Source organism: Centruroides vittatus, unplaced genomic scaffold (genome assembly GCF_030686945.1).
Source record: "Centruroides vittatus isolate TY-2023 unplaced genomic scaffold, ASM3068694v2 contig_1074, whole genome shotgun sequence".
In the NCBI taxonomy this organism is placed as follows: Eukaryota; Metazoa; Arthropoda; class Arachnida; order Scorpiones; family Buthidae; genus Centruroides; species Centruroides vittatus.
The window spans coordinates 2,083,186-2,227,364 of record NW_027120692.1 but is presented as its reverse complement, the minus strand read 5'-3'; the positions used below and the strand labels follow the sequence as shown (position 1 = coordinate 2,227,364).

Here is a 144,179-nt window from a genome sequence, read left to right as displayed (position 1 = left end):
GTTAATATATTTATAATTTTGAATATTATTACATCAATAATCACTCGAAAATCTTAAATTTCGCGATAACATTCACACCAGTTACAGGTCAGAAGACACAATATAACTTTTTTTCATTATACGTGCCTTCACATATTCACGAATTTTCTAATTTAAATACAATTATTTAATATCGGACTTAATGCTCACTATAAATAAAATTGATTTACATTTTAAGTCATCAAAATTAAATATCAAGGAGAAAATTTGAAAAATGTGAGGTGGATACTGATAGTTTGTAATTCGTTCATTTAGATTATGCTTATATTCGAAAAACTGAGCACAATGGGATTTAGATAAATAATTTTTTCATTTAACGTAATACTAAAATTTGCTTTTGATGTATTTTTGAATAATAGAAGTCAATCTTTGTTATAGATTTTAGAAGACAAAATGGATGAAAATCTGAAGATATCATTAAAACAACGACCAGTTACTAATGATATAAATTAGAAGTTTTTATAAATACTTCGTTCTTCTCAGCATAAATACAAATCTAAATAAATTTACTATAGCAAAAAATCTCGCTAATTAGCATAATTATATAGATATTAATCATTAAATACGAACAGACTAGAAATATAAAAATTATTCAGTCAACAGCAGCAATTTTAATTTATTTTTGCTACTGTAAACAAATTGTTAAACATCAGTCAATGTACGAAAAGGTAACAAATTGGACAGTTTTTATTTTATCATTTTTCATATAATTTAATACAATTAGAAGAAGAATATACGACTTCAAGTTTAGTATTTTAAAATTATTCAGAGAAATAAACTGTAATTGTAAATCATATTAATTTGTTTAGTAACTTATAAAGTGGAAGAGATAATTCTATACTTTAAAATATAATGTAAGAAAATATGTCGCGTAAGAAGTTCAATATATTTCTTACAACCAATAAATAAATGTTCAAACGAAAAAGTTTACCTGAATAAATAAACCAAGCCAATATTTCTACTTCATTTTCGAAGTTACGCAAACCACACCAGAAGAACTAACGCAACTTTAAAGCGATCGTTCATTTAAATATGTTCAGTTCTAAAAAATTCAATCTCGAATTTTGATTCGTAACATCCGCACGAATTATTTTTATAAGGTAGAAGAATCAATAGAGCGAACATGTCCTTGTCATTGGTAGCTGATAATGAAATTTGATGTAAATGGCATTACATCTTTTATCGCATTGTATACAGAAAGTTTAATGTTTAATGTATTATAATACACTTAATAATAGCATTGTTGACATAAATCTGTGAGAAGGACACTACGACTATTTATGATAAGATAAGCCTTATAGAAATTTTGTGTTTTGATTAATCAAATGTTTACAGTTTTTCCTGAATAAACTTTATTTTTAATTTTATTCTAAGTATAAAATTTTTATATAATACGTTACGCAGTGTAATAAACAAATATATTATGTATTTGGAACAGAAGAATTCTTTTTATTTTTGAAATTTTTGAAAATAAAATACAACTGTTTCGCTTATAGAATATAATCATTATTTTAATACTTTATTACAGATACAAGTAAATTACGTATGTACATTTTAAACGAATATATTCTTACTTAATTTTAATTTTATTTGTTTGTTTATAGATCGTAATTACGTTTTGTTCAGCATTATAATGCTGTTTCAAACAACGTTCTGATTCAACTTAATCGATTTTTTTATTATTTTTTATGTCATAAAAAAAAATAAAAATGGTAAAATACATTTCCTTCATACTTATTTCGGACCAACCATTTTCAAAGATCAAAGCATTCTTAATTATTGCAACGAATTATAATTAATTTCATAGTAAAATTTCATTATTTAGTACACTTATTATGATTATTTATGAAAGAATATTTATAGATAAAACAGAACATTTGATAGCAGACTTTTCATTTTATCAACAGTACTCAAAATCTCCAATTTTTGACAAAATTAATTACTTAATAGCAAATTTTTAAATAAAATAATTTTAGTTTATTTATTATTCATAATTTCTTTTAGAAATTGAATTGTGATGAAAGAATTATAGCTTTGATTGTACTTATTAAGTAGTGTCTGATTTTATCTCTTTATATTAATATAATTCAATTTTCTCTTATTATTTTCATCATCTTTGAATGAAATCAAAGAAATAATTTAATTACAATTTAAATTCGTCTCTAAATAATGTATATTTTGAAGTTTAACTATTATAAAAATTCGTGTTTCCTTAATAATTTTAGCTTGGCATTCAAATTATAAATACTATAAATTTCATTATACTAAATATAATAGTCTTCTTTTATTATTCATTACAGGAAATAATAATATATAATATAGTAAATATATTAATTAATTCAATACAGTTTAGTCTAAGTTATTCGTTGTAACCTGTAGTCATTAAATAAGTACATATGTTCAGGTTTAATCTCTACTTGCAACTTGTATTTAATTCACCTTTATGAAAATTTCTTTAACATTTTACTAATATAAAAAATAGAAAAATTTCTGATGATTGAATATTATAATAATGTTTAGTGTTTTCAGTTTTTTTAACATTGATATGGGAATTATTAGGAAAATCTAATATTTTACGAACATGATGAACCAGAATCAATTTTATAATAGACAAATAGTATAGAATAATTCTAATAATGCAACAATAGAAATCCGTTGTCGTTCATTCGGAACGAAATATTGTATAGAAGAGGACATTACTTTTTCTATTACGCTTTTAACGCGATAAAAAGAATAATTTCGATTCAATAATATAAAATTGAAATATTGATATAGAACGAAGTAGCCCAAAATGGCGCTCTAACAAAATTTCCACACAAAGAACAAAAATTTCAAGATAAAACTATGATTATTTTATTAAACAAAGGTTGCTATAGGTCTCGTACTCTCAGCGAAAAAATTTAAGTCTTTGACATTTACTCCTTAAAATAACTGATTATTTAAAAAAAAAAAATCGAAGTACTACGCTATATTCGAGCCCTTCCCGCCAATTTATCCTAACCGACAATTTTGCCGAAATTTTCGTCTCGAACGAGTTATTAAGCACTTGAAACCACGTCACAAAATTCTTGTAACACTGCAATGGATTTTTAAAAATTAGCAAGAGAATTTTATCGTAAGTTTTGTTTACATTTACTCCGTATCGTATGCGACATAAAAACACTAAATAAATTTATCACAATTTCTCGTGAACGTCACTTATAAAAAATATTTGCCAGCTGGCGCTGTGCATTTCAGTTTATTCATATTTTGAATTCCAACGAATAAGTAACTTGTTTTCAAAATTGAGTTTTTCGGTAATTTGCTCACTTAAATCATATCATTTATTATTAAATTTAAACTCATTGTTTTTTTCTATTTCGAACACTTCTGTATTCGTGTCCATTTGTGAAATCTCAGTCGTGGCTATAATTTGGCTATGGGAGGGCGGTAGATACATCTCTAGTGAGATGGCGCCGTTGGCATTCTGCCACTAGGCCCATGGAAGTCCATGTAAAGCTCGTGAGCTATTTTATAATCTACAGTAAAGTTGATCCCTTGTTAGAAGGTTGGATTGATTATGTATATAGAAAATATACTGCGCTAATACCGGAACAAAGGGTTATGGGTCCAGGAAAAAAACTCTAACGTCGATGCAACCGGATTGGACGACCAACCACGGTAAGCCCAAATTTGCTTTCTTAAAAACCGAAACGTTATAACGAATAGAATGGCGGAAATAGGACATGGTTATCTATCGAACTTTTAAGGTAGCAATTTCACAAGCTGGAAGTACCGTATATTGGCCATCCTAGAGAGCAGAGATCTAAGAAATCATCCACCTACGGATCCCGCCGGAGGTGAAATGGAGAAAAACGGACTCCCAGTTCAGAGGCATTTTAACACGCGCGATGGACGACACACATGTGGCACTTATCTTAACGTGTAGAACGGCAAAACCAATTTGGACCCACTTCAGAGAAAAATATGAAGGGGACCTAAGGAGACGAGCGATAGAGGCCAAAAACAATGTGGCGAGTTTAGTAATGAGCCGTGACGAGACATGGCGAGGTTATCTATTAAGAGGAGAAAAAGTATGGTTCATTAGACATTTATTGATCGCACTGGGGAGTTCCCCCTCATTCAGAGCTAGAATCTTACCCCGAAACGTTTAAGGTTACCCCGCGCACGGTTCTGCCAAAAAAATTATCGGGGTGTCCCCGCCTCACTACGGAGGAGGAGGATGAAACACTGAAACAAAACAGTGAGGGCAATCCATTCAAAACGGCCCGATAACATCTAATAGAACTAAACTTGCCCGTATCGGTAGACACCGTGAAAAGAAGGTATGTAGAATTACAGCATAATACGTATGTTTTCAACATATCATTTTGTATGAAATTAATGATTTTGTAAAAAGAAAATTTTATGAACAATGTTCTCGTTTATACAGAAATGTAAGAAACGGGTAATATTAATATACCGGTATGTATTTTATTTTCAGACGGAGACAATTCGGTTTATTTGGAACACGAGTGACGGAAAAGCAACGCTTTATTTTATGAAACCGTGTCCTTTTATTAAACACTAGTTTTATAGTGTATTTCGAATTATCTTTATTTAGTTCAGTTGACTCAACTAAATAAAGATTATCAATGAAAAACTTGCCATGTGTCTTCGAAATACACTATGAAACTAGTGTTTAATAAGTCAGAAAAGCAACACTTGTCACCGCAAAACATCGCGGACCGCTTGGAGTTCGCCGCCAACATCAAGATTGGACGAACTCCGAGTGGGAAAGAGTCTGCTTTTCTGACGAAAAAGTCATTCAAAGTAACAACAACGGAACGGTGTGCGTCCGTAGACCAAAGAGTGAACGACACAACAATAAATACGTTCATCCCATAGACAGGAGCGGGCGATTTTCTGCAGGTCAGATTTTACATTTCATTTTTCCTATATTTATAGAATAATTGTTACTGTAAACACACATAAAACCTGTATTTAACATACTAAAAAGATAAACATTAAAAAATATTAGCATATTCAAAATACGAGTAGTATTAAAAACTGCATATTATAGTATTTCCTCTCAGCTTTTTAACTATCGTAAGCTTAGCCTATGAAAAGGAAGAGGAAAAGCTGAAATGAAATTACAAAATACAACTGGAAAAAATATTTTTGTGTAAAACTTGATTTAAAGTTGTTTGTTTTTTTTTCTATAATCCCGAACTTGAAGGGTTCAGAGTGAAGTCCAACAATTCCAAAATCCAAAGGTATACGATGACAAAAATTCTATGAAATAAAATTAGTTTCTTGGAATATTGAACTATGGATATTGGAATTGCTCAATGAAATTCTCAACCCCACAAAGTTGGGATTATAGAAAAATCACAACAGAAATGCAGCTTCCGTGATCCACACTTGATTTGATGACATATACGGACATAACGTGAATTCAATCAGACTCACACTCACACACATACTCACAAATTCTATATATATTATATATATATATGGGAAGGTAATTTATAGCGATATATATATATCGCTACATATTACATTATATATATATATACATATACATATTTATTTATATCGCTATAAATTACCTCCCAATAAATTACAAAATATGCGAATTACCCAAATGTAGATGAAAAATAGAGAAAATACAATTTATTATTATATTTCTAATGAATTGTCATTAATTCGTTTCTACAATACCAAGAGCCTATATAACATAACATAACATAAAAAATATATCGAAAATAATTTTGCTTTTAATTATTTATTAAGTAATAAATGTGCAATTAACTATCTTTTACCACGTAGTCAATCTGGGACAAGCTGTTTATAAATAAACACATACTTTTGAGGTGTTAAGATATTATTTTAAGCAATGAATTATTTACAAAAATTTAATAATAAATAATAATAATAATTTACAAAAGTTTAAGGCTATATTTAAGAATATTTTTCTGAATATCTATTTTTAGTTTGGTTATGTAGAGCGTAACAGTATGTTAAGTAAGAAATTCCCCATTCAATGTCGTGTAAAGCTAAAAATATTTGATTAGTTTAATATAATGGTCATTTTTAATTGATATTTCGTTCCTGGACAAATCGTATGTTATATTTTTATTAACTTGTTGGTGATTATCTTGTTCATACTTTTGCGTTTGAGAATGATTTTTCCTTAATTATCATCAATGTTTTATACGTATTATTTTTGTTTGCAGGCATGTGGGGATGGATGAGTGCTACAGGGCCCGGTGCCCTAATTCGAATAGACGGAAATTTAACTGCCGTAAAATATATAGACATTTTGCAGAATGGCCTAATGCCATCATTACAGGCCATGTATGGATGCGATGCTCTTGTGCCCTTTGCCCATGACAGATCACCAATCTATATGGCAAAGGTCACACAAAAAAGGCTAAACAACCAGCACCAGCTCTCAGTGATGAAATGGCCAGGGAGGGGTGCGGATTTGAATCCTATCGAAAGTCTATGGACTAAGCTTTCCAAAGACCCGATAAAAGCGTCATCCTCGGAGGAATTGTGGAATATCGTCCATCAAAGGTGGGAGAAACTGCGGGAAGATGGGCTGTGTGAGACTCTGGTAGCTAGCATGCCAGAGCGCATGCAGCAAGTAATAGAGAACAACGGTCTCTGGACTCGATTCTGACACTCCTCTCTGGCAGTAAAACCGTCATATATCACCCAGTCATACATCACCTTGGTCAAAACAAATTATGTCTACTTCAATACTGAAGGATATATATTAGAAGAAAACGTGTTCAATGCTAAGTTCATTTTAAACACACATTGTAGCTAAAACGTAAAATGAAATTTTACGATGATTTTTATTAGTTCTCTAGAAAAGTATAATTCTTATATATCAGAATATTGAGAAATGTGTTTCGAATAAATTTAGAACGGAACAATAACAGTAATAGATAACTTGATGAACACGATGCTTTATATATATGACAAAACAAAAAGATTAAAACTTCACGCAAAGGGGCGCCGTGGCTTAGGTGGTTAAAGCGCCTGTCTAGTAAACAGGAGATCGTGAGTTTGAATCTCACCGGTGCCTAGTAAAACTTTTTGTATTTATTTTTTTTCTCTTTGCTGCGCTTGGTGGTAAATCCGCTCTACACAAAGTATCCTAACCTTAACATCCTAACCTTTGCCCAGTAATTTCATTTCTTTTTTAAATCAAATTATTTGAAACATTGCAACTCTTCATTTTAAATTACAATGGATATATGCTGGCTCAAGTTTCAATTACATGTCCCTAGGCGCTTTCTGAAATTACGGGAATAATACAGACTGAAGTTGTATATTTTCTTTATTTTGCCCTCAGTGGAGTTTAACAGAGATTTCACAAATGAACTTATGCGTATCAGGAATACGTACCATTTTGCGCCTGTTTGCAGACAGAAGTATTCGAAATAGAAAAAAGCAATGGACAAATTGCACGAACGGGAAGACTTGTCGCAATAACGAATGCTCGGAAAGATTTCACCTTTAACGTAAAACTTGGCAAGGAATACACCTCATTACGCAGAATAGAAAAGATAAATTCCACAATTTGAAGAAATGATTTGTTTTAATTACGGATTGATTGGTAAGTTGGTCTCGGGAGAACTGTTGTATTTATTTTTTGTTACGTCGCGCTACGTAAATTGATTTAAGAAGTTACTCTCACTAAATAATATATAAAACTAAACTTTGCTTTCTATCATTTCGAGTTAGAAAATTTATTGGCTCGTTAAAAAGACAGTCGTGGGCTACGTAAAAGAGATACTTCTTATACGACAGAGAAGATTGTTTCAGAAATGAGATTTTAGCAGATTTCAGTTATACTAGCGGTAATACATTACATGCTCTCCGTAGCATCCCCTCTGTAAATGAAAATGATGTTCTCGTAAATATTGCATTTATGGAAAAGTTGTTGGGCTGCAATTTCCAAAAAAAATTGTAGACCTATAAATTCCCTCTGTCGTCGGTTCCTGTCCTTCCTTAATCTCGAGAATGGAGTTAGAAATATAAATGTCAAGACTAGTCGTGGAAATCATAAAAGAAACCAAACCAGATTAACTATATACAAACTTGCGATTTGTACCGGAAGTCACGTTATTTCGATTCAAAAATTTTTTCCCGAACGGAGTTAGATACGATTTTATTGCTACCAGGAAAAGTATAATGTATAGGGGCGAAACACTACTACACTATGCAGGTAAGTGCTATGTTCTACCTGTCGAATTAATGGCGTAATGGAGCATCTACTTCGCGCTATATAATTTTCGCAAGTAATTCAGTGAATATAGTATATATATATTTAAAATTATATCGTTTTTTGTAAAAATTATATTTAGTTAATTGTTTTGTTAAATTTTTTCCAATGGATACTTGTAAAGCCAGCAAATCAAATGTAGAACTGTAGAAATCCAATCGATAATTTGGGGTGAAATGTATTACATAATCTAAGTTAGAAGAATTTGAACGTAGCTGCCAAGTTTCGTAGCAATTCGTCGAACTACCTAGTTGTGTATGGCACAGCTTAGTATCAATAGCATATAGTAGTGTATGGTCGAATGGCCTAATAGTAGTGCAGCAGAAATAGAATTTCGAGAAAAACGTTTTCGAATAATTTTTGTCTCGGGTGCGAATAATGTCGTTTTCCTGTTAATTTCAGTTTAAAATTAATCTTGCTCATTGAAATCGATTATAAAATAAATGTCAAAGTAGAAGAATTTCAAAGAAATCCCAGTAATATTAATATTAGGCAAATTATTATAGTTTGCAGTGAGAAAGGAGCTATAGCATATGTTGTTCACAATTGATATTGTGTTTATTACTAAGATAAAGATTAAAATTGAGCCAGAAAAAGTTAGGAACAGGTTAGAGAGGGGGATTTAAAGTCAGTAGATTTAGTTCTTGGATTTCAGATATGGATTATTAAAGGAAAAAGGTAGAATTAGACTTCAGGTTTAGTTAAAAAAGTGGAAATTCAAACTATTTAGGAACTTTTTTGTTTTTATATTTTCTACTTTACCTTGTTTATAAATAGATCTTATTATACTGGTGTAGTTTATGATTAGCAAAAAGAGAAAGCCTTAGTCAAAAGTCAAAAGAAAATGTCATTATTTTCACCTGATATTTTGTTTTGACTTTTCACTAAGATTTCCTCTCTTTGCTAATCAGAAACTACACCAGTATAATAAGTCCTATTTATAAACAAGGTTCATGTAGGGAATACAGAAAAAAAAGGTAAAACATTAAGGGCATAGGGGTAAAAAGAATTAATATTTAGGATTATATTTACAGGCAGATAATGAGTTAGTGATGATTAGAGGATGATGAATTAGAGGTTGATATAAAGCATAAAGAAATGTAGGATGGCAATAGAATTATTAAATATTGACTGTGATAGCAATGATATGCAGTCTAAAACAAAGATACGTTACTGGATTTTTACTTAGGCTACACACACACTAATATCCATACATACAGAAAAGAAAACTCAGAATGTTTTGGATTTATCAACGTTTTAAGGACGAGTTGAAAAATGTAAAAATCTTGGGGATTATTTTTTGATCGATCGCCATACTTTCCCTCTGTTATTCATAACACAGCCGGAAAAGTAAAATGACATCTGCGGAATGTATGAAGAAGTTTGGTGTCAGATCTCTTCCATATGTTGTGCCTGGATGCGAACGTTATGAGCCATTCGGGTATGAATATCTGGTTTGTAGAATTTGTATTTTGCCTCTCTCGGCATGTCATTTTGCTGAAACGTGCAAAATGGTCTATCCTAACAATCCAACTGCTGTATTGGATCCTGCACTGAAGTAATTCGTCATATTAAGAATTTAAGCATAATGATTATTACAGAGTTTGTAATTTTAAATTATGGTTCCTAAAATAGAAAGTAATGTAGAAAACAATAAGAGAGCAAGTTATCGCAATATATATATATAGTCTATACCTGATGGCCTTACTCATAGTTAGTATTATAGCACAGTATGTCCATGGTCCTATTCGAATGCCCGCCATGGCAAAAGAATTTGAAGGATAAGCATGGAAAATAAGTATACAGTATAAATAAAAAAATCGGTTTGTAAAACATACCGATAACGGTATACGGGAAAATTGCGATAGACTCATCTCGCTATCGGTTATGTCAGTAAATAAAAAATATTTAGGTAAAATGAGAAATTTTTGATCATTAGATGTTAATTAATTGATAAGTACTAATTTCCTCTAGCTTGGTCAGACAGTTTAAGTAAAATATAGTAGAGAGTCGAAAATCGGAATCAATTATGGACTGGGGTTGTTCCGATTAGTCATTTGTTCCGATTACCCATTATGTACGAAAAAATACATTAATCTGTCCGATGTTCAAATTTTTCTCCATTGCATGTCGCTTCGTGTTCAATTTTCGTCGATTTTAAGCCTAACGAAAATTTTTATAATAATAATCGAGGCTATCGTATCGTTAAAAATTATTTCTTTATTTTGTACAAACAAAATAAATATATTAAAAAATATAAAAACAAAAAAAAATTATACTTTAGAAGTTAATTTAGTATCAAAAACGTTCGATTCAGCACGACACAGTCCGACTGAAAATCGTGCCGATTACCAGTGTTCCGATTAACGACGCTCTACTGTATCAATGCTTTTCAATTTATACTTAAAAAAAAACCTATTAAATTTTAGCAATTCTATAAAATATTCCTTATATCACTTGTCAGAAAATTTTGCAGAAAAGTTTATGAAAACGCCATAGTGTAAATATTTAGGGTACCAGAGCCACTTTAGCTGGTACTCGAAATCATCGAGTGGCATTTCCACTTCCCAGAACGAGGACCTGGAGGTTGGATTTTGGGAAGCAGTGTAATTGTTATGTGACGGTGTTGTGTACAGTGACAATGAGGAATAGCTAAACGAATGAGTGCGCTGAAAAAATGAAGTAATGGTTTAATTGTGAATGTTATCGTGAGAGGTATATGTAAGGATGTGTTGCAGTGAAACAAGAAACCGCGAGCATCCCGATCGTTAAAGCGTTTCCACTGAGCCATAATATCCCCGTTCATAAAATGGTCTTCAAATTTCGGTCCCTGGGTTACACCCCAAATACATTCCAGTGAGGCGTGCTCCAGAGAACTCAAGTGTCGAAACTTTCCATTCGTAAGGCGGTCTTCAGATTTATGTCCCCGTGTCCCACGCGAAATACATTCCACTCATGCGTGCTCCCGGGAATGAAATGCCATTGGAAATTTTACGATGGAAACTCTTCAGCTTTCCGAAATTTGAGACAATAGAATGCAAATTAATCGCCATATAAACCTGTTGCAATAGTTGATTCATTTTTAGCCCCACCGGTGGGCGAGTGGACTCCGTCTCCGCTCATACTGGCGGAGACCAGACCCTAAACACCGGAGTTCGATCGGGGGTTCGCGCCTCACTCGGACGAGCTGGCAGCGGGAGTTTTTTCCGGGTTTTCCTCCTTGCCAATGACGCCTGAATAGGGGCCAGCTTCCCCCCAAGTCCTCCCGGAAGGCATTCCTGTCTCCCCTTCTCGCGAGGGCCGTCTTCTATAAGGCCGACTCTTCGGTCGCTGTGCGATCATCGCTCTGTTTCTTCTGGAGAGTAAAAGCCATGCAGCTACACCTTCTCTGTCGCCACATGAAATGAAATGATTCATTTTTAATTTTCCGTTGTTTTTGAGATGTATTGTTTAACAATAACCATAAAATTAATTGTTGAAATGATGAAGTTTAATTATTAAATTCTGAAGAAAAATATTTTAAGTCGATTATACGGATTATGAATTCGGCTTTTAGTTGTTTTTTAAAAAAGTTTCTATAATATTGTAAGCAGAAAATTTTTTAAATAATGTATTTAAATGTTTACAATTAAGGCTTTAAAAGGAGTTTTAAAGCATACAAGCGACTCAGTCTTTCATTTTTTTTTTTTTTTGAGCTATATTGACAGGTGACATTCTTCTACAAAAACTGCATGTTATACATGCAACTTACAAATGTGATATGTTCTAGAACTAGGAGATGACACCGGCGTTGCTCGGGCAAAAACTAAGAAACATTTTTAGATTTTTTTTTGTACTTTTGACCCTTATATTATATTATATTATAGTATTTGATTTATATAACTACGAATGTTATTTTACACAAGGGTTTAAAACACCAAGTGCCTAATGCCACTCATTCCACTTAAAACATATTTTGTGCAGGCTGGTAACCTCGTATTTTGGATTTTCCGATTTCAATGCCACCATTCCTCTTGTTAGATAGAAAGGAGACTGTTGCGAAAGGAGATCGAAGTAATTCGAACAAAAGTGTTAGTTGACCTCCTCCCAAAAGAGAATGATCAACGACTATTAATTAATACTAGTCTACTATTAATAATTGAAAAGTGATTCAAGTTGCATAAGTTGTGACGGCTCCGCATGTGATCGGAATTGCTAACCTTAACGTTCGAAAGATTTATCACTTCTTTAAATTAAAAAAAAAAAAAATCTTGTAAAATTGCTAGAATAATTGCTTTTATGTGATAATAAAGTGTTTATATTTTTGCAACAGGTTGCCTAAATTACGTGGGAATTATGTTCGCGTAAATATCGCGCTCATAGAGAAATTGATGCTATTAAATTTTGGTAATTAAAAGTCGACGGAGTGGGGAGATAAAGAGGGTCATGTGTATCTCAAATAGGGTGAAACTTGATGACGATTTTACTCGTTGTTAGCATTTATAATTTTATTATAAAACCCATCCCTAACCTTAAAATTAAGCTTTCTGCCAGTTTCTAATAATTAAAAATATAAAAGCTTTTAAATAAAATATTATAACAGATGGCGTCACCAAATGTCGCCGGGAAAGTTAAGCAACTCATTGCTGGATTTTTTTATTTAGCAATGCAACGATTTAACTAATAACTTTAAGCCTAATAAAACTTATTTTAAAGGAAAAGCATACTGGTCACACTTCACTAGTATGTGTTCGTCTGCGAGATGATAAAATTTAAAAGTAGAGTTTCTACTGTTTGGTATTTTCCTAACCCTATAGAATTTCGGTTATTTTTTTAAAAAATTGTTCGGAAATGTTCTGATAAATGAACGGAGTTGTGTTTATTTTCAGTTCATTCCTTTCTCATAAGTAGTTCGTACCCTTAATTCTATTATTACACAGAATTATTTTTAATTTTATTCTCTTTATCTTAAATATTATCTTATTCGTCCTGTAAGTACTAAGAGGACGTGTTTTAATCATACCTACCGTGGATTCGTTCAGGCCCTACAGTGGGAATTTCAGGGTGGTGATTCCGACATATCCGTACAGGACTACCCGTAAAAAATTCCTGAAATTATTTTTATGGACTCGATTTAGAGTTCCCAAAGTGATAGGCTGTTGCCTTAACACCCTCTGCCATTCGGAGACTTCATCATCATCAAGGAAAGAAAAACACGTAGGCCTACCCAAGTTTGCTTGTAGACTTTTTTCTGCTCATCACTTTTATAAGTTGGTGTTTTCTCATACTGTGCTCAGAATTTGTTACTCTGAAAATTGGCAATCCAATTCAAAAATAATATCGAATATAGTAATTAAAATTCTAAAGGATTTATTTAGAATTTTAATTTTGAATTTCGTATAGATTAGCCTATAACAGCTATCTTATAATTTTATAATTTACTGTATATTCTAATTATATTATATTATTGTGAGACTGTGGACAGTCCCGAACCCCTCAGTAAAATTCGTGTTAAAATACTTTTGAATGAAAAAAAATCAAAGAATTTTGTATGGAAAACGTAAAGCAAACGTATAAACAATATAAGAATGTAAGTTCTAAGATCGATCAGCTCCGGTTGGGTTCGAATTAAACTCGATTTTGACCAATTCCACGATCTGACTTGAGATATCCTTACATTTAGCAACGGGTGAGCGATCACTTAAATGCGGGAACGAGGAAAAGCGACCAATCGGAATGGGCGATGAGTAACAGAAAATTATAAAAATCCCGAATTTCAACGACACGACGGCTTCATCTCCCGAACATTCCAAGTGTCGGACCATTTTTGTGTGTGTCTTATGCGTATGTTTGTTTCCGTCTCCCTTCCTCGGATCGACATCTTCCCATGATCGAAAATCGACCACATCGCCCGAACGTCGACACGTCGTAGGAATTCACACTCACAAACTAGCGATACCCCTTCAATTTGGGGCTATCTTGAAAGGAGAGGAAGACAGAGATGCCACGACGAATTTGAACTTCTAGGATGGCAAAATTTTGTAGGCTCGTTTCGTGGCAAATAAAAGTTTTGTTGTAATCATTGAGTCTGTCTCAGCACCAGTCGCACCACATAGGACTCCCCTCACCCCTCTGTCCGTCCTGAAATTGATTTCTCATATCGGCAACCTCATATTATGTTCTACGTCGTAACTAACACAGAACAATTTTTCTTCCATATGCAGTATAATGAAAATTCATTCCATTTTTATTGTAGAAAAGACTAAAAAAATCTTTAAAATCGATAAATTCTGTAAAACATTTATGAATTAAATATAATCTAATTATTAATATTATTTTATAAGAATACTTTTTGCTGAATTTTAAATAATAGTCGATGTAAATTCTTTAACTTAATGATTATTATTATATACAGTAGCTTGTATGAATAAATCATAAAAGAAATTAGATTTGCTTTAATTACTTTATTTTAATTAAAAAATTAATTAACAAAGAAATCACGGATACAAAAATCCCTTTATTTATAGGAATATATATATATATATATTGAAGTAAGTAAATTTACGAAAATTTTAATTATTAACCCATGACGGGTATGAGAAAAAAGGCCATCTTCGTGCCCATGAAAGAAGAGGAATTAAAAACGATAATAATAACTTCAAATAAAGGAAAAACATTGTTTCAATAACTAAAACTCTTATCCACTCCCATAAAAGATATATCAAATCTAAATATTATGTAAATTATAAGTGGAATAATAACATTTTTTATTAATTCGTATAAAGAAATGGGCTAATTATTTTAACACAGTTTCGATTATATTAATAGTTTGCTAAGTGGAGTAATGAAAATAATATTAGATGCTATAAGTAATATATGTTTACGTTGTTATATAAACTATATCTAATGAAATGAAAAAATCTAATCTGCCAGCAAGTCGATAAAAAATTTCAATGTCTCCATAATTGAGTTTATATATTATCTCTAATAATCTCAGTTAATTTTTCCGAATTGTTATTTAACAAATCGACGAATTTTTGTTCGATATCCTTCTTCAATATTGTGACTACAACATTTCCCAATGTTTTTAAAAGAGACGGATCCAAAATTGACAAAGAAAATCCGTTTAGTTCCTTGACTGTTGTACCTACAAAGTTAGTAATCTCGAATTTGTTTACTTCAACACTTTCTACGGGGAAAGAAACTTTTAGTGTAGCTTCGGCATTGATTTGATCAACGGTTAATTTTGCATCTCCTAAAATTCTTTGGAAGAGAATACTGATTGAAAAATCTGCCAAAATAGTGAGATCTATTGCTTTAAATTTTGCATTAATATCTATAAATTCGTCACTTTTGTCGAATTCAAATACGCAATTTCCATCACTTACTAACGAAGTTAGATTAAGTACAATAATTTTCGTTATTTTAATGGGATGCAAATCGACTCCGTCAAACTCTATTTTATCGGTAATTATTTTCTCTTCCCTCATTTCCTCAATGATTGCTTCAATAGCTTCATCACAATCGCCTTCTAAAAATGCAAAATTTCGACATAAGTCATTGATAAATTATTAAAAATATTTAACTTACGAATTGTGTTCTAGTATTAGATTATTACATGTAATTAAATCATAAATAGGTGAAAACTTTTAAAACTCTCTAGTTAAAAAGTTTATTTTTATAATTTTAAAATATTATCTACATAGAGTATGTTAAACTTACCTGAAGAAAATTTGATTTTTATTACCAAAAGTATTAAAATAATTATAAACTTCATGTTAATAGTAAATGTACACAGCTGGGATTTCTAGAAATGAAGTAAGTGTCCAATCAACTTTCGTAATTGTAAATTGTATATTGCGATTGAAAACAGAAACAAATATTTTATAATTTATCATAAAAATCAATTGTTTAAATTATATATTTAGTATTAAAATTGCCACGACACTTGCCGTCACAGGAAAAAAAAATGAAAAGAAAACAGAACGAGTGAATGAAGCAAAGAGTAGGTTGGCCCGTCGAGGGGTTAAATCGTCAATTTTTTTTAATGAATATTCTATAATGGGAGCAAGTAGACGAAGTGAGCGGCGAATTATTTTACTAGGAAGACTTCACCTCTCATCTTTAGTAAAATAATATAGGTAGAAAGGAAACCTTTTAAATATTACGTTGTTTAAGAGCTTTTCATATTTAACTTTCACAAGTTATTTTTAATCCATAATTAAAAAAATCATGCTCTTCACTGAGATTAGTTATTGATTATATAAACTTTTATCATTACTAACTTTATTTGCTGACATGAAAGCATTTTTTAATGTATAAAGTAATAGTTTTAAAACATTTTAAATTTAAATAATCTGGAAATATAAGCTGCTCTCTTATTCTCTACAATAACATCTACTATTCTCTTATTGGAAGAAAATATATTATGTTTATTAAATTAATAAGTCGATAGGGTTTAAGAATTGAATATTCAAATTGAAATCAAAAATAGTATTGAACGATTATTCATAAATACCCCAGTAAATTCTTAGAAATGTCAAATGAAAACTCAAATTGATTAGTAAAAAGTCAGAAAGTTAAAGTATCAATACTTAACATTTTAAGCAACAAAATTATAAAAACATATAATTCCATTGCTTAAAATTACACTGTGTTGATTACATACGAAAATGAATTTATCTCTAAACAGACTGAGACTAACTACAGAGGAGATCAAATAATTCTATAGATTTATCACAATTTATTTCTTAATTATTAATAAGTAGTTATAAGTATTAAATAATAATTTGTAAATTAAAAAAATACTTAAGTATTTGGTTTTACTGTATTTTATATACAAAACAGAAAAATCAACTGTTTGTCTTCTTAGTAGATACAAATTTAAATAGTTTCAATTTATAATATTTGTTCTGACTATGTTATATTTCAATGACTTCGAAATATTTCATAAAATGTCTTAGTTTAATTAACATATTTTTATTAATATTAACTTATCATAGAAATAGAACGTTTAGTTTTATTGATAGTATGGGAAAATGCTTTCATAGTTTTAAAGGTATTTCAATTAAAACTGTAGGGCTTTAATGTTGTTCCTCTTGGAATATCTACATCGCCACTGATAATACAAATGTATATCAGTGGCGATGTCCGTCTATCTGAAGGTCGTCTTATCCGCCGAGATATACGGTAGTATATCTCGGCGGATAAGACGACCTTCAGATAAGACGATGTATAAATTTTCGTCGAAGTTTTATAGTTTTAGCATATATCTGTCTTATAAGACGACCCCCAAACTATCAACGGCCTATGAATTTAGATCAGCAATCATTATCTGAATAATAATACAGTATAGCGTATATGGAATTATGTCCTATTTGTAATTTTTCGAAGAACAAATTTTATTTTCTTGCATCTGGCGATTTTTGCAAACATTCGCACTAATTCGGGCATTCGGGTAATGACCATGACTATTCACAAAAACATTGTATGGGCTATTCTATTTTGTGCACATACCCTACTCTCTTCTAGTAAATAATTACAGTTTGTCTGTCTTTTTATAATGGTTTTAATTTATATAAATTTCAATCTAATTTTTTTGTATCTGTCCTATAAGACGACCCCGGATTTTCGGGGCCATTTTTTATGGTTCAACTATCGTCTTATCCGCCGAGATATACGGTAAGTATTTTCTTTTTATTTAGATAAAGTCTATAATGTTTTTGAAATTACGACGTTGTCGGGCTTTTGGAATTCTCTTCTTGAGATTCGTACAGAAGATTATCTACATAATCATTTTCATAAATACAATTTGAATTTTCCATGACAAGCAATAATTTGTCGAACTTTTTAAACTTATCATTCATTAGCGATGATCAGCTTTAACAAAATATGGCTTATTTAACTATGTTTTATTTATAACAATTTATCTGTGACTCATCGAAAAGAACAGTAGGCTGTATTATGCATTTGAATAAGCCAATAATCATTGTTTACTAGTGAAACTATTATTAACCATTGCTAGAAAATTTACTTTAATTACGGAAGTGTTCTTTGCTAGAATAAATATTGTTTTTGCATATAAATGTACTTAAAAGCCAAATTTATAAAACTATCTTATTTGTAAATTATCAAACATTCTTACCCTGGATACGTTTTGCTCTTTTCGTAATTTAATAAAATTGCTGCAAATCTTGACGTTGCAGAATGAAATGTTTTAGCTTGGAAACTTATTTTAATATTAAATACAAAAAAAATGATACTTCATAATTTATGCATAGCATCCATGGGAACTCTTTTCATAAGATAAGAGCTGATAGAATGGCCTTGCTATTGACAGTTCATAATAAATAATGTTCGTCCCGTTGGTACTATATCATTATTTTTTGTACAAAAGAAAATTACATTCTTTTGATATGATAAAAAGCGCGAATAATGGATCGCATATTAGTAATTATTTGACCTCTTGATCATATCAAATGAATAACAATTACAATAATAGAAAAGCTGCGAGAAAGTCACAGCTTTATGATGGAATCCTACCACTGTAATAAATGTCAATCATAAAGATTGACGTTTATTATAATCGTAGTTCGCATTTTTGTAAGCTTATTTATTTTCCAAATTTTTAAAAATAGAATTACAGTATTTGCATTTATATATTAATTATAGTTTCATATCTGGTCTCGTTTTTCATCTATCTAATTCCCTTCTCGAGATTGAGGAACGACAGACAACGGACAGACGACAGTTGGAATTTATAGGTCCACAATTTTTTGAAATTGCAGACCAATAAGATTTGTTTTCTATTATAATTTGCATTTTCTATATGTAGCATTTTTTATAAATATCAAATCAAAATGAAATGTAAGAATTTTATTCGTTAATCTAAATATATAAAATTACTTGTCCTGACTGCTGACTGATTCATTATCGTCCAGAGCAAACCGCTGAACCTAGAGGTGAAATTTGGTACACAGGGTACGTCATGAAAACGCACACTAAGAAGGAATTTTTCGAAATTCCCCCCGCTGGGGGGAGAGCCACTATGCACTATCGGATGCCTTCTGAATGTCTATGCTAAGTCCCAAAACATATTTATTTCTGTCAAGTAGTGCTTTGATGTTGTTGACTGCCACAGTGATACATGAACGGTTGACCTTTGCTTTCTAAAACCATACTGATTGTCACTCAGTAGTTTATTTGACTCAAAGTGCCAAGATAGTCTGTTTGTAAACAGTTTTTCCATTACTTTCCCTAGTGCAGGTAACAGGGAAATCTCCAGGTTTATTTACTTTAGAGACAAGTACTAACTTGGCTCTTTTCCACTTCCTGGGAAAGATGCTAAAATGTAGACAAGTATTGAAGAGGTAGAGAAGTAGTGTTGGGTTTATGTTCCAAATTTCTGGGTAATTCCGTCGAATCTGGGGTCTTTCTGTTATTCAGGTTAGTGATTACTTTGCCAACTTCTTCGCGTGAGTAAGGGAGTGTATCAGGGGTATTAATATCTACGTTTATCTTGTCCCTGATTTCACGATGAATGTCGAGATCTTCGTTTTCGTTGTCTTCTACAGAAATTTTTGAAATATAGCTTTGATGGTAGTTTGCAGATCATTTGCATGTTTTTCTGTAGCTTCCATGGTGGTCACCGCCTCCGTTCTTCTTAATTTGTTACAGCTCCACTTGGTAAGAAACCCCCAAGGGTCTTTGCTAGCTCTACTGCAGTATTCTCTCAAGGATTTCAATTTAGAATCTTTTATGTGGTTTTTGTATTCTTTTTGTAGCTGTAAGTATAGTTGCTTGTAGATCTACCTTTGTGTGTCCTCTTTAGTTTTTGATACTTTTTCTGTGGGTATTGTTTCTGAGCCTTAGTTCAATCAGAGTGTCGTTCCACCAGGGGACCGGTCTATTCTTGGTTCTGTATTTCGGTATAGCGATCTCACACGCGTCCTTAATAATTTTGAGATTTTGTTCAATCTTTCTCGTAACCTCTTCCCTGAAGTGTGAAGGAGTTATGTCAGTTTTATCCATAATGTATGTTCTCCGTCTTTCCCAGTCTGCCCGTGCGGTGCAATATACTATTATTTTATTTATCTTTTCTAAAATGTACTGTACTACAAAAGATATTATTTTAATTTATAAAAATCAATAATTCTTTTAACATTTTAAAAACTTTTCATTAAAAATTTGTTATTATAGTATTCAATTGTTATTTTATTTTTCTCGCTACTATATTCGATTTTCAATTACTGTATTAATGTTGCTTTCTTAATATAATATAAATACGTAGTATTTTTATAAACTATTTAATGAAAATATTTTATATGCATAAATAAAAAGAAATATCTTTTTATCATTCGTATTTCATTCTTTATTATTCGGTTTTCGTCACCATTTCTGTATAACTGAAAGACCTTCGCGTTTGAATTCGTAGAAATGTATTGTTCCGAACGAATAAAACGGAGTTTTTTGTTGCATTATTATTTTTCAGCTTTTTATAATGTCTACAAGTTCATTCATTTTTATGAATTGTATGAGAATAATGCAGCTGACATATTTTAACTGCGTTACTTTTCAAATATAATTAATAAGGAAAATATAATGAAACCAATGTTGACGTGGAAGAACAACTTTACGAAATCAGACTTTCATAAAGCTCTCTTTAGCACTTAACTCCTTTGTTCTTTTGATTAATAGCTTTTAAAATAAATAAATTTATAATAAAAATTAGATCTATTAAAATAATAAAGATTTATTTGTATCTTTAATGATTTCCAATTAAAATAGGAAGTGAACAAACAAATTATTCTCAAATAAACCGAATTGATTAAACAATTTAAAATAAATAGAATGCTTTTGCAATATAAAAAATATAGAAGAATCTAAAACGTCTTCAAACTTCCGTCATTTCCAATCATAAGGAACTGTCTTAACTTCGAACAAGACTATGCCTCTGCACAATTATGTGAACAGTTAAAAAGTTCGCTGATGATAAGTCAAATTCGGTAAGAAATTTGAATTTTTTAAAGGATTTAGTTTATCATCAGGATGATGATCCAATCATCAGCGAAATTTGTTCCTAATGATTGATTAAACATGACGAAAGATTGAAGTTTATTTAGTTTTTGTTGCATTTTTTATGTTGCGAAATATTAACATTTCCGAATAACCAAAACGCCGTGTGTCAACGCGCAAAAAAAAAAGAAAAAAAAAAAATACAATTTCTCGTCTATTGTGCCAACCTGTAACCCGTGCCACTTCGGACTTAGAACGTGTCCCCGACGCCAACAGAGGAAGTCTCCCCGTGCCCTACAGACTTGTCAACGCCACTGTCCAGGGGCCACCTTCGATCGACCATCGAAGAACCTCATCGACGCCCAGGATGTCCGAACGGCTGATTGTCCTAAAGGAAACTATTTTGTACATAGTGTATGTCTATTTCATGTTCCTTTTTTGTCGGTTTTTGTCAGATACGTCTATTCCGCCGCCACGCACGTACGAATGGACCCTAGGCCATCACTGTCGCGCAATTAACTGATTGCCCCCGGAAGTCGGCTTCTTACAGAAACACAGCTTCCCGATCATCAAATGTCACGGCACGCCACTGCATGATACCTTCTTTTTTTCCGCGGATGAAGCACTGTCTGAACTACTAAATTCATTACTTAGTTTTATTTATACGTGTTTTTGTTTTAATAAAAATGATTGATACTTTAGTATCTTTTCTAGAAAACGAACTCAAAATCTCTAAAATAAACTTTTTGTTTTACTTTTGAACGGCTCTATTCATATTTCTAAAATTTTATAGTTGTAAAATTGACCTAGCAATTGTATTTTCTCTTGCCAAGAAAGAATTACTTGTAGATTATTGGCTAATAGGTGTGAAACGATCACACGATAAATGGACACCTGTTTATAGAATCTCGTAACAGTAAAAGCATATCGACATACACAAGGTAATAGCAGTGGCATTTGAGCATTTGATTTGAATAAGAAAAAATTTCAAATTTATGCAACAAACAAGAAAAAAAATGTTCGTCTACTCAAACTACATAACATCCTAATTATTGGAATGTCGAGAATTGATGGATTTTAGATTACAGAGTGATTGGTTGTACAGTACATAGTATTGACGACTTTTACACAATAATAACAGTGTCATTCAATTGTATTTCTGCATGTTATTTAATATCTCCGTGTTGTGCTTCCGCTTACTCGTCTTTGAATAAAAGTTCTGAAACCTACCATCCTCGCCAAGGGATTGTTCTGAGATAAGAAGCAGGTTCAACTGTACTCCCCGGAATACAACTGAAGGCCATAATCTCTCTCTATGAACTATAGAAATGATAAAAAGCAGAAAAACAGCAAATATGCTTTAAGTGTAAAATACAGGCAAACCTGTTTTTATGCGGGGGATAGGGACCGCATTAAAAAAAACGCATAAAAAAATCGCACGAAACTTCACGAGTGGCTATAAAAAATAGTTTTCGCAACACAATTAAAAAATATTTTTTTATACGGTCAATACGGACCGCATAAAAGAAAGTCTCACATAGAAAATAACTCAAAACCGTACGAAAATAGAATTTATTGACAACAGATGTCAGCACTTGACTGCATCGTCTGGTCTATCGTCTGTTTTACATATTTTTGTCCAGGTGGTGTTTTGTTGACTTTAAAAGTAAATTATTTCATTTTTCGCATATTCATGCAATAATATTACTATAATAAGTGCATTTATGCTATAATAAGTTTATTTAGCTATAATAAGTCAACGTAAGACATGACGAATCTCACGAGACTAGTCGCCAACTATACCGCACAAATAAAATATCGCACAAAAAAAAACCGCACAAATTAAAAATTCGCATTAAAAAATCGCACAAAAAAATCGCGCATAAAAACAGGTTTGACTGTATTACAGAATAGATCAGAAACAATCTCAGTTATGTATTTTGTTTTAAGGTTATTGTTCAAAGAATATAAATAAAACTGGGGAATTTTTAAGAAATCGAAATTAAAGAATCGTGAAAATTCGATAAAAATTCAACACCAACAAAACTGAGATTTGTTTATTTTATTTAAATATTCGCTAATTACAATTTACAATAATTAAATTGAATTTTAATAATTAGAATTTATAAAAATTAAACTGAATTTTGAAAAATCCAAAGAAAATTACAATATTGATATTGTAATCACGCATAGAAATTACTATACGGTAAATTACACGGATTTTTAATCCGCATGCACTTTTCACTGCCAAATACGTTACTTCTTTGAATGCAGGCAAGGAAAAAGTAATCTTCCGAGTCTGCGAAGTAAATATCCGAAGACATTCAAACAGTTTGTAACGTCCTAAAAATAAGTAAAAAACATTTTCGTAAATCGACAGTAATAAAAATAATTTTAAAACATATTGTAAATAATAATACATAAAATTTTAGAGTTACTCAGATTTAAAACACAACAGTTATTTCTAAATTAATAAAACAATTTAAATATTAATTTAGTTTTTCTCAGTGATAAGCAAATATAAATAAATGAAACTGAATTATGTAAGAATAGAATATCAACAAATATGACAGAAAATATATATGTACTTTAAATAAAATTTTTCGAATATTTTAAAAAGCTGAAAATTTGCAATAAATTACAAATCATCTCTAAGCACCATTAAAGTAGTAAACAAATGTGAAAATTCAATTCAATGTAAAAACATTTCCAAACGTTCTTCAATTAAATTAAATTATTTCAAGTTTGCTAATTATAATTATCGACATTCTTAAATGATAACGTGTTAACTTTTAACGAATAATTTTCAAATAATTAAATGTTTCAATCAGTCATATTTTATATTTGCCTATTTCTATCAATTAGAAAGCAATCTTGTGATTTTGATTAAAATGATTATTTACTTAAATTATTGGATTTTTTTTTGTAATTGACATATTTAATGTAAAGTAATAGCATGCTAACCAAGCGAATTTAATAACATGTTTATTGGTTGTGAGATGTAAAAATGTTAATCAGTCCTTAAATATAAACAAGAATAAGACTACAAAACATTTTCTCACTTCTTTTTCTGTTTCTGCACAGGATTCTTCCACGTCTAAACTTGGAAGAACATCATTTTTAATTTCCACGAAATCGGTTAATATGTTAAAAATTTGTTTTTCATTGTTTTCGTCTTTATTTTTAATATTATTTTCTGAAAATATAATTTTATAATTTAAACTTTAGTCGTTTCTTAATTAAGAATTATAATGCAGTCATTAAGTATATATAAAGTATTAAACAACAATAAAATAAAACAGACATAAGGATTTCATTTGTAATCATGATGTCATAATCATAAATGCATTGTTTTTTTGCATTTATAGACTTTCATAGATTATCTCTGTACTTCATATGCAAGGAATTTTTGTCAAAAATATTTGTATACTAAAATAAAATCTTTCAATTTATATTTTTGATGGATGTTTATTAATTCCGTTGAAAATAGTGTTATGAGCAGTGCTTACATCAAGCATAATCACGATATTAGGAGAAAATTAACTTTTAATTACACAAATGAATACTTGATAGATTATACTTGAATTATAATATACAGAATATGTGTTAAAATATTGTCTGCTTATCAAATTACTTCGAATTACTTGATTTCTGTGTTAACGTGACATGAATAGTTGCTGAGATAAATTATTAAATTAATGTTTTATAGATTCATACGTTATGGAATTTAAATTCGTAGTTAAAATGGTAACCAAAAAAATTAAGAAAATATTTTTGATTAGAGCGAAGTCCGTTTATAAATTAAGGTTATAGAAGGATTACATCAGTTTGAACTTTTCAGAAATATAATAAAAAATTAAAGAAACGGCCGTTAAAGAATGAAGATGTGCAATTAATATTAAGTTTGAAAATCTATTAAAAGCATTTCAGAATTAATTTTATATTTAAATATAAATAAGTCTTAACAAGTATTAAAGAAAGATAACGAATAATGTTGACTTATTGAAACAGAGAAAATCGAACGTAATATAGCGAACAATTGTAATCTTACCTTCTTCAAATCCTTTTAATCCAACTGCATCACCGTAGACATTTTCATTATGCTTTGAAACTTTCTTATTTAATTCGAATTCACTTTGAGTAAATTGAATTGTTTCAAATTCACTTTCTAATATTTTTTGACTTGTTTCGGGTGTTACTTGAAGCATCTCTTCTTCAAGTATCTTTCTAGATTCTTTCAATTCGTCTGCATGTTCGTTGCATTCTGTGACAGGCAATTCGTCACAAACGGTAGACATTTCGTTCATTTTTGTCGTTAAATTTGAATTGCATGGTTCAATTTGAGAACCAGTTGATGTTGGACTGATTAATAGTGACTCACACGTTTCACAAAAGGATAATTCGTGTTGAGGTGTTATTAATACATTTCGTTCGACATTATATTCTTCGACTATTTCGTTTGTATTCTCGTTGTGACAAACATCATCTTCACTCGAGATCATATCTGACTCGATATTATATTCACTTTCCGACAAATCGTCTGCAGAGTCAGGCTCCTCCTCCTCATGTATAATTCCTGATACTAAAGAATATTCCTCGAGTTCCAGGAATGCTCTATATAAAGGTCGAATTGTATAGTCTCCATTTACTATTGCAGTGATTTCTGCTGGAGACAGAGGAGATTTTGCAATGTTCTCCTGAAAAATAAGATTTGAAGTTATTTCTTACACATTAAATAAAGTTTAATTCAATAAATATTTAACAGTTTCAATGTAAAGTAATAGCAAAATGGCCAAGCGAATTTAATATTGTGTTTACAGGTACGTTAGAGTGATTAAAATATCCATTAGGAAAGATATTACTGTAATATTAACAGATAAAAATAAAAAAAATTTAAAACATGATTAACAATAATACATTTATTGTTTTAATTAAGTTTTTTGTTTAAAGAATCATCTTTAATCTTTACATAATTTATTATCAATCACATTTTTCGCATTATAAATCTTTAGACATCGAACTTTTAATCATGGATATTTCTATCTAAATCACAGTTTCGTATGTAATTAAATAAGCTATCGTGTAAACTTGTATGTATTTCTCGAACATAAAATCGTTTTTCACTTTTATTTAGGACTGGCGATCACACTATCTTAATAAGTGTATTCACGTCAAAATTATCGATAAATTCTTTATTGTTTTAACAAGTAAGTAATTACAGAAAATATTTGAAAATTTCTTAGCATATCAATTTTAAATACCAAAGGACAAATGAATTTATACGCTAAAGAAAAAATAATGTATTCCGAATTTAAATACAACATTTTAAAACAATATTTAATATTATAACAATGTTGTATTTATCAATATTTAATGTTTAAATGAAGTGATAATTAAGATATTTTCTGAAATAATTTATCTAAATTTCAACTTACAATAGAAGACTCTTCTGGATCATCCGATTTATGAAAAATTCCATTACTTGTGTTATCCGTAATTTCATTTCCAGAGAATTTTGGTTCTTCGTCTTGTATAACGGGTTTCTCTGAATTACATACATCGAAACTGTTTTGTTCCAGGTCAGTTCCAGATTTTTCTCTTTCATCACAGTCCTTCGTTTTAAACTCAGAAACTAAAGTATATCAAAACACGAAAAATAATTAGTAGAAATAAGTTAAGGACAATATATTAAAAAGAATAAGTAATAAAATAGAAGAAACTGCAATTGAGTACGAATTGTAATGTAAAAATCAGTACTGATCAAAAATGTTTTTCAGATTTATTTGAAAATATCTACGTTTTGTGGGTTTTTTCCTAATTTTATAGGAAATATTCATTCCACAAATTTTAAACAAAAGACAATCGAATATTTTATAATAATATTAATATATATGTAATTAATATCATTAATAAATAATCGAAAAATTTCATTACGTTTAGTTTAAAATTTTCGAATGAATGAAAAGTATAAAAATTCGTATTCGTTTAGTAAATCAAATCAATTAAGGTAAATAAATAATAATTACTAATCTAACTTCAGGAGTAATTTTTAATGATCGAATATGAAAAGTTTAAATAATATAATTGCATGTTTATTAGCGTATAATATGGAAAGCTGAACATAATCCATTAATAGAATGAAGAAAAAAAATAAACATTATTTTAAATATTAATCTCAAACGCACTGTAAAACCATTCGTTCTAAAAATTCTCATTTTACAATTGACATGTTTTGCTATCTTCAACTTGATGTCCGTATCCTACTTTATCAACAAAAAGCTATTAATATCTGAATACTTTAAAGCTATGTTGGCAAAATTTGATGAATCGCGTTCATTTCTTATTGTAATAATCACAGAAAGAAGAGTTAAATGAAAATAACCTTACAGATCTAAGAAGGAGTCGACACAATGCTTACAATTTCTTGTATGAAGAAATACCAAGCTTAAACGTTAAGAAAATTCATGTTCGATTAATATTAACAGAAATAGACTGAAAGGCTCAGACACATTATCATATGGCAGTTGAATATCTGCACTTTGTATATTTTCTGTATATAAAAAATCAAATCTGAATAATTTTTGTTCTTATTTCACATTCAAATTAAATGCGAAATTTAATCAATATTTACTTCAAACCGAAATAAAATTTATAAAAAGACAAATAAATAGAGTCTAAATTCATTCAACTTAGAAAAGGAAGAAATTCGCGACATTTTTATTTTCCATAGAAAGTTTTCATTCCTCAGGACCTATATTATTGTTTCCAGTTAGACAAATAGGATTTAGAAAATGCAATAAATATACAATAACACTTTGATCAATGACTAAAAGGGCTGAAATGTAGAAACAATTAACTCACAATTTATATATTAAACACTGAAACTTTAATGTTTAATCTATAATTGTGATTTAACTCTCTTATGTTTTTAAAAGCTAGCTGCACAGTCAACGATAGTTGTTCACAGACCTATTTGAATAGGCACATTCAAGTAGGAGCGGCTCATTAAATTCTCAATACCTCTTTTAGGTACTTATGCTATCGCATTTTCACTGTTTGTTTCTTAATCTACTCTTAATTATTTAAATCTATTTTCTATTCATTAAATTCTTTCAAACAGATTTTGGCTCAATTGCCTTGCAGCCTTAGCAATGACCGTATAAATGCAGCACCAGCTTCATCTTATGATCGTTAGTTCCAGTTATATGAAATAGAACTGTTCATGTATGTATGTTTACATTAATATATTTCTATCAAAGTACTAAAATTTACCGTTAGAATGCTGATCATTGGTATCTGATGGAAATTCAAAAGTTTCTGATGACAGGTTCGCGTTTGGGTTTACTTCTTTTGAAGAATTAAGAGCAGAAGACTCATTCACAGAAAGTTTAAATAGCAGCTGTTTATCATAGGATAATTCTTGCACCGGACTATGTTGATGCATTTCCGTTGGTGTCGAGAACTACAGAACTGGAGGAGGTTCATACACGTTTATTTCTGCAGGAGGCCAATATTCATTTGTATCTGGTTGAGGCCTATAATCAATCATTTCTGTAGCTGGCCAATGTTCATTTATAGTTTGATGCGGCCCATATCCAATTATTTCTGGACTTGGCCAATAACTATTTCCGTCTGGTTCCAGCCTATATTCATTTATTTCTGGAGCTGGGTAATACCGATTTGTATCTGGTTCCAGCCCATATCCACTTATTTCTGGATTTGGCCAATATTCACTTGTGTATTCTGCCGGTCCATATCCACTTATTTCTGGATTTGGCCAATATCCACTTGTGTATTCTGCCGGTCCATATCCACTTATTTCTGGAGCTGGCCAATATTCACTTGTGTATTCTGCCGGTCCATATCCACTTATTTCTGGATTTGGCCAATATCCACTTGTGTATTCTGCCGGTCCATATCCACTTATTTCTGGAGCTGGCCAATATTCACTTGTGTATTCTGCCGGTCCATATCCACTTATTTCTGGATTTGGCCAATATCCACTTGTGTATTCTGCCGGTCCATATCCACTTATTTCTGGATTTGGCCAATATTCACTTGAGTTTTGTTCCGGCCCATATCCATTTATTTCTGGAGCTGGCCAATATTGATTTGTTTGCTGTTCCAGCCCACATTCATTTATTTCTCGAGCTGGCCAATATTGATTTGTGTGTTGCACCGGCCCATATCCGTTTATTTCTGGATTTGGCCAATATTCATTTGTGTATTGTTCCGGCCCATATCCACTTATTTCTGGGGATTGTCCATATTCATTTATATCAGGTCGCGTTTCAGAAAAAATAATTTCTTCTTCAGGCCAATATTCATATCTATTTGGATCAGGCCCATCTAAATTTGTTTCTGGAGTTGACCAATAATGAGTCATTCCTGGTTGTGGCCAATATCCAAATTCATCTCTTTGAGGTTCATGTTGAAACTCTGACGACATTCCATTTTGTGGGAATTCTGTCGTCGGCCCATATTCGGGCATTCCGGTCCACGGATTATATTGTGGAAATGGAAATATATACTGAAATGATAAACACAGAATTGGTATCTTTAATTTCTAAGAGTAGGTAATCTAACAATGGCAACAATTCGTTTTACAAACAAATATAAAATAATGATAATATTCAAAATCAGTATTTTTATTCAGTAAACTGAATCCTTTTATGAAATTTATTTACAATAAATTTTTTTCATAATATAATATGGACTTATATAAATGTTAAAACTAACTTATCGTATGTAGAGAGTTATGCAGTAGTTTTTTTTTTTTTGCTTTATGTTTTTTTCGGAAATGGCTGTCAAACAGAAGTACTCTTTCATACAGGACTACGAATTTCGTATATTTTTGCCCCTACAACTTCTTAAGCTGTTCTCATTAAACATAACATTTAATAGTATTATACAACATTCAAATTCTTTTCGCACATTATGATTTCCTGTAGCATTACTTCGATGTTTTTCATTGCTTTGTATTAAGATATTTAAACAAGAGAGTTTTAAAGTCTATAAGTAAGTGTCAGGTATTGAAACATTATTTCCAACTGTTGCGTTTTGGTTAATTAAAGTTTTAAATTTAAACGTAAATTCATTCAAAGTCATTGACTAATTTGAATCTTAGGATAAAAGTAATGAACAAAGAAATTTCATCATCTCATCAAATCAACATTTCATCTAAATAGCTATTAATAAAACTCGAATCTTTTCTGTGTTTCCAAGAATATATTAAGATTCTGAAACTGACCAAAACTAAAACTCAATATCCTATTTACTTAATTGTAACATACATTAGATTTCCAAATGATATAAGATTCTAATTTCTGAATTAAATATTTCAGGTTTGTTGGTATTGTTTCGTAAATCATTAAGGATATTACTGTATGTGTTAATGATATTGGAGAAATTGATTTTGTTTGGTTTGCTTGTTAGTCTTATATATTTAGAAATTCTGAAATGTTTGTGAAATTTCTGTTGTTAATGTCGTTATACATTTTTATCGTTGATAGAATAAGTATAAATATTATAATTAAAAACTAAAGCAAACTTGGTACCAAATTGAAATAAAAACAAAAGTGAAATTGCTTGTTAAAAATATATGTTATCGTCATTTTTGACTTCTTTAACAAGCAATTTACGTGTGCAGTTCATTTAATTATTATTTACTCTACTATATCTGGCATAATGTAAAATATTTTATTTTGGCTCACCTGATAAGCATAAATAACGTAATAGTCATTTCCAAATGACGAATATCTTTCAATATAAAAACACTGAAAACCTGTGAACAAATATTTTATAATTATTGTTTAATTATTTTCTAACACATTAATATAGTTATTTCTGTTTAAGAAGCAACAAATTGTAATTGAAAAAGCTATAAAATTATATACAAAAATCCAGCAAACAAGTTCTTGATAACAACTAAAATATATTAATTTTATCTTTGTTGAGGATCATTTTGAACAGACTTAGCCTATATATTAGAAATGTTTGTTGTTGAAAATAGTCTGAATAAAAAAAATTACAATATTTAGAATTACTTATGCTTGTAATAGTCGATAATATCTTATTATATGTAGTATTGTCACAAATATTGTTGACAATACTACAAGTAGTTAACGTTCGTTGTTATTACTGTACAATCGCAATATACGATAGAAAATTATTAATTCCTTAATTGTATGCATGTAGAATTGTCATGTAGAATTGTCGAAATATGCGCTGTATAAATTCTGTTATAATTTCTTTTCAGAAGGCGTACTTTACTCTTACAAAGACTCCCAGTTGCTTTTGAAGAGAGCGCCCACCATTTATAGCTTTATAAGAAATGATAAGGATAAAGTTTAAAAAAAGGAGAGCAGGCTGCAGTATACAAAATCCCGTATAAAAATGAACAATTGGGGTTGAAGGAAGAATACATAGGAATCACAAACGGAAATCTTAGTAAACGTCTTAAAAACACAAGTATAACATTGAGAAAGAGCATTTTGTATTGTATGGCTTTGTCTAGAATGGCGCTAAGCGTACGATGGGGCGGGAGAAAGCTAGCATTATAAAAACTGTACACTCGCCGATATTAGCGATGAATTTGGAAAAAGTTGAAATTTATAAAAGTAAACTTTTTGGCAGACTATGAACTATAAAGATGCCACAGTATTATCTACGGCATGGTAATATAATTTGAAAGAAAAAAAAAATTCGAGAATATTACAAAATGTTCATACGATCAACAACAGTTGTTAAGTATGTAATTTTTCTTTTTCATCAGATTATATTTTACTATTTTGTTAAATATTTTATTATTTTAAATTATATATGTATGACCATATTTTGTTCTTTGGATTCAAATTCCTCGTTATTCCAAAGATTTTTATTTTTTAAATATGTTGTAAACTGTTATATTCGAAAAAAGCAGTCATAATGTTTTATAATTTTAAAAAAACCTGATGATAACCTGTAGAACAGGTTGAAAACGTTTGTTACAGTTAATAAATAATCCTCAGTGAGATAAGGTGGTGTTGTGGAAATTAAGAAGCATCTTGCTTCCTATTAATTAATTGATTATTTCCATATTTTTCTATTTTGTACATTTGCATTAGATAATTTTAAAATCCATTCAATCTCGCTTGAAGACAATGTAAGGCTTAATTTATATCCTAACTGTTATTAACAGCATTCCCTGCTTTTAAAATCCTCTTGAAAAAGACAATGCAGCAGCCATACTGATTGTAATTTATTATACCAAAGCTCTTTCATGTTTTAAGCCCTTTTTATAACGTAATATTAACAACATTGTTTATTGATTTGTTGTGAAACCGTGATGTATTGTCTTAGAAGTGTTCAACACTTCTAACATTGTTTATATTTACATTATAGTCATATTGTAAGCTAATTGATATGACTATACACGTAATCAAATAATTTAACTTACTTGGAGCACTCATTTTATCGCATACAATTCGCTTTCGAAAAATTTTCATCCGATCAAGAATCGCTTTCAACAAAGAATTCGATGACAATTGTTGAAATTATATTATTAACAAATTTTATCAACGTAACAATAGAAAATCAAGCGATTGACGTGTCAGCTCTCGCGCTCATAAATTTGTAGCTCATTACCACCGAAAACTATTATAAATAGTATATATCCGAGATTTATCTGCAGTTCGTATTTATCCCTGGGATTTGTTTTGCTGTAATTTTCTCCGTAAAAGCAATATATGAATTGCAATTGGATACGGTTTTACAGAGAGAGTCAACGAATAGTATTGCGTTGCGTTACCCAAAATGAACAAATAAATAAAATAAATACTTGCACATCCGGGAATTAAAAATGACGATAAAGATTTTAAAAGACAAGCACACGAAAGAGCATTAGATTTAAGTCGCCTACTTGTTTTTTCGAGACTGAATTTAAATACATAAATGTTGCTTATGTGAAAGTTTATTTCTGTCCTCTTTTAATTTCGGGAGCAAGATTTGGGAAATTCCATATTGGCGAAAAAATTTATACGATTCGCCTGAACTAATTGTAACTAAGTAAATATTTTAAATCTTAATAATATTATGGTCGCGACTCTATCAGGCCTAGAAAATGATTGACGTTAGTACTTGAAATCATTTTGTTGTTAATTTGGAAGCTGAGTGACATTTCTAATGTAAATGCATTCATTATAAACTGAAGACACTCGCAATGTCACATTTGATGTATATGTTATTTTTTGGGACTTGGAGTTCGCAAAGCCTTCAAATTCCCATTTACCAACAAAATCCATACCTATTATCAAATGTTATTCGGACGCATTTGTTGCATTCGTGAAATGTGTTTCTTGGAGACAGGAAGCAAACAAGAAAACAAATGGTACAGATCGTTTCATTTAAAAAGGTCTGTGGCTCTTAGCTGGGCTATTAGTTTGTTCACTTCTTGTTTTTATCTTATGTTTTATGTTTATCGTTTTGAGTAAACACCACTTTGTCTTTGTTTTATTTTCATTCTTATTTATTTATAACAAAAAAGACATTGTGGCCATTAGGCCTTTTTCAAGTGTCTACAGACAAACCAAAGAATAAAACAAGAAAAAAAAACAACAAAACGACTAATGCAAGTTAAATAATAAATTTTCTGTAAAAAATCGCTTAATCGCTTGTTATTTTCCGAATTAATGCAATAGGTGAAAACAATTAATTTTGTACAATCCAAAATGCAAAAAGATAAATAAACTACACAATTATTTGAAATATATATTTTTTTAAGTTACTGTTTAATAAGTAAGTTGTTCGTAACGATTGTAATTTTTCCGCATTCGTTTTGTTTACTTCGTTTTTACTAGAAGGCGCCAAATTCTTATTCACAATTAGTGCATATTTAAGTGGAACTTTCCCGACGAATACGAGTATAATGTTAAATATTTTAACATATATAATACTATTTCCATTCTATCAAGGCCGTAGAAGGGAAGAAGTGATCCGGCCAAAGATATGTTTTTCATGATTGCTATTATGGTTTTCTTATTTCGTTACAAACATTTCACTTTCATTACTTATTTAGTACAGTACATAATTACTTCAATTTTTCAGTAAAAACCCATAACCAGAAAAAATCAGAAAGAAACTATATTTATGTAGCTGCTCTGACTACGTGAACCTAAACTTGAGAAGTATGTCACCCAAAGAAAGAAGGGACCTCAAGCTCGTGATCGTCATTGTAATGGAAACAGCAAAGACAAGATATGTTTTTTTTTTTTTTTTTTTTTGTAACTCTTTCCGCCCAGTGGGCACTAAGAGGGCCTCTTATAGCAAGCCCATTATGGGTTCGGCCAGGCCCACAATGAGGCGGCCGGGTGGTGAGGGACGGGGCCCGACGTATCCGGACGGACCACCCCCCGAAAAATTCCTGGGGATTTCTCGACCTGTCCGGATTCGATCCCGGGTCCCCCAGGGCGGCAGGCTGCTAACCTTGACCGCTCGGCCATCCGGCCGCTTCGACAAGATATGTTGACAGTATTTTAGTTATTGATTATTTTTGCCTCTATGTCCTTACTTTTACTGATTTTCGATTATATTTGATTAAAGTAGACAAGGATATAATCAAAAATCAATTTTCGTTATTGGTTTTATTCGTTTACGGCAATGCGACACATGTGCGATCTGCCGACGCTAGTGGTAAGCCTGTTGTCCTAGAGAGGATCCAAAACACCCGGTGCTTGCTTTTTATTGATCTTGTCTTTGCCGCTGCATAGTAGCCCATATACAGTGCTGGGCCTTTTGTAAGCAATCTTAGTATTGGTGTGGGAGGCAATCTCTCCATAAATGGAGTTGAGGTGGTGGTTGTACTCTACCACCTCTACTCCATTTACAGAGAGATTGCCTCCCACACCAATACTAAGATTGCTTACAAGAGGCCCAGCACTGTATATGGGCTACTACGCAGCGGCAAAGACAAGATCAATAAAAAGCTAATGGTAAGAAGTGTTTATACTGTGCTTTTTTACTTTCACGTTATTTTTTCATGATTAAATTAATTAAGTTAATTTTTTATTCTCTTTATACTGTATTTATAAATATAGCTCTTCCTGATTTCTTTCAATTACAGTCAAACCTGTTTTTGTGCGGTCTTTTTCTGTGTGATTTTTATTTGTGCGACTTGTTTTGTGCGATTTTTTTTATTTGTGCGATTTGTTTTGTGCGATTTTTTTTGTGCGGTATATGAAAATTTCAATCAAATTGGAACATAATTGACTCCTGTAAAATTTTTTAAAACTCTATTGGATGTTTTCTATGACATCAGCAGGTTTTTTTATTTTTTATTCAGTAAAATTTTTTCTCATACGTTTTTTCCGGTCCCCTCTCATTTTAATAGCGTAAAAATCATAAATATTATGTTATATTTGAACAGATGCGGTAAGTTAGCTCCCCTCCAGCTTTAGACTGCAGGTGTGAAATTTCACACCTTGTTAAATGAAATAACACTTCCTGCAGCTATATTTATCAAATAAAATCATTTTTTAACGATTATTTTTAACTTATTAATGTTAGATTCGTATATAAGTGGAAATAATTAATTAATATAAAAAATAAAATTCTTAGAGGATTTTTTTCCTATTAGGGATTGCAGAAAAAGGCCCAAGGAGTTAAAAAAGCAATTCCTAGTTATTTCGTAGGTTTTGAGTTATTTTCTACGTGAGACTTTTTTATGCAGTTTTTATTCACCGCATAAAAAAAAATATTTTTTTAATTGTGTTGCGAAAATTATTTTTTATAGCCACTGTTGAAGTTTCGTGCGATTTTTTATGCGTTTTCTTTTATGCGGTCCCTATCCATCGCATAAAAACAGGTTTGACTGTATTTACTTTGTGAGCTGCAATTTGAAAAAAAATTGTAGACCTATAAATTCTCACTTTCCTCTATCTGTCTGTCTATCTGTATGTTCTTATTCTCGAGAATGCAGTTGGATAGATGGAAGCCGAGACCAGATGTGGAAAGTGTAGGTGCAGGAGGCCCGATTAACTGTAAAGGAACTTCTGAAACAAACTTGAAGTCATGTTATTTCAATTCAAAATTTTCCTTTTGAAAGAGTTAGATAGATAACTGGCACGACTCTATTGCTAACTTATGATTTACAGGGACAAGACAAAGACACTACTAAATTGAAATGGAGAGCATATATTTTAAATTAGATAAATTTTAGAAAGTATGATTAAAATTTGCAGCCCGGAAACGTGTAGAAGTCACAATAAGTAATTGCTCGTTTGTCTTGGATCTGTACATAATCTTCGATGCTAACATCGTTTAAAGAATTCGGTCAATTATGCGATTGAAGGTGATTGGTTCATTAACTAAAAAAGAAATTTATCTCAAATTTTCAGAGCAGACATCCAACAAATTATTTCTTACTGCAAGAGATTTTCCTACTAATAAATTCATGTTAAAAATCACTAATTCTACTCCTTAATATTTAATTGGAGTTAGAAACAAATTCACCCAAACTTATTGTACTTAATGAATATTAGGTACATTATGTGTACCTAATGTTGTATTAGTAAACAACTATTATTTCCTAGAGATATCTCGTTTCTGTATATTTTCCGTTACCTATCAAAGACATATAGTTTATAAATTATGTGTCTTTTTTGCTGTTACTTTATATCACAGCACATTTTTATAGGGCCATTACTATTATAACAGAGCTTTAAAAATTTTTATATTTATATTATATATATACTGATTATTTTTTTACTATATTAAATTTACTTGTTATTTACTTTGCTTTTTATAAAAATGTCTATGATTTTCCATTAATCGCTTGATATTTTATAAGCAAGTATATTTATGATAAGTAAATATGATAAACACTGTGATTATCGACTTAGGTTGACCTCTATCAAATATCAGACAGAAGCATTTAGATTATTGAAGATGTCGCCAATAATAATGTTATTAACTGTTTTCGTGTGTCTTATATTATTTTGGATAAGGTGAGCATTATTTATTTATTTACAAATAAAATCTAAATAACTTATTTTCACCATGATAACTTCTACCAAATGGTTATTTTAAAAAAATTATTGATATATTTGAACTAACAAATTGGTATTTTAGACTCTAGAATTAATTAAATGAATCACTTCTGGAACTTAGAAATTTTGTAGTTTTTAGTTTATTTGTAAATCTTTGCTTCGTTGAGCATTATTAGATCCTAACGTGTCTGTAAGACACAAAAGAAATTATTTTAATACGCGTAAACTAGATAATACAGAAAATAATTCAGCTAAAAATAAAATAATATTCGTATTTTTTAAGCCATCCATAAAATTTTCAGCTTTTTAAAATAAAAATAATTTTTAGGATTACGTTTAAAATTTTGATATATTTGTTTTAAATTTTAAATATTTATTAAATTTATTATATAAGACTAAAATTATATGTAATGATTTTCATTAAGCGATATGAAATATTAGAAAAGATAACATCTAATCGTCGATATTTTAGTATCTTTTTGAACAGAGGAACAATCAGGGGAGGGACAAAGGGATGAATGTTCTTTAAAGAGAATTTGGGGGAAGATCACAAAAAATTGTCAAATTTCAACGTGCTTGCTTACTTTTTTATCATGCTTAAATAATATTACAAAAATTAATTGTTTTTATTGTAAATTTTATAATAAAAAACTGGTAAAAATTTTGCTCGTATTTGAATTTCTGGTTATTTCGAAAGCAGTAGCTGCTTTGAAATTACATTATCAAGGTCGTGTTTGATAAGAGGCTGGTCCACAGATTAAAAATAACTTATTTTTTTATCATAAAAAAATTTATAAAATATAGATATGAACAGAAACTTTGTTATTTACGAAATATCGTCCACTTTAGGCTATGACAATAAGCAGCAAATACGCCACATGAATTATGTAGTATGAATACAATGTGAGGAAGGCAAACAACACAACAGCGTTAGTCGTCATGTCCATATCGCCAGTGAACATTGCCAAGTTTTTATCAGAAAAACAAGGAAGATTTTTTACATAAGATCAAACATTTTATTACATAAACAATTAAAACATTGTTTGCATTAACTTACATGATATTTACTCCTTATAATATTTCTCTTGTGATTTAACTGCCTTTAATAATTTTTCATTCTGTTTTGTAAATTGGTAAAATTGCTAGATGGCTTCTGTTTCTAACATCTGTCAATTTTTACTTAATTACTGAAAAAGCCCTTTCTGGTATTAGTATTACAAAGATATTAGAACCTGGAATACTTAGTAAAAACACTACCACTTTATTTATGTTTGGAATACTTTCCTTAAAAAATACAGCCAGTTATGAACATCAGTCTTGATAATTTAAACACCATTAAAACACCCCTACACTCACAAAATTTCTCACACAGATTAACAAATTCTTGAAATTTTAATATAGCCCTATATTAAGACAAGCAGGACATGAGGGAGGGGTTGAGCTTCAGTGGATGCCCGTTTTATTTTATTAAATTGTATACACTTTATGTATTTTATATTTATTTCAAAGTTTCTTACATGTTTCCTTTCTACTTGTGATATCTATCATTCATAAAGTGATAAAGGTTTTAAGGGGGATGAAGTTTTGTCGTGGTAACTTGGGACCAAAGGAGAGAGGAAAGTGTACAAATTTCAAGAAAAATGCAGACGTAGTTAATGGACAATCCATTATAAGACCAAAGAATAAAAAAATCACAGACTAGTTAAATAAATAAATACACCAGTGATTATGCAAATTTATTAACTACAAAGATGCAACATTCTTATCCTAAGCATAGAAATATACAATGTAGTACATGTTTACTCACTAAAAGGGGGCTCTACTTTACGTATTTATAGATTTTATGAACTTATATTTTCTTATAAGTTCTGTATTCATTTTATATTATTATTATGTTGGGTTAAGTGAGATATACTCGGTTAACACCGGTGGCTATGTACTATGCCGGACCAAAGTCAAGGCATAGTAACCAAAACAGAAATTTAAAAAGTGTATCAGTGTGTGTGTCTGTATTCAGGAATTTTCTCACAATATGACATGTGCTCAATATAGTGGCCTTCTGTAGTGTGATGTATGTGTTTCTATTCAATTGTAATGTGCCCAGGCTTTTGTGCAGTGTGTGTGGTATGATACCTGTAGAGGAGAGAACAACAGATACAATAAGCACCCTATCCATCTTCCACAGATGTCTTATTTCCTGGGCAAGTTCTGTGTACTTACTAATTTTTTCAGTGCAAGCGTTTTGTATATTGTGAGTGTTTGGAATGGATATGTCTATAATGTATGTGATTTTATTGTGTTTGTCAATGAGTGTGATGTCTGGTCTGTTGTGGTAAATTGTTTTATCTGTGATTATGGCTCTGTCGTAGTACAATTTGTGCGTGTTGTTTTCCAATACTGTCTGTGGAATGTATTTGTAGTATGGTTCGTGGATGTCTACTGATTTGTGTTTCTTTGCAAGCTCTTGGTGTATTATATTTGCTACTTGATTATGTCTGTGTAGATAATCTGTCTGTACCAAGAGCTTGCAACCAGAGGTGATGTGTTGTATAGTTTCTGGCATGATGTGACATTTTCTGCATGTGTCATTTGTGAGTGTTGCATCTTTGAGTATGTGTTTTCTGTAGTTTTTAGTATTTATGACCTGATCCTGTATGGCAATCATGAATCCTTCCGTCTCCCCAAAGAGGAATCCTCGAGCTAACCAGCTGTTTGACGCAGTTTTGTCAACAAAATCCTGGGCCAGATCATAAGGATGCCTGCCATGGAGTGCCTTTCGAGCCCACGATTGCTTAATGGTGTCTATGCTTTTTATATGTTGTGTTGTGTCCATATGATGTGAGTGTAAGTTTAATGGTGTGTTTTTTGAGTCTGCTAGAGTTACTACTTTATGTAATTGTGATGTTTCTTGTTTTTTGTAGAAAAACTCTCGCAGTGTCTGTATTTGTTTGTAGTGAAGGTTAACTATGTCAATCAGGCCACGTCCGCCATCTTTACGTGGAAGGGTTAATCTTTCTGTGGCGGATTTAGGATGATGATGTTTATGCTTAGTAAGTGTAGTTCTTGTTTTCCTTTGGAGTTGCTCAAGATCTGTGTGAGTCCAATGTATAACTCCAAAAGAATATGTGAGTACTGGGATGACATATGTGTTTATTGCTTTAACTGTGTGTTTTGCATTTAACTGTGTTCTGAGAATAGCATTTAACCTACTTTGGTATTCTTTAATTAATCTTTGCTTTATTTGTGCATGTTCTGTTAGTTTGGCCTGTTGGAATCCTAAATACTTGTAGAACTCGCCCTCTTCCATGGATTCAATAATGTCTCCATTTCCAAGTGCAAAATCTTCTTTCTTCAGGATTCCTTTTTCTATGTGAAGTGTTTTGCATTTATCTAGGCCAAATTCCATTTGTATGTCCTTGGTGTATGAATGTGTTATTTGTAGGAGTTGATGAAGTTGTTTTTGTGTGGATGCATTCATGTACATGAGATGTGACAGTGTATACTGTGTTGTTTTTTTCATGTCTGATATTGTAACCATATTGCGTGTTGTTTAACATGTTGGATAATGGATTCAGGGCTAAGCAGAACCAGAGAGGACTCAAGGAATCTCCTTCAAAAATTCCTCGCCTAATAAAAATTTGGTTTGTTTGTATGGAAGTGTTACTAACCCTGAGATGTAGTGTTGTTCTCCAGTGCTGCATAGTGTTTTGAAAGAATGCAATGAGTGATGGATGTATTTTGTACATGTGTAGGATATGTAGCAGCCAACTGTGTGGGACACTGTCGAATGTTTTTCTGTAGTCTATATATGCCATGTGTATGTTTCTGTGTTGTTTGTGTGCTTGCCGTAGAATGACTGAATCTATGAGTAACTGTTCTTTGCATCCCCTGTGGTTTCTACGGCAACCTTTTTGTTGTTCCCTAAGAATGCTGTGTTCTTCAACATGTTTGTATATTTTGTTTGCGATACAGGATGTCAATAATTTGTAGAGTGTTGGAAGACATGTAATTGGTCTGTATTGTGTGGGGTCTGTGGTATTGTTGTTTTTAGGTTTCATGTAGGTGATGCCCTGAGTAAGAAAATTTGGCATGTCTTGTGGATTGATGATGATGTGTGTTAGGTGTTTAGCTAGTTCCTGGTGCAATGATGTAAACTTTTTGTACCAGAAATTGTGAATGTTGTCTACACCAGGTGTCTTCCAGTTGTGTGCTCTGTTAACAGTGTATTGGAAATCATGTATGTTTATTTCAGCACAGGGCATAGTTGGTATGTTGTGCAAGTTTCTGTTCTCCTCCTCGATCCAGCCTGCATCAGCATTGTGCGTGACAGCACTGGACCAAAGAGAAGACCAATATGTTGTGAGTTCTTCTTCTGTTGGTGTGCCACTGTGCTGTGTATCAGTGTTTGCTTTGTTATTAATTTGTCTGTAAAAGAGTTTTTCATTGTTTGTAAATAATTTATTTTGTTGTTTTCGTAGTGTACATGTTTTGTATCGTTTGAGTCTATGTGCTTTGGCAGCAAGTTTTTGTTTTAGTGTATCAATGTATTCTGTAATGCGTGTGTTGTGATGTTCGTGTTTTGTGTGTGTTTTTATTTTCTTCAAAATGTTTTTGAGCTGTTTCCTTAATTTGGGTGTTATGTTGTTTTTAGTGTATTGTGTCAGCCTGCCTAATTGCTGTCTAATGTCATTTATTTGTGTTTCTATTCTTCTCTGCCAGGCAGGCTTGTGATAGAATTGGGTTTTCTGTGTATTTGTCTGTGATTGTACTTTCAGTCCATGGTGCGTCACTACTGTAACTGCCCCAGCATAAAATAATGTATGAATGTCTGCGAGTGTAGAAATTGAATGAATGTAGTGTGGTATTAAGTGAGTGTTTACATAATTTAGTGTTTTTCCTACTTCCTTTGACGTGTTGATTTTTGGTATTCGTGGTCGTTGTGTGGGATCTGTGCCTGTATATTTAGTGAGTGTTTCCTGAAATATAAGTGAGAGCGTATTAACTAAATCCATGTCTATGTTATCAGTGATGGAAGAGGAAGTGTCTGTAGTATCATTAGTGGTAATTGTTGTATGTGTGTTATTATCAATGCTTGTTGCTGGATTATCCTGACATGTTACATGATCTTCATTAATGTTAGATGTTTCTGTCTGTTGATGTATTTGATCAGCAACCTGTTGTTTAATAAGTTCAAGTGTTGTTTGTGGGATAAGGTTGTTGTGTATAATTGTTCTTTTTTGATCAACAACCCCTTGTTCGGTGACAGTGAGATGAGGATACTGTTGTGTGAATCTATGGTGTAGTTGTTGTCTATACGCTGTCATGTTTGTTTCGAGTTTTGTGATGGTGTAGTAAGTACGGATGATAAACTCGTTCATTTCTACTGTCCATTTCATCCGTTGGCGTGGTTTTCCAGCCTTTGTGGTCTGTGGATGCATTGCCACAGAAACACCAAGTCTGGGTTGGTTCCTCACATCTGTTGAGGGCATTGCAGTAGCCATGCTTGGGCCGGTGCTGCTTTCGCCACCAGTAACCAAGGGAGACTGTGACCTATTTTTCGAACGTGAGCCTCTGCGTAACCCACGAACGCGAACCTTGTTAACCCGGGCGACGTCCGAGCCGGTATCACACTTTGATCTAGTTATTACCATAATAAATATCACTACAGAATGTGGGTGTGGTCACTCTTAGCTTCATTTCTCCCCATAGACCTTACTGGCATGGGTGTCCCTACCAGGAGTTTGTGCTCCAGCCTGCATTGCCCTATGGATCAGTAAAATTACTGGGCTCTTCCACCACGACCAGGTGGTGACCACGGGAGATTATTATTATCATTATTATTATTATTATTATTATTATGTATTTTTATATTATATTATCTGTATTTTAATTTAATCCGTTTCACTTGACGATTTCGCCAATATGCCACTTATTTACAAAGTATATGCTTTGCAGGAATGTTAAGTTGTAAAGATCTATTAGATTATGTCTGTAACGTTCCTTGCATGTAATAAATAGATTCAAGGAACGTTACAGACATTACAATTTAAGTTAATGTCTGTAAAATATCTGTAATGTCTTGGAAAATATAAATATATTGTAGGGAACCAGTTCTGAATCAGCGGATTCCGCCCCGTCGGTTCGTCTCGCAAAATTGAAACAGTCAGATATTCTATATAAAAAAACTTTGTTCTACGCTCAAGAACCACCACTTCGCCCTTCTTCCCTTTCTTGTGTCACGCACTCCTCTCCCTGTCCCTTTTCCCGCCTTTTCTCTCCCTTCCTTTTATGGTTCTTTGTCTATATTTATTATCCCCTTTTACAACCCCTTATTACCGCGTGTAGGTGGATTGCACCCTTTCCGACCAATCCGCAAGTGAGGGAGGACGAGAAGGTCCGATATCACTACATATATAATCATACATACAAGTTAGACAGTCTCTTTGATAGCTAAAACATTAGCGACACGATTATTTTCACTAAGAATAGATATCCATAGAGAGAAACAAATTATCGATTAATTTTGTTTAATATATGTTTGATATTTTCTCAAGTTAAATAAGAACAACACAAAATTAACTTTTATTTGCTAACTATTAATTATCCTTTAATTATATCAATAATAAGATTTAAACGAATTTTAAACTTTTAATTACTATTACGATAAATTTTACACTTTATTTTCTACATTGTAAGTTATTTTTCAAACATAAATTTCCAAGAATAAATAGCATGTGTTTAACAATAATTTATTCTATATTGTCAATAACTGATTAATAAAAATTTTTATATTCTATAATTGATAAATTATTTAATAATAAGTATTATCAGGTTCTCTCAACAGAAATGAGAACTAAATGCTTAATATTTCTAGCTGGAGAAAAAGAAAGATGAGCCTGTTTCAGAGATATGGAATTCCCGGGCCTAAACCCAATTTTCTTACTGGAAATGCAGTGGAATATAATAGAAGAGTAATAATCTGTTATATTCACTAATCAATTCGGAGTTTTAAGATTAAATGTTTATTCAATTTGTCTTATTTACAGAGGAAGAAATGCATTGATGAATGGACAGAAAAATATGGAAATGTTTTTGGGTATAGATTATTATAGATAATATTGTTATTATTTTTTATAGTATTAAAATATAATAAACATACATTTGATTTACAATCTTTCATACTTATAGTCAAAAATTATGCAGTTAAATGAACAGATGTTTTACATACACTACAGCAAAATGCAAAAATAAAACTTACAATTTCACAATTTTATGAATGTTGCAGATGCCTTAATACTAATTCTACTTAACTGCATTGTATATGTAAATACTTAATACAATAACGATATTAGCAGAATCATAAATAAAATATCTTGTGGAGTTTATCAGTTGCGCGTCAAGCTGTGACTACTGTAAGAACAATAAATCAGTCTGTTTCAGCAGCTATTATTAGAAATAGTCTTCTGTATTTTAGAGTCAAAATACAGAAGATCATTTATAATATGACTATAAACTCCTATTTTATACTACGAAAATTTTCTTCATAGATAATACGTAAGTCATTTGCCTGAGTGCATATCTTATTACCTTAAGTATGAAGGACCACAATAGTGTTTGAATAAACAACTAAAAATAAAATTTAATAAAATTTTAAATGAAATATGTTAATTATAATACAAAAATAAAATATTTATATTTATTACTTTCTAGTTTCTTTCTTGGAAGAAAACCTTTTATTGTTTGTTACGATTTGGAATTGATAAAACTTATACAGATAAAGGAATTCAAAAATTTCATGAATAGAGATGTAAGTTTTTAAATCATTTTTTGTAATTATAATCGTACAATCTTGCTGTATAATTTTCATTTCAGCCGATACTTCCTGATGGAGGAGTTCCTCTGGCGTTTAAAGCACTTACAATTCAATGTGATGAGGATTGGAAAAATACCAGAAATATATTGAGCACAAGTTTCAGTACAGCTAAACTGAAGACAGTATTTATGCTACTTTAATAAAACTGTAGATATGTATTCAATAGGATATTAAAATTACGTTTCTTTATAAATATTTAGCGTTTCAAATGCAAAAGTATGTATTGTTATTAGACAAATATATCGAAATTTTATGTTTTTAGTTGAGCCCTCTTATGTCTAAGCCAATAAATATATTTTTGGAGAAACTCGAAAAACAGAAAGAATCGCCGTTTGATATTGCCGAATTTTATAAAAAGTTAACTTTCGATATAATTTGTAGAACAGCTTTTGGAATTCAGACAAACGTACAAAATAACGAAACAAGTAAATTTGTGCAATCCGTCTACAGTGTCTTGGAGGTTGATTCTTCTGATTTATTGTCCATATTATCAAGTAATAATTTTTAAAATAGTTTTATGATTTTTATTAAAAATAATTAACATTATGTGCTTAGTTTGTTTTCCCGAAATTGAACCGGTTCCTACGTACGTTAGAAAGATTTTGGATGCAATAAAATATGCAATAAATTTTCCATCTATTAAAATGGTGTATGATACGTGCAGTCAATTGGTCACTTCCCGAAAAACCTCTGACGTAAGATTTACAATTTATAAATTGTTAAATAACAATATTATCGGTGATAGTTAAAACTGTTTTCTTTTCAGTATCATCCTCCGGATCTTTTGCAAATCATGATTGATGCTGAAGATGAAGCGGATGGTATCATAACCAAGCTTTCATCAGACGTTATTGTTGGGAATGCTTTTCTATTTATGATAGCTGGGTTATTAAATTTTTATTAATAATAATCAATGCAAATTATATGAATTATTTAATGCTAAGTTATACTGCACATTGAGTTTTATTTTGTTGTTTAGATATGACACTACTAGTACTATGTTGGCATGGTGCACCTATTATTTGGTTAAACATCCTGAAGAACAAGAAAGAATTCGTCAGGAGATAAATGAAAACATCGAAAACAATGTAATTGGTATTATTTAAGCAAATTTAAATATGTTATTACATATAACAATATATTTTGCATTTTATTACTATAATTAACATATATTATTTATGATCATATATATATATAAATACGTTGATTAGTATAGATTCAGGATAATATGTTATCATATTTTGAAAGTAACATAATAGTTGTTGTTTTAAACAAGTTTTATTAGTATTATTGAAACAAGCTAACTGTTAAGCCATCACATTGCTTTTTCTTTCCTGGCTCTTATATACTGTATAACATAGGAAAAGTATGGAGGTGATCGATGAGCATTACAAAATTTTATATTTTGTACTCAAGAGACCTTGAAACGTCGAGAAATTCGAGGGTTTTTTCCTATATATACATGAATGTTATTGTGTGTGGTACGATTTTCTTTGCCCACTTTGAAGCTTAATAACTCCTGTGCTTTTTGTCCAAATTTTCTGAAATTTTGCAGGGAAGTTTATGTACTAGGGAGATTGATATTATTAAATTTCGATGGTTAAAAATCGTGGGAATGGGAAGTTAGAGAGAGGCTGATATGTCATGTTTAGTATCTAATAAAGATTGTACTCGTTATTAGCATTTACAATTTTTTTTTTTAATAAAACTCGTTTCTAACCTCAATCTTAAGCTTTTTGGCCCTTGATAATAATTAATTAGGCCTATATAAGCAGTTTTATAAATAAAATATCATAACATACTAGTGTGGCGCCACACGAAATTTTCGATGTTGTTGCCGGGAAAGTTACGCAACTCGTTGCTGAATTCTTTTCAATAGATTGATATGGTTTAATATCACTTTGATTCAAGTGATATTAAATCACTTGTAAAAATCATCTCTAGTAATTTTACCATAAATTAAACAAGATTTCTCTTATATAACATATGTTTGTGATTTTACGTATATAAATATACGTAATCTGATAGTTGAGATACTCTTCTTTCTTTTCTTATTTCTTAAAAATATTACTTCTCTTATATCTCGTAAATACATTTATATAAGAGAAAGTACAACAGAATGAGGTTGATTTTAAGTACTACGATCTGAATATGTATTGATATTATATGCAAAAACGCAATCAAAACAAATTGAGAGTTATAATATAAACCAACAATAGCATAAGTATGATGCTGAAATTTTGCATAAGGACTTCCAAAAAATACACGTTATTTAAATCTATTCTTGTTAAGAGTTAAAATCACTATCACTTTTCGGTAAAACCGATTAAAATCGATTGTTAATTCATTAAAAAACAGCTTGATTAAAAACAACTTTTAAGAATTTCGATTTGCTTTTAACCTAATTATTACTTGTTATATCACATAATCAAATAATTACACGTAATATTGATTGTAGTGTTATCAGCATTGGTACGTTGAAAAATTTTGTAATTTTTTTTAATATCTGTAAGTGTTGATACTAAAATTTGTTTTACATTAAATATATAAGTTTGTGTTATAAAACATAAAATTTGAATTTCAACTAAGACTATAATATTAAAAAAAAATTATAGCTGGAAATTGAATATGCGGATTTACCAAAATTGAAGTACCTGAGTGAAATGATATCGGAAACGTTACGTCTTCATCCTCTTTCACCATTGTAAATATTATGCATTTAAAAGAATATTTTACTTTTTTAACTGATCTAAAAGTTTACAATTACTCAGGACAATAACTAGAAAATGTTCGAAAGATTTCCGTTATAAGAATATAATTATTCCAAAGGGAGTTACAGTTATGATCCCAGTACCGAAATTGCTTAAAGACGGCAGATACTGGAAAGAGCCGGAAAATTTCAACCCTGACAGGTTTAATATAGTGTCATTTCAACCTATTATATCATTTAATTCATTTTTAATAATATGGATTATGGATTTTTCTAAAAGTAATATTTAATATTTTCATAAGATTTTCGTCTAAGAATGCGGGACTAATAGATCCATCGATATACCAACCTTTCGGATATGGTCCAAGAAGTTGTATAGGAATGAGAATGGGTCAAACAGTTATGAAATTAACTTTGGCTAATCTCATAAGGAGCTATAAATTAGAATCTTGTGGAATTTCGGTAAATAAAACCTTACTTTAAAAAGATTTCTGTTTAGATAATGTATTTAATACACGAGAAAAATGTCATTATATCTTAAACTATACAAATTAATACTTTGTTATAGGAAGCTGAAGAAGACTTTTCGCTGTTTATACCCCGTCCAAAAAATGGAATTCTTGTAAAAGCGACTGCAATAACTTTGTGAAACTCTTGATAAATGAATTTTTTCATTTCGTTCGTGTGTTTGTAATGAAAATACTTATATTACGTATGTTAAATTCATTTTTATAAAATCGGCATTTGGATATGTGCTATAGCGGCATTGGAAATTGCATCATTTTCAAAAAGCGTTAATAGATTTACAAAGTAGCATAGATCACCATTTGTAATGATAACGTATGTAGTATAAAAAAGAAACCAAAACGAATAAACTAAAACATACAATTTATTATATATAATGTTACATTGAACTTATGTGTTATTTCACACCACAACCTCACCAATACTGTTAATTTTAAATTTTTTGGAAATCGTTATGGCACAAAATTAAAAGTTCTATAGAACAAATATGGGCATATGGGGACGCTTTGATTAATTTACCAGAGTCGCTTTGCAATTCGCACCATTTTTTTAACAGGTTCGAATTATCAGTCAAGATTGATTTTCGGCCATTTCTGACTGATTACATCTATATTAAATTACAAACAAATTTTCATATTATTTGTAGCATGTAATAACAAAATATCCTGTATAATAAATAAAAAATAATTTAAAATTAATACGCTTAACTTTATTTTAAAAGTTCGAAAAGTTCGGCCATTTTCTATACAATATAGACTATATATATATCAAACTTTATTCTACAAAGCATTCTATAAATAAATAATTGTCCAATAACCTTTATATACTTTGAAATAATTTCTCAATAGCAAGGTCGTCTCGTTGTTTCGTCAAAAACTCTTATTTTATACAAAATAATTCAGGCGGATACATTAACTATAAATCTGAAAACATCCGTTAAAGATGAACGTATATTTATCATCGTATGGTGAGACTATAACATTTTTTTATTTACTGTAACAACGAAAAACATAACACAACAGCGTAACGTAGCGAAGCCATAACACCGTAACATTGAATCTGAAAACTCAGGTTTTTATAATTTATAAGTATTTTCTAATATTTGTTTCCTAATTGATAAATTAACAATTGATAAATTGATAAATTAACTATTGTATAAGTAAGAAAGAAATAAATATTAAGTTATAAATTATTTTAAATATTGATATAATTTTTTGTATTTATTGTAGATATTACATTGTCTGTAGGTTTTAACTTAATGGGTTTTATTGTTCTAATACTAAAGAAAAATTAGATTTTAATAAGAAGAAAAGACATCTCGTCCAGGAAATTATTAACATGAAAATTTTAATTATTTTATTAAGTTTAGTATTTCTTTCCAAATCTGGTGAGTTATTAAATTCGAAATTTTGGTTAATGTTTATGTTTTATTTTTTATTATATAAATTAGTCATTTTTATAACCACTTAAGAGGGGTTTTGGACGAATAAACCAAAATGTTATGTCTTTCGAATCCGACGCTCATTCGAGTTCAAGAATTAGGCTACTCAGAAGACGAATAATTTCCAGATTATTTATTTAAACGCATTTCGGATCGGAATTCAATTGATTGGACACCGTAACAATCGAATAGTCCGAAAGATAGGTGTAGGCTCTGTTGCAGATCGTACTTTAGTGAAGAGGGATCGACGAGAATTCCGATCCGAAATGCGTTTAAATAAATAAGCTGGAATTATTCGTCTTCTGATTAATTCTTGAACTCGGGTGAGCGACGGATTAGAAAGACACAACATTTCGGGTTATTCGTCCAAAAGACTGATTATATCCGGCAAATATTGCTAATTTTTAGCTTCTTATTGCCTGGCAAGCAGTAAGCGAGCGCATGACTTTTGTGGTTTCGTGACTGAGTTTTAAAAAAATTCCCATGTTAGATTTTGATGATTTTGATGTCAAAATGTTCAGTAGAACCCTGGTAAGTCTATAGATTATTTTTTGGAAAATATAATTAACCTCTCAGATAAGACATAATCAAAAAATGCTTAATCTTTGACGCTTAATAACAAAGAGGTATTTTGACATTTTTGGGTGCTGTTTTTTGGAATATAAAGCCAGACAGTTGCTTCATATTTTTGCAGAATTTGATGAATTTCAGTTGAACTATGGAAAAGTTACCCGACTTCAAATAACTCGGAACCGAAATTCACCAAACTCTGCAAAATATGAAGCAACTGTCTGGCTTTATATTCCAAAAAGACAGCACCCAAAAATGTCAAAATACCTCTTTGGTATTAAGCGTTTTTTGATTATATCTTATATGAAAGTTAATTATATTTATCGAGAAATAATTTTTTATTACACTTCTTTTTGTTTGTACTTTTCATCATATTTTTTTAATCAACAATAAATCACTGATAATCTTTCATTTGTGACAAATTACTGCTCAATCTGCTCGCTCAGGCTAACTACATCGATAAACATCGTTTTGAGTTTCTCGGTGTAACTTATTTAACTAGTATAAATTAAATTTATGAGTAAACTTTTACTTGCCTGTACACTTTAACAAGTTTCTTCACCTATAAATATTTGTATTATTTATTTAAATTTGTTAAAACGTCAAAATTAATACTGAATATTGTCTATTTTTAGATGATTGTAGGGAAATGATGGACAATTTTTTGACAAAAATGAGTAACAAGGAGTCAATAAGAAAACAGTTAGATCCTGCTTTCATAGGGAACATCGAAGCTGGCTGCTTTAAGGCTTGGAATATAATAGGGATAGGAATTTTGCCGTTATACAGAATGGGAAATTGCACTTGGAATTTTGACGAGAAAAGCGAGAACATTGTTATTAATTCTGGATTAACGACAACAAATCTTGGAATATTTTTAAATTACCAACTTAACATTTTGTTTTATACGTTTTCTGGTCACATGCATTTCACTGTCGGTAGAATTGATGCCAAAATAGCGCTCTCTTCTGCATTTTCTCCTGAAACAACCAGATTGCTTTTATTTCAAATTATTAATATCTACGACCTTAAGTTAATAGAATTGAGTGGATTTACAGTATTTTTTAATTGGTTAAAAAAACATATAATTGAAAACGCTATAAGATACAGTTTACCAGAAATAGGACAAATCCTTAACATTAGAGCGTCGAAAATCATCAATAAAAATTTACAAGAATTATCTAAAGAATTTGAAAAGTCGATTTTAAAATAAAACAGTTACCACATAACAATTACAATTCACACTAATGAAGTCCACGACAAGCACAAACGGCAAAAACGAAAAACGAACCGACAATCATAAAACATTGGCAAAAAAAACGAAAAAAAAACTAGAAGAAACAAAGAACGATCGTGAATTAATTAACCCCTTTCCTTTATGTTTTCAACGACTGACGATGACTTTTTACTAAAAACTAACAGTTCGTATTTATTTTCTATCGTCTATTATATTAGGAGAATTTTTATAATTATCTGGTCTCGATTTTTATTGCCCTAATTCCGTTCTCAAGAGTAACGAAGAAGGACGGACAGACGGCGACAGTAAGAATCGAAATGTTTTGAAAATTGAAAGTTCAGTTAACAATACAAGAAAGAGTTTTATCAATCCAAAAGCATTACAATTTACAGTACAGGACGACAATAAGGAGACAGAAAATTTAATTATTATTATTATTTTTTTAAATAACTAATGTTTAAAATGAGATATAGATAATAATTGTAACTATTTGTCTTTAAATAGTAGTATTTTAAAATTAAAATAATGTACTATACATTTAGAAAAATGATATATATTATTTTAATTATCATTCTTTTAAAGATAAAAAATTATAATTATTATCCGTGTCTCGTTTCAAAAGTTAGTTATCTTTTATATAAAATAAATTTTCTGTGTCGATATTTTTTGTTTCATATGTATATATGCAAGAAGTGTCAGTGTCCACGTAATAATATCAGCATTGTGCTATTTTTTTTCACAAAAATATATACGTAGGCATTGGTGTGGGTTATTATGTTCTTTCCTACTTATATACTGACATTGGCATTTCTTGCATAAAACAACAGTTTTCAATGGCACTCGTAATATCATATTCATATTTCTGTATGATTTTGACTTTGGTACTTTTACAATTTGATTTTTAAATATACGATATGTATATATTTATATATACAAATGCATTTCAGTAAGATAATATTATTAATATATTATTTTTTTAAAATTACACTATTCTCCTTTACAAATTATTTTCGTTTTTGAAATTCTGCATTGGAGAATAACATTTTTGTAATATAATAAAATATTTTACATGAATTTTCATATGTAAGTTTTATTAATAAATTATTTATCAAAACTGCATATGTGTTTCTTCGCCATTGACTGTAAGAAATTGTTGAGAGATTTAGAATTTTTTTTGAAATAAGAATATTTTTTTAATAAAGAATACGCGATTTTTTTGGTGGTAATATTTTTTATTATTAAAATAATTTCAAAATAATTTAAAGGAAAATAAGAGGATCAATTTATTATTTGGAGTTTTCCGACATTACTTTCTCCTACAATTGTTGAACTATTCAAATTATTGGAAGATTTGTTAACGTATTTCTTATATCAAACACATTTTTATTTCTTTTATTCATTTTGTGATACTTTAATAACCAATACAGTTTTTATTACCAATACGGTTACTTATGCGTTAAAACTACGTGAAACCGTCAGTTTAAATTTTACTAGAAATGTTTTATAAATATAATTAGAAAAATAATAACTTCTTAAGAAGAAAGGAGTAATTTCAAGTAATTTGTATTCCTTAAGTTACGTGGTGATTGTTATTAATTCAGATTGAATAATCCTTATCTAGTTCAGAAAAAAACTAATAATAAATCGTATAATGATATACGACAAATTTTAATTTGATGAATTTTACTAAGTTGCATTTTAAATGATTTCATTTCTGTAAATACATTACGAAATTTTCATAGGAAATATCACGATGTTATGGGAAATGCTTTAATGTTAACTCCATTTTTGGGATGAATTACAAAGAACGAATTAAGGAAAAGATCACTCATGATGTCATTTATTAGAGATTAGATTAGTAATTCTCAACCACTGTGCCCGGCACTTTAGTGTGCCCCGATTAGTTTATATGGCGTAATAAACTAAGTCCAAAAACCTGGTTCATAAATGAATATCATATTTATTAATTTTCTAATTATGCAAATTTGTTGATATCATAGATTGAAATAATCTATGATATCAACAAATTTGCATAATTTCGCAAGGCCTTCTTCCTAAAATGGATAAGGTTTTAGCTTCTGTCTTTGAATTTTTTCCATAAAAGTTTGTATTAAATCGGAAATCAGATTGCTCATCTAGAAATTACCGAAATTTTAATAATATTTTAATAACCGATATTAATTAAGGAAAAAAACTATTGTACATACTACCCTTTTTATTTTTGCTGTGCTGAAGCAGAAACTTAAGATAGCTCTCATATTTTTCCAATTTTTATCTTTTGCTAAAGGGAGCGCAAAGTTGGTCAATTTATGTGGAATTCCAGCATCTGGAAGCAGTACCTACAATATTAGTTTAGACAGTAGGTTTAGAGGGCTTTTTAATTCGAGTGGTAGTTTTGTTGGTGGAAGAGTTCAGATAAAAATGGATATCATTCCTTCGATAAATGTTGTAAACGGTACGAATTGACAAAATTATTCATTAATTAATTGCTTGGAGCAAAAATTTAAAAAAAATTAAATATTTTAAATTTGTTTTAAATGTTCCAATTCCGATATTCAAATGGGTGAAGACGTAAAACTACAATTAATTTAAATCGGATGCATTTATTTACAATTCGAGTATCGTGTCGGTTATAAAACGTTAATGAATTTCGGAGTCATTGTAGTTAATCACCTAGTCAGAACATTCTGTTAAACAAACGATACAATTTTAATAATTACCGAAATCTCTTTATAGAAATAAAAAATGAATAATTTTGAATATTTTATTATTTCTATTACATTTCGACAGTTATGAAGGCAGATTCCTTAAAAGTCTATTCCGAAGACGAATTTCGAATTCGGTATAAATTTTCTAAATATGGATTTGTTAGTATTTTAAACCGTATTGGCGACAAAATTAAATATCGAAATGAAAAAGGATTGTCATTAATTGCCGAACAATGGTTGTTGACGGCCTTAAGATTTTATTTCCGGAAGCTTTCGGAATATAGCTGGAGACCTTTCCTGACGTCACAAAAGAATAACTCGATTGGCCGAACGACTCCTAAAACGGGAGTAATGGCGAAAAAGCAAGAGACAATGTTTTGCCGAAGTTCTTTAGAGGGCGTTCAGAAATAGACGCTCGTCGTCTTTGCAATGCATTTTAAACCGCGGTTCATCCAGCCAACGTCTATAGGCCGTTCTGTTGTTAAACGTCGTTTAACGTAAACTCTGTCTCTGCAATCGGCTGTCAATTTTCGGACACCCGTTTTTCGGAAAAGTTTGAGAAGTGGGTCATTATTTGGACAAGAAAATATTTGTTTTTATGGCTAAGTGCTCGCCAAGTTTCGTTCGAATCGGAGAGGACAACGTCTGGCTGTCTCCTTGTTAGATTATATTTTCTTGTCTGTTCGTTTCGGTGTTCGTGAACTCTTCTTCCTCACTGATTTTTTTCGAATTTCTATCTTACTATCCTTGGTTTTTTCGTTTTAGAACACTCTCCGAGGTTAAGCTCTTTTGTTTCTGTAGTTTTGTTGGTCCTAAGTTTAATTAATCCCAAAATCCAATAACGCTGGCGCCAGAAGTTTTCTAGTCCACTACTACTTTTGTTCAACGATACGATCCTACTTGAATGCATAAATCACAATTTTAAAAATCACTTAACTTAGATTTATCCTGTCAAAGAGTTAGCTAATAGTTTATAGAGTAGAATAAAGCCTTATTCAAACTATCCGTAGAAAATGATAAATTCAATTTATCATTTTCAATTTATTTGATTAAGAGCTTTATCACATGTTCATTCTTTTTATTTTCGATAATTTTGATATATCGTATTTTCCGGCGTAAAGACGACCCCCAACTTTTACAGTTAAAATATGGAGTTTGGGATATACTCGCCCTATAAGACGACACCCGATTTTTGAGAAGATTTTCCCGGGTTAAAAAGTCGTCTTATACGCTGGAAAAAAAAGGTACTTTTGTCTTAAAAAAAATCAATGGTTTTACGAATTGTGGATATTTTTCACTTTGCTTTAACTGTGATCGCTTTCTTTAAGAAATGTAGATATATTTTTTCTCGGTTTTCTGCAAGAAATCATTGTATAATAAGGATCCATCTAAATTTTCTTATATATTAAGAATAAATTTAAATAATGAAAAGTTTTTCAATTAGTTATTTCTGTTTACCTAGTTTCTATAATGATCTAGTTTGAAACTTTGTATTAGAGTAACCAAAGTTTGGCTAACGATTTGGATTTTGGCTACATTATATATTTCGCTTTTCGTGAAACTTCTATGCGAGATCATTTATCTGTATGTTGTAATCATCCAATAAGGTTTTCTGTATTATCCCATTAATCCATCCATAATAAAATTTTATCCAATTACAGTATTATCATTATATTCTCGAGGAAACATCGTATGCTTTGGCTAACATAAATAAATAAGATGGCATGTTAATAAATATTAAACTGTTTAAAATGGTAACCAGCTAACCAGTCAGGTGAACCAGTCTCTCAGTAACCTGAATTGAAAATTTTAAATATCCCATACGCGTAGAATATTAAAGAAAGTAAATATTGTTATTAGAAAAGGAATTTATGCAGCCAAGTATAGTGTGAAGCAATTACAAAATGAAATTAGATTAGGCTAATCTAGCAACTAAACAAAGATCTGCTGTCTAAATCAACCTGAAAGTTGTTAAGTCATTTTACATTAAACTGTTCTAAATATGTGGGAAATAACAACGACTGCTGTGGAAAAACAAAGAACGTTATTACAGCAGTGTAGTTCAAGTCTCGTGCAAACTTCGAAGAGTACCTTCTCTAAGTACAGTGGTACAGTACTTCGTAATTCGAATTTAATTCGTACCAGGAGGCCGTTCGAACTCTGAATCGTTGGAAGTCCGAATCAATTTTCTCCATTAGAAATAATATAAAATTCTTTTAAATTTATTTTTCATTTTTTTTTTAATGTAAATATAATTCTATTAAGTTCTGTTTATATTTGGCCGGCAATCTTATTCGGAAGTCCTGACTTAGATTTAAAATTTTTTTCCTAAATTGGTCATTTTCTCTTATAAATTACAAATATTTTTCGAGAAAAGTCTGGAATTCTGAAGTTATTTTACAACTTAATTTGCATCGCTCTCCTATATTAAATATCCAAGAAACAAATTAATTTGTATCTCTCTATGTTGTAGTGATATTATTACTTTATCTAATGCTAACCTCTCAATAAAACCATATTTAATATCAAAAAGTGAGAGTATATTCAGCTAATTAATTTAAAAAATTTTAGCGTATGAATTTATATTAGAAATGTATTTCATATAAAAGGCTCACATAATAATAGGCAAAATCTATTAGTGCTATCCTCTTAGATTTCATATACTGAACACATAAAAACGATATTTATTTGAAAAAAAAAAAAACTTCAAACAATGCCTTACTTTAAAATTGATTTATATTTTAGATATTATCATATCTCAAATTTAACTATTTTTGATTAAATAGAATAATATTAATTTATTAATTGTAAAACAAAATGTATCTTGTAAAGGTCGCTTTTAGCGTCCTAAGTCGAAAAGCCACGCGACAGAGATAATTGGACCCACCTGGCGTTGGGGCCATAAACGGCCGGAAAGATCAAAGGAGTAACGTCTCCGTTTAAGGGTCAATGTGTTTGCCACGTGTCGGCCGGCGTGGGGAAAAATGTAAACAAGGGACGGACGCGAACGTAAGCTACGTCGTCGGGAAAGAGGGCAGACGTCTTTGGAAACTCTCAGGGGAAAGAAGAATCTGATTGGCCGCAAGTTGTCGCGGTAGGATCCCTTAAATGGTAAGGGATGCGAGAGAAACGGGGAGAAGGGCAAGAGACTGATAATACGGTGGTCTCAGACACTTGGACAGCCCGCTGAGCGTAGAGAGAGTGTTCTCCTCTGACAACGATCTCAGGGACGGGTAAGTGTGGAGACTGGACAGGCCGTATAGTTGAGCCAACTCCGGAAAGGCGACCTGAATTCCCCGAAGTTTAACAGTCCCCAATAGACAAGCCGACGTGAGATACCAAATCTTTGTTGCATAGCGTATGTAATGTCGAACATTGTACATCTTGTAAATATTTGTTGTGTAAATAAACTGTATATATTTACTTGTTGAGTGTGGAGGTGCAGCTTTCCTCGAACCATCTTACGGACATTCTCGAGTCACGAAACCCAACTCGAGACGGAACATTCGTAAAGATCGTGACGAATTAATAAGGATCTTCACTTATCTATTGCATTACCTAATAAAAGTTACCATATTTATGGTATCAATATCAGAAGTAATGAAGAAGAGAATTTAGTTAAATTTTTCAGAAAATATACTATGAATAAAAATGGTTTATTTGCGAATATTATTACACATTTAATTAGAAAGAAATGTATTTAACTAACATATATTATCTAAAAACTAACAATATTAAAAATTATCACATTTTTATAATTACTTAAAACAGAATAATCATTAATTAGCATTTTTATATTTCGGTGCTGTATTAGTTGCCTTTTTTTAAATTAGGTATCTTATAAAATATTATAATATTACATCAACGAATTAATTTAAATTTTTCTAAATTATGAAATGTTAAAAACATAGCATATATTTCAAAATAAAAAAATTTCATTCTATAGGTACTGCTCGAATAAATAAACTTTTCTGGGGCCGTACGAAAACAATTTGATAATTCAGCTCCAATGTCTAAATAATATAAAAAATATAATTTTAATTTTTCACATAAAACAATTATTTAATTACAGTAGAGAGTCGAAAATCGGCACCCTGGTAATCGGAATCGCCCGATAATCGGCACGATTTTCAGTCGGACTGTGTCGTGCTGAATCGAACGTTTTTGATACTAAATTTACTTCTAAAGTATAATTTTCCATGTTTTTATATTCTTCAATATATTTATTTTGTTTGTACAAAATAAAGAAATAATTTTTAACGATACGATAGCCTCGATTATTATTATAAAAATTTTCGTTAGGCTTAAAATCGACGAAAATTCAACGCGAAGAGACACGCAACGGAGAAAAATTCAACAGGAAGCGACACGCAACGAAGAAAAATTTGAACATCGGACAGGTTAATATATTTTTTCGTACATAGACCGTAATCGGAACAAATCCCTAATCTGAACAACCCCAGTCTCCAATTGATGCCGATTTTCGACTCTCTACTGTATTTATTAGGAATTAATAGCGATACCTCATCATCATCTGTTTTTTCTAATCTGTACGATTTTAATAGACGAACAAGGGCTAATTTGATAACGGTTTGAGCCAATCTCATCCCTAAACAAATTCTGGGTCCCGCACCGAATGGTTGATACACAAAAGGATCGATTGTAGAGCGATTTTCAGCGGAAAATCTAAAAGTACAGAGTAATAATTATAAAGAATTTTTGAAATTCTAATTAATATAAACATACCTTTCTGGCATGAACTTCTCCGGAGATGACCAATAGTCAGGACTTCTATGCAAATACCAAAGTGGGACAGCCACTACAGAGTTTTTAGGTATTACAATATCTTTGTATCTGAATTCTGTAGAAGATACTCTACTCACTCCTCTAGTACAAGAAAGCATATTTTAAATCAAATAATAATATTCGTATTAATACTATAATACTTATACTCACGGAAAATATACCGGAAACAAACGCGAAACTTCTGCTATAACTTGATCCAAATATTGTAAATTTGCAAGATCACTATACTCTACGTCTTCCTGAAATGTGGATAAACATAATATCACTTTTCATTTTTCTTTTATTACATTTTGTATTTATTCCATAAGCATATATATTGGCCTTTGGTGAGTAGAGAATGGCACATTCATAAGTCCACAGAGAGGAGTCGAGAAGTAAATTATAAAGTAAACACTACGATTTCACCAGCATGGAAAGTATTGCTTGATAAAGTATCCAATATAAAGGCGAGCTAAGAAGATACTGCGGGATGGATAGTACTTAGATTACACGGAGATTGTAAGTACCGGAGTAAAGATTGTATAGTATAATTTAATGATTTTCTGCCTGATTTATATCACAATATATACATTTCATTGTTTTTAAATAGTTTTTTTTTGGTCAATTATATCGATATTCCATTCAACGTGTAAAAGTCTAACACACTCATTTTATTTTCCCGGGTGTTTTGTATATTAACAAGGGAAAGTACTGGAATCGTGTCAAATTTGACCCTCCGAGATATATATATATATTACCGTATTTTATGGCCTATAAGACACACTTTTTCTTCGAAAAATTGCTTCCAAAATTCAGGTGCGTCTTATAGTCCGTAGCGTCTTATAGTCCGTAAAATACGGTATATAGATATTAAGCGAAATAGACGCCAATATATACCAGTATATATTGGCGTCTATTTCGCTTAATATCTCAGAATGGGGTAAACAGTAAGAAACGAAACTTGGCATAGTGGCTTGTATATGAGAGGCATTGATGCTAATAAATTTTGATGGTAATGGTTAAAGTGTCCAGGTAATGGTCCAGGGAGTCAGAAAATAGAGAGGGATCGTGTCATATCTTGAGAAGGATAAGACTTAATGAAAATTTTATTCGTTATTAACATTTATATTTTTCATAAAATCTCATTCCTACCCTCAAAATTTAGCTTTCTGTCATTTTATAGTAATTAAAAATATAAAACGTTTTTATAACAAAATCTCATAACAGATGGTACCATACACAATTTTATTTATTTTGCTTAATAATATAAAAGTTAATTTTTGAAATAAAAACTCATAACAGCCGGGTAAGTTACGCAACTCGTTGCTGAATTTTTTAAAACTTGTCTTATTGAAAAAACGGAATGTTGTAAACCATTATAAACTATGTGGCAACTTTGCCTTTTTTTTTAATTGTAAAATTGAAATAGCTCCTGAAGAAGGTCTATTAATTAAGAAAACCGAAAACATTAAATTAATTTACTGCCAATAAATGCTTATGTTTTGTGATTAGGCCTCGTCCTGGTACAGTTACGGATAGGCCAAAATCTGAATTATCAATTTCAAAATCTAAAGTCCTGCTTCGAAATAACTATATTCTTCAGAAAATGCTAATTTAAACTTAATTTATTATAAGTATTAAATCTGGCACAAGATGGCAGCATAACTGCCTACCTCTAGACAAATTATTTAGTATTTAATTACATCGCCCGATAATTCAGCAGTTCATTTGGCTTTATATATATGACTTGTAAATTTGGATAATTTAAATTAGCTTTGATTTCTAAACTGTCATACGGCTATGTTCCGCTGTTGAAATCGCAGATTATTTCAGAAACCATCATATATACTTCTCATATATTTTAGATAATGTATTATTAAAATATGTGATTAAATTAATATCTACCCCTATTCCCTTCGGATACTTCTAGATCCGCTACTGCTATCAGACACTGTGCTGCTATTAGTAGCATAAACTAATGACACTAACTAAACTAAGTTAAGCAACCATGTCTTTTGTTAGCTAAAATTGTGCTGAAAGTCTCGAGTTCCAGTTCAGATCAGCGACTTCAGGTAGTTTTAATGGGCTGACAGATCGCCGATGTATAGGAGTCCGTTCCCTATACTTCGAGCCTTATCCTTCTCCATCCGATCCCATAACGGGTATGATTTAAAAGGTTCTTATAATTCCTACAGAATGAAAAGAGTAAAACTGCAAAATAAAACCATTTTGTAAAAATAAGAAACTTTTGAGTTAGATTACATCTCATGTCTTTTAAGACAAATCGCCAAGTCGATCGCTACATCATTTTTGATCGATCGCGGATAATAAGACCTGTTAAAACTCAAAAAATATTTGTAATCTCAACAGAAATATTAATTCCTTATTTTCCATGGAAAAATCTTAACTATCGCTATGGGTTCAAAACGCTATACTCTATGAGATAATCTGTGCTTTATTGAGGCACAATGAAAAGAACACGTGTTAATACTGAATGAGAAACACGAAAAAATAATACGTAAAATAAAAGCTACTGTTTAATTTAGTCTTAGTATCTTTATCAAATAGAGGTAACCTGAAACTCCAATTATCGCGTAATAAATAAATGTAACTATGATTTGCAGCGTAACTTTATAAGAGTGGTAAATAAAATTTTATCAAACAATAAAATATAATGATAGATCCTCGGCACTTTTGATATATATGGAAGCAGATAACACCCCCAAGTTAGCTAGGCCTGCTTTAAGATAATTGCGCGGCCATTTGACAGATATAACGAATCATAGTTTACTAAATATAAAATTTATTCGTAAGAATTGATTTAATAAGAAAAAACTTTGCTTATAATAGAAATATACAATATATTATATCTTATATTATTCGAATTACCTTTTCATATAGATGACTGTTTATTTCATCTCTTACTTTTTCTTGCACATCAAAGTTTTTGGCAAGTGTATAAAGACAATAACCTAAAGTCGATCCAATAGTTTCATATCTACGATAATTAAAATGTGTCAGTTTAAACTTATGAATAATTTATATTTTAAAACCATAGCATTATGCTTACCCTCCCACTAAAAATAAGAAAGTATTTCCAATGATACTTTCATCAGACAAAGTTATCGCTTTATTTTTCACTTCAGATTGTCCTTAAGTAATATAAATAAATCTCAATAACATTTTTATTATAAGCACCATCAAAATTACTATCTGTAATTTCAAATAAAGTTATACCTTTGCTATCTTCATTTTCATTATTTTGACTAGCATTTAACATCAATTGAAGAAGGTTAGCAGCTGGATTCTGTGGATAAAAGATCATTAAGGCATTTTTAAACGAATAATTGCAGCAATTCAAAAGTAATTTACATATGGAATTTACCTGCTTGGTTTCTTTTCTCGATTTTATTATATTCTCGCATGTTTTTGAAATTATTCCAGCGGATGGAAGATTAAAAAAAGTTCTTATAGAATCTTTTAGCCATCTTAATCTTGTTGGAATGGGCTCGAGTTCAGGAAAGCACACTGATAAAGAATATCGTAACATTAATATTCATGGGATAAAAATTAAATATATTTTAGAAAGTGAATGTTAAAACTCACTAGAAATCCTATCGAGCATTTCACTAGTACCAAATTGAAAAACGTGTTCAAGAGAATCAGTAAATAGGTTTTTTTCATTATTTTGAATGTTAGTCGATATTTCGCACGTAGTTCTACATATAACATCAAAGGTTAATCTTCTACACGTATCCATAACATCGAATGGTTTTGAGTCGTTTTCTTCCATTTTTTTCATAAATATATCAATAGCTTCGTGTATAGTTTTTACCATCTGCAAAAATATATTTTTCAATTAAAATATAATTAATTCAAATTTATTATTTAAAATATATATTTATACAAATTACATTTTTAATCTTTCCTGTACTAAAAGCAGCATTTAAGCAGTGTCTAGAGTTTCTCCACTTGTCATCTTTGACTGTTTCTATTGATTCTGTTATACATTTAAGTGGTATACCCAAATCAGGAAAAATAAGCTGCAAAATAAAAGACAACAATTTTAATAGAAATAAACACCTCGAAATAATTTATTTAATATTTTGAATATATCAAAACAAAAAATCTGTTTCTTACATCTTTATTTACAAAATTTTTAAATTCCTTCACTTGAATGATTTTCAATAATTCTGGATCAGCCACAATTAAAAATGGTCTAGGACCTAAATAAAATCTGCAACGGAATCATATCATAATCAATGCTTATTTATAATATATTTTTAGTATATTTTATAAATTTATATACAAACCCAACGACTTTCCCATATTTATCTATCAGATATTTTTCCATATTTTTATTCTGTCAAAGAGTTTAAAATACTTTATTTAATTTTTTTTTTCAATGTCATAACTTATAAAAAGTTTATTTGTACAAAAATAATTCATACGCTATTGAGTTCTTCTAAATTTCCGGTCCAAAAATTTGGCTCGGGTCCAGGAATACCCCAATGTTTAAACATTGACAATTTTCTTTTTCTCCATCTTTAAAAATATAATTTAAAAAATTTTTTAAAACATCCTGCGATTTCTTTTTGCATTATTTTTTCTACCCAATTTACTAAAATTATTTTTTTAAATTGATTTAATAAATGTAATTAACTTATAACTTAGATATTGTGTAACAATTATTACGTTTGCTGAAAATATTAGAGCCTAATTTAACCTAATTTAAATGAAACTTTTATATTTATTTAATTGATTAATTAATTGTAATACATTAACTTTCATACGCAACATAAATTATAGTTTAATATAAAATTAAAAACGTTACTTACATTATCCATATAGCAATAATAATAATAATAATAGCGACGATAATTTCCGTTAATAAATACATCCTTTGGAAAAGTCTAGGATAAAAACATGGAGACGAATTAAAGCCAAATGTCGTTCTTTAACATGTGTTTTGTAATTCAAGGTCCTTATTTGGTGTCGAGCGAAACTACGAAGCGAAATGCAATGTGGGATTTGTACATCTACGAGAAGTATAAGGCATTCTGACAATTAAAAAGAAATAGTACAAAGTGAAATAATTAGTAAATTTCATATCTGTAGTATCTATTTAGATAATAACTTCAACATGTTGTAAAATAACAAATAATTGCGTGTGTATATATTAATTTTTAACATGCTAATTGTGATAAGATGTGATAAAATGAGATAATATATAATTATCGTAAGTAGAAATACGTTAGAATTTCGTGTAAGATTTTAACTAATTAATACTAATTACAATAAAAATATAATGTGACGTCAGCTATTGAATTTATTTGGTTACGTCAGAAATGACCTTGAATAAAAATCAATCCGCCAGTTCAGATAGACACGTCCTATTTCTTAAAACATCTATTTTTATCAAATTCCATGTTTTATTTGTTGCTAAATTTATTTAAAACTTGATAAATGGAAAAGAACTGCATATTATAAATAATAATTTCAAGCCAACTTGTTAATATTTATTATTTAATATTACGAATTTTTATTTTTTATGTAAAACATTCAAAAAATGAAATAATAATTTATATATTTTTTTAATATATATTACAATTTTTTAAAATATTTTGAACAAACTAAGCTAACTAAATCAAAGCTATTGAAATATATTGCGCTTATCGTTTAATTTGTTCTTATATTAATTGTTAAATCTGTGATTTATAACAAAAGATAAGAAATTTACAACTTTAATCGTTTAAGAAAAACATGGAGAAGTTTTATAAATGATGTCATCGATACGATTATAATTTTGTGAATGATTCATTGCTAAGATCGTGGGATTCTGTTTACTCCCTTGCTGTTTATGGGTAAAAAAGTATGATCGAGCTCAATACTTCATAGCGAAATGTTATTAATAATTTTCATTCTAATTGTGATTTTATTTGCTATTTTATAAATATAAAATTTAACTTAATATTTTTAATTTACAAGTTTGATAGAGGAGAACAATGAAGTCATTTCTTTAAAATATTCCAAAACATAATCTTTATCTTATTCTCAAAGAATACAAATGAATTTCGTTATAATTAGAAAAAAAAATCAATTGTTATACGGATCGACAATCTTTTATCCGAAAACCGAAAAACCGAGCGTGGAGAGTCTGTAGTCTGCATTAAAACAATAAAACACCTTCTCTTTTTTAGACAGCTTCCTTTCAAACACTTGGAATTTTTATTTATGTGTAAATTATAAATGTATTTTGGCCTACTATAAATTTTTAATAAATTTTAAAAAAGTACGGAAAAATTACATCTAAACACCAAATATATTAACTATTATTAAAACGATTTGCTAAATTGTTTTATTATGTACAAAATGGTTACACGATAACAGAGTTGATAACATTGACCTCGCAGTAATTCTATCTGTTAGATATTCCACTATAACAATTAAATATTAAGTTATAGCGTCTAGACAACCAAAAATTGCTAAAAATTGTGAATAAAATAGAACCATTTTATAGAAAGAATTTCGAAGAAAAATATCTATTATAGTAGTAGTAAAGACATTCTTATTGCTTTTAAATAGATCTATAATGTCAGATTTAACTTATTACATTAAAGTAAAACAGCGCATTAATAATCACTGAACAAACCATTAAATTTTGTTTTCTTCAAACATCCACAAAATAAGAATTTCCTAAAATTTGTTTTCCATCGTAAATCCAAGTTTCAACTATACGATATATTCAAAATAAATTCAGATCCTAAAATAAATTCAAAAGTATCTATTTAATGTTAAAGCCAGGTAGCTTATGATAAACTTTAATGCCCTTAGCATGATGTGGCTCGAGTTTTTGTTTCAAGACTCACAACTTTCGATAAGTGCATTTTTTATAAAGGTATCCCAGATAAAAGATTGTTTGATTTATATTTATGCAATTAGAAATAAGGGGCTCTGATCAAAGAGAACAAATTCCGATTTTCATCGATTGTAGAGGCCTTTATGATTAATTTATTCAAATGCTTTTTTAATTAAAATGCTAAATGCATAGTGTCTATTCTCCATAATATTTCTTCTGCGGCACACTAAGGCACATTTACTAGATGTAGACATCACTCGTATGGATGGGGAAGTAGGCACAAGGTTAGGCAAGATATTAAACCATTTTTCTATGTAACCCTAGCTGCTCTGACGATTCACAACGTACAAAATATAGATAACACTTTCCGTAAAGCCACTACTAAATTGAAAAACAAGTGAATATGCTTAAACAGCACATTTATAATCTACTGTATAACTGTTTATATCCTACTGCCGGAGACCCAAACCACCAGAAATATATATATGTTACAGTAGAAACCCGTTTTTAGTGAAAACGCGTTTTAACTAGTTGAAACTAGTTTTTACTGGATGTCATTGTTAAAACTAGAATTTACTGCTAGTCAAAAATGAATTTGAGTTAAAACTAGTTTTAACTAAACAAAACGGTTTTATCAAAATGGCTTAGTAAAAACTGTTTCGACCAAGGTCATTCAGCTAACACGTTCCTATAGTGTATGATGAATTTCGTATCGCTTTAACCCTTTTCCCCCGACATCTCGTTTACGTTTATTTTGCGATCCCTCCTAAGGCAATGTAGGTCAGTCAGGCGATATTATTTTAAAAGTTCACCAAAAATCAAATTATCATTATATCTATATGAAAAAAATCACTTACATTTATTAATATCTTTAGTTTTAAATACGATATTTTTCAATGCATTTTATTAGAAACATTTATAAGAAAAAAAATAATATATATCAGAACTGACACATAAACTTGAGAATTTGTAACATTTTGTGAAAATTAACGTTGTCTAGTTAAATAGTTGTTTGCTGGCACTGAGCCAGAAAGACGCAGAATATTGTTTTGTACAATTCAATATAGCACTTATGCATGTATGTTTGTATGTATGCACTTATGCATTCGTTGTGAAATTATCGCACATTATATCAAACATTTGTTTGAAATCAAAATTTTATACTGCTATCAACTAATATAATGAATTATTATACTTTATTCACTTCATATCGAACGAGATTATATCTGTTGTTAATAAATTTTACAAAAATCGATATTTACCAAAGTAACGATGAATCGGTACCCTCGAAGTTTTTCTTAAAAAGCCAGGGTACCGATCGATCGGTGCCTTCGGGGACAAAGGGTTAATTAATGTTAATAACACAGATGTGTGACCAATATTTTCAATAAATATCGTATTAAATAATACAAATGTTTTAATCCCAATCATCACTTTATTTATTTCCCCCAAACATATTTATGTAGCTAAAATTAGTTTTAACTAATGTTAAAAATTAAAAAGTTAATGTTTGATTTTAGTTTTATCTAAAATCAAAATATGTACAGTACAGCAGTAAATTCTAGTTTTAACTAGACAAAACGTGTTATAACAATGACATCCAGTAAAAAACTAGTTTCAACTAGTTAAAACGCGATTTCACTAAAAACGGGTTTTTACTGTAACATATATATTAACAGATATATATGTATGTAAAGGTAAAGATAAACCACCGAAACCGGAAGCACGTCTCAGTGCCAGTGCGACGGCTGAAACAAAAGAACACGTTTGGAAAAAAACAAGGAAGGGAAGTGATTTTTGGATACCTTGAACAGAAAATAGAAGCTTCCAGAAGGCAAGACGAGAACTCAAGTTAAACGACGGGAATTGAATTTTAGCAGAAGAAACTTTACATATACAAATGTAACATTAATTTATGTGTTAACCGTAAAGACGCTGCTTACTTATCCGCAGCTTGGAAAAATGTTTTACAATTTGTTGTGAAAAACATGAATAAAGCTTACTTTTACTTAATACTGGAATGGGCTATAATCATCAGACATTTATATGGTTATTCAATATCTGTACTTTACATATTTTTATTTCAAAATCTAATGAGAATTTCTGTCTTTAATACACATTGGAATTAAATCTATAATTTACTAACTATTTCCTTTAAATGAAGAGGTAAAGTTTATAAAACATAAATCGACAGATTCCAATAAATAGATAAGTTCAATGAATTCAAAACACCTGGTAAGAGTTCTTGCAGGACTTTCCAACAGTGGCGTGTCATCTATGGAAGCTGTGGAAGCGCCACTTCCCTTGTGTTTTCTAAAATATAAATACATATTGCGCGATTATTTTCATATTGTAGCGTACGTTGGATTACTTAAAATTAATATTTAATTTAACCGTATTATGTATTTTATTACAAATTTCTATACATGTGAAAAACAACGATAAGATTGCTATTGTATATTCGAACATAAATTCGTATATGGATATTCCCAACGGAAGTGCTGTATTGTCGAATACGAGACAGCTTTCACTGCAAAAATATCTGAATGGTGTACACACTGTACAGCAGCCATATTACACGCATTCGCGCATGCAATTTACAGAGCTCCAACCTCTAGCAGTTTATCTGGTGGATGCTATACACCAAATATCGAATAACGCTTCTAATGATTCCATCCAGTGGCGTAGCTACATATTTTTCGTTCTGGAGCAAGTAGAGTTGGTGCGCCCCTTGTTCCTCGGAAGAGGTCTCGCGAAATTTGTTTTGAACATTTAATTTAAAAACATAGGCCTATATCTAATTATTTCGATTTAAAACCTTACTTAATAACAATTTATTTCAGATTCAAGGCATTTCAACAATAAGATATTCAATTTAATAAATATATAATAATAATATAATAGTATATAATAATAAAACAAAATAATTCTTTAAGTATGGAGTACCTAATAATATTTACTACATAGTATATAACCTGTATTGACAAAATGTATGCAAGTTTAGTTTCATAACAAATTCATAATAATACGTAAGAAACTTTAAGATTGTTGTTTTCTCGCTTTTTCGTTTGCAAATCGGTCAATCACTTTCTCCAGATCAAGTTGACAATATTGTTTTTTTCAATTGATATAGCAATTAAAAAATAACAGCTTTTCGAGCTTAGATATCTTTTTAGGCATCTTCCAAATGACTTTTGCAAAGCATTCTCCCTTTTTCAGATCAACTGACAGAAACAAAAACAGAGAAAGATCACAAATTCAGTTCTGGCACCGCATCAGCTGAACTAAGACAATGTTGCGACATGCTGCTTCTTAAATAAGTTTTGATTTAGTTTAGTTGTGATAAACTTCCTTCTGCTGTCGCCGTCGTCGCCGGTAAAGTTAAAAAAAAAAAATGAGGCGTGCTGCAATAATGTCCGAGAATTTACTTGAGGCTGCGGAGTGAATTAATTCCTTTATTAAAATTAAAAGTAAAGTTCGGTAAATTTGCGTTTAGAAGTAATTTCTTTTACCCGAGTATAAAAACACATTTTAAATCGAAACAGTTGAGGTCCAAAACTAGGCGAAATGTCGGGAGAATGTGCCGATTGTAAAAGTTCTGATCCTTCCAGAATATTTTTATCGGATGACACGACAAGAATGCAAATGATAAACACTTAAAAAGTGTACAAAATTGTCGAACGGATTCAAATCTAAAAGTTAATTCAATAATTATTAAATGCAAACAATTTATTTACAAATGTTTTTACAAGTTTTTATTTCGCTCTTTCTAACTTGGCGCCTCGTGATTCGTGCGCCTAGAGCAATTTGCTCCAACTGTTCCACGGTAGCTACGCTTCTGATTCCATCCATTAGCCACTAGTATGGAGCTATTTGACTAAGTGGATTGTTTTAAGATTTGAAAAGTAAAGAAGATTTTATGTTATTTTTATGTACGTTTTTTTTACAAAGCTATATTTAATTATAATTTTCTTTTAATTATAATTATATTGACAGATTTTCAGACACAAAATCTTTAGAATTTTTATCAGTTTTAGATGTTAAATATTTTAAATAATATAAAAAACAATTTTCCGAAGCGAGTTTTAATTCTTTTAGAAAATTTTATGGAGAATTTTTTGATTTATTTAAATTACGTAGTGAATTGCAATATTTATATTCGTGTCCAGACTATATTGGCAAGTCCCACTTAGACATAAAAAATATAATTAATGACGATCTAAACAAAAACGTACTAAAAGAATTATATGATTTAATATTAGTTTTTACGGTACCATCTACGAGTGCTTCTGTTGAGTGCAGTTTTTCAACCATGAAGCGAATGTGCAAGGAACATTCAGTCGGAGGAAAGGTTGTCGTCACTAAAATTGCTTTCGATAGAAAGTGAGCTTTTAAATACTTTGATGGAGCTGAGGAGGAGCGATTTTTATGATAAAGTAATTAACCACTTGGAGAAAAAATTACCGAATGGAGTTAGTTTATAAAAAATAATAAAAACAAATTTTTATAACTTTGTTTCGTGTCAGTTATCTATTTTAGAATTAAAATAAATAAACTGTTTATTTTTGTCATTTCCAGTACTTGTCTAAAATTTTTATGGAAACACAGCTTCCTTGTCGTCAAATGTCACAGCACGCCATTGCTTTCCAAGGACCTGAACAAAAAGTTACGGAAGTTCGAAAATTTTCAGTGACACTAGAATACAAAATTTAACTAATAACAAAAGCTTAAAAAGAGTAATTTTCTTGAATTACGATAAAAATCTCCATTAAAAAAGGTTTAGGTTTAAAAGACACCATTATAATAACCAGTTAAAATTGTGTGTAGCGCCATTGTTATGAGATGCCATTTTATTTACTATTTTACCGGTACTGCATTTAACATTTTTTTATTTTGTAAAAAAAGAATTTTAAAAATTATTAATTTTAAGAATGAACTGTTCATATTTGTACTTAATTCCATTCACATAAAAAATAAACTAATATCGATTAGTCAGAAAAAAAAATAATTCCCATTTGTGGAATTACATTGATTACACACTTACAACACAACATATGAGCGATGTGTCATGGGAAAATGTCTTCCGGACGACTTTCCATGTCTCTGTTTTCTTTTCCAGCTCTGAACCCAAAAAGGCCAGAAACATTTGTTACCCGAAATATGTCTATGTGTGTTTGTGTGTTGGCGAATGGGGTAAACATTAAGAAACGAAATTTAGCAAAATAACTTGTATGTAAGGGACATTGATGCTATTAAATTTTGTTGAGTAATGGTCAACAGGTGGGAAGATAGAGGTGGGTCACGTATCATATTTCGAGAGGGGTAGGTCTTGATGAAGATTTTACTTGTTAATCTTTACCACAGAACTAGGTGCACAGGTAGACACTAGGGTTTCTTTTACATAATTCTTTATTCTGCGTTTCTGGCGTAAGACGCTCATCTGTCATCAATATGAATATATATTAATCATATTACAAATTTACTATAATAGTATATAATAGTAATTTACAAACGTACCTTTATCTTACAGATATTTGGCGTAGTGGTACAAACTATTATACACACTTTTTAAAACGTAGAGGAGAGGAGGGTATTATGGAATACCATTTACATTTCTAAAAATAACTTTACTGGTTTTTGATTAAAATTCCCAAAATCATCATGAGTACATACTATAACTAGTTGAAATGAACTGTCACTTGTAAAAATAATACTATTTATTTTGTTGTTATAAAAAAAATTTATTTATAAAAAGTCACAAATGGAGGTTATTATGAAATAGTCGGGTAATATGGAATAGGTGGTTTAAACCATTTAAAAACTAATTATACTTCATAAAACATAGTTATTTTTAACTATAAAAACCACATTTTTAAGATTATGTGCAGGTCATTTCTGCTTCGAGTCTATTTACAAAGTCACAGATATAATTTTCTTTCTCTGCTCCAGTACAGTCAAGTTGAGCCTACAGAGAACAGCTGAAGCATTGAATCCAAATTCCTTTCGTTGATCTTCGGAGAATTTTCCGTTACAGAAGATACATTCAGCGTCTTCGTTTTCCAGTTATATGGAATACTATACTTTAACGTCGCCGACACGCCATCTTGGAAAATGAACTTTTACACTGATGGACAAAACATTGTCAGCTAAAAAAACGACCATAGTTTTTTAGCTGTTAGTTAGTTTTTTTATTTAACAAACTACAATTTTTTTAGTGTACATTATGCTTAACATCAATGTTCAAGTCATATGTGTACTAGTAGATTAAAATGTTTGAAAACTTGCTTGCAAAAATTGGTGAAAATCACAAAACACACTTTGTTCTGTAGCGAGTGTATGACAACAAGCGGTCAACTCTCACTGTACTGCATCATAGGAGTCTGTATTGAGTAGTTTATGTGTATTCCCAAGTGATAGCAGCAACAAACAGAGCCGAAACCTCGGTATTCCATATTTCCCGACTATTCCACAATACCCTCCTCTCCTATACATATATGCAACTTTAAAATTATAGCAACTTAGTGCACTAAACAGCACTCAACATTCAAGAAGATTTTACTGATAATTAACATTTACAATATTATATGAAAGTTGTCCCTATCTTTAAAATTAAGTTTATTGCCATTTCATAATTAATAATATAAATTTTTAAACAAACTATCATAACAGATGGCACAACGCACAATTTCATTTATTATGATTAAAAATGTAAAAGTTATATTTTTAATATTTTTAAAAACAGCCGAGATAGTTACGCAACTCGTTGCTGGATTTTTAAAAGCACAATGCTATTTATCTAAACATTTAATAAAATCAAAAACATTATAAAGCGTATACTGTCAAATGCTCATGATCAATTATTTGAAATTACCAGAAAATGCTATTGAAATTTGTGCAGTGAAACTTCTATTGAACTTCTTTTCGAGTATAAATGTAAAATCACCCAAATAAAAAGATTACTGAAATTTTTTTACATATCTATAAGCAAGACAATAGAAACAGATCCAGCCTATCCGGCAATAATCTGACTGTACCAGTTTTTACTGCTAAGGTTAAGAATATAGTTGCAATTTCGAATCGCCTATTAAAATACTGTTAAACCAAACCAATAGATTTTACATGGGGGAAAGTTGTTCATAAGATATTGCTATTTTCCTCAGATCACAACACATGCATCTCTAGCCAGAAAGATTTAGCAATTAGACAAATTGAAATAACTATGTACTAAATAAGTAATGAAAGTGAAATGTTTATAACGAAATAAGAAAACCATGATAGCTATCACGAAAAACAGTTTTTTGGCTGGATTACTTCTTCCCTTCTACGGCCTTGATAGAATGGAAATAGTATTATATATGTTAAAATATTTAACATTATACTCGTATTCGTCGGGAAAGTTCCACTTAAATGTACATATGCACTGATTGTAAATAAGAATTTAGCGCCTTCTAGTAAAAACGAAGTATACAAAACGAATTCGGAAAAATTACAATCGTTTCGAACAACTTACATTTTAAACAGCTACTTCAAAAAAAAATATTTTCAATAATTGGTAGTTTATTTATAGTTTTGCATTTTGGATTGTACAAAATTAATTGTTTTCATCTATTGCATTAATTCGGAAAATAACAAGCGATTAAGCGATGTTTTCACAGAAAATTTATTATTTAACTTGCATTATTCGTTTTGTTGGTTTTTTTCTTCCTGTTTTCCGTTGGTTTGTCCGTAGACACTTGAAAAAGGCCTAATGGCTACAATCTCTTTTCGTTATAAATAAATTAAAATAAAATAAATAACAATGAAAAGAAAACAAAGACAAATTGGTGTTTACTCAAAACGATAATCATAAAAAATAAGATAAAAAAAGAAGTGAACAAACTAATAGGCCAGCTAAGAGCCACAGACCTTTTTATATGAAACGATCTGTATCATTGGTTTTCTTGTTTGCTTCCTGTCACCGAGAAACACATTTCACGAATGCAACAAATGCGTCCGAATAACATTTGATAATAGGTATGGATTTTGTTGGTAAATGGGAATTTGAAGGCTTTGCGAACTCCAAGTCCCAAAAAATAACATATACATCAAATGTGACATTGCGAGTGTCTTCAGTTTATAATGAATGCATTTACATTAGAAATGTCACTCAGCTTCCAAATTAACAACAAAATGATTTCAAGTACTAACGTCAATCATTTTCTAGGTCTGATAGAGTCGCAACCATAATATTATTAAGATTTAAAATATTTACTTAACTTATAAATAATTCATGCGAATCGTATAAATTTTCGTCATTATGGAATTTCCCAAATCTTGCTCCCGAAGTTAAAAGAGGACAGAAATAAACTTTCACATAAGCAACATTTATGTATTTAAATTCAGTCTCGAAAAAACAAGTAGGCGACTTAAATCTAATGCTCTTTCGTGTGCTTGTCTTTTAAAATCTTTATCGTCTATTTTTAATTCCCGGATGTGCAAGTATTTATTTTATTTATTTGTTGCTTTTGGGTAACGCAACGCAATGCTATGCACTGACTCATTCTGTAAAACAGCATCAAATTGCGATTGACGTATTTTTTTTCTCGTGAAAATTACAGCAGAACAAATCTCAGGGATAAATACGAACTGCAGATAAATCTCGAATATACACTATTTATAATAGTTTTCGGTGGTAACGAGCTACAAATTTATGAGGGCGAGAGCTAACACGTCAATCGCTTAATTTTCTATTGTTACGTTAATAAAATTTGTTAATAATATAATTTCAACAATTTTCAACGAATTCTTTGTTGAAAGCGATTCTTTGTTGATCGGATGAGAATTTTCCAAAAGCGAATTGTATGCGATAAAATGAGTGCTCCAAGTAAGTTAAATTACTTGATTACGTGTATAATTATATCAATTAGCTTACAGTTTGACTATAATGTAAATATAAACAATGTTGTTAATATCACGTTATAAAAAAGGCTTAAAACATGAAAGAGCTTTGGTATAATAAATTACAATCAGTATCGCTGCCGCATTGTGTTTTTCAAGAAAATTTTAAAAGGAGGGAGTGCTGTTAATAACATTTAGGAAAAAAGGCAAACCTTTAATTGTTTTCTCGAGAAAATAAATGGATTTTTATTCATTAATTAATGCAAATGTACTAAATAGAGAAATATGGAAATAATCAATTAATTAATTCCCAGCCTAATGCTTCTTAATTTCCAAAACGACATCTTATTTAACTGAGAATTATTTATTAACTTTAACAAACGTTTTCAACCTGTTTTACAGGCCATCATCAGGATTTTTTAAAATTATAAAACATTGATAACTGTTTTCTTTTTCGAATATAGCACTTTAGAACAAATTTAAAATATAAAAATCCTTGGAATAACGAGGAATTTGAATCCAAAGAACAAAATGTAGGAATACGTATAAAACTTAAAATAATAAAATATTTAACAAAATAGTAAAATATAATCAGATGGAAAAAAATTACTGTACATTCTTAATAACTGTTGTTGATCATATGACATTATGTAATATTCTCCAATAAGCTCTTTTCAGTCATATATTTCCACTCTGTACGTAATACTGTGGCATCTTTATAGTTCATAGTCTTCCCAAAAGCTTACTTCTATAAATTTCAACTTTTTCCAAATTTATCGCTAATATCGGCGAGTGTACAGTTTTTATAATGCTATCTTCCTCCCACCCCATTCTTCGCTTTGCGCCTTTCTAGACAAAGCCTTTCTCGATGTTATACTTGTGTTTTTTAAGACGTTTACTAAGGTTTCTGCTTGTGATTCCTATATATGCTTTCTCCAAACCCAATTGTTCATTTTTGAATACTGCAACCTGCTCTCCTTTTTTAACTTTATCCGTATCATTTCTTATAAACCTATAAATGGTGAGCGCCCTGTACAAAACCAACTGGGAGTCTTTGTAAGAATAAAGTTAAAAGAAAAGAAAGCAAGCTGAAGTATAACTAAACAGCAAATAAAAATTATTCCCTGGATAAATGATAATTATACAAAAAAATACGCCTTCTGAAGAGAAATTACATGAAAATTTATATAGCGCATATTTCGACAATTTTACATGTTACTCTAGGCCTATAATTAATAAATTGATAACTTTCTATTGTATATTGCGATTCTACAGTTATAACAACGAACGTTAACTAAAAGTAATTAATAATTTATTTATTTATTATGCAGTAACTGTCAAATGTTTTGAAATAAGCATTTCTTAACTACAAATAATAAGAAAGAGAATATTTAAATTAAGAAAATATATAAAATAAATTTCAATTTAATACTTAAATTTGCTTTAACTATTTGTTCATAACATTTCCAACGTTGAACATATTTTATACAAATAACAAATTATTTTATTTCTGGATCATATTCAATGTGCTTTTATTGAGTATCGTCTAAGACATGCTTATAAAGAGAATATACAAAAGATAATGAATGCCATCCAAAACAGATCCCCACTTCTCAGATGACATTCATTATCTCTCACATATCTCTCGGCTCGCGTTACTATAAATTTTGTAATTCTTTATTCGTAATCCGAAAACAGATCTACAGAACTATTTAATATTGTAAACGTTTATGAAAATTAACATGAGCTAAAACATTTGTGCTAAATTGCACAAGCGGTATATAACTGCCTCAGCACCATTTTGCTGTATTATTGTGGACAACAATGGAGGAGATGCATCGCATATTTGCTCCTTCTTTATTGAATTTGCTAATCTGACCGTTACAATATTTATGACACTACTACATATAATAAGATATTATCGACTATTACAAGCATAAATAATGCTAAATTATGTAATTTTTTCTTATTTAGACTATTTCCAACAACGAACATTTCTAATACATAAGTCTCTTCAAAATGATCCTCAATAAAGATAAAATTAATATATTTTAGCTGTTATCAAAAACTTGTTTGCTGGCTCCAAATTATATACAAAAATATATAATTTGGAACTTTTTCATTTACAATTTATTTCTTTTTAAATAGAAATAACTATAGTATTAGTCTGTTAGAAAATAATTAAATAATAATTATAAAATATTTGTTCACAGGTTTTCAGTGCTTTTATATTGAAAGATATTCGTCATTTGAAAATGACTACTACGTTATATATGCTTGTCAGGTAAGTTTAATAAAAGATTTTACATTATGCTACATATTGTAAAGTAAATAATACATACATGAACTGCACACGTAAATTGCTTGTTAAAGAAGCCAAAAATGACGATAACATATATTTTTAACAAGCAGTTTCACTTTTGTTTTTATTTCAATTTGGTACTAAGTTTGCATTAGTTTTTAATTATAATATTTATACTTATTGTATTAATGCTAACGATATTAACAACAGAAATTTCACAAACATTTAAGAATTTCTAAATATATAAGACTAACAAACAAACCAAACAAAATCAATTTCTCCAATAACATTAACACATACAGACCCATCATCGATTGTGAGATGATTTACGAAACAATCAATACCAACGAACTTGAAATATTTAATTCAGAAATTAGAATCTTATATCATTTGGAAATTTAATGTATGTTACATTTAAGTAATTAGGATATTGAGTTTTAGTTTTGGTTATTTGCAGAATCTTAAGATATTTCTTGGTTTTTATTAATAGGTATTTAGATGAAATGTGGATTTGATGAGATGATGAAATTTCTTTGTTCATTACTTTTATCCTAAATTCATGAACAAAGAGATTCAAATTAGTCAATGACTTTGAATGAATTTACGTTTAAATTTAAAACTTTAATTAACCAAAACGCAACAGTTGGAAATAATGTTTCAATACCTGACACTTACTTATAGACTTTAAAACTCTCTTGTTTAAATATCTTAATACAAAGCAATGAAGTAATGCTACAGGAATTCATAATGTGCGAAAAAAATTTGAATGTTGTATAATACTGTATTAAATGTTATGTTTAATGAGAACAACTTAACAAATTGTAGGGGCAAAGATATACGAAATTCATAGTCCTATATGAAAGAGTACTTCATTTTGACAGCCATTTTCGAAAAAAAAAAAACAAAAAGCAAAAGAAAATAAAACTACTGCATAACTTTCTACATATCATAAGTTAGCTTTAACATTTATATAAGTGTGGTACAATTGAAACCGTGTTGTTATTTATATTTGGTATACTGGCACAATAAAGTGGCGCTTAATCAACACTGGGCGAGTTTTCAATCTTTATTTAGTTAGATGGAAAACTCGCCCAATGTTGATTAAGCGCAACTTCATTGTGCCAATATACCAAATTTATATAAGTCCACATTATATTATGAAAAAAATTCATTGTAAATAAGTTTCATAAAAGGATTCAATTTACTGAATAAAAATACTTCTTTTGAATATTATCATTATTTTATATTTGTTTGTAAAACGAATTGTTGCTATTGTTAGATTATCTACACTTAGAAATTAAAGATACCAATTACATCTAAGTTTATATTCTTAACCAATTCTGTGCTTATCATTTCAGTATATATTTCCATTTCCACAATATAATCCGTGGACTGGAATGCCCGAATATGGGCCGACGACAGAATTTCCACAAAATGAAATGTCGTCAGAACCTCAAACAGATCAATTCGGATATTGGCCACAACCTGAAATGACTGATTATTGGCCAACCCAAGAAACAAATTTATATAGGCCTCAACTAAATAGATATGAATATTGGCCTGAAGAAGAAATTATTTTTTCTGAAACGCGACCTGATACAAATGAATATGGACAACCGCCAGAAATAAGTGGCTATGGGCCGGTAGAATACACAAATGAATATTGGCCAAATCCAGAAATAAACGGACATGGGCCGGAACAAAACAGAAATGAATACTGGCCAAATTCAGAAATAAGTGGATATGGGCTGGAACCAGATACAAATCGGTATTGCCCAGCTCCAGAAATAAATGAATATGGGCTGGAACCAGACGGAAATAGTTATTGGCCAAGACCAGAAATAATTGAATATGGGCCGCATCAAAATATGAACGAACATTGGCCAGCTACAGAAATGATTGATTATAGGCCTCAACCAGATACAAATGAATACTGGCCTCCTGCAGAAATAAACGTGTATGAACCTCCTCCAGTTCTGCAATTCTTGACACCAACAGAAATGCATCAACATAGTCCGGTGCCAGAATTATCCGGTGATAATCAGCTGCTATTTAAACTGTCTATGAATGAGTCTTCTGCTCTTAATTCTTCAAAAGAAGTAAAACCAAACGCGAACCTGTCATCAGAAACTTTTGAATTTCCATCAGATACCAATGATCAGCATTTTAACGGTAAATTTTAGTACTTTGATAGAAATATATTAATGTAAACATACATACATGAACAGTTGGCGGAGACCAGACCCTAAACACCGGAGTTCGATCGGAGGTTCGAACCTCACTCGGACGAGTTGGCAGCAGGAGTTTTTTCCGGGTTTTCCTCCTTGCATATGACGCCTGAATAGGGGCCAGCTTCCCCCCAAGTCCTCCCGGAAGGCACTTCTATCTCCCTTTCTCGCGGGGGCCGTCTCCTATAAGGCCGACTTTGGTCGCGTCCGTGACCTCTCCTCTGTCTTCTCGGATTGGCTGTCTTCTATAAGGCCGACTCTTCCCACTCTGTTCTCTTCCGGCGTAGAGGCCTGAGTAGCCGCAGACGCCTCTAGAATACGAATACGAATACATGAACAGTTTTATTTTATATAAATGTTCATAGAGCTAACGATAATAAGATGAAGCTGGTGCTGCATTTATACGGTCATAGCTAAGGCTGCAAGACAATTGAGCCAAAATCCGATTATTTTCTTAATTATAATAATTAAGAATAGATTAAGAAACAAACAGTGAAAATTCGATAGCATAAGTACCTAAAAGAGGTATTGAGAATTTAGTGAGCCGCTCCTACTTCAACGTGCCTATTCAAATAGGTCTGTGAACAACTATCGTTGACTGTGCAGCTAGCTTTTAAAAACATAAGAGTTAAATCACAATTATAGATTAAACATTAAAGTTTCAGTGTTTAATATATAAATTGTGAGTTAATTGTTTCTACATTTCAGCCCTTTTAGTCATTGATCAAAGTGTTATTGTATATTTATTCCATTTTCTAAATCATATTTGTCTAACCGGAAACGATAATCTAGGTCCTAAAAAATGAAATCTTTCTATGGAAACTAAAAATGTCGCAAATTTCTTCCTTTTCTAAGTTGAATGAATTTAGACTCTATTTATTTGTCTTTTTATAAATTTTATTTCGGTTTGAAGTAAATATTAATTAAATTTCGCATTTAATTTGAATGTGAAATAAGAACAAAAATTATTCAGATTAGATTTTTTATATACAGAAATATACAAAGTGCAGATATGCAACAGCCATATGATAATGTGTCTGAGCCTTTCAGTCTATTTCTGTTAATATTAATCGAACATGAATTTTCTTAACGTTTAAGCTTGGTATTTCTTCATACAAGAAATTGTACGCATTGTGTCGACTCGTTCTTAGTCCTGTAAGGTTATTTTCATTTAACTCTTCTTTCTGTGATTATTACAATAAGAAATGAACGCGATGCATCAAATTTTGCCAATTTAGCTTTAAAGTATTCAGATATTATAGCTTTTTGTTGATAAAGTTGGATACGGACATCAAGTTGAAGATAGCAAAACATGTCAATTGTAAAATAAGAGTTTTTAAAACGAATGGTTTTACAGTGCGTTTGAGATTAATATTTAAAATAATGTTTATTTTTTTTCTTCATTTTATTAATGGATTATGTTCAGCTTTCCATATTATACGCTAATAAACATGCAATTATATTATTTAAACATTTCATATTCGATCATTAAAAATTACTCCTGAAGTTAGATTAGTAATTATTATTTATTTACCTTAATTGATTTGATTTACTAAACGAATACGAATTTTTATACTTTTCATTCATTCGAAAATTTTAAACTAAACGTAATGAAATTTTTCGATTATTTATTAATGATATTAATTACATATATATTAATATTATTATAAAATATTCGATTGTCTTTTGTTTAAAATTTGTGGAATGAATATTTCCTATAAAATTAGGAAAAAACCCACAAAACTTAGATATTTTCAAATAAATCTGAAAAACATTTTTGATCAGTACTGATTTTTACATTACAATTCGTATTCAATCGCAGTTTCTTCTATTTTAATACTTATTCTTTTTAATATATTGCCCTTAACTTATTTTTACTAATTATTTTTCATATTTTGATATACTTTAGTTTCTGAGTTTAAAACCAACGACTCTGATGAAAGAGAAAAGAGTCTGGAACTGACGTGGAACAAAACAGTTCCGATGTATGTAATTCAGAGGAACCCGTTATACAAGACGAAGAACCAAAATTCTCTGGAAATGAATTTACGGACAACACAAGTAATGGAATTTTTCATAAATCGGATGATCCAGAAGAGTCTTCTATTGTAAGTTGAAATTTAGATAAATTATTTCAGAAAATATTTTAATTATCACTTCATTTAAACATTAAACATTGATAAATACAACATTGTTATAATACTAAATATTGTTTTAAAATGTATTTAAATTCGGAATAGATTATTTTTTCTTTAGCGTATAAATTAATTTGTCCTTTGGTATTTAAAATTGATATGCTAAGAAATTTTCAAATATTTGCTGTAATTATTAACTTGTAAAAATAATAAAGAATTTATCGATAATTTTGACGTGAATACACTTATTAAGATAGTGTGATCGCCAGTCCTAAATAAAAGTGAAAAACAATTTTATGTTCGAGAAATACATACAAGTTTACACGATAGCTTAATTAATTACATACAAAACTGTCATTTGGATAAAATATCCATGATTAAAAGTTCCATGTCTAAAGATTTATAATGCGAAAAATGTGATTGATAATAAATTATGTAAAGATTAAAGATGGTTCTTTAAACAAAAAACATATTTAAAACAATAAATGTATTATTGTTAATCATGTTTTAAATTTTTTTTATTTTTATCTGTTAATATTACGATTTCAGTAATACCGTTCCTAATGGATATTTTAATCATTCTAACGTGCCTGTAAACACAATATTAAATTCGCTTGGCCATTTTGCTATTACTTTACATTGAAACTGTTAAATATTTATTGAATTAAACTTTATTTAATGTGTAAGAAATAACTTCAAATCTTATTTTTCAGGAGAACATTGCAAAATCTCCTCTGTCTCCAGCAGAAATCACTGCAATAGTAAATGGAGACTATACAATTCGACCTTTATATAGAGCATTCCTGGAACTCGAGGAATACTCTTTAGTATCCGAAATTATATATGAGGAGGAAGAGCCCGACTCTGCAGACGATTTGTCGAAAAGTGAATATAGCATCGAGTCAGATATGATCTCACGTGAAGATGATGTTTCTCACAAAGAGAATACAAACGAAATATTCGAAGAATATAATGTCGAACGAAATGTATTAATAACACCTCAACAAGAATTATCCTTTTGTGAAACGTGTGAGTCACTATTAATCAGTCCAACATCAACTGGTTCTCAAATTGAACCATGCAATTCAAATTTAACGACAAAAATGAACGAAATGTCTACCGTTTGTGACGAATTGCCTGTCACAGAGTGCAACGAATATGCAGACGAATTAAATAAATCTAGAAAGATACTTGAAGAAGAGATGCTTCAAGTAACACCCGAAACAAGTCAAAAAATATTAGAAAGTGAATTTGAAACAATTCAATTTACTCAAAGTGAATTCGAATTAAATAAGAAAGTTTCAAAGCATAATGAAAATGTCTACGGTGATGCAGTTGGATTAAAAGGATTTGAAGAAGGTAAGATTACAATTGTTCGCTATATTACGTTCGATTTTCTCTGTTTCAATAAGTCAACATTATTCGTTTTTTTTTTCTTTAATACTGTACCTGTTAGGACTTATTTATATTTAAATATAAAATTAATTCTGAAATGCTTTTAATAGATTTTTAAACTTAATATTAATTGCACATCTTCATTCTTTAACGGCCGTCTGCTTTAATTCTTTATTATACTTCTGAAAAGTTCAAAGTGAAGTAATACTTCTAGAACTTTCTTTAATTTATAAACGGACTTCGCTCTAATCAAAAATATGTTCTTATTTTTTTTGTTACCATTTTAACTACGAATTTAAATTTCCTAATGTATGAATTAACAAAACATTAATTTATTAATTTATTTCAAAAAAACTAGTCATGTCACGTTAACACAGAAATTAGGTAATTTGAAGTAATTTGAAAAACAGATAATATTTTAACACATAATCTGTATATTATAATTCAAGTACAATCTATCAAGTATTCATTTGTGTAATTAAAAATTAATTTTCACCTAATATGGTAATTATGCTTGATGTAAGCACTGCTCATAACACTATTTTCAACGGAATTAATAAACATCCATCAAAAATATAAATTGAAAGATTTTATTTTAGTATACAAATATTTTTGACAAAAATTCCTTGCATATGAAGTACAGAGATAATCTATGAAAGTCTATAAATGCAAAAAAACAATGCATTTATGATTATGACATCATGATTACAAATGAAATCCTTATGTCTGTTTTATTTTATTGTTGTTTAATATTTTATATACTTAATGTCTGCATTATAATTTTTAATTAAGAAACGATCAAATTTTAAATTATAAAATTATATTTTCAGAAAATAATATTAAAAATAAAGACGAAGACAATGAAAAACAAATTTTTAACAAATTAACCGATTTCTTGGAAATTAGAAATGATGTTCTTCCAAGTTTAGACGTTGAAGAATCCTGTGCAGAAACGGAAAAAGAAGTGAGAAAATGTTTTGTATTTTTTTCTTGTTTATATTTAAGGACTGATTAATATTTTTACATCTCACAAGCAATACACATGTTATTAAATTCGCTTGGTTAGCGTGCTATTACTTTACATTAAAACTGTTAAATATTTATCGAATTAAACTTCATTTAATGTCTATGAAATAATTTGAAAGTTTCAATAATTTAAGTAAATAATCATTTTAATCAAAATCACAAGATTGCTTTCTAATTGATAGAAATAGGCAAATATAAAATATGACTGATTGAAACATTTAATTATTTGAAAATTATTCGTTAAAAGTTAACACGTTATCATTTAAGAATGTCGATAATTATAATTTGCAAACTTGAAATAATTTAATTTAATTGAAGAACGTTTGGAAATGTTTCTACATTGAATTGAATTTTTACATTTCTTTACTACTTTAATGGTGCTTAGAGATGATTTATAATTTATTGCAAATTTTCAGCTTTTTAAAATATTCGAATTAGCTTATTTATATTCGAAAAATTTTATTTAAAGTACATATATATTTTCTGTCATATTTGTTGATATTCTATTCTTACATAATTCAGTTTCATTTATTTATATTTGCTTATCACTGAGAAAAACTAAATTAATATTTAAATTGTTTTATTAATTTAGAAATAACTGTTGTGTTTTAAATCTGAGTAACTCTAAAATTTTATGTATTATTATTTACAATATGTTTTAAAATTATTTTTATTACTGTCGATTTACGAAAATGTTTTTTACTTATTTTTAGGACGTTACAAACTGTTTGAATGTCTTCGGATATTTACTTCGCAGACTCGGAAGATTACTTTTTCCTTGCCTGCATTCAAAGAAGTAACGTATTTGGCAGTGAAAAATGCGTGCGGATTAAAAATCCGTATAATTTACCGTATCAGTAATTTCTATGCGTGATTACAATATCAATATTGTAATTTACTTTGGATTATTCAAAATTCAGTTTAATTTTTATAAATTCTAATTATTAAAATTCAATTTAATTATTGTAAATTGTAATTAGCGAATATTTAAATAAAATAAACAAATCTTAGTTTTGTTGGTATTGAATTTTTATCGAATTTTTACGATTCTTTAATTTCGATTTCTTAAAAATTTCCCAGTTTTATTTATATTGTTTGAACAATAACCTTAAAACAAAATACATAACTGAGATTGTTTCTGATTTATTCTGTAATATTTTACACTTAATGCAAATGTGCTGTTTTTCTGCTTTTTGTCTTCTCTATTATTCATAGAGAAAGATTATGGCCTTTAGTTGTTTTCCGGGGATACAGTTGAACCTGCTTCTTATCTCAGAACAATCCCTCGGCGAGGATGGTAGGTTTCAGAACTTTTATTCAAAGACGAGTAAGCGGGAGCACAACACGGAGATATTAGATAACATGCAGAAATACAATTGAATGACACTGGTATTATTGTGTAAAAGTCGTCAATACTATGTACTGTACGACTAATCGCTCTGTAATCTAGATTCCACCAGTTCTTGTCCTTCGAATAATTAAGAAGTTATATAGTTTGATTAGATGAACAATTTTTTCTTGGTTGTTTGCATAAATTTGAAATGTTCCTATTCAAATCAAATGCCACTGCTATTACCTTGTGTGGGTCGATTTGCTTTTACTATTACGATATTCTATAAACAGGCGTCAATTTATCGTGTGATCGTTTCACATCTATTAGCCAATAATCTACAAGTAATTCTTTCTTGGCAAGAGAAAATACAATTGGTAGGTCAATTTTACAACTACTAAATTTCAGAAATATGAAAAGAGCCGTTCAAAAGTAAAACATAAAGTGTATTTTAGAGATTTTGAGTACGTTTTCTAGAAAAGATACTAAAGTATCAATTATTTTTATTAAAACAAAGACACGTATGTATATAACTCAGTAATGAATTTAGGAGTTCAGACAGTGTTTCATCCGTGAAAGAAAAAAGAAGGTATCAGGACTAACATAAAAATACCTGAAAATATGAAACGTTTAAACAATACTTTATAAAAAAAACTCGAATGTATTCCATACATTTTCTTAATTATATAAAAATTAAATCAATGCATATAAAAGCATTTATCTATTTTTAATTCAACAGTTTTAAGATTAGATTTTTATAGAAATTTTCAAAAGCTTAGTGTCTAATATTTAAAAAGAAAAAAAAAAGTCCGATCTTGACTACTTTATTGTTTTTTCCCTGTTTTTTAATATTTTACTCTTTTCGTCTTGTGAACACTAAAAACTATTTAAAAGCATTTAAGTACAACAAGGCACGTAAAGGCCTTTTATTTACACCTATCGTGGGTTGGGCCAAGCGGCTACGTTGGCGAAATGTAAACTTTTGACCTATTACCAGTAGTCAGTCGTTTTATTAACTCAAGGTATATAGACTAAAAACAAAGGCATACATAAAATTACACAGTTTATTTATCGCTGTTCTTAGTTGTAATTTAAAGGGAAAAAAAGAAGTTGATCTAAACAAAGGGGTCTCGTATATATATATATATATATATATATATATATATATATATTCACTTGGAGACAAGATTTGAGTTTCAACAATTTATCCACTCGGTTACTCTGGTGTTTTTCGACCTCTTAGATTGGTTTATGGAAACTACGTGTTTCATCTTCCATACACGAGATTATGAAAACATAACTAACTCGATTGATAACACGAAAACTAAAAGCAATCCAAAAATTAACTGTTTGACCGTTTCTTTAAATAATATTAATTTTTCAAAATCACACTTATATGAGCTTCATCGTTTGCAGTTTAATTTATTATTTCTTAATACATTTATTTGTTTATATCGTTACATAAATCAAAATTCATTTCTTATAAATCTAAAATTTTATGACAAAACTTATCTAATTACTTAATCAATGTAATTTATAAGTAATTTAAATTTAAGTAATTAGATAAATTTTGTCATAAAATGGTATAAATATGAATCGGTAAATATACTGGTAATATGACACTTAATTCGGTAAAAAAACAGGTAAACACGTAATCATTTTTGAAGCCAACTGTTTACTTCTATACATTTTCACATGTATCCATATTTTTATGTATTAAAGACAAGCGTATAATGTTATTTAAACCGTAAAGGTAGTTTACTTCATGTATCTTTTCAATTATTACTTTACAATTCTTTGCAATATTTAAATTGTATCATAATACAGCAGTGGCGTAGCTACGGTTCTCCGGGCCCGGTGCGGAACCAGATTTGTGGGCCCCGAAAAAATTTTTCGTGTTTTTTTTCTTGTGATTTTGGGCCCCCATGGGCCTATCTCTTTCCAGGGGCCCGGTGCGGACCGCACCTACCGCACCCCCTAGCTACGCCACTGTAATACAGCACTATGTTGGATATTTTCTCAATGTAATTTCTTCCTTACCGGCAACGCCTACAGCGCAATAGTGATTTTAGTTGACAAACTGGAATACAATTACTTGAATGTAGACCTTATACTGGCCACTTTTTAATTATGGCAATTAAAAAATTACAGCATGTATAACTATGTCAACCAAGTTGATAATGACGTCACAAAAATCTGCGTGATAGGTGAACTACCGAAGAACATTAATATACACACGATAATAGTTCTATCAAAAAATTCATTTACAGGAGTCTTTCTGTAAAGGATTGCTTTTAACAGAGTAGGGACGAAAGTGACACGACCTTGTGAATTGGTCCCAACTGGAGTTGTATTTGTAAACAGGAGGGGAAACAAAGGGAGCATTGTCTTTGTTTATTGGACTCGCGTGAGGTTGGGCAATGTGTTTGCCACATGTTAGCTTGCTAGAAAAAAATGTAAACAAGTGACGGACGTCATGCTGTGCTTGTTTCGTCGGGAGAACAGCCGACGTTTTGGGAAGCTTCCGATGAAAGGAAGGATTGTGATTGGTCGGAAGTTGTCTTCCAAAAACTCTTTAAATAGTAAGACGAGCGAGAGAAAAAAAGAGAGGGGCGAGAGACCGAATACGTGGTAGTCTCTGACACTTAGAAAGCCCGCGAGGTGTAGAGTGTTCTTTTAGAAATTCCTCTGGGAAGGGTTAGTGTAGAGACAGGATGCCCACAGGTTTGAGCCAACTCCCCAAGTGACTGGGCCTCTTCGAAGTTGTGTAGTTCCGGATAACTAATCCGTTATATGAGACACTACGTGTTGTTATCTCGTAAATACTACGTTTGCAAACTTGTCAACAGTCTTGAACTGCACTGAATTTCCTGCTCCCGCATGATTTGGATTCTTATTACTGTGATTTGTTTTTAGTTTTTATATATTAACAGTTTAAAAATAAAAAGTATTATCGTGTTGCTTGAAAAAATTGTAGACCTATAAATTCCCACTATCGTCCGCCCGTCTGTCATTCCTTAAGCTCGAGAATAGAGTTAGTTAGATGAAATCTGAAACCAGATAGGGAAAGCGTATGTGCAGGAGACCCGATTAGCTGTAAACAAACTACCGATGCAAATCACAAGTCACGTTATTTCAATTGCAATTTTCCCCCTGAAAGGAGTTAGATAGATGACCGACACGACTCCATTGCTAATAGAAAAGTATGATGTACAGGGGCAAGCCACTACCAATTTGAGGTGTAGAGCATATATTTTAAATTAAATAAACTAAAAATATGATTAAAAATTGCATCACTGCATTGTGACGACGTCACAATAAATAATTGCTCGTTAAAAATATCAATATCCGTTCTCATATTAAATCATTTTATTATATGTTCATATATTATTCTGACGATAAAAAAACTGACAAATCTGATGTTAAAAACAATAAGATAATTAAAAAACAAATAAAACTCATATTTTACTATATTATGTTTACATTTTTTGCAAATTAAATAATTTATGTAATTAACTTATAGTGATTGTAATGAGTAGCAAGCAGCTAAGTAAACAAACCAATAGCATAATTTGTTTCATATAAAACGGAATTTACTATTGGTTTGTTTACTTACTGTCTGTCAGATGCATCTCTATATTGTAAATAATTCAATCATATAATTACAAGACGTTTAATAACAATGATAATAATAACAGTAATAAGAACAAAATCTTAAAATATATTGCATTATTTATCTTATGAGCATAATTATTAAACTTCTAAACAGCTATTGATTAAAAGATTGATTAAAAGATTATTTTGTTAATATTATATAACATAAACTGCTGTATCATATGTTGATAATATATGTTATACAACATACATAATTCATAAATAACCCTTTTGCGTATGTACGTGTTAATATAATCTACAATATAAAATGCAAAAATTTTCATATAGTCAAACGTTTAATAAAATATAAAAATAATTTCTTAGTTATAGATTGTAAGATAAGTTTAAATAGTATTGAAACTGTACAGGAAATAATATTATATTTTAAATATTTTTATCATTTAATGATAAGTAAAAACGTTTATTTTATATAACCGTGTGACGTCAATAGAATAACCTTGAAATATTTATCAATCTTGGCGTGTTTCTATGAATGTGACAAGGTTTAATTCGTTACCTTAAAAGAAAAATGTATTTTAACACTGTTCTGCTTTTATCTATTGTCGTTTGTATAATTTCTTTATGGATAAGGTAAGAATTCGATAATTTTAAGATTAAATTTAAATAATAAACGAAAATATATAAACAAATAATTTTAGATTTAAAATGTAAAAATAGTGCCTCCTATGTAAAATAAATGACGGGAGAATGTTAAGTATATCGGAGTTTTTTAGTGTTTGTGAACAGTTCGTTCATGAATTTAGTAATTATTTACTGTATTGTGGGTTGTGTAATTGATCTTACTATTGTAAAGTATAGTTTCCTCTTTATGATTTTAATTAATAAAAATATAAAATAATAAACTGATATTTTATACAGATGGAGAAAGAGGAAGATGAATTTATTCCAAAGATATGGTATTCCGGGGCCGAAACCTAATTTCATTACTGGAAATATGAGTGAATTTCACGAAAAGGTACAGCCAAAACTCAGTATATTGCAAACACAGTACGTTTTTACATATCCTTTTTTATTTATTTCATGTAGAGAAACAAATGTATTGACGAATGGTTGCAGCAATATGGAAATATATTCGGGTAATATTATTTTAATGCAAACAAAGAAATTATTTATTTATAATTATCATTTATAACTCAGGTATAAAATTACTTTTGTTGTAAATATAAAACTTTTTAAATCTTAATATTATTTTACTGTACTTATTCTCAATTCACATTTTTCTGCTTATAAGACGATAGATAAGACGTGTCGATAATGTTACAATATTTAATATTATATTATTCAAAAACGTCGAAATTCTTGAATTAAAATCCGGAAATTCTAATGAGATGGTTTCTTTAATTATCTATAAATCAATTCATTAATTGTTACATTTTGGGTCTAAAGAGAAAAAATGGTTAATGTTATCTATGGTTCCAAGATGGCTGCTCGTCTCTGATTCCGGCAAATAGAAGAAAGGAAACAGTGGGGACGAACGTTCTAACCTAACCTAACATATTCTAATAATTTTATTGATAATAATTATGGTAATTTATTAGAATAGGTTAGGTTAGGTTAGAACGTGCGTTGCCACTGTTTCCTTTCTTCTATTTGCTGGAATCAGATACGAGCCGCCATCTTGGAACCATAGGTAACATTAACCGAAAAACTTATTAATAGTTACTTATTTATTAAAGCGTAAAAATATACAGAAAATCGTATAAATATCATCCTATATTTACTGGAAATGTAATTATGTCTGATTATAAATATGTTTTAGATTTTTTTTTGGAGCCAAGCCTTATCTTGTCTGCAATGACTTGGAATTGATAAAAGTTTTACAAGTAAAAGAATTCAAAAATTTTGCAAATAAAGATGTAAATATTTAATATTTAAACCAATACTTATCATTCATAAAGTTGAAATTAAATTAATCTGTTTTTACTTTTAGTTAGTACTTCCTGATTCGGGAATTCCTCATAAATTGTATACTCATTTTTTGGAATTACAACACGATGAAAAATGGAAAAGCACGAGAAGTATCCTTAGTACCTCGTTCAGTTCTGGAAAAATTAAAATGGTAATTATTCAGAATATTAAACGAAGATTGACGTGTTTACTTTCTGTTATACGCAGGCTGTCTTTTTGTCAAGCTCCGATGGTCCAAAAAAAAAAGACAAGTTTAAATAACAAAATGAATTTATTACCAAAAGTTAGGTACAAACATGGTTACTTTTCGACATAATCACCGTGAAGATTGAAGCATTTGTCATATCTGTGGACGAGCTTATCCATCTCCTTGTCATAGAATGTTGCCGCCAATGACTCGAGATGGGCCCTAACGTTTTTTTTGAAGATCGTCATTAGTCTCGAACCTCTGCCCTCCTAGCCACTTTTTCTGTTTAGGAAAGAGGTGGAAGTTGCTCGGCGCTAAATCAGGGCTATACGCTGGGTATTTAAAGGTGGTAAAGACTTCCACCCAGCTTAAAAGTTTTTAATGTGTGAAAACTTTCACCTCTTTCCTGAACTGAAAACGTGGAAAACTTGAGAAAAATGAACTAATTTCGTCAAAACAACGTTGTTAAGGCCATCTCAATTCACTGGCGGCAACAAGTGAATGGAAAAGCTCGTCAATAGATATGACAAATTCCTTAATCTTCACGGTGATTATGTCGAAAAGTAACCATGTTTGTACCTAACTTTTGGTAATAAATTCATTTTGTTATTTACATTTATCTTTGTTTTATGGACCATCGGAGCTTGAAAAAACCGCCCTCGTATAATGAAACTTTTTGAATTTTTCAGATGAGCACTCTAATGGAGGAGCCAATAAATATATTTCTGAAAAAAGTTGAGAAACTAAATGGGAAACCTTTTGACATTGTTGAATATTTTAAAAAATTAACATTCGATGTTATTTGTAGCTCGGCATTTGGAATTAAAACTAACGTACAAAATAACGAAACGAGTAAGTTCATTCAATCCGCACACACTATCTTCGAAGTTGATTCTTCTGATATTTTGTGTACCATATCAAGTATGAAATTTTCTTTAAGCACAATTCTATACAATTACTTTTAATCATATTTACTTAATTAACTCTAATCTGATAGTTTGTTTCCCGGAATTTGAACCTATTCCATTGTATTTAAGACAGTTTATAGATGCCATTAAAAACATGTTGGACCTTCCAGCTGTGCGTGTTGTTTTCGATACATGTAAAGAAATAATCAACTCTCGAAAAAAATCCGAGGTACTGTACATATATTAATTATAAATTCAATTTAAATTTGACCAAATTCAAGAAAACACATTATGTAATATTTGTTTAGTATCATCCACCAGATCTGCTACAGACTATGATAGATGCTGAAGGCGATTCAGAATATGAAGCGAAAAAACTTAGTGTCGATTCAGTTATTGCTAATGCTACCACATTTATAGTAGCCAGGTGAGTTTTTATGTTATTTCAATTAAAAAACATTATTAATTAAATATACAATATGTTTTGTTTTCTTTAAATTTGAATTTTCTAGTTACGATAATACTAGTAATACATTAGGATGGTGTACGTATTATCTTGCTCATCATCCTGAAGCCCAAGATAAAGTATTACAAGAAATAAATGATAACATTAAAAATCACGTAATTATAATAATTTTTATTATTTTTATGAATAGATATAGGTCTAAATTAAATAGTGTTTATTTGTTAATCACTTTTGGGTTATTTATTATATTTAATAAAACTTTAATAGGAAGCTATCCAATACACAGATTTAGTCAAATTAAAATACTTGGATCAAGTCTTATCGGAAACACTTCGTTTAACACCATTGCCAATAGTGTAAGTTGCATTTTTATTTTATTATGGTTATATAAATTATGTTCTTGAATTTAATTTTTGCTTTTTCAGTGCGATAAATAGAATATGTGCGGAAGATTTTCGATATAAAGATGTGACCATTCCGAAAGGAACCATTGTACTTGTTCCTGTGCCTATCCTCCAAAAAGACTCTAATTACTGGAAGGATCCGGAGAAGTTTGATCCCGAAAGGTGGCATTTTATATTGAAATAAAATATTAATAAATTATTATGCTGCAAATATATTCAAATTCTTAGAGGCTCTTTTCTTCAATTTTAAAGATTTTCACCGAAGAATCACATCGATCCATTTATTTACCAACCATTCGGCGCTGGACCTAGGATTTGTATAGGGGTAAGATTGGCCCAAACAATCATGAAATTGATTCTAGCAAATCTTATTAGATCCTTCAAATTAGAACCACATGGAGATTCGGTACTTATTCATTCAATCATAATTTTCGAATATTTAAAATTCTTGTTTATTCAATTTTAATATTTTCCTTAATAGGAATTGGAGTTGGAATATACTTTATTTATGACTCGTCCTAAAAATGGTATAATGATGAGAGCAATACCATACAGTAATGCAGCTTCATAGGGAATTTATTATCTAGATGCAAAATTTGAAAATATTTTAGCGCAAATTGTAATTAAACATTAAAATTTTAATTAATTGATGCTTTTGTCCTCATTCAATCTTTTCATCCAGAAGTTACATAAGTGTAATAAGTTCTATTAATAGATTGTAGTCACAGTAAAGTACAATTAATAAATTAAAATTATAAGTTTTATAATTGCCTTTATGCTTTCTATTTCTGTACAGTGGTATGTGATTGATAAATATAAAAGTTTGTTTTATTGTTTCATACAGATTCAAAACGTGCATATGACACAACTTTGAACAAATAAGCTTACAACTTTAAAATAAGACAAAGTTTTCAAATTTTTTCATTAATTAAATACAAAGTTTATAACTTAATTTCATAAATTTTATTGCTTATCATACATATTTTACTTGTATTTGATTACCTCTTGTTCTCGTTTCCGTGTTATTAGAAGCAGTACTGCCGTTGCAGCCGGGCAGCTGGGGCACTTGCCTAGGGCCCAGCGCCTAAAAGGGCCCTGCTCTTAAGAAGTTTAACTTTTGAATTTTTTTTATGCTATCCCCTTTTTTCACGATAATTAGGCGTAGCGTTCCAGAGGAAATATATTGAACCGCAATAATTGTTTACCATATTTAGTCATTTATAGTACAGAAAATAGTCATTTAAAAGAACTAAAGATTAAAGTATTTAATAATAGTGTCAATAGCTGTGACAAAAATGGCACGAAAACTATTTTTTGCGTTAAAATTCGCTATAAAAAATTGGAAAAATGTATTCGATATTACTGTGATCTTGAATTTGTGCTATCAGCGGTTATTTAGTACGCTAAGTAAGTAAAAATGTGCAAAAGTTGACACAGATTTGTTTTGTAATGTCACTATTATAATTAATGCGCCTCCATTACAATGTTGTCTAAACTGCAGATTGCTTCCCGGATCTATTTTCAATAGAACACAAAACATGTAAAAAAAATTAGATTCTGTATTGTATAAATTACATAATGTATATTTATAAAGGGCTGCAATTGCTAGTGGCGGCCCTGATTAGAAGTAAGTGCGAGGTTACAGATGGGGTCAAAAATCACGACAATTGCGTTGATTATATAAAAATTCCTGAGGAAAAACAAACTGAAAGTTATGTAAGAGAGAGAGGAAAAAAACTGTAGTTGTCAAAACAAACTCGACGCGGAGATAAACGAGGAGTCTCGAGGACTCTCACACGTGATAGATCATAGATAAATGCTGACCCGAGACTGACATGGGTGCTCGTATACAATCGATCTAAATTAAAAAATCGGGAATTGGGGGAATGATTGATGGTTAAAGAACATAGCTCTAGATCGTTGAAATTCTAAAATGTCAGAGAATAGGAAATAATAGAGTAAAATACGAGCGCCGGTTTCATAGATCCATCAACATCTTCCGGTCAGAGTCAATCGGAAACCGAGACTAGGACCAATCAAAAGAAGGGATTCGAGGGAGAAAAACTATAAAAACCCGAAATTTCAAGGTCGAAAAGCAGTTCTTCGCCAATCCAAACGCGCGATAAATCTGTGTCGATTCCTCCTAGGACTATCCCGTCGCATCCCAACTTCGACGTGCACGCAACTCGACCGGCCACTTTACTATCGTCGTCTCTGCCCCTGGGCCGTCAACGAACCCTCAGCGCAAGAACAACCCATGAATCGAACTCTGTACCACCTACGAACTCTGACGGACACTCGAATAACGATACAGTAAAACCTGCCCAAAACGGAAACTGAATAAAACGAAACGGGAAAATACCTATATATTTTGTACCGTGCGATTCCGGTTTACACAGGTTTTACTGTGTTATATTTTTAGATTATTTTTCATAACTTTATTCGAAATGGAGAAATAAAAGGGAAATTTTAAGTAATTCATAAAAATCTTAGACAGTTAAACGCAATTATTTTCCTTGAATTTGAAACGCTTGAATAGAAATTGTTCTTACCAATTTACTAACAATTTCCTCTATGAAAGTTTCAATAGGAACAACTAAAAATTTGAAATTATATTAAATTGTACGACGTTAAAATCATTTAATAATTAATTGTTGTCAATTTTATAATTGTTTACTAATTTAAATGTTATTAACTTATATCGAAAAATGGTAAACTTATAAGTATTATACGCACTTGATTTGTTCCGAAAGCACAAAGCTAAAAGACTCGCTAAGAGACAAAATAGGCTAGTTCTATCCGATACCCCATACAAACCCCCTACGGTTTTGATTGATAAGTCAGGCCTTGTCCCTCGTCACTTAGCCCCATTGTGGACCTAGCCGAATCCATAATGAGTATGATTAAAGAGATTCTCACACAGCAAAACTTGATTTGAGTCTCGATTATTATTAGTACTTTGTAAAGTAAGAAATACGTTTCAAAAGATGTTCTTTATTACTAATTTTGACATTTAATACAATCCATTTCCAGGTACAGTATATTCTATTGTTCTCTATTTCCTTGACCTTGATAAACAGTCGTAACTAATTGCATACGAATACTGCCTTTCCAATAAGCTTTATTGTAAGCGGTTCCTCACAGCGCGTAAGTAACAATATTTTCAAAACTTTTAATTATTTTTACAATTTAAGTACACTTAATACTGACCGTAATTTATTTTTTTAGTAATTTAAAATATGCGAAAACCCAATTATTCCTATATTTTCCTTCTTCTACTGACAAACACGGCGATTGGAGGTAGTGTGATACCGTATTATAGTATTTTATATATATTTTTCAGAAAAAAGTAATATAATATTCTATTTTTAATACAGTTATTGATGAAAAAATTGCAGAAGCAAATGTATATATTGATCAATTGCTAGAAAATTTAAGAAACGATCCGATTATAGCGACTGAAGTTGAACCTATTCACATCCCAGACGTCTACGAAGCAACATTCGAAGGAAGAAATATTTACGTGAAAGGACTTTCTTACCTTACGAGATTGGGCGACAGCCGAATATCGATCGAACAAGATAATATATATATAAGTTGTTTATTGGGTGTGGACAGAATAATATTTCAAATGGATTATAAAGCTAAAGGTCAGGTATTGGGTTATCCTGTGTGGGGTGGTGGTACAGCCGAGGGTAAGATAGATCATGTTATTGTCGATTGTGTTGTAGTTGTTTCCTCATTAGACGTAGACGGAACTGCGACTTTAGAAAAATTTAAAGTATTATATTTTGGTGGATTTGTAGTTACTAATGTTAAAGGCACCACGGCTACATTAAACTGGATAATGACATATATAGCAAATGTTATGTTTAATTATTCTAAGAAAATGGTGATCGAGGGCATTGAAAATGGAATCTCTAAATTACTTCAGAACAAACTTTCCGAAACCAAGATAGAGCCCAGAATATTGCATCACTAGTAAATATAGTTTAAGAATTTTAATTTGAATAAATTCTCATGTATTTCGTAATTATACAAAGTTCAATAATACATCTATTTACAGTACTGTTCTTACGTTGTTAAAAAGAAATACGAAATATATGTTTTTAAATTGCTATAACTGTTATAAAGAAAATGTATAAAATACGAAATTATAATACTGTATTATTTTTTCAGACTTTTTAATATAATCATAGTGATTGTAACAATTTATTTCTATATAAATTTGCTCAAAATAAACTTTAGTTGAACATACGAGGCATGGATGGAATCGATCCTTGAAAAGCGGATTAGGTGGTCCTCTTTCGTACCTAATTGGTTCCCGAAATGTGTATGAAAGTTGAAATGTACGAAAGTAGAGCAACGTAAAAAAAAAATCAAAAGAGTTACTCAAACTCGAATAACATCAATTAATCGATTGATCATAGAGTTATTAGCGAGGTTGAGGCAGAAGTTTTAAACGTGGAGACGTGTACGTCGGACGTTCGGCGCCACTTTCCTGTAAACCTAGAAGTTGGCAATGGCGTTTGGAAAGTCAATAGAATCGACATTCCAAACGCCATTGCCAAACTTCTAGACTTACAGGAAAGAGGCGCCGAACGACCAACGTACACGTTTTCACGTTTAAAACTTCGACCTCAACCTCGCGAATAATGTTGTTAGCCTTTCAAGGCCAATTTCATTACATTTCGTTTACAATTGCTTATTTTAAGATCATAAACATAATTAAATTATTTTTCCATTGACATAAATTACTCTTTTTTACTGAATTATCCCAAAGATTTTTTATTGAGTTTAAATTCTGGATACACGATGACTATGGCAAACACATCGAAATTATTGTTGAAATAGAATTATAAATAAGAGAATTGTCCTGTTTGAAAATAAAATGTTCGTCCATTCTTCATCTCTTATAGACAGAAATAATACAATTGCAAAGATTTTATCCAAAATTCGTTAACAAAATAGGCTTAACGAGCAATATCATCACGATGTGCTTATATGCGATGTCTTCTATTATTTATAGACGCACTTTCAAATTTTTAAATAGAAATTACAGATAATTGCTAATTTTTCACTCAAATAACTGCCATAATTTTTAATTTTTTACTCGTCACATGAGCAGTGGCGTAGCTAGCATGGGTGACACCTGGGGCGGATATCGTGGTGTCACCCAAGTCATATCGTGGATGTCACCCTTCTTAACTGTTTTATAAAACAGTATCGGATTATTGAATTGTAATATGCCCGCACTCGAGCAAACTTGAACGCCATATCGAATAAGTGATATCATCACATAGGTTTATATTGATTAGCGTGCATCCGTTGACCTTTGTGTTTTTTTTTTTTTTAAGTCATGGGTTGTTCAGTCAGTCAGTCGAACTTTCCATGACTTAATGTTAAAGCGCGTTCTCAAGGTTTACTTCGCGACTTATTTTTTCACAGTCGGGTGTTACCCCTACACGCACCGGGTGTCACCCCTGAACGGGTGACACCCGGGGCGGACCGCCCCCAACGTCCCCCTCGGTACGCTTCTGCACATGCGCTCTACGGGGTGTTTTAAACTATTAATTTATATAAATTATATACATATTCATATACAAAATAAGAAAAATTTCATTTTAGTTTGCAGCTTCTATTTCATGGCAGCTAAGAAAGGTGCCTATTATCAACGGGGAGGTTTGATTTGAATAAAATTAAAATTAATATATATCAAATATTTTAATGGATTTTTTTACCCCCTGTCAACTACATGAAAATATCGATAGTACGCTCTCATGGGTTTTGAATTTACTCGCGATCAGCATTGATAGGGGCGGTCAAATATGTGTAGCACGCAGGGGGCTAACAGTCCAAAACATGTCCTGGTAACGTCGACAAGAAGAGGTCAACGTCTGCTTCCCACATATTGTAGTATTTTCCATTATCAGAAATTGCTTCAACAACAGCTACAGTGAGAAACTAAATTCATTCCACGTTAGATAAATGTTCTAAAAACTGAAACATGAGAAATAATTTCCTCGGGCTACAAAGTATTAATTAATCATAGCATTTATCTCGGTTCCAAGGCTGATCACCTTAAGCAGGTCCTACCGTATTTATATATTTTCATATAAAATTTCAAATTATATGTCTGCAAAGACTTCAATTAAGTATGAGTTTATTAAACATTAACTGAATATCTGGTCAAAAATATGCTTTTTCCGAAATTCGTTAAATATTTTATTTAAAAAAATTAGTTTATTTTTACTTAAAATTTATTACTTTAAATAAATAAATTATTAATTCTTGCTGTATTCATTAACATTAAGATAATTAAAGGGGCAGGATTAACTATATACAGGGTTCCTACTCAAATTTTTGTTTTAAATTCCATGACATTCCGTGACTAACTTTGTACAAATTCTCAAACAGTACAGCACATTAACAAAATAAAACAGCATACGACTTACTATGCAAATATGCTATTGCTTCTTTGACCTTTCGGTCAGTTATTTTTTCTAATTAACAGTTACATAATTTATATAATTGTTTCATAATTAAAATTAAATATAAAATGTTTTATTAAACTAATCCACAACCATAAATCTATGTGGCTTTGAAAAAAATTAAAAGCCATTATTTATTGATCCATGTAAAAAGTATATATTTATTGAATTTATCTCTTAAGAAATTTCCTGAACTTTATAAAATACTAGCTGACCCGGCCACACGTTGTTGTGGCTCAAAATGTATCTATTATAAATGTGTAACACTTCCCCGTGGGGAAATTTCAAAAAATCCCTTTTTAGTGTATATTCTGTTGACGTCACCTATTAAAACGCAATTAAAAACGCAAAAAAAAAGCATGTAAAATAGTATAAATAGAAGCCGAGTTCTTCACGGTAAGCCTTAATTCTGTCCCTTTCCCCGCTGGGGAATATCGAAAAATCCCTTTTTAGTGTATATTCTGTTGACGTCACCTATTAAAACGCAATTAAAAACGCAAAAAACCGCATGTAAAATAGTATAAATAGAAGCCGAGTTCTTCACGGTAAGCCTTAATCCTGTCCCTTTCCCCGCTGGGGAATATCGAAAAATCCCTTTTTAGTGTATATTCTGTTGACGTCACCTATTAAAACGCAATTAAAAACGCAAAAAACCGCATGTAAAATAGTATAAATAGAAGCCGAGTTCTTCACGGTAAGCCTTAATCCTGTCCCTTTCCCCGCTGGGGAATATCGAAAAATCCCTTTTTAGTGTATATTCTGTTGACGTCACCTATTAAAACGCAATTAAAAACGCAAAAAACCGCATGTAAAATAGTATAAATAGAAGCCGAGTTCTTCACGGTAAGCCTTAATCCTGTCCCTTTCCCCGCTGGGGAATATCGAAAAATCCCTTTTTAGTGTATATTCTGTTGACGTCACCTATTAAAACGCAATTAAAAACGCAAAAAACCGCATGTAAAATAGTATAAATAGAAGCCGAGTTCTTCACGGTAAGCCTTAATCCTGTCCCTTTCCCCGCTGGGGAATATCGAAAAATCCCTTTTTAGTGTATATTCTGTTGACGTCACCTATTAAAACGCAATTAAAAACGCAAAAAAACCGCATGTAAAATAGTATAAATAGAAGCCGAGTTCTTCACGGTAAGCCTTAATCCTGTCCCTTTCCCCGCTGGGAAATATCGAAAAATCCCTTTTTAGTGTATATTCTGTTGACGTCACCTATTAAAACGCAATTAAAAACGCAAAAAACCGCATGTAAAATAGTATAAATAGAAGCCGAGTTCTTCACGGCAAGCCTTAATTCTGTCCCTTTCCCCGCTGGGGAATATCGAAAAATCCCTTTTTAGTGTATATTCTGTTGACGTCACCTATTAAAACGCAATTAAAAACGCAAAAAACCGCATGTAAAATAGTATAAATAGAAGCCGAGTTCTTCACGGTAAGCCTTAATTCTGTCCCTTTCCCCGCTGGGGAATATTCGAAAAATCCCTTTTTAGTGTATATTCTGTTGACGTCACCTATTAAAACGCAATTAAAAACGCAAAAAACCGCATGTAAAATAGTATAAATAGAAGCCGAGTTCTTCACGGTAAGCCTTAATCCTGTCCCTTTCCCCGCTGGGGAATATCGAAAAATCCCTTTTTAGTGTATATTCTGTTGACGTCACCTATTAAAACGCAATTAAAAACGCAAAAAACCGCATGTAAAATAGTATAAATAGAAGCCGAGTTCTTCACGGTAAGCCTTAATCCTGTCCCTTTCCCCGCTGGGGAATATCGAAAAATCCCTTTTTAGTGTATATTCTGTTGACGTCACCTATTAAAACGCAATTAAAAACGCAAAAAACCGCATGTAAAATAGTATAAATAGAAGCCGAGTTCTTCACGGTAAGCCTTAATCCCGTCCATCTCCCCCCGTAGGGGGAATTTCGACATGTATATTATATAAAAACACGTGCATATTCGAATGCAACGTTGTGTCAAAATTTCAAAGGAATCGGTAGGAACAAACAAACGTTGTATTTTATTTATATAGATAGGTAGAAAATGATCTGCTTAGGTCCATTCTTACAGAAAAGCATAATGCTTCACAGAAAAGCAAACTTAGGTCGTCGGAAGTTAGCGCCGTCTGTTGGACATAAAAGCCTTAATCCATATATAAATATATTTTTGAAAGGGGGGAAATGGTGATCTTCACATATGCCACAAACCTTCGCGGGAATGTATTAAACAACTTCCCAAAGTTTCATGGCAATCGGATAAATGGTGTGGTAATGCATGAAGGACAAACACACACACACACACAGACATACATTCGTTTTTATATATATATAGATTAATAAGATCAGAAATTGTTTTTATAACAAAATCACATAACAGATGGCGCCACACACGATTCTGTCTATGTATATAATCGAGACGAGTTGATAATAATAATAATAATAATAATAAGCGCAGAGCCCAAACGGTTAGGAGTTGAAAGTTGAAATTTGGTACACAGTTAGGGTACGTCACGAGAACGCACGACAAGAAGGGATTCTTCGAAATTCCTCCCCACGGGGGAGAGGGACAGGATTAAATCTTCTAAATACATTACAGAGACGAGTTGATAATAATAAAAATCAGCGCAGAGCCCAAATGGTTTTTTTTTTTTTTTTTTTTTTTTTTTTTTAACTCTTTCCGCCCTGTGGGCACTAAGAGGGCTCTTTTAGTAGGCCATTATGGGTTCGGCCAGGCCCACAATGGGGCGACCGGGTGGTGAGGGACGGGGCCCGACATATCCGAACGGACCACCCCCCGAAAAATTCCTGGGGATTATTCGACCCGTTCGGATTCGATCCCGGGTCCCCCAGAGCAGTAGGCTGCCACCTTTACCGCTCGGCCATCCGGCCGTCGAGCCCAAATGGTTAGGAGTTGAGAGTTGAAATTTGGTACACAGTTAGGGTAGGTCACGAGAACGCACAACAAGAAGAGATTCTTCGAAATTCCTCCCCTCGGGGCCTTATTCCTGTCCCCGAGAGACAGGGATAAGGCTTAACACTTCCATCAACAATGGAGTGTTACGTAACAATGGAATTGTTAAAACTGAAATCGCAACACTACGAAGGAATGCGCGTAGCCACATACAAATTTCAGTACCGGTACAGGTGACGGAGATATGCAAGCGATTAAGTTTGCATATGTATCGGGTCATTAGGTACCCAGTTTCGGACTATAAAGACCAGCGGCCGGGTCGGGCCGTAAATGTTATCGGCGACGCTTCGCGACAGCCGAACTTTCGAAGAAACGTAGAAAATGCCTTGAAGCTGAATGCAACCAATTAACGGCTGGGGAACGAGACCATATCCTGGAATTGCGCGACCTCGGTTCGTTGATGCGCGCATTTGCCATGCGTGTTGGGCAAGGCATGAGTACCATCCGGCGATGTGTGACACAATGGACGCAGGAACATTTGCGAATACCCGAAGAGGGAGTGGATCGCACTGGCGCACAACAGAGCGCACACACCAGCAGATTCGCCGAACGACCCGTCGGGACCCGTTCGCCAGGGCACGTAACTTCCGGACATCCGATGCCCCCTGTCACCGTCAACGGGTGCATCTATGTCCATCCAAACTATTCGCAACAGATTGCATGAAGTCTGGCTGCACGCACAGCAACCAGCAACGGAGGTGCCATTAACAATAAGAATTATCGCTTTTAACCCATGTAAAATAAATATGAAATCGAAGAATTCTTTATTGGTTTTTCTGAAGCTTGTGATTCAACTGGAGAGGGTTGACAGAGCTTGTTCTGTTAAAGTGACTTAGAGGACAACGGAGCTAATATGAAAGGAGTAAGAAAGCGTGTACAAAATAGAATACTTGAAAAATATCCAAGGGCGTTTTATGTGCCATGCGCGTGTCATTCTTTAAACCTAGTTGTGAATGATTCTACAGAAACAACAACTTTTTTTCCTATTGTACAAGAACTTTACATTTTATTTTCTGGTTCTACAAAGCGTTGGGAAATGCTAAAAAAAATGTTTCTCAACTAACTCCAAAACCATCGATGCTACTGGATGGTCAAACAGAATAGATGCGTCAAAATGCATTGCGAAATCTACGATACATTATTCCAAATAATAGAAGACGTCAACAGAGATGCGGAAATTAAAGTTAAAGCAAGAGGGTTAGCAAAAACTATTAAAAATTACAAATTTATATGCGGTGTAATTCTTTGACATGATATTTTATTTGAAATAAATTCAGTCTCGAAGCTATCGCAATCTGTAACTATAAATTTGTCAGATTGTGTAAGGATGTTATCAGAAACAATACAAAAATTTCGAACATTTGCATCATACTGAGAAAATCTACCGCACGGCCCTGTGTAGCTAAGCGCGTTCAAAACTTCGTGGTGTTTCGTGTGTTACTCAACAGTAAAACTTTTGAAGAGTGTATATTTACAGCTCAACCTCGGGTGCTAAAAACAAAAACTGAAAACACTGTTTTAGTATAAGATTTTATTTATTGTGGTTTTATAAAGATTTGGTTTCATTCAACGAAGTAGGAAACGAAGGATTCCAAAATTTTGCAGTAAAATACAAAAAATTATCTCATATAAGAAGGACGTTTTTAAAATTTTCCGCTCTACGGACCTTAAGAGGGCCTTTATATCAAACCCATTACGGGTCCGGAAAGGCCTAAAATGAGGTGACCGTGTGGCGAGGGCAGGGGCCTGACATATCCTGATGAGTCTTTCACCCATCCGAACTGTCCTAAAGCGGTAAATCCCACCTTAACTGTTTGGACATCCGGCCGTCATGAAAAATGATTAATCAGGCAGAAGTACATTTAAGATGATGTCACTGAATGAGCTTTATATATTCATCATCCTTGCTGATTAGATATTCTGTTTTCACACGCTCCAGTATCAACACAGTTTCTTTTTCTTTTCTCCGTCCATTTATAAATCGCACTCTCGAGATCACTAAATAGTGCTCTGAGATACATTCAGCTCCTCTTATCATTCTTGTGTCCTCCACCATACACCGCAATCGCTCATCTATATCACAAAATCTATCATACAGTACACAGATCCACGATAAGATTTTCCCATATGTATTGATGGATAGCTTTCTTCACACAAATCTTAACATTCATTCGGGATCATAGTGGTGGGGGGAATAGAGAAACACTCAGGTGTTTCTCTATTCACACCACCATCCGTTCATGTTCTTGAGGAACACATGTATTCAGTATCAACCACACTTATCCCAGAGCTGGTACTTTTCACAGTAGATTCCATTGGTACATAGTCAACAATCACAATTACTCAGCATTTTCACGTGTTCTCACTCATCAAAACGTTTTATACCAGCTTTGGCTATCTCCTTGTGCATTCCAGATCAGATCATCACTTTGCCATTCACGTTATTATACCTCGTGTTTCTCATCTTTCTCACTCGTACAGATGATATCCATTCTACGTTTCACACACTAATTCTACATCAATATTTCTTTCGTATGTGATAAGACTGTCCGTTCATTATACTCATACACAGACCTATATATGTTAAAACTTAACGCAGAAGAATTATTTTGAGGGCAAAAAATGGCACGATAATTCATAATAACGTAAGTATTAAGGAAAATGCACGTCCGCGGCACATTGTCGCTTATTCAATTAAAAAATGGATTGCATAAGCGAAAATTACAACACAATTGCTCCACTTTGCACTCGTGCACTCACAAATGTAATTTACGTAACTTACACCCGTGTAAGTTACGTAAACACATTTCTATATATACACTAAGTTTTGTTAATCGTTTAATAGTAAACCTTTCTATTCTACGAGACACTTTATTCAATAATAATTTCGAGTATTATTTATATTTTAAATTATTTTTAAGAGCTTATCAAATTTATCTTTTTATTAATAATTCTCAACGTTTTATTTAAACCATAATCTGTATTAAATGTAAAATATTCCTACCTGAACGGGAAGAATTAGTATTAAGCTGTTCGACATTGCTCATCGATAACGAGCCACAAATTATTTTTTAAACTTAATCCCGAAAATTAAAGTAAAATTTAGAAACTTGATAGGCTTTTATTCCTACATTCAGACCAATACCGTGCAATTTTTTAAACATATTTAAGCAATAAAACTAAATATGATTTATGTTATTTTATAGTCTTCCAGTTAAGTACCGCATTTTATTATAATTAAGGGATTGAAGTTAGAAATTTGATTTTCAAGTAACAAGTAACATCGATTATTTAAAACTAAATCTCGAAACAAATGGAATACCGTAAGCTATTTTCTTGATATTCGAATAAAATTCTATTCTTCTCACAGTAAAGTGTGTGCCTACTTTCATCTTGGTCTTCCTCTATTCAAAATGTATTAATTTATTATTTTAGTCACGCTCCGTCTCCGAATTTCCGATTGTTTCTTCTTTTTAATTTATAACTTAACTGGTATAAAAAAAAGTATAGAGCTATTGAAATCCGGATATTCCCAAAATTAAAATTCTTGACCTATTTTTTCAAGCGTAGCAACTGTTGGACTCCAACTTCCTCGCGAAAATGACTAATATCACGGCTACATCTGTTATCTACTTTCATTATTATCTATGAAATCGCATCCTGGTTGGATGTAATTGCCAAAAATTGAATTAAAGGCTATTATCTTATTCCGGATTGCGCTAAATGACATGTAACAAAAAACGTATGGCGAGATCGAAATCTCTAAATCCCGGTTGACTAAATTCAGAGACGATTTAGCGGTACGACACGTTAATAATAAAGGAAAATTTCCAAAAAAATATAAGGCAACAAAATAATAAATCTATTCTTAAAAAGTGGGCCAATAATTCGATATTTTTTACGTTTCTTCGAAGGTTTTAAAGTGTACGTTAATGCGAAAGTTTACTCTAAATTAACGTTGTTTCAGTCACCTTCTATAGTTTTAGTGCCGAAACCTTATTGGTTTCGGCACTAAAACTAAATTCGAGTGACTGAAACCAAGTTTTAGTTTTAGTAAACTAAAACTACTCTACTCTAAATCTATTTCAATTCGAGAATCCAATGATATTTTGGCAAATGGCTCTTGTTTAAAGTCGGAGATGAATCAGCTGTTTCTAGGTTTATGTTTATTTTTATATCGACTTTCTCCGTTGTATGTAAATTGTAAGAAAATATTTTCTCGTAAAAATATATTTAATTATTCTATTTAATTCGTTCGTCAGATTTAAACAATTTTAACGAATTAAAATTTATTAATAATTACAGTTAAAAAAAAAAATTAATTGCTAATAAAGCTTTTACAGTACGTTTTTGGAATGCGTGACGATATTTTAAATGGATTGGGAGGGCTTAAAATGGGACTAAATTGGCTGTAAAAATCTAAAGAAAAATAAATATAAATCAGTCAGATTATATGTCAACATTATACATTCGCTTATAGAAATATTTAGATTAAATTACGGAATATAATTGTCTAATACTAAAAGGGTGTTATAGCGATAACGATTTAGTACACTTTTATATGGCTACTAAAACATTGCAGTGCTCTAAAGGAGTATTTCACGTATTAAAATGTAGCTGTAACTTCATTTTAATCAACTACAATATTGAAACTATAAAATTGCTACTAAGGTACTAAAGAATGAATACTCATCATTAAAAAGTGTTGCGAACGTGTTTCTTCTACTATAGCCGCTTCTCTTCCTGTAAATTTATCACAGACTTCTTCCGGATCCAACTTTTCAGCGTGGACCTCGCGCGCATTCAAAATAGCCAAGTGATTCAATGAAACAAACGGCAGAACAATATCGTTGAAGTTCGCGTCCACGCAAATGATTCTAAATTACGTAGAAATGGATTATTCTTTGAGCCCAAATTAATGGATGGGGTCCATAAATCCATATAAATGGGCGCTACTGATTATAGCTGCTATCACTTCATTTTATTCTTCTCATAGAAAGCATTTTTATATTGAACTCGATCGAGAATTGCTATCCACTCTTTATTATCAAATTAATTGATTGATTAATATGTATAATAAATGAAGAAATAGTGTAAAATTCAATAAAAATATGCGTTATTTTAACAGGAAAGAACAAAATTTACGTTAGGAATTCGGCAGTTTTCAAATTTGCATCCAATTTGAAATTATGACACAGATCTTAACACTATGGAATGTAGGCCATGTCAAAATTACACATTGACTATTTTATTAAAAGTATACATCATCGGTTGACTATTGAAAAACTGAAAAGGAAGCGAATTCTGTGTAATGTAAACAAGTTCGGTACTGCAGCTTTGCTGGATAATTTGTATACACTGTCAAATTATAAAATACGTTCTAGAAGCGGGCTTATTCCTTATGGGGATACAGATTTAGCGTGTAATGTACGCTGTAGTGAGTCAGTACTTATTTTACACGCGCGTCCCATTTCCAAATTCAGTTTGGAGATTCATCTTGTTTACTCATTTGAATTCTTATCAGAATTTTACCTTATTAGTAACAGACAACTAACATTATTTTCGTAACCTAGGCTGTGTGGATAAGGTCTTAAATTCCTCCCAAATCTGCATCCTGCATTGTAATACTAGTACCCAATTTTGACGATAGAATGTTATAATAGTATAAATAAGAAATGTTTAATAAAAATTGTTAAAAAGAAATTATTGAAACGAAGTTTTTGAACTCACACGCTTGAGAATCTACAAATTTCGAAATTGAAAGTTTAGTTCTGTATTTTCTCTCCTTTTACACATTAAATTTGATTTATAATTTTGATACCTTGAATAGAAATAATATCCTGTATAATAAAGAATCAAACGATATAAAATTTATTAATATTTTCTTTTAAGTTAACGTGTTTTGCCTTCAAAATACTGTTTTAAATTCTTATCGGCGGTCTCAACTAGGTAACATTCCATTTAGCAGCGAATTACCCAATAGGCACACAGAGCGTACCCCTAAGGCCTCGTTGTCTCGACGAGACTCAAAAATTATATAGTAGAACTAGCTGACCCGGCCACGCGTTGTTGTGGCTCAAAATGTATCTATTATAAATGTATAACACTTCCCCCGTGGGGGGAATTTTAAAAAATCCCTTCTTAGTGTACATTCTCTTGACGTACCCTATTAAAATGCAATCAAAAACGCATCTAAAATAGTATAATAAAAGCCGAGTTCTTCACAGTAAGCCTTAATCCCGTCACTTTTCCCCCTGGGGAATATCGAAAAATCCGTTTTTAGTGTATATTCTGTTGACGTAACCTATTAAAACGCAATTAAAAACGCAAAAAACCGCATGTAAAATAGTATAATAGAAGCCGAGTTCTTCACGGTAAGCCTTAATCCCGTCCATCTCCCCCCACTGGGGGGAATTTCGACATGTGTCTAGAAATAGGTGTTAAAATACATTTTAACACAACGTCAATCAATAAATAAAAAACTTTTATATTTATTCGTCTTCGGATAATATATGCCTTATAGAGTTGTGATGTGAAGTGTGGTGACTCTTGGATTCGAAAAAATAACCTGCTAATTTACTTACACGTAAAAAGCATTTTAATATTAACAGGGTATTAATTTTCACATTTGGCAAAAGCACCAGAAATTGTCTCCGTCAAATCGAGGTTTTACTACATTTATTGTAATTGATATAAATTAATTTTGTTTAATTTTAATTCTGAAAAATTAACAGGATATCTCAGAAATATACTTTTGTAGCATGTCAAAAATATAAGTTGTTAGAAAACTTTTGATTAGATTTGCAAAATTTTTAAAAATATTTGCAAAGTGTGAAGCTCAAAACTTTCTAGTGGATAGCTGAAGAAATTGACATCTAAGCTCACAGATCTGGAGCTAGAGCCAAGAATTTTTAAGGAATATTTGGCTCCGGCTCTAAAACCCTGGTCTAATGAAACGAATATTATATAAAAACATGTGCGTATTCGAATGCAACGTTGTGTCAAAATTTCAAAGGAATCGGTAGGAACAAACGAACGTTATATTTTATTTATATATTGCTAGATAGATAGAAAATGATCTGCTTCAGTCCATTCTCACAGAAAAGCATAATGCCTCACAGAAAAGCAAACTTAGGTCGTCGGAAGTTAGCGCCATCTGTTGAACATAAAAGCCTTAATCCATATATAAATATATTTTTGAAAGAGGGAAATGGTGTAGGGGTATGAAAAATAGATAGTAGCCGATTCTCAGACCTACTGAATATGCATATAAAATTTGGTAAAAATCGGTAAAGCCGTTTCGGAGGAGTAAGGTAACTAACATTGTGACACGAGAATTTTATATATAAGATGATAATATGCTTCTAAAACTTTAATGAACATTTAAAATGAATACGTTTCGCACCTGGCAAGAACAGTAACTCATAAATTGACGATTTAATTGTCATTTTAATATATAAAACGCTTTTACAAAAAGGATCCTATAACAAAATTGTGCCTAGAACCTCGAGGAAACTTTCCGCTACTGACTAGCACATTCGGGGGATAAAGGCATTTGCACCTGTCGTTTATCGGACAATATTACTTAGTTACCTTAAAATTGCTTTATTTACCTAGCCTTGCCTAATTGAAATCTTGCCGTATGCGTTATTACATTTATTTTTTATGTTAAAGTGACAAAACTGATTGCTTCGGTATCAAATGGGTGCTGCGAGCACCCCATTGGATACGCCTCCGATTTACCAGGTACAGTGTTTTTGATTACTTTTCTATATTTTAATTAAATTTTTGACAATGCAAAACGGCGCAATAATAATTAGCATTTATTACGCAATATTGTATCGTCTTATTGTTAAATTGAAGAAATTAACCTTCTGTTCTGTAGAAGAGTTCGATTCGGAAACAGAAGATGGGCAATTTATTTTCAAAACAGTAAGCAGATCTTTCGATTCATTTCATTTTCCCCGAAGAATCAAATAAATTAAGTAATTTCAATACTTTTCAGATCGATTACTCAAGTGAAAGATGCGGGATCCGTTTGGGTAAGTTGTGATTTTCATTCAAATTTTGAAAAAAATTGTTACGTTTAAACACAAATATTTAAATTTCATCTGAAGGAAGATAAATCAGAAATTGCCATGGAGCACCATGATTCCAAAGAGGTAAGAACGCATAATACGCGCATTGCAATTTGAGTGGTAAGACTCTAAAGTAGCTCAGAGATGAGAGGATCCCAGCATTGTCGACCACCCGTAGACCAAAAAAGCCAAATAACCATAATTCGAAACGTAACCTTTCACGAGTCATACGTCTCCAAAGAGGGATCAGGGATTGACAATCTTGAAAGTCCTCCATCTCACTCAAAGCTGTGTACCATTCAAGATCCCGTGAGCTATGAATTATTAAAGAAATTTATAACTCGACATAGTAAATATTTATTGTTATTTTACCGTCCGAATATTGTTTTTTAAGGATCCTAAAAACGAAGCCGAGGAACGATCCGCTGAAGAAATTTGGGACTTTGAAGATCCTGTTTCGAGTGTAACCGAAATAAAAGAAATACCACCAAGGGATACATCGAAAGAACCTCCAAAAAAAGAAGGAAAGTTGAGGTGATTATTCAAGATTCCTTAAGTTATTTATACCAGGACACAATTAATTCTTTCTAAATTCCGCATTTTTAAATTTGGTTTTCAGGGAGAAAAAACGATTTAATGATACCAGAAGTTGCATCGACATTAAAACAAATTATAATTAGAACTAAAATTTGTTGCATAATAAATTATTCGTAAAAGAAGAAATAATTTTGAATTTAATTTGGGGTTTTATTTTCATTAGTTTACAAAATTCTTTTTGACGGTATAATAAAATAATATTAAACAATATTTGTAAAGTATTTTTATTTCCAAAGTTATAATTATAAATACTCTTTGAATGAAAAATAATATCTTTATAACATTTAATGGCTTAATATGCTTAACGCTTAATAATTAACAATTATTCAGGTAACTAGGTCCATTCACACACTAAGTGTATTGTTCAATGTGTAGCTCTTGAAGAGACCCCGCTTCAATGATGAAAGTCTGTAGAAATTAATAAGAAAAACCTAATGTTGCGCGAAGTTGACCCCTAAAATATGGGTCCCCGTTCAGAACGAATCAATTTTTACTTTCCGGTTGTGTATTGTGGGAATTGGTGCTACTAAATTTTGGTGATTAAAGGTCGAGGCAGAAGGAGATAACGGGGGTGATGTGTATCTCCAGTAGGGTCCTTAAGAGAAAGCGACGTTCAAGACGCAGATGCAGTTTTTTTCGTTTTTGCGGGAAATCGAACATATTTTTAGACCCATCTAAAAATTCTCGAATTAGTCTGGAAACAGGGGGATCCCAATTGCATTCTGTGAAAACGGATAAGGTTGACTATAACATAATAATTTTAATCTTCACTATCGTTAATTTTGTCCGAGCAACGCCAGGCCAACCCGCTAGTTTATTATGTCGTAGTTAAAAACACAAAAGTTATTTCCTAAAGAAAATCTCACAACAGCCGAGAAAGTTGCGCAACTCGTTGCCGGGTTTTTTGACTATAAAAAGAAAATTAAATCGTTCGTTTAGAGCAATAGGCCCATCACTTTTCTCCATTTCCGTGCAAGAACAACTATAATATTTGGATTCCTTGTTGTAGAATACGTACACGATATTTTCTTTGGGGCAGGTAAATTCATAAAATTCGTATATTTAATATATAAGTCACTTTAATTAACGTTTACGTAACTAAACTATAACACGCATATTTCATATAACCAACGTCAGGTAACCGCTTTTAAAATGGCGTCGGATAAACGAAATATTACAAAATTTAGTATAAATTGCGCTGTCGGTCAATCGGAGAATACCGGAAGAACGAGAGGAATGATTTGTTCTAGTTTTGGGGGTGGCGAGGTAAAGATGCCGTTCGATTATAGAAAATCTTGCTTCTAACCCCTTGTGGAGAATGGAAACGGAAGGCAGATGGTGGCATCTCTCGATCCCAATCCGTCGTCATTCGGGGGATAGAAACGTAAAAATGCAGATATTTAGCCTTAAAATTCAAAAAGAATCCATTACATCAATCGCATTCGAATTCGTTAGGCGCTTTTTAATCTCCATAGAAACGGCAATTGTTGCTCTTTCTATGGAAACGCGTATTGTTGCAACACGATTTTGCGTCACTTTGCACGTTTTTCGCTTGCCGAACGGACGTGTGCGCTCTTTGCTCTGGTTTTCGCTGTGTTTTTTGCCTTTTTTCATTGTTCTTTGCTACCGGAACGTGGTTTTAAGGAAACTTTTGGACGCCGACATTACACCAAGTAAGATTTTAATTAGAATTTAGCTAGCTGTAAGATTTTATTTTCGTTTCGTTTAGTCCAACTTTCGGAGACGACATCGGCCGGCATATTTGCGTTTAAATCTTGTGAATCACCATTCGAAACGACCTTTAAATGAGCCGCTACATTGGAAAGCGACCGAAGCGCCGAAAACGGATTAAGTATTTGCTCATTTTCGTAATTAATTCATTTATATTTTACAAACACTGTCAAAGAATAAGGATTATTTATAGAAATTCAATTAAAAATTATTTATTACTAACTTTAAATACGAATTCCATCGTAATTTAAACTAAAATATACTCTGGTAACATTGATGGACGGAGACCATATTCTGAAGCATGGGATGTTCCTTCCACAGATCAAAAATTTCGCCCTTTGACCTCCGACTTGTCCATGCAATTTATGTATTAGTTACAACTCTTTTCAATGGCTTATTTTGCCAGAATTAAATTGCCTGCAAACACATCTATTACTAATACACTTAACAGCTATCTAGACAGGCTGGACACAAAGAATTCTTTTCCTTAGGCTCTTTGTCTCTTTCCACAAGGTGGTCTTTTCTGAGTGCAGTCGATCTTCCACACTTACGTAACCCTCTGCCAATGTTATGTGCCACTTAAACGTTCGTGTCCCGAATGGCGAGTTCGGCTGTGGGCACGTTTCGCTTCTTCGTACGTTTGTCTTGTGTTTTGGTCGACTCGTTCGCAATTTCTTTCCACGAAACCCTTTTAAATGCCGTCGTTGCGTTAATGTGACGTACACGTTAGGGTAAATTGCTCTAGAAGGAAACACTTGTTACGACTTGGGCTCGAGTGCCTTTTCCTCGTGGCTACGTGCGGCGTGTCTTTAATTTTCTGTCGTACAAATACAAATTACACGTGAGAGAGTTTCTTCGTTCCGGGTCGGTCGTCTCTACTGCAAATACAGTTGCAATTTCCGGTAGGATCTAACGCGAGCTATCCGAATTCCGATTTGTCGTGAGTATAATCTTGTACTTTTTCTGCGTTAATTATATCCGAATCCCATTGATATATATATTTTGTTTCTTTACAGAAGGAAGGACTGACGGTTTTGGCGGTGGCTGGGGCCCAAGAAGATGAAGAAGTGTGAAGGGCGTTCTCCTTCCTCAATGGATAAAGAAAGGGCCTTTTCCCACTTTGAGCGGGGAGAGGAACTCTCGTCCATCAATTGCGGAAGGGATTCTCTCTCTCTTCACGGGATCGACTTCAGGAATAGAAGATGTCGACAGCATTCTCTGTTCCGCGTTGAACGGAGAGGAGGCATTTCGCTGTTCGGACTTGTTCCGAAAAGTGAAATGTCTCCATGTTGACGACATCATCTTTGCCGCACTGGGAGGGGAGGAATGTTTCGATCATTCCTCCCTTTTCCAACGAGTGGGATCCTCTCGTTCGGTGTGGGCAAGAATGCAAAGGAAAAAGCGTCGCTTCGCAAGAGATGTGAACGACTTTTTCCTTTGCTATTTCTGAAGAATCATTTAAGTTTAAGGTTTTAGTTTCAATCTACTAACGTAGTATAAGAAGGCAAGAGGTTTTTTAAATTTTTTTTCATCTTGTCATACTAACATTTAAACTAAAACCTTATATTTAATTTACTAACTTCTGATGTAAGAAAGCAAGAGGTTTTTTATTTTATTTTTTCTATTTAATCCTTACCCGATTAGACACTTTTCACCCGGACTCGACACCTTTCCCCGGACGTGACCCACGGACTTGTCTCCCGAACGTGTCACTCGGTCGACGACAACGGATTTGACTCTCGATTGTGACCACCCGGACGTGACACCTACTCACCGGATGCGACATTCGGCCGACCTTTCTTCCCAAACAACTGTTATGAGGATTGATCTTTCGGTTAGGGTTAGGTTAGGCTAGGCTAGGTCAGGTCCTTCGCTCTTCTCATAACACTGTTCGGGAAGAAAGACTGTTTGATAAAGGTAATAATGTTGACCTTAGGTAATAAATGAACTTCTCGCTTTCTCACTGTCTTTGTGTTTTCTAGGAACATTTGGGAGAGGGATAAGAATCTCCCTCCCCAACATTACCACGAACAGGACGAAGCGGCCCTTTATCGTACAAGCGAATATTTGCCGAAATCTCAGATGGTAAGAACTCTTTCATTTTATTTCTCTACATATCTTATTCTCGTATCGTAATTTACTGTTTTTCTGTTTTTAGACATGCCGAAATATGTTCTTCTATCACACACATACACACACGGACACAACATCACTGTACACGAAGATATACACTGTTTAACCTTTACTCGAATGAGAATTCGAGTAAAGGTTAAAGGTAAGTGCACTCATGCACTTCACGTCAAGCGCCTCGTTCTCTGTAATTCGACACAATGAAACAACCCGAACACTCGCTTCCCACAAATCCAACCCCTGGGTCCTCGTCCCGGGAAGTGGAAACGCCAATTTTAAAAGATTAAAAGACTTTAAATTGGCGGCCAAAGGGGCTCTGGTAATCACACATCTTGCATGGATTAAATGGAATCTCACACATTCGCATCAATAATCGCTTTGTGATGAATTTTTCTGTTAAATCTCTGCAAATTTATTATGGTAAGAAATTATCTGCGCACAAACCTCGCTCGTATTTCAGTATTGCTAACTCTTACCTAAGATCATCAATTAAAGATCTTCGTGCTCATCGTATATTTCATTACACTTGCAATATGACAGCTGGTGATTTTTTTTTCTTTTGTTTTGTTTTGTTTATTGAGGGCCGTTATAATCTTACCCATCGTCGGTTTCTGACGATCCACAATTTGGGCTGCCGGACTATCTTGACACACCAGGTGCAGATCGCCCTGCCCCGGGTTCTTCAACAGCCCGACATCGATCTCAGAGCGGTAGACTGAAGTCTTAACAGCTCAAACATCCGGCCGTCACTTTGTTATACCAGGTGTTGAAAGTATAACAAGTAGCAACATTTGCACATAAACAGTTTCTTATTGTACGCAGGACACTTGCACATAAATTGTTTTTAGTTGGTCTGCAATGTACCATATCTCTTACACAATATATTATTTCGGTGAGAAATTGACACCATTTTGTTCACGGCGCGTTTTAGGATCTTAATAGCCAATTATTTCTAACACGACCAGATTTCAACAAATCTAACCAAACTTGGGCCAAACATATAACGCATAGGAAAGACGGATGGCAGGACGACAAAGTCTCGCTTGGAACGACTCAGGGCCGGTTTTGGTAGGTATGCAGTGCGTGCATGCACGCTGGCAGCCTATAGTGCACTAAAAAATATAATTTTTCATACTGTAAATATAATAATCAACTGGCTCCTGCCGATCGTTACCTAACTCCTTTCGGGGAGACCTTTTTGAATGATGTGTAGTTAATCGGGACATGCCTCACCTAAGCTTTCTATGTTTGGTCTTGAGTTTCATGTATCAAACTCCGTTCTCGATATTAAGGAAGGACAGCCATACGGACGGACGACAGTGGGAATTTATAGGTCTTAAATTTTTTCAAATTGCAGTTCAATTTAAATAAACAAAGAGATCCGCACCAACGTCGTTAAGGACGCTGCCAGGCTCACAACGGGGGAGGTGAGAGAAACGAGGTCCAACATATCTACGATAGTACATCCGTAAAAAATTTTCTGGTGAATCGTCCGGATTTCATCTCAAGTCTCTTCCGAAGCTGGCCAATATGGTCTATGTGTATTTTTAAAACTCTTTCCGCCCTGTGGGCATTAAGAGAGCCTCTTTTAGTAAGCCCATTATAGGTGCGGCCAGGCCCACAGCAGGGCCCGACACAAATTCCTAGGAATTTTTCGACTCTTCCGGATCCGATCCCGGGTCTCTCGGTGCGGAACGCTACCATCTTGACAGCTCGGCCATCCGGCTGCTTTGTCTAGGTACTAAAGGCGTATAACAAGCGCCTAGGACATCTGGCCAAAATGGTTTGACTTTGATTTTATAATTTATACTTTCATAATACGGTATAATAATTTATAGAGATATTTTTACAATGATCATAACTTTAAAAAAATGATCTTAGTTTTTCAATTTTTTTTTTTTTTTTTAGATTGAAACACTTCTCATATGAAATAAAATACTTCAGTTAGAAATATTGTAAACTTAACGAATATTTTAAATATTAATGACTTAAATAGTTTAAGATAAACAATTTAAAAAATTACAAATTAAAAATATTGTTAAGAAATTGACACTAGAGGACGTGTTTTCATGTGTGATGTCTGACGGTAACCACGTGTTCGTATTTTGATTGCGTTTAGAAAATGGTAAATTATTGTTTTTGTTTGTTATGATTAATTTAAGTTACAATTTACTTTATTTATAGTATTTGTAATTATATCATATTTTGGATCACAATTTCATAATAAACAGAAAAAACAAGAAGAATATATGAATGTTTACGGCAAGACTATCAGAAAGAGAATAAACAAATACCATATTTTGGTATCTAGAATCTACAAATATATAACTACAGGACCATAAGGTTCAAAATTGTCTAGTATTTCGGTTAGATTTACCTTAGGTAGCCAAAATGGCGGCTCGTCTCTAATTCCAGCAAACAGAAGAAGGGAAAGAGTGGGGACGCACGTTCTAACCTAACCTATTTAATAAATTACCATAATTATTTCCAACCAAATTAGAATAGGTTAGGTTGGGTTAGGTTAGAACGTGCGTCCCCACTGTTTTCCTTATTCTGTTTGCTGGAATTAGAGACGAGCTGCCATTTTGGCTACCTAAGGTAAATCTAACCCACTCTTGTATCTTTAGATGTTGGATTAACGAACTTCTATTGCATTATAATTTTTAAATAGTAAACTTCATTACAACTTATGGTACTTTACCAGTTCTTGATTTTCATCGTTTAATGATGACAAAAATAAAGTTTAAAAATATAGGTTGAACATAGTTAGAGGGAACAATTAGAAAAGATTCTTAAATCAACATTTAAATAACTAACAACTAAACAAATTCTTCTTTGGAAGAATAACTTGTAATACTCTCCCAGTTTTAATCAAATGCAGATTTTTTCTGATCAGATTATTCAGATGAAAAATCTGAAGAATTGTTAGTTTCTCTTATGTGGAAGAGAATGTAAAATATTATTTTTATAATTAAAAGAAAATTAGTGATTTTAACAAAATATAATTATTTTCTAAGAAAAGATGTGAATTAATTTCCCAGAGATTGTCAGAAAATCTTTTCAAAAGTTCTTAAAATTCCAAATTCCCTAAGTTTACAGTCAAAATTTAAAAATGAATAATTCTACGCTTTCTTGAAGTGAAAACTTGACGTCATCAACATCTAGATATTTTCAAGCCCTTCTGACATATCTTCAATGCATAAAGTTTAAAAAATAAAAACTAGAAACGTTAACTATTAAATGTTTTTTACCATATTCTAAACTAGGAATTTAATATTATTTACAACCAAAACTGCTTAACTAGTTATTTGAAGAATTGTATAACTATTAGCTTTACTTTCTCTGTAATATTACCTTTGAATCTCTAAAGTTAGTACACTCTATGATTGACAAAATTGTTTTTGACAATGTAATTTTCTAATAGCAGCATATATTCTGTTATTTGATGGAATACTCATTGCTATTGCTCACTGCTAACTACCATCAATAGTTACTTTTAATTTGTCAACAAGCATCTAGTTGACTAGATGCTTGCTGACAAATTAAGAGTAACTATTGATGGTTGTTTTAAATTCATTACCTGTTTGAAACCTGACAACATTCAAAACAAAATGAAATTCTTTGAGAGCATAGAAAAATGCACAAAACATTTATAAAATCTTTATCATACTGTATTAACAATAAAACCAACTTTCTGCTATTCAATGAAATTTTTCTACCTGTTCCATTGTATAAACAATAACTAGAAATAGAATTTACTATTTCTTCTTTGAAACTGTGTTTTGTTGATTGTTGGACTATGAACCCAAAGTTGAGTTTAAATTAAACACTTGGCTTTATTTCCATCTTTATTTAGTTTCAACTAAATAAAGATGGAAATAAAGCCAAGTGTTTAATTTAAACTCAACTTTGGGTTCATAGTCCTAGAAATAGAATTACAGTAGAGCATCGATTATCCGACCCCCGATTAACCGACTTATCGGTTAACTGACCGCGTTCTAGTTGGCAAATTCAAATGTCCGCTAGTGATGTGGCGCTACATTATTGGGTTATGTCTTGGCTACTTTAGTATTATTTTTGTTAAATTTTTGCATGTTTTAGCTGGCAGCACTGGCTCGACTATGAAAGGGAGGCTACTATTTAAACCAGGCCTAATACACTGTACTAATAATGTATTTTTTCACATTTTTTGGTTATCCGACCAACCCCAGTCCCCAAATAAATCGGATAATTGATCCTCTACTGTAGTTCCAAACATTCAGATGCAGTTGTGAAATTGAACTATAATTTTTGAATCATCAATAAACATGACTGAATACTGAGATTATTAATATTTACATATAAATTTGTTAATCACCAAATTTTATGTTATATAATTTAAGTTATTAATTAAAATATTTCAATAGTTAAACCAGTTATTTTGCAAAAACTAATCAACTAACTGGATTATTAGAAAATTCCAAATATTTGATATTCTTAATTTCAAACAATCTACCAGAAACCTAAATTGGTTTGGCAGAGAACTTCTTAATATATAATCTTATATTTCTAATAATTATAACATGGTATGTTGTGTTTTCTGTACTTTGATTAAAACTGTTTCTGCTATAAATAATGCATTACTTATATTAAATGGTTTTTAACTATTACAGTATTTATATTTTTAAATAACAGTTAAATGTTGTTATAAATCATTATTTTTTAAAATTTAATCTTATTCTATAAAATGAATTTAACAAAACTATTATATCTATAAATGTATTTAGTTGAAATATATTTATGTGTAGTGTTTAGAAAATAAAATTGAATATTTTGTTGATATTTATCATAAAAAACAGCAGTTTAAATTCAGTGATGTTTATTTCAGCCCAAAGTAGCAAAACAAAAACTTATTCATCCAAATAGTAGAAAAGCTCAACAGTTGTCAAAGAAACAGCATCATAACATACGTGTTGAGAGGTAAATTTCTCATAAATCTTTTTTTTCTAAAATTATGTTTTATGTTAAATGAATGGTTACAGGTACTGCAATGATGTCTACTATCAGCAAATCACGGTATCTTGCACTGTTGATTGTATGCCCTTTTTCCAGGTAGTCTTCCAGTGTAGGCCCTTGTGAGTCCTAAAAAACAGTTAGCATTACCTTTCCTGTGGAAGGTTGAGTCTTCAATTTCTTCGTTGGTGGTCTTGGGTGTTTCTACTCTATACTTTGCATTTTGGATTCTGGTTCATAGTTATAAATCCAAGTTTTATCTCCTGTGACTGTTCTACTCAAAAATGTTTGCCTTCATTGTTGTAGTGGTCAAGTAAGTGCCTGTAGATTTCAACAAGTTTGCACTTATGCTCTGCACCCATCTTGCACAGACTTTATGGAAACCAATCTGATTGTGGATGATTTGATAGGTAGAACCAGGGCCAGATTATCGAATAGGCAAAGTAGGCAAATGTCTAGGGCCCGTAATTCAGAGGGGCCCGGCCTCAGTGCAGAAGATTTCTCTGTTTCAAAATGAGTTAAAGAGAAAATTACTTAAGAAATTACGACAGAAAAAGCTGTATTTAACAATTCCCACTAAGCTCTGCTTGAGTACCTGTTATCTAAAAAAAAAAAAAGAAAAAGGTCAACGGCCATCCGTGCGTCAGAAGTAATCTGCTGCGCCACGAGATCTCTCGCACCATCTAGGAATATTCCTAGGGCTGCCTCTTGTGGTAGTGATGATTTATGATTTGATTTATGATTTATTTTCTAAACTTAAACTTATACGTCGCAACATCGCATATTCGATGTAGCGTTCAAGTTGCTCGAGTGCGAAGATATTACAATTCAATGTGTTTTATAAAAGAGTTAAAAAGGGTGACACTACGGTGTGACTTGGGGTGACACCACGATATCCGCACCGGGTGTCACTCATGCTAGCTACGCTAATGTCACATTATATAAGATTTGTTTAGAAGCAACTTATTTAAATGGGGCCCCAATTTAAATTTTGTCTAGGGTCCACTAGAGGCTTAATCCGGCGCTGGGCAGAACCTTGACTAATCTGCAGAGAACATTGTCAATGGTAACTTGCTAGTTTGCCAGTACCATTTCTTGAACCTTCTTATCATTGGTGGAAATTGACAGGTGTCTTGCTCCCCTCTTCATGCATTACACTTGTCCTGTCACTTTTAAACTTCTTGATTCACTCATTTACACTTCTGTGATATAACATTGTTCCCATATTGTGTTGTAAACCTCCAATGAATTTCAACCCTTGATACACTGTCCAATTTCTCTGGTCTTTCCGACCAGAGAAATTTGATCATGCTCTTTGTTCTTCCTTAGTGCATACTGCTAGTGGAATGGCCATGTTTACACTGAAACAAACACAAGGAAAAGACTCTATGAAGGTCAAACTTCAATAATGTGACCACGGTAATATCAACTCTAAAGCTTAGTTTACACTGAGTGCGATTAGCTGGCAAAAGCAAAAAACAGAGCAAATAACACATTAGACATGATATTGTTTCCAGCAAATTTTACCTTTTTCAAAGTTTGGAACAGTCAAGCTTTTTCACTAGCGAAAAAATTTCGCCACCAGTCATATTCCCACTAGTTGTCACGTGGTTCTTGTTGTTTTCAAGATGGCTACAGAAACTTTCTCACACAATAGAGTAAATGTTGTAATTATGGATTTTTAATATTCCTCTCATCCAGCATCATTTTCTTTTTGACATATCTTTCTTTCTCACTAAACAAACGTGGTTAATGACGGAATATCAGAAGCAGCCATTTTGTTTTTTGAGATGACATTTTCTCTATAGTTATATTACAACAGCTGATGAGGGACTTAAGGTCTGAAATGCATTATTTTTGGAAAAATAAAGTGATTTTCTAAGGTTGGTCTTGTGTCCAATAACAGTGTGATAAGTGTAGCAATAAAGAAGGCCAACATAGTGCTCACAAATATATATGAAGACTAGACAAAAAGTGTATCACAGGATGGAATGTATTTCTGATAGGCAATGTACAACTCCTATCAGGACAAGGTTTAATCTCCCTGGTATATAATAACATACATTATCCAATACATTAGGAATACCAAACTATCTGCTGGATTTTTATTGGCTGTGTTAAAGCTAATTAATAATCCATGACTAACTGGTATGATTATATCTAAATTAATTAATAGCTCTGGATGTGCAGATTGATGGAGGTCCAGGTAGTGTCCATGCAACTGTATTGTTAACAGGAGTTGCATATTCAAGTTATGCTCTTGGCCAATTCCTTCCTTAGTTTTCAAAATTAAAATTAAAAATAAAAATTAATTTATTTAGAATTATTAAATTTACCATGAGATTGTAATGTAATTCTCTATCTCTAGCCAAATTGCTCTGTTTTGGAATATTTATTAGCTCAATAAAAATCCAGCAGATCTAGTATTATATCTAATTTCATATGTATCAGTACTTTGAAATACTATTTGTCTAGAAAAACTAGTAAAAGTGTTAGCAATCAGTACTTCATGTTTTATAGGCATGTATACTTTCAGTAGTTGACTTAACTGGTAATTCTGTGGGTGATTGATTCTTCAATGTTTTTGAGCATCTACTTATAGAGATCTTGAGTTTTTATTTGATTATCAGAGGTGAGCTGGAGACTTGAACACGTAGCCAATCTTTTTACTGTGCAACACATCCCATTGCTTGGTCCTTTGCCTTGTGATGTGGCAAAAATGTACCAGGTTAGGTTCACAACTCATGATGGACAGTTGAGAGGGGAATGGAGGGAAGGGGACACATTGTCATTACATACCTTCCCATGCAATATCAGACACAGCATTCTTCTGCTCAGGGTCTATAAACTGATATTAAGCATGCCATATGCTTCATTAACTATGCATACAAAAATTAACTATCAACTATTGTTCTCTGTCCCTTAACTTCAAATGCAACAAACTTCATCTCTGCATTGCACCTATGTTCCAAGATAAATTCAAGTAAATTTTTCATTAAGTTTAAAATCTAGAAACATAAAACTGTTGAAAATGAAAATTTTATAAAAATGCTTTGGCAGGGCTTCATATAGGTGCAAAATTGAACCTATTCTGAAAATCATCAAAATCTGGTATCATGAAGGTCAACTCCTACCTAAATTCTAACTACAGTAGAGCATCAATTAAGCCAATACATCGCCACCTGCTGTAAATAATCAGGCTAAGTTTTCGATATAAATGATTAAAGATTATAAATAAATTTGGCACTTGAGGTAGGTCTTAGGTGCCATCTCTTATTAAAATTAATTATTATAATTATTAATTTTAATAAGAGATGGCACCTAACACCTACCTCAAGTGCCAAATTTATTTATAATCTTTAATTGTTTATATCCAAAAGTTAGACCGATTATTTACGGCAGGTGGCGATGTATTGGCTTAATGTTATTGGGTTTTGTACGATGTTTATTTGAGCATCAATTATCCGAACACCAATCAACCGAAAGCGTTCCAGTCAGACTGTGTCAGGACTTGTGTAGTTCTGAATCAAACGTTTTGATACTAGATTAACTTCTAAAGTATAATTTTTTTGTTTTTGTATTTCTCAATATTTTGTTTGTACAAAATGAAGAAATAATTTTTAACGATACATAGCCACAATCATTATTATAAAAATTTTTGTTAGGCTTAACATCGACGAAAATTGAACGTGAAACAACACGCAACGGAGAAAAATTTCAACATGGGGATATATTAATATACTATTATTGGGATATACTAATATACTATATTAATAATGTATTTTTTCGTACATAATCGGTTATCTGAAAAATCGATATTTTCTGAACATCCCCAGTCCCCAATTGATTCAGATAATTGATGCTCTACTGTACTTCACATACTACATTACAGTAAAATCTCGTTTTTAATAGATCACAGAACAATGAATTTTTTTCTAGGACCCACCAAATGAATGTAATTTTATCTCTTTTTAGTGTATCTGTAACTCGGAATAACAGATTTTTTCTAGCTCCATCTTCAATAAACATTGTTTTTTCAACCTTCAATTAATAATTGGATGTTTCTGAATACTGAATTCAAAAAATACATTGCACACTGTGAAAAATAAGCGCATAATCATCACGGTTCTCACTGCTAACATTGCAACCATGCATTAGTGCCTTCCTGTAGTGTGTTGATTAGTGGAGGGAAACTACGTCTTGCTTAACACTTCCAGATACTAATGTGTATGCAACAAAGGTGTGACACACCTTTGTTGCAAACACATGTTCAAGAATATCACACTTTGAAATCGTGTTTGCATAACAGTAACATTTTGTGCTGACAATTTCACCAAAAGAAGCACAGAAACATCATTTTATCAAAGCAAACCAAGATAGATGAGTATTTTAACATTGCAAAGTGTTAATGATCATATGTACTGTACTTTGTAACTTTTTGGCTTATAATGTATACAGTTTCTGTCAGCTTTGTTACAGCATAATATACAATCTTTTAATATATGTGTTTATATAAAATAAAGGACAGAAATCTCAAGAGAATGAATAATTTTGAGTACAGTTGTTTTTTACATAGGGGGTTTAGAAATCAAAAAATTTTTCAAATAACAAGTATTTTCCTGAGTGTAAGAAATTCGTTGTTCATGATATAATGGATTTTCGGAACAATGGATGATTTTCAGTGTCCCAAGTGATTTCTTCAAACAAGATTCTACTGTAATTCCTTTACAAAATATATGCAAATCATACAATGAATAAGAAACTGAATGATGATAATATTATTACATCTGAATATGTTTCATTGGTTTTATCACAAGTTCAAAATATGCGTCAATCTGTTTATTATGCAGATTTTTGAAAACATCAAAAATAATAAACAAAACAATGAAACAATCAGATAAATTTAACTTGTATGTATTTATTTTGATATTACTGAAAATCCTACTAATTTAGTTAATATATATCAATATATTTCATGTCACATTTTTATGTTTGCATTATAACATACAAATGTGAATAAATTTTGATCAAATTTTAAAAAATCATCTATTATAATTTGTCCATGAAATATGTTTTAATAACTTACATAATAATTATTTCATTTCCAGGAAGAAAGATGAATTGAATGTTAAGCAACAAATTTTATGTAAGTTCTGAAAAGACATTTATTTTATTATTTTTAATAAATTCTTTTATCTTATTAAAGAAATTTATAATTATTATTTTATTATGCATTATTTAAAATGTGTTTAAATTTAATAATATTGTATTTTCATATTTCAGTGCAAAAACTGCTATGGTTTAAAAATAATTTGAATGAAGATGAAGTTGTTTGTGCCAAATATGTTTTAGATCTGATAGAAAGGTAAGCTATTACCATCACTTCTTTTATATTGATATATATGTAAACAATTAAAATGGATTTATTAATAATTTCAGTTTATGTTTTTTTATAGTAAAAAGTATTGAAGATTTTTTTAAAACTAGTTATTAATTAAAATAAAAGTGTTTAATTTATAATAAACATTAACACATTTATATTTAAGATTTTAACAAAATTATCTACTTTTTAAAGGTATTTAAATCGATTTAGTGATGAATTAGAACAGATTGATATTATTAATAATATCAAAGGTAGGACAGGAATACAGCATGCAGCCAGAAAAGATAGCATAAAGTTTACAACAGATCAAGAAAAAAATGATTTTCAATCATGTGGATTAGGTAATATCCTTTTAGTTAATAACATTATATGTAAAAAAATAAAATTGCTATTGTTTAAAGAAAGAAAAATCTAAATAGATTTTTTTTTAATTTACTTTGTACTTCTATAAAATACAATAGAATTTGTTATTGTATTCACTGTGAGATTACAAATATAAACATCCAAACCTGATAGTTATATATTAAAGCCAAACGATTGCCAAATTATATGAGGCTATATTACTATTACTATTGTTAAGTAAATGCTAAAGTAGAATCAATAGTCAGCTGAGTGCCATAGTGGAAGTTATAGGCCATAGATGCTGAGTTGTGTCCAGCCAGCACTGTAAGTAATCGTATATGGTATATCTAAATTAATAAGTTATGGAAGCAAGAATTTGAGGAAGGTCTGGGTAGCATAACTGGCAATATCACCACACAGTTTGTGGGAGTTGCAGGTTTGAGTCCTGCTTTGGACCAATTCTTTTCTTTCAGAACCTTCTAAATTATTAATTTAATTACAATTATTAAATTTAGTAAGAGATGGCACTTCTCACTTGCCTCTAGTGCCAAATTACTTATTATTTAATTAATAATAATAATAGTAATATAGATTGATATGATCACTGTTAGATTAGCTTATACTTACAATGATAATTAATTGATAAACATTAAATGAGGTAAATAAATAACACTATAATTAACGAAAATTTATTTTCATTGACTCTGACATTAAGAAAACAGGTTAAAACAATGATTTATTAATTAATATTAATTCAGCCATCTCTATCTGCTGATTTTTTTGCATTAGTATATTAATAAAATGCAAAAAAGCCTACCCTATTTACATGAAGACAATAACTACTATAACTAAAACAAATATGTTAAAATGGATTTGTAAAACAAGTTTTACAAATCCATTTTAACATATTTGTTTTGGGACTTGCTTATACTGTACTTAAAACAATATCCATAATTACAATAAGCAAATTCTATTGTATCAATAGAAACAAATTAATAAAGTTATTTCTTTATATTTAATAGATTTTAGATAATAAATAATTTGTTTGTTTATATTGTTACAAAATATATTTTATTTTATTTTATATAATAGTGTATTTAATGTAAATTTAATATAATTTATATTTAGTTTATATTTTACTAGTTCAATTTCATAATTAGTAATGAATGATGAGACAATTACTAAAATTGTTAAATTCCAATTAGTACATTTATGTTTATAAAATCATTTACATGAATGCTAATAATCTTGTTGAGAAAAATCTGATAAATACTATACAGTTATTGGTAAATAAAATCAGTTTAATTTTGACAATTTTATTTTTATAGAAATTCCAGATCTTTTGGATGAAAAATGTCTTTTATACTTTAGGTAAGTGCTATATACAGTATATATATTTTTAAATATTTATAGAAGATAAATTTTAGTAAATATTAAAAGAATATATTTTTTAATGAGTATGGAAGTTTTTGAGAAACATTTAACATAAAGTAAAAATTTAATACTTGGCCAATGGTATTTAATTTTTTTTAAATACATAAAATTATTGCAAATATACACAGAAAAACCTTGCTTTCATTTTCTTTTTTGTTGTTCACAAGTGACAGTCCAAATATTTTTACTTTATGTATTATATTGTGATATTGGCAAGATTAACCAGAGGAAGCTGTTTCCATTTGCATTGTATTGCGGAGGCAGAGGCTCAAAGATCGTCTCCATGTTGTTATTTTGGATTGTCACTAGTGAATAACGGAAAAGAAAATGAAAGCAAGAATTTTTTCTGTGTATATTCATGATGTATTTTTATATATTTTTTAAAAACATTTAATTTTTAACATTTGATTTTAAAACATGTAGGCAAAAATTTGCAATAAAAACAAGGAATAAGTCAGCATATTCTTAACTTACAGTCATATGTAATAGTGGTGATTTTCACACCTACTAGTTTCTCATAGGCATCTTTTATCAAATTGACATACAGTAATACTTTGGCATTTGTTGACTTCGGTTATCGTCGGTTTTGATTTACATCAATTTTTTTTTACGAAAAATTTGTCTCAGATTTTGTTGGCATGCTCAAGTGACCTCACTGCTAATTTTGCGAAAATGCAAAAACAAAAGGCAACCCACACGTTTTCCGGCGCAGTGAGGCATTATTTCTCATTCTGTGAACATTATCCTGTGACGGCCTACCATTGGCCAATGGTTTCATTCTCTGAACACTGAGAGTTCAGTCGTGGGTTCGCGCTTTGCCAGGGCAAGCTGGCCACGTAAATTTTCCTGGTTTTCTCCACGCCTGTAATGCCTGAATAGGGGCCAGTTACCCTTAAACGGATTTCCCGGAAGGCATTATTCCCCGTGATACAACCATCATAAACGTATACAACTACTATTACATGACATAGTAAAGTGTGACGTAACACTTTACTATGTCACACTTTACTATGGGGCGATATAGGCTAGAAGCTCATGTCCAACTAGCTTTTACAAGACAAGACTAACCCGCATGTCTAGCCAAACAATTCCATTGCTTTCATCTTAATGCTAATTATCTTATCTTTATTCTTAATGCTTTTATCTTTATGCTAATTAGTCTTTTATGTTAATTTCTTATTGCTTTTAGTATTTAACACTATATTAATTCTCTATAAAATGTGTTCTTTTTGTATGTATTTTGGAGTGTCTAGAATGAATTAATTGGATTTACATTGATTCAAATGGAAATAATTGCCTTGGAAATAGTTTTCGTCTGTTTCAGGTTTTTCCGATTGTTTTCAGGCGGATTATCGACGAAAACCAAGATATCACTGTGCTTAGCTATGCTTCCTTGATATTTTCATGCTACATGCTATCCATCTTACTATGTAAAAAGTTTGATCTAAAAGAAAGTTTTCCATTTACTGCTGCAAGAAATAATTTCCTTATACATGCAATCACATACAAGTTTTCTTTATTGTCACATGATCTCATGCACAATATGTCAATTGACATCATTTTTGGTGAACTGACATCATCAAAAATGACATAGTGTAGGGTTTACACAATTGGTCCATGTAACTACAGCCTTGAATGCTTATCTTTACGAAGTAGCCTGAGATGCTATGACCTCCAACAATTTAAATGTTTTCATGGCTTTATTTTGTGCCTGAAAATACAAAAATCATCTACACGTGAAAAACACTTCAATCTGCTTGTTTCCAGCTGAACTCATTTCACATTAGCTTACACTATCACAGAATTTGAGGGGCTCCCTCTCGAAGCCCAGTCAAGGACACTATTCTGTAAACAAAACACTATCTCATAAACTAAACAACATATGATATTAAAATTTTGCATATGCAGAGAAGACATATTAGAGGATTTTTCAAAATCATCAGATTTGAAGAAAAGTAATTATGTATGATAAATCAGAAAATCACCACCTTATATATGCAATTGTGTGAAAAAATAATTGCATGTGATTGCAGGTAACAATGCCTCGGACACTTTTGTAAATTGCCGAATTGATCATCTACTGTTAGTGATGTCATAAAATCGTGTTTATTCTTTCTGCTGTAAGGAAGTATTGATAAGATATGGAGCTATAATGTGTCTTATAGCACCAGCTTTACTTAAGATGCATATTCTCATTTTTTGATAATCTGACATTGGTCAAAATGTCTACACATTCTGATGTTCTAACTTGGAATATAACTTGAGATTTTTCCCAAACATATTGTTTTGTTAAAGATATGTGAACTTATAGGATGTAAATGAATATTTTTCTATTTTAAACTTTAGCCAGAAACATTGTAGCAGCAGATAAGTATGTTCCATAAAGTTTGGGTATTAAAAACCAAAAACTGTTTTATTGGGAAAATGTTAAGTGATGATGTTTGTATCTCTCAATACATATTGATGAAATTGCTGTTGTTGATAGAATCAATAAGATCTTCCCATTTTTCCAAATTAAAATCAGTGACTGCCTTAAACATATTAAATTCCTGTTTTCAATTCATTAAGTTATTTTCCTAAATTATTCTATATTTAATTTTAATATACTGAGTGTTTATAAATAAAGTTGTCCTATTCAGAGGACTAGCTCCAACCAATAAGCCAATTGACACCATAATTTGTTTACATACTATTTGAAGAATGTGGAAAAGGATTTTGTAAAGAAAAATTTTAGTTTCAAAATTGTCTTCTACTGAATAAATGGCACTGAAAAACAAAACAAACAAATGAAAAAACATCTATTTGTTTGTATGGGAACATACCAGTATATGTTGTATAGATTTCTTAGCAATTCAAGGAATATTATTCAATGTGTTCTCCATCTTTAGGTATGAAATTTAAAAACTAGCTTCCTATCAGGTCAAACTTATAAGAATCCAGTTGACTCAAATCATGTTATCGTGTTCCTGACAGCTTGTAGAGACATCAGTTTGCAGCGTAAGTTTTTACAATAGCAATACTTGCAAACAGCAGTTGTAGCATTAACTTTATTATGTAAAAGAGCTTTGCAATTAATGCACACTCCAGCAAAGTGATTGTCATTGTAGTTGTAATTAATAAGAATGACATGCACCAATTGCCAGCAGTTTTATACCCAGTCTTGGCTGTATTCCATGTGTACATATCACATTTCTTTGCTTGCAGCACCATTTACCCTGTAGTGGATAGTTTTGGAACTAAGGTTTTTCTTCACAAAATCCTTTTTCACATCCTTTGAATAGCATATAGACAAATTTTGGTGTCAATCAGCTTATTGGTTGGATCTAATGAGTCCTCTGACTTTAATTATGATTACCATGTATATAATATAACTCTAATGAAGGGAAGTGGTGATATATTCAATGGGTACCATGAGACATTTTTTTCCACTTAAACCAACTATTACAATCAGACCACTTAAAAACTGAATTAAACCTTTATTGACTTTTTATTGGGTTGTTCGGAAAGTTCGTAGCGATTTTTGATAGCCGACAGTTGAGACACCGATTGACACAAAAATGATTAGAATTGTACAAACCAGTGAATATTACGATAAATGACCTTGAGACGCGTCCGTTACAAAAAACCGTTAAGATTATTCAAATAGCGTTTAATTTGTCTCATTGCAAAAATGGATGCGAACAATGTGCATTATCGACACTTGTTTCTTTTCTTTTTTCGTAAAGGCAAAAATGCTGTACAAACAGCAAAAAAGATATGCGATGTTTATGGTGGGAGTGCTGTATCAGAATCAACTGTTTGAAAGTGGTTTGCAAAATTTAAAATGGGTAATTTCAGCTTTGAAGATGCTCCTCACTCAGGAAGACCTCCTGTTATTGAAGAGGACCAGATCAAAGCATTATTGGATGAAAACCCTCATTACACAACTCGAGAGATTGCAGACATAGTGAAGTCATCAAACAGTACTGTATTTCAACATCTAAAGAAGCTCGGATAAGTGAATCGTTATGACATTTGGATACCTCACGACTTAACGGAAAAAAAGTTACTGGATTGCATCTCCATTTGTGATTCTCTTGAAAGACGAGATGAAAATGACCCTTTTCTGAAGCGTTTAGTGACAGGTGATGAAAAGTGGATCATTTATAACATCAGCCGAAAATGATCATGGGGTAAGAAAAATGAATCACCATTAAAAACTCCAAAGGCCGGTCTTCATCCAAAGAAGGTCATGCTCACTGTCTGGTGGGATTGGAAAGGAATCCTGTACTATGAGCAGCTTCCACAGAATCAAACAATTGATTCTGATAAATATTGTTCCCAATTGGATAAGCTGAACATGGCAATTAAAGAAAAATGTCCGGAACTGGCCAATAGAAAAGGCATTGTGTTTCACCAAGATAATGCCAGACCTCACACGTCTTTACGAACATGCCAAAAATTATTAGAACTAGGCTGGGATGTTTTACCCCACCCCCCTTACTCACCCGACCTTGCCCCGTCGGACTACCATTTGTTCCATTCTCTACAAAACTCCCTTCATGATAAAAACTTTGATACTTTGCAAGCTTGCAAAAACCACGTGGATCAGTTTTTCGAGGGAAAAACAGGAAAGTTCTACGAAGAGGGTATAATGAAGCTGCCCCATAGATGGCAACATGTCATTAAAAACAATGGCGCATACATAATGGAATAAAAGTATATTTTTAGTATTAAAACAATTTCTTTTATTTCTCTTAAAAATCGCTACGAACTTTCCGAACAACCCAATAGATGCATTTTGGACATTCATACACTATACTTTGAAATTCCTCTTCATCTATACTTCATCTACAGATTGGGTAGAAAGTAACTAAGCATTGAGAAATTACTATAATTTTTATATTTCTAATGCAAAGATAATGCAAATTATTTGACATGTATTGTATTAAATGGAAATATGATGCCTACCTTAAAATTCAATGCAGGCACTGGCACCATTCACCAACATTTTGCTCAGATTGTGATGTGAATGGATGGCCACTTTTCTGTACATCCACACCTGAACCTGTGTTAATTTTAGCTTCAAATAACAATTCTTGATTGTTTCCAGATAGATTGTGGCTTGACATTCCTTCACCTTATGCCACCATCTATGCACAGTAATTACTGATTTCCACACCTCATAGCATGCGGCAGTCTGCTCACTCCTGAACGACAGTTGGCCATTTTTTTTGCCACTGTGCATGAAGCCTTTCTCATTAATTTCCTACATCACTGATGTGAGAATTATTAAATTTCATTGATTGATGCATAAATTTTATTATGGTTACATTATTATTACAAAAATTTTAGGGATTTCTCAATCCCTAGTTACTTTCTACCCAGCCTGTATATATACAACATAACAAATGTATTTGATGTATTGTATGTAGGAATTCTTTTTTCTGTAAACCTTTTTAATGCTAAATGGTTCAGGTTTTTAAGTGGTCTGATTGTAAAAGTTGATTTAAATGAAAAAATTCTCATCTCTATAAACATATTAATACTTCAAGTATACATACTTGTGTTAGAGTAATAACAATCTTTTTATTAACTAAAATGTATATCTATTAATATAAATACACATATTCTTATTTTATTTTATAAATGTTGTCTATTATATTTATTGAAGTTATTATTATTTTCATAGATCATGGGATGGAAGTCCAAAATATTTAACAGCCATCAGGATGAAAAAATATTCTAAAGAAAAATTAGAAAAGCTGAATTCGATTCAACAAAGCAGTTCTAATTTACTTTTGGAAAGTAAAGATAGTGATGCTACATAATTCTTAAAATATATATTAAAAACCTAATATATGATATTTGGTTTGTTATGATTTAATTTATTTAAATTATCACTATTAAATATTTATAAGACTGAATTTCTCAAATTTTAATATTTCTTATAAAAAATCACTTAATGTTTTTCTTAAGAAAATCATTAAGTGATTCATCAGAAAATAATAAATTGGCTTAGTTAAAGTATAATTACAAAATGTATTATTATTTTCATATGTTAATATATTAGACAAATATAACAATTTTGTTTTGCAACTTGTTTTCATTTGTGACATAAATAATCTTTATTGAATTCCTTAATGCTAGAAAACAAAAAAAATCAGTGGTCTTCAAACTTTTAACATATGCAGAATTTCTCTGCATGAGTATTATCATTATTTTTGCAGAATCCTAAATAATAAAGCTTTTTATAATTAGATAAGATAGGCCTATTACAAATTTTTACTTTTTGATATTTTTAATGAAAATAATGAAAAGAAAATCTATTATAAATATCTGCGTGAAGCCTTTGAAGAATGCTTATGAATCCTAGGATTGCAAAAAGCAACAGATGGAATACCACTGGTCTAAACATTTTTTTATACTGATTTTATTCAAAACATTAATATATCCTAATGTTTAATACAATTAAAATTTCACATAGAATGTATTATCTGATAGACTTAAAATTTATGATACTATCTACAAAACAAACAAAATTTGACACCATTTAAATGCATTCTCTACGTCTGCTTATTAACGATACTGAAACTATTTAATAACTTAAGAAACGTTTTCATCTTTTATTAGGCTTCCTTCAGTTATTACGGAACAGAATACATTCAAATTTCAGAATGGAACCTAATAGAGTTTATTTTAAAATTAACTAATTATAAAGCAAAATTTTATAACATTGACAATCCATATATTTATACATTTTATTCCTCAAATAAACATATTTTCTTCTTCTTTGTCTTTGCTTATTTCTATTGTTTATATATGGGGTCAGCATTTCCATCTGAAATCTGTCTTTTCCATTTCTTAATATCCAGAATGCCCTCCCCCAAATCTGCCATCTTATCACCTCATCTCAGTTTCAGTCTTCCCTGCTTTCTCCTCCCTAACACTGCCAGCTTTTCAACATGGACCTCGTTTCTTCTCTCCACATGTCCAAATCATTCAATCTTCCTGCATCTTCTTATTTATACGACCCACCTTGACTTCCTCTGATATAATAATTTCTAATTCTGTCCCTCATCACACCATACACCCATCTGAGTGTTCTCATCTCTGTTGCTTCCATCTTCTTTTCCTGCTCTCTTGTAATTGCTTACTTCTCAGCACTATATATGTCATTGCAGGTCTTACCACAATTTTGTATAATCTTCTTTCATTTTTCAGCTTATTTTCTTATCTCACAGCATCCCATTTATTTTTCTCCAGTTCAGCCATCCACTGTGAACTGTATGCTGGATTTCTGCACTCATTCCTCCATTATTTGCTACATATGATCCAACTATTTTATAAAAATTCTTTGAATCAAGTATTCCCAAATTTAGAGAATGTTTGGGAATAATTAATTGTGTGGAAATATTTAGGAAAAGTATAAACACATCTATTCTGGCAAACAGTTTGGACAATTTTCTATTAGTTTTTTTATTAGGACAGGATTGTCCCAATAAACCTTAACTTTAGTGTCGTGTGAGTGCATCAAATCGGTTATTTCCCATTCATCTATAAAACTTAGGAAGGAAGATTTAGAGTTTAAGATATTGCTAAATGCTGTGTTTTTCCAAGCAAAGTTGTGAATGGTTTGAGTAATTCTCTGTACAGGAAAGTTAAGGAAAAGTGGAACATACTGATAATACTAGTACAGGTTCTTTCCCAGGAAAAAGGGAAACACGAGCGTTGATAGAAGATTTATAACAGATTGTTTTTGTCTGTATCTGATCTAACCAATTGCATTATAGTAGGAAACATGTATTTTCAGATTACAATGTTGTAAATGAAGCAGGGATTTACATTATAAAGTTAGGTAAAGTTTTTATTATTTAAGTTTCATTAAATCATTAGATATTCTCCTGAAAGAACATTATGCTTCCATTAGTAGGAATTAATAGTAACTGCATTGCTTTGACACAATGGATTTATGACACTAAAATTAAGATTTCTTGAGTTAAACCTGTTATAGTATATGAACTAAGAGAACATGATCTAATCTGTCTGCTAAAACATATGTATATTTATATTTTCTCTGAATATTCCAATATAATTAATGCCTGAGATGCTAATCAATTAGAGAATTTTTAATTGTGTTCATACTTGTATTCACTAACTTATAACTTTAGATTATTGATGGAACATATCCTGGATCAGGTGAGGAAATTTACGAAATATGATCTTATTGCATTGTAGACTGGTTGAGAATGATTTAACCATTATTAACACTCTTGTTTTCAAAATATTACTATAATGAGTTATTGCACAAATGCTATGATTCCCAATGTTAAGAGCTTAATGGAAAATACCAATATGTAAACTTGGTATTAAATGTGTAATTCAAAATCATTTCTGCATTACAATGTTATTGTGATAAACTACAAGTACTTTCTCCAAATTACTCTGTACTCGCAGAACAATTCTCTTATACCCTAAAATATTTTTTAAATGAGAAACTTCTACATTACAGAATGTGATTAGTGCGTACTTGAATACACTTATTTTACTTTTCAGAATATTCAGTCTGTTGTAGCTATACTAGTTCCATATTTCTGAAATTTTACTTATTAGTTAATCTGGATTTCTTTTCATACTTTTTTGCTGCAACTCTGTCAGGAACTGTGGAGAGAATAGTCTAAGTTTCATAAATAACATCAGCAACTCTCCACCAGCAACAATCCTTTGCTCTCCACTTCAGCAATATGATTTGGAATATCTTCAAAATTACATTGTATGTACAGTACATCGTATGTCAGGTCTGCTTTAACTTAGCAATAAGGCATTGCAACTTTTGTATCCCTAATTGTTGCAGCTTTATCAGCATGTAAGTTAATTTAATAAAAGTATTTTCTCTCATCAAACCTTATCCATTGCTTTGTTATGGTTGCATAGTAGAACTCAGCTTCCAACATGTACTACAATTGGTCAAAACTTGATGTGGCAGAACATTTGGAAGAGTTTCTAAACACCGTTATTCTTAGTGTGTTTCTGAAATTTCCCTCAACTGATGCTATCACTGCATTGATTAAAGGAAAGCAAATTCTTATACTGTATTTTTGGCTAGTCGAGGGACATCAACACAGGTGATACGGAGCATTTTGGATGGAGGACTTTAAGACTTTCTCTGGCCTTCAGCGTGTAGGAGGTTCGTGATGAAAAAAAAAATATTTTACCACAGTTAATAACCACACAAAAAGCATTTAAAGGATGAATGAACAATAATTTCTATGAGATATAATTAAACTTGCGTAAAGCATATGTTTTCCATGATGCTTTACACAATTTTTAATTATATCTCGTGGAAATTATGTTTTTTACTAAATAGATAAAATTAAATCAGGGCTTATCATACCATCTCGTAACAGTTATGTAATTTTACAGTTTTTTTTTATTTTTTGCTATCATAAATTAATATTAAAAAATTTTTTGCTAAAATGCATTTTGACTTTAAAATCCCTCTTCACTTAACAATTTTTTGAAAACCAATACTCAAACCCAAGCATTGACGCCATTAATTTGGTATACGATATTTGTAATTTATAAACAGTAGTTAAAATTATCATCAAAAAATATTTTTTTACATAGTCTACTACAATTAAATTTTACACTCGATTTTTAAAAATAAATATTCTATTAGAAACAGCTTATTAATGTTTTCATTTTTTGTTATAAATCATTTACATAACAGTGCTAGTTCCTTCATTTATTCAAAGTTATTTTACTTGCTTTATACATTTAATATCCTAATATGAGTGATAATGCCAACTTCTTTATTATTTTACAATTTAATTTTTATGTTTTCACAACAAAACTTTGACTTTTATAAAATGCACTAGTATGAAATCATGTTACTCTCTCAATGGTTGAACTGTTCAATTTCTTTGGAAAGTATTAAATGTGGAATAGCAGGAGCTTCGGGGTCAAGCTTTTTTACTATTGCGTTAACATTGAATCTGCCCAATGATCTGTTGTTACATCCGCGTGGATGCAAAAACAAAATTCGTCTTATATACACTACAAACCCAAATTAAACTTTTGATAGCAACTGTTATTCTAAGCACTAAGTTTGAATAATAACGGAAATTGTTTCTTTGCAAATTGGGTTAGATTTACCTTAGGTAGCCAAAATGGCGGCTCGCCTCTAATTCCAGCAAACAGAAGGGAAACAGTGGGAACACACGTTCTAACCTAACCTATTCTAATAAATTACCATAATTATTAGAATAGGTTAGGTTAGAACGTGTGTTCCCACTGTTTCCCTTCTTCTGTTTGCTGGAATTAGAGACGAGCCGCCATTTTGGCTACCTAAGGTAAATCTAACCGCAAATTGTTTGTGCTTGTCATAGTCTCAAGCTGATCGAAACGTCATTTTTTTATTCATATTTCACTTAAGTTGCGGGTCGGGTCCAAAAAATAGACTCAGGGTAATTTTTTCATTTTCCAAAAAACCTTTTTTTATATCACTATACAAACTATATGTATCTAATTACTAAACATATTTAATAACGTAGAATGATTGTCTTTTCTTAATTTTAAATATAAAAAATATGTTAAAGAAAATAACGAGCCATAATTTTTAGAAATTTTATGGTATAAGCCTATTGTTTTCAAGGAAGGGAAGGAAAATACATTACATTTTTAATAATAATAGTAAGCTATAAATAGAAAACTAAAAGTTTGAAAGTACAATCAACTAGGAAGTGAAAGAAACAATGAATCGTGGTAATCTAACAAATTAGGATCTGTCCATAAATGACGTCCACACTGGAGGGGATCATGATAAGTCGGACAAGGGGGTTGAACTTCAATGGACGTTCGTTTTATTTCACTAAATTTTACATAGTTCATACATTTTATTATTCATAAAGTGTTAAAGTTTGAGGGGATTGAGTTTTGTTGGTCATCCGAAGAGGGGAAGGGGTTACAGAAACTTGGACAATGGGAGGAGGGAAAGTAAAAATTTCAAGAAAAATGCGGACGTCATTTATGCACAGCCCCCTTATGACAAGAACAAATTAATGGTTTGAACGATGAAGATTGTTTACCAGACTTATAGCATTTTGACTAAATCGTTCTCTAATGGTTATACAACACTTCATAAGTTTATAAGAACTATGGGAATAAAAAGTGAAAAGATAAACCTGATAAATTCTGTCTTCGGCAGAAATACTTAGTCCTTATAGAAATGAAGAAAAGCAGCACATTGTTACAGACAACTATCATAAAATCAAACTTCAGTGTCTAAATCAACTACAAGAAATGTTCATACATCTAGAAATATATTCTACAATAAATTACATGCACCTAAATTAACAGAAGCTCATGAAAAGATTGAATTGGGCTGCAGAAGAAATGTCTCGGATTGATCAATGGCAGAGAATTGTTAACAAAGATGGAAGAATTTAACCTAGATGGTCCTGATAGTTGTCACTGATATGATCTCAGGACAGAACCCGAGATACTTTCCAAACACCAAATTATACGGAGGAGTTTCTTTAATGTTATGAACAGCATTTAGCTGGACTAGTTCAACGTCTATAATCTTTATCAAAGGACGAAGGGATGCTCAAACCTATCAACAAGTCCTATCTGAAAATATCATCATCAATCTTTATTTGACATAACGGGTGTTATTACAAAGGGGGTTAAAGTACATTGTTATTTTAAGTTTGATACATGAACAAAGAAATTATATAATTTATACAAAGTTAGCATGGCAAAATTATCACCGAATAAAATTTGGTCACAAAAATCAGATGACAGTGTAGCAACTCGAACATTCAAAAGAATATGGCAAGAATCAAGAAGGTGTTTTCTCATATCCATCGCTGTTATTCCACAAAACGAACATTCGGAGTCACATAAAACATTATTTTACCATTTAGGTTTATCGAAATCCTATTTAGTCTAAATTGTGCAGCAAATGACTTTATAACACAAATCAGACAATAAATAAGGCGCTGGACTTCACATTCCATTAAGAAAAATTTTACTATTCCAACCTCTTTCACTCAAATAATGAACATCTTTTAACCTATATAAGTCTTGTAGTCTTTGATCACAGTCCAAAAAGAACAAACTTTCACTTAAATGCATATAATCAGAGGACAATCCAATATTATTTACGGCCCGTGGCTTGTTACAGTTATCTAGATACACCCAAGCTTCATCTAGAGCACCTAGCCATTTGTTACCAGAGAGGAAATTTTTGTATTACTTTCGGGCATTTTTAGATCGCTCTTGGAGATAGCGCGCTGTAAGCTTATATCCAAGTGCTTGCACTGCAACAGCAGATTATTGTGAATATTTCCTGTAGTTAGGGGCAACCGTACATTGCGCTCCCCCTTGTCGTCGGGTTGCCCTTTTCTTAATTTCTAAGGGAGCTCTAAAGTTTCATTTTATTTTTAAATTGGTTACTCATTTTTATCACAGGAAACTTTCTACTGATGATAAAATTAAAATAAAACTTGTTATTAACCGAAAATTTGTTGTAGCGGGCCGTGATTGTTCGGTCGAGTACAAAGGTACCATACTGTATTTGATATATCACGGTAGATTCGAGGGATTAATTGACTGCGTTAATCAAGGTATACCTCTGTGTATATATACTGTATATTTTTATATACTATATTGGCCCTAATTGACGTACGATGCCCTTTTTTATAGCTTGTACCCTCCCGTTTTACAGTCTGCCTCTGCCTACAGTACTTTGGGATATACGCAACTGTTGAGCAAGACTTCTTTGTATGGTCGGGTTTTATTTCCGAACTGCATCTGCAAAAGTCTTTACAATAGCCTGTATACGAGACAGCTGGTGTAAGTTTCAATGGAACTTTTCGAGCTGTCCACGTGAATCTGGTAATTATTTCTTACAATTACGGATTTTATTCCCATTTACTTTGCTGACACAAACCCCGTTTTTTCTTCAAACTTAATTAATCTTATAATCAACCCTGTAGCTACCGTGTGAATATATGAACATTTGATTAGAATTTAAATTCTAATCAAATTTTCATATATTCACTAGAATTTTCACTATATTTCACTAGAATTTAGAATGCACAACAAAATGCATGTTTTTAACTATTTAAAATATATTAAACTAAAGCAACTACGTTGTCACATCTTAAATATAGAATTAGTGAGTAAATATTATAATAATTATAGGCAACAGGAGGCAAAACTAAGCATGTAAATTTCTCGTTACGTAATGGCAATTTTAAATTTTTACAGCTGCTCGTAAAATACTATTACTATCACCAGTGAATTTTTATGGCATCGTTATTATATATGAATAAAAGATTGTTTCTAAAATTTTTTATCTAGTAAAGGAAGATTTCTTTGAGAAAAGATTAATTGTCGGAACGTAGTGACGACTAATACTTGACTTCGTGCATTCCTTGTCAACAAAATAACTCTGGAATGAGTTGTCCGATCGCGATAAAATTTTCTTAAACGACTCACCATCACTCAAGGATGAACTGATTAAAATTTCAACTTTCAAAAATGATCCGTTTTTGTAGAACTGGAGATAAGGGTTTTTCTTCAGTATGGATCATTTTTGAGAGTTGAAATTTTAATCAGCTTATCCTTGAATGATGATGAGTCGTCCTAGAAAATTTCATCGCGATCGGACAACTCATTCTAGAGTTATAATGTTGACAAGGAATGCATGAAGTCAAGTGTTAGTCGCTTCCTGCACGCACGTGTAGAAGCGTCATCTAACGGTCGGAAAATATGACAAGCATTAAAACAGTACTTTTGAAAGGTAAATGTTATCGCTAACTAGATACACAACAAATATAAAGAATCTTTATAGAATAATAAGTTTTAAAAAGTTTTCTTTTTTAACTTATTATTCTATAACATGGAGCAGCAGTGATCAATATTGATGGCTTTACGATCCATTCTCTCCTTCGTCTTCCTATCGTTAGTACGAAATTTCGATCTCTAAATGAAAAAGCTGCACAGAGATTCCAGATTGAGATGAAGTCGCTCAAATTCTTCATCACCGATGAAATGTCAATGATTGGTGCAAGAATGCTTTACATGATCGAGAGAAGATTGAGTGAGATAAATCCCGAGAAAGATGAGCCGTTTGGTGGATTCTTTATCTATTTGTTTGGTGATTTTCGTCAGCTTCCTCCTGTTAAAGATACTCCTCTCTACTCGAGTGTTTTTTACAATGTAATATCCCAACAAGGTAGGGACCCTGTTGGGACATTACATTACATTCCCATTTGATTCTTTTGAGAAGTTCATTGAACTTAGTAATTTCATAGACAAAATAGCGCAGATAGTTCCTTCACAGATGTCTTACAACATCTAGCTTCGGGTGATTTCTCTTATATAGATCTGAACATTCTGGCGACAAGAAATCGAGCCTATTTATCCGGAAATGAACTTGATCAGTTCCAAACGGCATAGAGCTATATCCAACAAACGAGCAAGTTAAACAAAGCAACGAAAACTACTTGCAGTCAACTGGATGCCCTCTTGTTTATATAGCATCTGAAAACACTCCAAATATTGCCCTGCCTTCGTCCAAAGATGACTCAGCTCTTGGTCTCTCCAAGTATTTGAATCTCTCAGTTAATGCCAGAATCACGCCGAGAGTCAACTTATAGGTGCAAGGAGGTCTCGTCACTGGTTCACTAGGAACTATACGCTACATTATATATACTCCTAATGCTCGCCCTCCAGCTCTTCCTCTGTTTAATTTAGTGGAATTCGATAGCTATCAGGGACCTTTCATCTATAGTAATTGTTTCCAATAATGCCCATAACACGCTCTTCGAACGAAGGCAGTATATTGCGATCTCGTAGACAGTTTCCCCTTACCTTAGCATACTCGATGACTATACATAAATCACAGGGATTAACTCTTCCAAAAATCAGAATAGATATAGAGAAAAAAAAAGACAGCTATCGGTCTTACCTATGTTACATTGAGTCGAGTGGAAAAAATAACTGGCTCAGTATTTTTAAAGAGTTACAATAAAGATCGCTACGAGTCAATCTGTAAGTCCAAGGCCCATAGTGATAGACAGAATTTCGTGAGACGTTAGCATAGCAATTAATTAATGGCTTATTCTGACCTTATATTTGTACCTTTAAATGATCCGATGGAAATCAAATATATTTTTGAGAACGAACGATTTTTTGTTTTTTTCCCTCATAATCTAGAAAATAAAGGCGCGAGCAGCTTCGTTCCGACTACGCGCTGATGCAGCGTTACTTAACTAGTTAATTAAGTTGTTATTTAAGTTTACACAATTTCAAATGTACACATAATTTAAAGAGAAAAATTGAATAAAAAGTCACAATTTTGTGGGTAAATTTTATATCAATTGTGATGGGTGCCACTATTCTTTGGTTTTACAGATTTCGCCTATATAATGTCCACCAACGGACGAATGGATAAAACCACTGAACACTGGTAATTGGTGGCGGGTTCACGCCCCATCAACGTGGAATTTTCCGAGTTTTTTTAATGTGCCTAATACTTAAATAGGGACTATTTATCCATAGAAAGTATTTGAGGTTTATACAAATATAACATCTTCACTAGAAAGAGGGAATACTCCTCCGTGATCACACGGCATGTTCTTATTTATACAATTACATTTTAGTAGAAGCGCTGTAATGTGCTCTAGTAGAACTTTTAATATGAAAGGATAATGACAACGATTTAACCTTTACATATACAGATTACAGATAAAGATACTACTGAAAGATATATCGATATACCATATATTATCTTTAGGAGTTAGTTACTACAATGTCATCAAACTCCTCTTCTATGGTAAATTAGTAATACAGTAGAGCATCGATTATCCGACCCCCGATTAACCGACTTATCGGTTAACCGACCGCGTTCTAGTTGGCAAATTCAAATGTCCGCTAGTGATGTGGCGCTACAATATTTGGTTATGTCTTGGCTACTTTAGTATTATTTTTGTTAAATTTTTGCATGTTTTAGCTGGCAGCATTGGCTCGACCATGAAAGGGAGGCTAGTATTTAAACCAGGCCTAATACACTATACTAATAATGTATTTTTTCATACTTTTCGGTTATCCGACTTTTCAGTTATCCGACCAACCCCAGTTCCCAATTGAGTCGGATAATCGATGCTCTACTGTATATATATTTACCTATTTTAAAAATAAGCCTCGCATTGTCAGAAAATATGAATAAATTAATATACCGTAAATCTATTATACAGAAATACTTGATTTCAGTGTCTGGAGTGACAGATCAAGCGTGACATATGACAAGGTAAGTAGTCAAAAAAAAAAGTTTAAAATTGGTGATATCATATTTGGGTTAATGTTACCTATGGTTCCAAAATGGCGGCTCGTCGCTGATTCCAGCAAATAGAAGAAAGGAAACAGTGGGGCCGCACGTTCTAACCTAACCTAACCTAACCTATTCTAATAAATTACCATAATTATTACCAACAAAATTATTAGAATAGGTTAGGTTAGAACGTGCGGCCCCACTGTTTCCTTTCTTCTATTTGCTGGAATCAGCGACGAGCCGCCATTTTGGAACCATAGCTAACATTAACCCATATTTGAATGGCTTTTTTCCGGGAGACATCCTCTTTCGTAGATTGCCCATGTATTGCATTGACTTCAAATGATTTTGAATGATTGATGCAATGATATATTGCATTAATCAGTCAAAGAAATATGATTTTTCTTCAACTTTAAAAGTTTAATTATTTTCCTTCATAAAATTTTTAAAATTGTTTTTATAAGTATTGGCCTAAATAAGCATATTTGATTCAATAATCTTAAATTAATATTTTTAATTTCATTGTGTTTAAATATAAGTTATCCTTTAATTAAAATACAATTATTAATTAAATTTAATTTTTATTCGATTATATTTTTAATTATAAAATGTAATGTTCTCTTTAAGGCTTTAAGAATGGAAAATATCCACTTAACTTTTTTCTATCTTTCGGAAATTTGATTTTATCGATATAGTTAAATATCAATAAAATCATTACTCTCTTCCTTTTATATTTTAATAAACAAAATATTTTAAAAAATAAAAGAAAATAAAATATATTCTAGTATATCAAAGTCAGTACAATCCGGGCGAGCAATCTAA

General features: G+C 31.2%; 4 protein-coding genes and 1 non-coding gene across 6 annotated transcripts; 3 read left to right on the top strand and 2 right to left on the bottom strand.

Moving 5' to 3' along the window:
• Positions 1 to 7,043: 7,043 nt before the first annotated feature.
• TRNAT-AGU (transfer RNA threonine (anticodon AGU)) lies at positions 7,044 to 7,117 on the top strand. The gene has a single exon. It is a non-coding gene; the product is annotated as a tRNA-Thr (tRNA).
• A 21,658-nt stretch (positions 7,118 to 28,775) lies between these two features.
• On the bottom strand, positions 28,776 to 29,762 carry LOC136973704 (uncharacterized). Its single transcript, XM_067268449.1, has one exon. The coding sequence runs from the start codon at positions 29,760 to 29,762 to the stop codon at positions 28,776 to 28,778; it is 987 nt and encodes a 328-aa protein (XP_067124550.1).
• Positions 29,763 to 37,209: 7,447 nt separating this feature from the next.
• Positions 37,210 to 93,504, top strand: LOC136973697 (uncharacterized). Its single transcript, XM_067268441.1, has 29 exons — positions 37,210 to 37,293; positions 44,210 to 44,306; positions 44,382 to 44,431; positions 45,046 to 45,142; positions 45,208 to 45,330; positions 45,471 to 45,702; positions 45,764 to 45,903; positions 45,975 to 46,093; positions 46,188 to 46,296; positions 47,824 to 47,912; positions 47,980 to 48,120; positions 48,221 to 48,380; positions 48,487 to 48,540; positions 78,581 to 79,321; positions 81,394 to 81,558; positions 82,299 to 82,944; positions 89,494 to 89,581; positions 89,870 to 89,966; positions 90,038 to 90,087; positions 90,771 to 90,867; positions 90,942 to 91,070; positions 91,796 to 92,027; positions 92,104 to 92,243; positions 92,323 to 92,441; positions 92,527 to 92,635; positions 92,748 to 92,836; positions 92,906 to 93,046; positions 93,137 to 93,290; positions 93,366 to 93,504. Exons 1-29 carry the CDS (start codon positions 37,235 to 37,237, stop codon positions 93,453 to 93,455), a joined length of 4,557 nt encoding a protein of 1,518 aa, XP_067124542.1. The 5' UTR covers positions 37,210 to 37,234; the 3' UTR covers positions 93,456 to 93,504.
• Positions 58,037 to 64,240, bottom strand: LOC136973541 (cytochrome P450 3A25-like). Its single transcript, XM_067268271.1, has 14 exons — positions 64,023 to 64,240; positions 63,636 to 63,729; positions 63,498 to 63,547; positions 63,325 to 63,421; positions 63,099 to 63,227; positions 62,791 to 63,022; positions 62,570 to 62,712; positions 62,422 to 62,491; positions 62,255 to 62,336; positions 62,074 to 62,182; positions 59,356 to 59,444; positions 59,146 to 59,286; positions 58,923 to 59,085; positions 58,037 to 58,412 (listed from the first exon to the last, which is right to left on the bottom strand). Exons 1-14 carry the CDS (start codon positions 64,082 to 64,084, stop codon positions 58,335 to 58,337), a joined length of 1,539 nt encoding a protein of 512 aa, XP_067124372.1. The 5' UTR covers positions 64,085 to 64,240; the 3' UTR covers positions 58,037 to 58,334.
• A 23,435-nt stretch (positions 93,505 to 116,939) lies between the features above and the next one.
• Positions 116,940 to 132,882, top strand: LOC136973057 (translation machinery-associated protein 16). 2 transcript variants are annotated; one of them, XM_067267754.1, is made up of 7 exons: positions 116,940 to 117,010; positions 119,753 to 119,844; positions 124,986 to 125,023; positions 125,161 to 125,242; positions 125,471 to 125,601; positions 126,931 to 126,973; positions 132,708 to 132,882. In XM_067267754.1, exons 1-7 carry the CDS (start codon positions 117,008 to 117,010, stop codon positions 132,844 to 132,846), a joined length of 528 nt encoding a protein of 175 aa, XP_067123855.1. In that variant the 5' UTR covers positions 116,940 to 117,007; the 3' UTR covers positions 132,847 to 132,882. The 2 variants fall into 2 exon arrangements, with proteins under 2 accessions (XP_067123855.1, XP_067123847.1); XM_067267746.1 differs by having other exon boundaries at positions 125,453 to 125,601.
• Positions 132,883 to 144,179: the final 11,297 nt, after the last annotated feature.

Excerpts from the sequence above, each read along its gene's own strand:
- LOC136973704 (XM_067268449.1), bottom strand. The coding sequence starts at position 29,762 with ATGTCGTCAGAGTTTCAACATGAACCTCAAAGAGATGAATTTGGATAT.
- LOC136973697 (XM_067268441.1), top strand. The coding sequence starts at position 37,235 with ATGTCGCCAATAATAATGTTATTAACTGTTTTCGTGTGTCTTATATTA. Across the intron at positions 45,143-45,207 it reads AAAATTTCATGAATAGAGAT|CCGATACTTCCTGATGGAGG; the intron begins GTAAGTTTTTAA and ends TTTTCATTTCAG. Across the intron at positions 47,913-47,979 it reads CTTCATCCTCTTTCACCATT|GACAATAACTAGAAAATGTT; the intron begins GTAAATATTATG and ends ACAATTACTCAG.
- LOC136973057 (XM_067267746.1), top strand. Across the intron at positions 125,602-126,930 it reads TTTTCAATCATGTGGATTAG|AAATTCCAGATCTTTTGGAT; the intron begins GTAATATCCTTT and ends TTATTTTTATAG. Across the intron at positions 126,974-132,707 it reads AAATGTCTTTTATACTTTAG|ATCATGGGATGGAAGTCCAA; the intron begins GTAAGTGCTATA and ends TTATTTTCATAG.
- LOC136973541 (XM_067268271.1), bottom strand. The coding sequence starts at position 64,084 with ATGTATTTATTAACGGAAATTATCGTCGCTATTATTATTATTATTATT. Across the intron at positions 62,492-62,569 it reads CGAGAAAAGAAACCAAGCAG|AATCCAGCTGCTAACCTTCT; the intron begins GTAAATTCCATA and ends TTTTATCCACAG. Across the intron at positions 58,413-58,922 it reads AAAAAACAGATGATGATGAG|ACATTGGAGCTGAATTATCA; the intron begins GTATCGCTATTA and ends TATATTATTTAG.